At 40.7% G+C, this 144,179-nt stretch overlaps 1 long non-coding RNA gene across 1 annotated transcript; it reads right to left on the bottom strand.

Annotated features, from left to right (window-relative positions):
* Positions 1-38,054: 38,054 nt before the first annotated feature.
* LOC136144430 (uncharacterized) lies at positions 38,055-141,836 on the bottom strand. Its single transcript, XR_010658543.1, has 3 exons — positions 141,762-141,836; positions 39,363-39,488; positions 38,055-38,113 (listed from the first exon to the last, which is right to left on the bottom strand). It is a non-coding gene; the product is annotated as an uncharacterized lncRNA (long non-coding RNA).
* Positions 141,837-144,179: the final 2,343 nt, after the last annotated feature.

The following is a 144,179-nucleotide window of genomic DNA, read 5'->3' as shown; positions in this document are numbered from 1 at the left end:
TTTTCCTGAGCACATGCTCTTCTGTATTATGTACGAAAGGTCCCAATCAAGTTACCACTACTATTTTAAGAACTGTCTCAAATATCTAGGCAATTCAGAGTCTCTAAACTGAAGAAAAAAGGTTTCCTTCCTCCTAGTCTTTCCTTCTGAGTTTTTTGGGAAGACATTTCGGAATGGCTTGGTGACAATTTTGCTTGGAGAGCATTCCATGGTCAATTTAGAGTGCATAAATCTTGTTGCTTTTTCTATTTTTAAAATGTCAAGTCAATTACTGTCTTCCAAAGCTGCCAAACCTGCTAGCAGTGCACACTTGTGCCATCTCTTCTTGGCCCCTGTGGGTCCTGGATAAGAATAAAGGGATTGGTCCATGTGGCTCTCCCAGTGTCTCAAGTCTGGAGGCACAGTGATGCTACCCGCCATACATGCCCCACACAGGAGACAGGAAGACTGGGCTCAGTGGTCCGTAGAGAGATGCTTGACATGGAACTTTGATTCTACACCAAAAGTCTTGGAGCTGGCAGTCTTTGAGCTGCCCACAGAAAGTTTGTTTTGTCCACGCAGTGCTTTTCTTTTAAAATTTAATTTATTGCCAACATTTTAATATTGTGATATTTTTATATTCAAGTTTGAATTTCAGCCTTTCAAGAAAAATCAGAAGATCTAGATACATGGGGTCTCCAATCCCTCATGGGATAACCACCCTGTCTAGATGAGGCCCATGTTCTTTCCTCTATGAGGCCCCATTCCTCATGAAAGTGAAAGTTGCTCAGTTGTGTCTGACTCTTTGTGGGCCCATGGACTCTATGGAGTCCATAGAATTCTCCAGGCCAGAATACTGCAGAGGGTAGACATTCCCTTCTCCAGGGGATCTTCCCAACCCAGGGATGGAACCCAGGTCTCCTGCATTGCAGGTGGATTCTTTAGCAGCTAAGCCACAAGGGAAGCTCAAGAATGCTGGAGTGGGTAGCCTATCCCTTCTCCAGGGGATCTTCCTGACTGAGGAGTCTAACAGGGGTCTCCAGCATTGCAGGCAGATTCTCTACCAGCTGAGCTATCAGGGAAGCTCTAGTTACCAGGAATATTTTCACCATGGGGTTGCACTGTTGTATTTCTCACATCAGACTGGCTTGCTATTTATGTTCATCTATAAGCATTTAAGTTTGTGATTCCTATTCTAGTACATTTTATTTTAAAACCCTGATTTGGCTTTAATTTACTTGCTCTAAACTAACAAGAACTAGTTCCTGTCCTGTAGACTTTACATGCAAGCATAATCATTCATTCAACCTTTCTTGAGAACTTGCTGTGTTCAAGGCATTGTGCTCTAGGGACTGGGATACAACACAAAATTACCCCAGTCCCTGCCTTCATGATTTTACAGTCCAACTATAATATCATTATCACAATAATATGATAACCACAGTCCAATTCAATTATAAAAATGGCAACATATTTGCTATGGGGAGGTAAATGGTTTTTACAGGAAAGGGGAAGACAAAACCTTAATACTACGTAAAACAACCAAGGAAAGTTTCCAACCATGAGACATGCCCTCTGCTTTTGGGGTGAGTGGATGCTGTGATGCTTCAGGTACACTAGTGTTGCTGAGCTGAGAGATGTCATGCAGGAATCACCTGTAATACTTACTTTCTGAGATCAGGGTTCTACCGTGAAGCTACAGTGCACCATCCTTTGATGGCTGTGACGTCATCTGGTACCACAGGGCCTCCAGACTATCTTCAGGAGCAGGTGTCACTGTGCTCTTCTACATCACCGGGCAAGCCCCTGGTCTCTCTGGGCCTCACCAGCCCCTTCTGGAAATGATCTCTAAGGTCTCTTCTAGCTCTCAGACTGATGGTTATGTATGAAAGGGCTAAAAACACATAAGAAAGGATTCAGATTTCAACAGGGCACCAAAGAATCTTTGAAGAATGGGTTAAGCTTGGTTAAGAAGAAATTTTAAAGTCTGGGTCTAGGAATTTGAGGATTTAGTTTACTGGAGAGAACTTAAGAGAGTATCCTTGGTTGGAGATGAGAAAAAAGGCAAAGACATGAAACGTGGGTCACAATAATAAAGGAACAGGCAGACCAGAGGGCACCAGGGAAAAGCAAAACAGAAGCTCCGAGTGAGGCCTGTAAACTGAAGGCATTGTATCCTAAGGTAGAGAACTCAGTCTTGATACAGTAAGAAGGATTTAGGTAGTATTTTAAGATGATTATTTAGACAACTATATAGACCAGTCTATAGACCACCCCCCCCCCCCCCAACATCACTGACTGTTTTCAAAGCCACTTAGCACCTGGGCAAAGTCTCTTCAGTTCTTATGCAACAACGGCCTACAGCCTTCAGGTCTTAAAAGACTTAGTCACAACCTAACATCAACTGAGCAGACAGAAACTGTGATTGAAATAAAAGTATAACTGTAAATTACAAAGACGAGCCAATACTTATCCACCTCAAACTATTCCAAAAAACTGAAGAGTATGGGAACACTCCCATGTTTCTATAGGACCACTAAGACCCTGATACCAAAACCAGACAAAGACACTAAAAAAAGAAGAAAACTACATGATCAGCTCAATAGACAGAAAAATCATTTGATAAAATTCAATATCCATTCAAGAGAGAATGCCAAATGCTAACCACTAGACCACCAGGGAGCATCTAACATTCAGTCATGATAAAAACTCATTCTTACCCAAGTTGGTATAAAGGGACATATCTCAGCATAATAAAGACCGTCTATGACAAACTCACAGACACAGCACACTCAGTGACAAGATGAAAGCCTTTCTTTTGGCTCTGTCTTCAAAGACAAAGAAAGGCAACAATAAACAAAGTGAAGTGAAGTGAAAGTTACTCAGTCGTGTCTGACTCTTTGTGACCCCATGGACTATACAGTCCATTGAATTCTCCAGACCAGAATACTGCAGTGGGTAGCCAGTCTCTTCTCCTGGGATCTTCCCAATCCCGGGATGGAACCCAGGTCTCCTGCACTGCAGGCAGATTCTTTACCAGCTGAGCCACAGGGAAACCCAACAATAAACAAATGGGACCTAATTAAACTTAAAAGCTTTGCACAGCAAAAAAAAAACCATCAACAGACCGAAAAGACAACCTACTGAATGGGAGAAAATATTTGCAAATGATATGACCAAGAAGAGGTTAATATCCAAAATCTAGAAATAGCTCATACAACTCAATATCAAAAAACCTAACAACCTAATTTTAAATGAGCTGAAAACCTGAATAGATATTTTTCCCAAAGAAGATATTCACATGGCCGACAAGCACATGAAAAGATATTCAATATCGCTAATCATGAGAGAAATGCAAACCAAAACCACAATGAGATATCACCTCACATGTGTCAGAATGGCTATCATCAAAAAGACCACAAATAACAAGTGTTGGTGAGGATGTAGAGAAAAGTAAACCCTCGTATACTGCTGGTGGGAATGTAAACTGGTGCAGCCACTATGGAAAACAATATTGAGGCTCCTCAAAAAACAAAAATTGTACTGCCATATGATCCAGCAATTCCACTCCTGTGTACATATCTGAAGAAAACTAAAATACTAATTGGAAAAGATACATGAACTCCAATGTTCATAACATTATTTTTAGTAGCTAAAATATTGAAGCATCCTGACATCCATCAACAGATGAATGGATAAGAAGATGTGAGATATATATATATATATATGGAGAGAGAGAGAGAATATTTATATATGATAGAATACCTATATATAGAACTGCCATATGACCCAGCAATCCCACTGCTGAGCCTACACACTGAGGAAACCAGAATTGAAAGAGACATGTGTAACCCAATGTTCATCGCAGCACTGTTTACAATAGTTAGGACATGGAAGCAACCTAGATGTCCATCAGCAGATGAATGGATAAGAAAGCTGTGGTACATATACACAGTGGAATATTACTCCACTATTAAAAAGAACGCATTTGAATCAGTTCTAATGAGGTGGATGAAACTGGAGCCTATTGTACAGAGAGAATTAAATCAGAAAGAAAAACACCATTACAGTATATTAACGCATATATATGGAATTTAGAAAGATGGTAACGATGACCGTATATGCGAGACAGCAAAAGAGACACAGATATAAAGAACAGACTTTTGGACTCTGTGGAAGAAGGTGAGGGTGGGATGATTTGAGAGAATAGCATTGAAACATATATATTAACATGTAAAACAGATCACCAGTACAAGTTCGAAGCATGAAACAGGGCACTCAAAGCCGGTGCACTGGGAAAACCCTGAGGGATAGGATGGGGAGGGAAGTGGGAGGGGGGTTCAGGACAGGCGACACATGTATGCTTATGGCTGATTCATGTCAATGAATGGTAAAAACCACTACAATATTGTAAAGTAATTAGCCTCCATTAAAATAAATGAATTAATTTTTAAAAAGATTATACAAAAAAGATGTGATATATATACAGAATATATATGATAGAATATTACTCAGACATAAAAAGAATGAAATTCTGCCATTTGCAATAATGTGGATAGACCTAGATAGTATTATGCACAATGAAATAAGTCAGACAGAAAGAGATAAACACACTATGTTATCACTTATATGTAGAATCCTCCCAAAATATGAATGTATATAACAAAACAGAAACAGACTCACAGATATAGAGACCAAACTAGCAGTAGCCACTGAGAAGAAGGAAGGAGGGAGGGGCAAGAAAGGAGTATGGAATTGAGAGGTCCAGACTACTACGTATAAAAAGATAAGCAACAAGAATATACTGTATAACAGGGAAATACAGTCACTGTTTTGTAATAACTTTAAATAGAGTATAATCTATAAAAACATTGCATCACTGTTGTATACTTGAAACTAATACAATCTTGCAAGTCAAATAAACTTCAGTAAAAAAAGAAATAAAGTCATGAATGCAAACAACCTTACAGATTTATATGTATCTTTAAGAGCCAATGGCTGAAAAATTTTCAGCAATCTACGATCTGTTACAATTCTAGGTAACTTGCCACGCCAGATACTCTTCCCCTACTCCTACATTAAGAAAATAGGAGAATCTGTCAACAACAGATAAAAGAAAGAAGCAGAGATAATTGATTTTCAGACTCTCTGATATAAAATACAATCTATTTGGATTTTTATAAGTGGCAGGCAGGGTTATTTTCCTTTCCAGGGCCATTTTCCTGGATTCAAGAAGTTTGAGATTGAATTTTCTCAAGTCTCTCACCTCTTCTAAAAGTGAAAAATGAAAAACAGATTAGTACTCTTCTATGCTGGCAGAGGAGAACTGAGGTCATAAGTGCCAAAAGATGATTTCCAAATTAAGAGGATTTGAAACAGAAAGAAAACACGACTGTCATATCAGCAAGCACTCCAGAGCACAACCTGAGTAATCGTGACTTTTTCCCGTCCTTCACAGTATCTTCAAAAGCAATTTTGTTTAATTATTTTACGCCTTCTGATTTTGAAAATCATTAACTCAGCAGAATGCTGGCCATCGGAAGCAAACTCTAGGCTAAATTTAGACATTCCTTGGAAAAAATACACAGCGCCTATCACATATATATATATATATACACACACACACACACATATATACATGTATATATATATATGCCTATCATATATATATGATATACATGTGTGTACATATATGTATATACATATATATGTATATAAATATTGTTGCTCTCATTATGCAAGATTTCTTATACGCTGGCCTTTGTGTATGTTAAAAATGAAGTGATCCCATCCCAGCTGTGAAGAAAGCCCAGGGGTACTTAACTCATGACAACATCTCAAAGCAAAGAAAAGGGGGAGTCACTTCAAGGTTTCAAAGAACCGATAGTGATTTTGGTGGGAAAATAGAAGATGAATGACAGGGAATTTTCACATCATCTGAACTGTTTGGAGCACTGCTTTGATACTTTGAAAATATTTATGGTGTGGGTGGCACAAAATCAATCACTATATCAGGTTTAAAGCTGGGACAGTTGCTCTAAGCAGAATCGGTTTGTGCCACTGAGAATTGGAGGTGCGTGGTACTAGAACGCCGAGAACACTTGTGCTTTCTGGGACCACACCTGCCATATCAGGTGTGTCTACTTGCTCCACAGGACAGATTAGGGGCTTACTCTATGTAAGCAGAACTTTGGAAATAAAATCAGGTTTTAAAGGAATGAGGGATCTTCTATTCAAATAATTTGACTTTTCAATCCACCTTCTCATTTCAGTTCAGTCGCTCAGTCGTGTCCGAGTCTTTGCGACTCCATGAACTGCAGCATGCCAGGCCTCCCTGTCCGTCACCCACTCCCGGAGTCCACCCAAACCCATATCCATTGTGTCAGTGATGCCATCCAACCATCTCATCCTCTATCGTCCCCTTCTCCTCCTGCCCTCAATCTTTCCCAGCACCAGGGTCTTTTCAAATGAGTCAGCTCTTTGCATCATGTGACCGAGGTATTGGAGTTTCAGCTTCAACATCAGTCCTTCCAGTGAACACCCAGGACTGATCTCCTCTAGGATGGACTGGCTGGATCTCCTTACAGTCCAAGGGACTCTCAAGAGTCTTCTCCAACACCACAGTTCAAAAGCATCAATCCACCTTCTACATCATCTCTAAAATGATCTTTTTCATAAAGTTACAAATCAGAGCAGGTCACAGTTGCTCTTGCTAAAAACATTCAGTGACTTCCTATTACTGACACCTAATCTCTCTCCAGAAACTTCAATTTTCCCCGCTCCAATTATAAACATCACAACAATCTTTTTGCTTCTGTGGCGTAAAGTGAGGATTACTCCTAATTTCACACGAGTCCTTCAGTTATTACATCTAAGTGATCCTCTAGGTTGGGCCAGGTGGAAACCATGGCAACACAGTTTTCTTTAATACCTGCTTTCTTTTCTAGTTTGTCATCCTTTGGGAAAGCTATCTCTTTTGGTCTGGTGAACCCACTCATTTCCTCTTGAAGCATCCCCCTATTTTTGGATACTTGCTCGTTATCGGTAACAGTTAACTGTCTGGATAGCTGAATTCATAAAGTGAGCCTCTATTATAACACTTGGGAGTTACTGCAATTATGCCAGAATCAATCACTTCGCTCCTGCAGTGTACTCTGAGATCTGCGAGGGCAGAAGACCTGTTTTATACAGTTTTGTGTCTTTAAGTGCCTGAAATATACTCTGTACTAAACAAATATCTGTTAAAGAAAGGAATGAATAGAGCAACGGTGAATCCTTTTATAAAATGAAGAAGCTCTTTTTGTGCTGCAAATAACCACACCCTGATCCATTTGGTTTGAGTTTGGATATTTATCTGCTAGCTTTTTGTTCACTGTAGTACAACAGTATGTCATGTGGCTTCAAAGAGCACAACGGGAAAAATGTCTCAGCTATTCCTACGCCTGATACTGTGATTTATCCACTGGAACATCACAATGACTAGGGAAAGAGACAGAAAACAAAAAGAAAATCCTAGGCTTCAATTTATTCTGTTACTGATTGTCTAACTCCTTCTCTTTCCTTTTTACCAGACTGGAAAATATGAAGTACAATTGTCTGATTTGAGTTTCCTCCCCATCCCTAGAAGGGGTAACATTAAAAGCAGAGGCTGGTGGGACTGTGGGGCAGGTGGTCCTTGGTTGGCTGTCACCTCCTCTCCCATCCTCTTCAGCTCAGCCTACACCTCCTGAAGAAACACCTGAAATCCCCTCCTCCAGGAGGCTGCCTCTGAACAGCCTCTCAGTGCCTATGTTCCCATTCTGAACCAACTGTATTGTGTTTGCTGTTATAATGCTTTGTAAACATTCTTAAGCACTTCATATGTCTGTGCAGGGTTGCTAGTTATAACGAAGCCTTCCTGAGGGACATGTGTGCAGTTTCTGATTCTTTCATGTCCTCCTTCCAAGCCCAAAGGCAAGCAGCACAGGATTCTTCTAATGCTGACAAATAAAGATTTACATCTGTAGGAAATGCGTACCATGTCCTCAGCTTCCTCCTCACCCCCCTTAACCTCCAGTAAAATGATATATGGAATATTTAATTCAGATCTCTTTTTACATTTAGAAATGTTGTAATATCTCTTAAAATTAACTGGAAGTCCCAAATTGCCAAAAGTAAAAATCATATGATATTGTGTCTTAAAACCAAGATAGAGCAAATGTTGTGCTGTCAAGAAGCCTGAGTAAGAACAGGACTCTGCTACGAGCATAGAGCGGGCGGAAAGATTATTTAAATAGGATGAGAACACTTTGGAAAGAGCAAGCCAGTACCTTTGAAGTGTCCTCACTCCCTTCCATGTGTTGTACAGGACACACAGGCTCAGTGGTATGCTAGTAAATTGGCTCCCCAGGAGAAAAAAGACCTCAAGCTATAGCACCTGCTGACTTCTGTAGTATAAATACTCCCACCATGGTGGTGGCATAGTGGTAAATAATCCACCTGCCAGTGCAGGAGATGCAAAAGATGCGGGCTCAATCCCTGCGTCAGGACTCCAACTTTCTTGCCTGGAGAAATCCATGAACAGAGGAGCCTGGCAGGCTACAGTCCATGGGGTTGCAAAGAGACATGACTGAGCAGGACACTAGACCATGCAGGTATGACCTAAATCAAATCCCTTACAATTATACAGGGAAAGTGATAGATACAAGGGATTAGATCTAATAGACCAAGTGTTTGAAGAACTATGGGTGGAGGTTCGTGACATTGTACAGGAGACAGGAATCAAGACTATCCCCAAGAAAAAGAAATGCAAAAAAGCAAAATGGTTGTCTGAGGAGGACTTACAAATAGCTGTGAAAACAAGAGAAGAAAAAGGCAAAGGAGAAAAGTAAAGGTATACCCATTTGAATGCAGAGTTCCAAAGAATAGCAAGGAGAGATAAGAAAGCCTTCCTCAGTGATCAGTGCAAAGAAATAGAGGAAAACAATAGAACGGGGGAAGACTAGAGATCTCTTCAAGAAAATCAGAGATACCAAGGGAACATTTCACGCAAAGATGGGCTCGATAAAGGACAGAAATGGTATAGACCTAACAGAAGCAGAAGATATTAAGAAGAGGTGGCAAGAATACACAGAAGAACTGTACAAAAAAGATCTTGATGACCAGATAACCACACTGGTGTGATCACTCACCTAGAGCCAGACATCCTGGAATGTGAAGTCAATTGGGCCTTAGAAAGCATTACTATGAACAAAGTTAGTGGAGGTGATGGAATTCCAGTTGAGCTATTTTAAATCCTAAAAGATGATGCTGTGAAAGTGCTTTACTTAACAAGCCAGCAAATTTGGAAAACTCAGCCGTGGCCACAGGACTGAGAAAGGTCAGTTTTCATTCCAGTCCCTAAGAAGGGCAATGCAAAGAATGCTCAAACTACTGCACGATTGCACTCATCTCACATGCTAGCAAAGTAATGCTCAAAATTCTCCAAGCCAGGCTTCAACAGTACAGGAACCGTGAAGTTCCAGATGTTCAAGCTGATTTTAGAAAAGGCAGAGGAACCAGAGATCAAATTGCCAACATATGCGGGATCATCAAAAAAAGGAGAGTTCCAGAAAAACATACACTTAAGCTTTATTGACTATGCCAAAACCTTTGACAGTGTGGATCACAACAAACTGTGGAAAATTCTTCAAGAGATGAGAATGCCAGACCACCTGATCTGCCTCTTGAGAAATCTGTATGCAGATCAAGAAACAACAGTTAGAACTCGACATGGAACAATAGACTGGTTCCAAATCAGGAAAGGAGTAGGTCAAGGCTGTATATTGTCACTCTGTTTATTTAACTTATATGCAGAGTACATCACGAGAAATGGTGGGCTGGATGAAGCACAAGCTGGAATCAAGACTGCCAGAAGAAATATTAATAACCTCAGATATGCAGATGACACCACACTTACGGCAGAAAGCAAAGAAGAACTAAACAGTCTCTTGATGAAAGTGAAAGAGGAGACTGAAAAAGTTGGCTTACACCTCATCATTCAGAAAACTAAGATCATGGCATCTGGTCCCATCCCTTTATGGCAAATAGATGAGGAAACAATGGAAACAGTGACAGACTTAATTTTTCTGGGCTCCAAAATCACTGCCGATGGTAACTGCAGCCATGAAATTAAAAGATACTTGCTCCTTGGAAGAAAAGTTATGACCAACCTACACAGCATATTAAAAAGCAGAGATGTTACTTTGCCAACAAAGGTTCATCTAGTCAAGGCTATGGTTTTCCAGTAGTCATGTACAAGTGTGAGAGTTGGAACATAAAGAAGCTGAGTGCCGATGAATTGATGCTTTTGAACTATGGTGTTGGAGAAGACTCTTGAGAGTCCCTTGGACTGTAAGGAGATTAAACCAGTCAATCCTAAAGGAAATCAGTCCTGAATATTCATTGGAAGGACTGATGCTGAAGCTGAAACTCCAATACTTCGGCCACCTGATGCAAAGAACTGACTCATTGGAAAAGAACCTGATGCTGGGAAAGATTGAAGGCGGGAGGAGAAGGGGTTGACAGAGGATGAGATGGTTGGATGGCATCACTGATTTTATGGACATGAGTTTGAGTAAGCTCCAGGAGTTGGTGATGGACAGGGAGGCCTTGTGTGCTGCCGTCCATGGGGTCGCAAAGAGTTGGACATGACTGAGTGACTGAACTGAACTAAACTGAGCAGGAACGTGAGTAATCAACTGATCAGTGACCAGTTGGCAAAATTCATGACTATTTAATAATTGCTTCTTGATACAGGTTGGCTATAGCCCACTACTGCATATGCCTGGACACTGAGGTTAGATACTGGATTAGGTCATAGTAAAAAATAACACCAATCCCTCAGTGTTATTTTCAATGTAGCAAATCAGCCATTTTCAATGTAGCAAAGGGAAGATGGCCTCTAACTCTCACCAAAGTCCTTCTCTTGTTGTATCTATTAGGTCTTCTAGATTTGAATGCCATGAATGTAGGGGAAATGTGATGATGAAAAACAACACACTGGTGTTTTATTAAAGTACTTGCTTATCTTTTTATTTTACAGCAGCTAGCAGAGTAAGATTTATGGTGGCCACTCAATTAGAACGCAGTTAGAATGCTTCCCAGCTAATTACTTTACATCCTAAATAAAATGCAGAAAAAGTAATACTGATTATTATTACAGCTGATGTCTAATGAATGCCCATGATGTGCCGTGTGTTTGATGTATAGTAAATCATATATTCCTTCCTCACAACCGCCTCGAGCAGACACACAATCATCAGGCCCCAGGTTATGCAGCAGGAAATGGAAGCCCAGCACACAGGAAGTGGGAGGTAGTCCTAGGGAGCCTGGTGTTAGCAGTCTGACTGTACCACGAAAGGTTAGTGGCTCCCGCTTATTCATCATCTTTAAACCTGTCCTCCCAGGGGCAAGCTGGCTGCATGTATCACAAGGCAGTTATATTCCATATCCTTGGCTCTACAGCAAGCAGGAAGGCTGGTTGAAAATTTCTGATTATTAAGAGAGGAAGCTAACTGGTTTTTACTAATGACTGAGAAAATATTCACCTCATCATCTAATCTTGATTTAGACTCTTCTTTTTTCCATATGGCAATTGCAGATCCCTCTGCACTGGATATGTAGCAGGGTAGAGAGTATTTCTCCAAAACCCACTGAATTAAATGGAATAATACAACCTTACTGCACAAAGTGAACCACTCCTGCTTGTTTAGTCCCTGGCTCTAAACACAAGTTTTCTTACTTGAACTTTGATTTTCATATTATTGTGAATTTCCTGCGCCTAGAACTTCACATTGTTTTCTTTAGTTACACCAAGACTAAGAGAAGAATAAAGTAAACATTAAGTGCTAAGTAGGCTGGTAAGGAGGGTCATGGTGCAGATTTGGGGGAGAAGTCTGGTATTTTTAACAAACAGTGGTTTACAGAGTAGAGGTTTAGAGGGTTGGGAGTTGGAGATAATTTTTACAGCAGAGCAAAACTTCTGAAAGGCTAAGGTGCAATTATATTTTCGCAAGGAAACTGCTGAGAAAAACTTCTGGAATAGACTACATAAGTGATATCAATACATTACCTTTAATTAACGGCTACAGAAAAAGAAAGCAGTTGTGCAAAACTGCTTACCGTCCTGGTATCTTATGTCCTGTTTGAAACTTCTCTGTATAAAATGGAAGGAGTTGGGAAGATTGGGGCTCAAGGTGCCCGATAGGGGGACCCAACCCATTTTTAACTTTGTGGAACTGTTAGGGGAAACACACTGACTGAAACTGCCCGCCCTGGCCAGGCACCATAGTAACCAGTTGTATGAGCTATTATATGACAGGAGATCCCGGTAAGGAACACAGAACTAACCAGCCACCACTGGACGAAGACAGGAAAGGTCAAAAGGAGATGCCATGTGTCCTACCACCTCCCAGAATCCTTCTTGCTGGCATCCATCTCGGCGGAGCAATACGTGCACTGCCAGGAAGAATCCTGTGTCAGAACGATGGCCAGAGACAACCTGGAAACTAAGCCCACCCCCATAAAGCGAGACCGAGCCAGGGGCAGCACAGTCCCCCGGGGGCCCGCGCCCTCCCGCTCTCTGCCCGGCACCCCTCTCCCTGTCAAGTCTCTGGCTTTGTCAGCACCTGGGCTTCCCAGAAGGCGCTAGCAGGAAAGAGCCCACCTGACAATGCAGGACAGGTAAGAGATGAAGGTTCGATCCCTGGGTGGGGAGGATCTCCTAGAGGAGGGCATGGCAACCCATTCTAGTATTCTTACCTGGAGTATCCTACAGACAAATGAGGCTGGCGGGCTGCAGTCCACAGGGTCAAAAAGAGTCGGACATGACTGAAGTGTCTTAGCAGCATGCACGTGTCTCCTCAGAAAATTCATTTCTGAGTGTTAGACAAGAGCCCCCTTTCGGACCCTAGAAGGTGTCTTCCTTTCTACAACAGAAGGATTCCCCACACCAGTGAAACGTTTTCCTGACTATATACGTAATGCAAGTTGCCTAGAACCTTTCTGCAAGCAGGCATACTTCAGAAAGTCTGATTTGCCTCGAGACCTATCTGAGCCTGCAATGCTACAAGCCATAGCAAGGTTTAATTCTAGTAGTATTTTAAAAACTGTCTCTTCTAACATGAAAAGGTGCTCAACACTGCTACTCATCAGGTTGCTGCAAATTAAAATCACAGAGATATTACCTCCCAGCGGTCGCAATGGCTATCATCAAAAAGAACACAAATAACAAATGCTGGCATGGACACACAGAAAAGGGAACCCTCAAAACTCTTGCACACAGTTGGCTGGGGTATAAATTTGTACAGTCACTATGGAAAACAGTAAAAGGTTTCTCAAAAAACTAAAAACAGAAGTACTTTATGATCTGCATTTGCACTCCCGGGTATATATTGGAAAAAACCAAAACTATTCATTTGAAAGAACTATGTACTCCCATGTTCATAGCACTGTTACTGACAACTGCTGAGATATAGAAGTAACCTAAGGGTCCATCAACAGATGAATGGATAAAGATGTGGTATGCATACACAATGGAATATTAGCCACAAAAAGTGAAATTTTGCTATTTGAAACAACATAGATGGACTTGGAGGGAATTATGATAAGTGAAATAAGTCAGAGGAAGACAAATACTGGTATGGCATCACTTACATGTGGAACCTAAAAAGTACAACAAACTAGTGAATATAACAGAAAAAGAAGCAAACTCACAGATATAGAGAACAAACTTGTGGTTCCTAGTGGGCAGACGGGCAAAGAAGGGTAGGAGACTAAGAGATACAAACTATTATACATAAAATAAACTATAAGGATATATGTGCAACACAGGGAATATGGCCAATACTATATAATAGCTATAGATAGAGCATAATCTTTACAAATTGTGTATCACTATATTGTACACTTATAACTTATATAATATTATTTATCAACTATACTTCAATAAAAAATTTAAAAATTTCTTAAACTTAAAAAATTTAAAAATTTTTTAAACTTAAAAAATTTAAGATTTCCAGGTCTAGACAATGATCTCTGCTTCCTCCTTCTTTCTTTTAACAATCTTATTTTAGAGTTACAAAATTCCTAAAACTACTTTTGGAAGAAAATGATTATATAAAAAATTTTTTAAAAGCAATTCAGTCTATACCATAAGACTTTTCCCTATTTAGTTTCTGAGTTTCAGAAATACCTGATTAGTAGTTGCAAGTCCTAAAGGAACAATGAAAGCACAAAATATTGAGCAGTATGGGTAAAAATAAATGTTCTAATTTGAGTCTTTCTGGTTCAGTTAGGGACAAAGGCAATTTAAATAGTAATTCAGTGTTATACATTATGGAACTACATAAACATGAAAGTTTTTAAAAAACATTTCCAGTTATAGAAGAGGTTTTTATATGCTGAATGCTAAATTATATTTGTAACTTATTTCCATTTTTATTTTGTTTAGCTTTTCCAATTTTTAATGTTTCTTAATGCAATATATGCACAATGTTAAAATAAAACAATAAATGAGGCTTGGCACATGACTGGTATTCAATAAGGTTCTGTTTAATAAGTCCATGTGTGTGTATTCAGTTGATCATTCATGTCCGACTCTTTGTGACCCCACGGACTGTAGCCTGCCAGGCTTCTCTGTCCATGCAATTTCCCAGGCAGGAATACGGAGATCAAACCTGTATCTCTGGTGTCTCTTGCACTGGCAGGCAGATTCTTTACCACTGTGCCACCTGGGAAGCCCATGAATGCATGGATTAAAGAATTATAAGCCCTTTCTTAGCCCTAATGAGTTCCAGTTCCCAAAGACAATAGTTTAAAAAAAGTTTTGTTTTTTTTTAAGACTTCATTTTTCTTAGAGACATTTTAGGTTCACAGCAAAATTGAGATAATAAAAAGATTTCCCTTATACCTACTCCCACCCATGCACAGCCTCTTTACCAGATGGTACATTTATCACAACTGATAAACCTACACTGACACATCATAGCCACTCACAAAACAAAGCTTACATTATTGTTCACTTGGAGTGTTATACATTCTATGGGTTTGGACAAATATATAATGGTATGTGTCTATCATTTTGGAATATTTTCACTGTCCTAAAAATCCTCTGTGCTCTCCCTATTCATCTATTCCCCTTCTTCCCCATCCTCTACCCCAAGGAGACACTCATGCTTTTTCTTTAATTTTTATTTAAAATTTAAAAATGTTTTCTACAATTTTTAAAAGTTGCTTTCTATTTACAGGGCTTCCCAGGTGATGCTAGTGGTAAAGAATCCACCTGCCAATGCAGGAGACTCAGGAAATACAGGTCCCATCCCTGGGCCAGGAAGGTTCCCTGGAGCAGGAAATGGCAACTCTAGTATTCTTGCCTGGAAAATGGACAGAGGAGCCTGGCAGACTATAGTCCATGGGGCTGCAAAGATTTGGATACGACTGAGCACACACAGATACTTTCCATTTACAGTTATTACAAAGTGGAGTCACTCAGTCGTGTCAGACTCTTTGAGACCCCAAGGACTGTAGCCTACCACACTCCTCCGTCCATGCGATTTTCCAGGTAAGAGTACTGGAGTGGGTTGCCATTTCCTTCTCCAGGGGATCTTCCCAACCCAGGATCGAACCCGAGTCTCCCAATTGTAGGCAGATGCTTTACCATCTGAGCCACTAGGGATTCCCTGTGTTGTACAATACTTGAGGCTAGCTTGCACCCAGTAATTTGCGCCTTCCACTCCCTCACTTCTTTTCTGCCCCTTCTCCATTCTCTATACGTGTGACTCTGCCTCTTTTCTGTGATATTCACTAGCTTGTTGTACATTTTTAGATTTCACTTATACATGATATCATACAGCGTTTGTCTTTCTGACTTACTTCACTTAGCATAATGCCCTCCAAATCCATTCATGTTGCTGCAAATGGCAAAATTTTGTTCTTTTTTACTTGCCTAACGACCCATTGGTCATTTGAATTTTCTCGTTGGAAAAGTGTCTACTTAGTTCTGCTCATTTTTAAGCTGGGCTGTTTGTTTTGCTGTTGAATTGTATGAACTGTTTATAAATGCTGGCCATTAATCCTTTATTGGTCGTATCATTTGCAAATATTTTCTCTCATTCTGTAGGTCATCTTTTCATTATGTCAAGAGTTTCCTTTGCTGTGCAAAAGTTTTTAGGTTTAATTAGGTTCCATTTGTTTATTTTTGCTTTTATTCCCATTACTCTAGGAGACAAATCCAAAAAAAAACATTTCTGTGATTTACGTCAATGAGTGTTTTGTCTATGTTTTCCTCTGGGAGTTTTATAGTATATAATCTTTCATTTGGATTTTTAATCATTTTGATTAATTATTTATTAAATTATTATTGTATAGGTATTACAGAATGTTCTAATTTCATTCTTTGTCAGGTAGCTGTTCAGTTTTCCTAGCACCATTTCCTGAAGAGACTGTCTTTTCACTATCGTACGTTCTTGCTTCCTTTGTTGTAAATAAATTGACCATAAGGGTGTGGATCTATCTCCGGGCTCTCTATCCTATTCCATTGATCTATGGTGTCTGTTTTCACTGTCTCCATAGTTTTGCCTTTCCCAGAATGTCATATAGTTAGAATTACAGTGTTTGTAGTCTTTTCAGATTAGCTTCCTTGATTTATTAATATGCATTGAAGATCCCTCCATGCCTTGTCATGACTTGGTAGCTCATCTGGTTTTGGTGCTAATATTTACCTGTTCAGATATACCACAATCTATCTATTCACTTACTGAAGGACATCTTGATTGCTTCCATGTTTTGGCAATTATAATTAAAGCTTCTACAAACACCCACGTGCCCATGTGCAGGCTTTCGTGTGGACATAACTTTTCAACTCTTTTGGGTAAATTCCAAGGAATGCGACTGCAGGATTGATTGTACGGTAACAAGGGATGGAACCACCGAACTATCTTCCAAAGTGGCTGTCCCATTCTACATCCTCACCTGTAATGAATGAGGGTTCCCCACCAGCATTTGATGGTGCCAATCAACTTTCTGGATTTTGGCCATTCTAATAGGAATGAGTTTTCTTTTACTAACACGGTTTTGAAGTTTACTTATGTTGTAGCAAGCTTTAGTAGTTGATTCCTTTTAATTACTGAACAGTATTTCATTGTAGGGATAAATACTAAATAATCTTATTTACTCATCGTTGGTGGACATTTGAATTGCTTCCAGTTTTAGGTGACTGTGAATAATAAACAGTATAAATGGTATAAATATCTGCATTCAAACTTTGGGTGGCCATGATTTCCATTTCTCTCACGTATAAATTAGGGTCATATGGAAAGTTTTATGTTTAACATTTTCAGGAAACTGTCAAGTTGTTTTCCCAAGAGACCTTCTGCTCCTTACACTCCCACTAGCACTGTATGAGGGCTTGGTTCTGCACGTTTCTGTCTTTCTGATTACCGTCATGATAGTGGGAGCAAAGTGGTATCTCATTTTGGTTTTACTTTGCATTTCCCTAATGATTCAAGACGTTTAACATATTTTTATGTACTTATTAGCTATTCATAATAGCTTCTTTGGTGAAATGTCTATTGAAATCCTTTGTGCAGTATGAGAAACAGTGGGAACGTAAGCATAGCTGTGCCAGTTTCCCTTGTCCCAAGTCCCATGGGTGACAAGATGGGCCCATAAGGAAGCTCTGCCTGCAGTGCGCTGCACAGGAGCGGAGGAACCCAGGACTTAGGGTTCAGCATCTTTTGTAATAAGCAGCCAGCAAATCAGGAGCAGCCCTGGAGCCTGAGTGGCTATGTGGTCATCTTTCAGTGGGGCTTCCAGTCAGTGGCTGCAAGAGCTGCTGCTTTCTATTCCTCCTATTTTAATTGCTTTCTCTTCCACACTTTCCTTTTTATTTTTATTTTTTCAAGTGTTTAAGCTGGAGGGCCTGGTTGCATTTAATGTCTCAATTATCTTTTTTTTCATTTATTTTTATTAGTTGGAGGCTAATTACTTTACAATATTGTAGTGGTTTTTGTCATACATTGACATGAATCAGCCATGGATTTACATGTATTCCCCATCCCGATCCCCCCTCCCACCTCCCCCTCCACCCGATTCCTCTGGGTCTTCCCAGTGCACCAGGCCCGAGCACTTGTCTCATGCATCCAACCTGGGCTGGTGATCTGTTTCACCCTAGATAATATACATGTTTTGATGCTGTTCTCTCGAAACATCCCACCCTCGCCTTCTCCCACAGAGTCCAAAAGTCTGTTCTGTACATCTGTGTCTCTTTTTCTGTTTTACATATAGGGTTATCGTTACCATCTTTCTAAATTCCATATATATGCGTTAGTATACTGTATTGGTCTTTATCTTTCTGGCTTACTTCACTCTGTATAATGGGCTCTAGTTTCATCCATCTCATTAGAACTGATTCAAATGAATTCTTTTTAATGGCTGAGTAATATTCCATGGTGTATATATACCATAGCTTCCTTATCCATTCGTCTGCTGATGGGCATCTAGGTTGCTTCCATGTCCTAGCTATTATAAACAGTGCTGCGATGAACATTGGGGTGCACGTGTCTCTTTCAGTCATTATCAGAGAAATGCAAATCAAAACCACAATGAGGTACCATTACATGCCAGTCAGGATGGCTGCTATCCAAAAGTCTACAAGCAATAAATGCTGGAGAGGGTGTGGAGAAAAGGGAACCAACCCTCTTACACTGCTGGTGGGAATGCAAACTAGTATAGCTGCTATGGAGAACAGTGTGGAGATTTCTTAAAAAATTAGAATTAGAGCTGCCATATGACCCAGCAATTCCACTTCTGGGCATACACACTGAGGAAATCAATTATTTTTTAAATCACTTTTGGAAACGTTTTTCCTTCCCTTTCAGAAACATTCCAGGGACAGTAAGTTTTACATTTTATTTTATTTAGATACTGTGTTTACTCTGTTGGATTTCCCCCTCCATCACCAAAGATAAACGAGTAACTCCCATACCTCAGTGGCAGTTGATAAAAAGATAGGTGCAAATTTCAGGAACAAAAAAAAGGGGGGGGGGAGAGAGGAGGAGACGAAGGACGGGGGACAGGAGAGGAGGAAAGGGAAGAAGGAAGAAAGAGAAAGATTTCTCATAGTTTTAGGAATTAAGTTTCTCTGCAGATCCTCTTCTGGCACTGTATTCAAGAGATCTTAGGAGAATTCTTAGTTTTCTTGAAAGATGTCATGGATGATTAAAAGGCTGTTAGAATCCTACTTCTACGATAGCTTCATCAACAGCAATACAAGTTTCTCCTCCCTCTTGTTCAAGGCCAGCTGCTCTCAAACAAAGTAAGGCTAGGTACATGGAATAACTATGCAACAAGTTCTCAGTCCTGATACCAAAGAAGTTCTTTATTAATGCAATGAACTGAATTTTAACTTAATAATTCAAATGTCTTTATCTCAACAAATATTTACTGACTGGTGATACAGTTGCTCCTGAAGGAAAAACACACCTTGACCAAGTGAATAGGTTCTGTAGTTTTTAATAATAGGAAAAGCAGCAGATTCACAGATATAGAAGACATACCAGTGATTACCAGTGGGGGGAGTGTTGGGGGAAGGGACAATATAGGTGTAGGAAGAAAAAAGAGGTTATTATTTAATTATATGAAATCATGTGTATGAAATTTTTGAAAACTGTAAGCACCAAAGAATTTATAGCATCTTTCACTCAATAAAACATCAAAATAGGAGATCCATACTCTAAAGTTCTTTTGTGCGTCCTTGAATGACTCTGTGTGCTTCAGTACAGTAGGATGACTCCATGTGCTTCAGTACAGTAGGCGTGGATACAGAAAAACTGAAACAAAAGAAACCTGGGGAAGACTGTAGATCCAAGCACTGTGGCCACGGTGCTGCAGTCAAAAACGAATGCAAGAGAATGCAATGGACAATGTCTGCTTTAGAGGCTATTCTCACAGCCACCTTGTTTTATCTTCAGTGACTCACGCAGAGAATAAATATTCCAACTCCAAGGGTGCATGTGTTCTGGCTTTACAACCTTCAAGATCTGTAACTCTACTAAGGACACACACTTCTCAGAGCCTCAGTTCCATGTTCCTTAATCAAGTATGACTTGATTATGGACATGAGTTTTGAGGGCAGACAGGATTCAAGTCTGATTCCATCACACACTAATGATTTAAATATGGATATATTACTTAGCTGAAGCCTTTTTAAATATTTGTTTTTATTTTTGTCCTTAAGCTGTGAAATGAGAATTACAAAAATACATACTGCAAAAAGTTGTGAGACAAATTAACTTAATCTATTTAAAGCACTCAGTCTCAAATCCTGGACAAATTGCCCTTAAGTGTTACTGTTATAAGTATTATCTCAAGTTTCTAGCATTCTGTCATAATACCTAAAGAGCAGTTGTAATAATAGTGACAAAAGAAATAAACATTCATTAGAGGTGATCAATAGCAAGAGTCTGAGCTATTTTTCCTCACCCATCTATAAAATGTTGGAATCAAATGGTCTTAACCAAGTATCCCTGAGGATATCTATGCTCAACATTTAAAGAGAAGAGGTGATTTGTGGTGGACCTTCCTGGGGCTCACCAAAACCAAGTTCTTTTGTATTCCTGGGACTTTATATCTTTCTAATAAAGACTTTATTTCTAGCTACCAGCTTGCTTCTTGGGAAAAAAGCTATGACCAACCTAGATAGCATATTAAAAAGCAGGGACATTACTTTGCCAACAAAAGTTCATCTAGTCAAAGCTATGGTTTTTCCAGTAGTCAGGTATGGATGTGAGAGTTGGACCATAAAGAAAGCTGAGTGCCGAAGAATTGATGCTTTTGAATTATGGTGTTGGAGAAGACTCTTGAGAGTCCCTTGAACTGCAAGGAGATCCAACCAGTCAATCCTAAAGGAAATCAGTCCTGAATGTTCATTGGAAGGATTGATGTTGAAGCTGAAAGTCCAATACTTTGGCCACCTGATACGAAGAACTGACTCATCAGAAAAGACCCCGATGCTAGGAAAGATTGAAGGCGGGAGGAGAAGGGAACAACAAAGGATGACATGGTTGGATGGCATCACCGACGTGATGGACATGAGTTTGAGTAGCCTCTGGGAGTTGGTGATGGACAGGGAAGCCCGGCGTGCTGTAGCCCATGATGTCGCAAGCAGTCAGACACGACTAAGCAACTGAACTGAATTGAGCAGGCAGGTGGGAGCATATGACTTGTTCTACTTGATGACACTTGAGTAGAAATACAGTGTCTCATGGTTAGAAGCAGATTCTGTGGGTCTCTCACTCACGATAAATGATGAAACCAGAGGATCTAAGCAGGTTGGATTAGTGGTCACTGAGTGGAGTGCAGTCAGCCACACTCAGGGTGACTGTGAGTGAAAACCTTTTACTGTGTAAAGAATGAGATGATGGGGCTGTTTGTTACAGCTGCGTAACACAGGCAATCCTCATTAATACATTATGAAGCTCAAAGTTACTCTATTTTTCACACTTTAAATTCAGAACACCTGATGTGAAAAGACAACTCAATGAAAAAGACCCTGATGCTTGGGAAAGACTGAGGGCAGGAGGAGAAGAGGGCAACAGAGGATGAAATGGTTGGATGGCATCACCAATTCGATGGAAAAAACCCTAGGAGGTAGTGAAGGACAGGGAAGCCTGGCATGCTGCAGTCCATGGGGTTGCAAAGAGTTGGACACAACTAAGCAACTGAACAACAACAGCAAAATGTTGTTATATAACACAGAGGTCACCCAAGTGGTGGCAGAGCTCAGACTAAAATCCTGTTTCCACATTTCCTTCTACTACACTGTTCTATGATATTCTAGACCCACAAACATGATTTGCCGGACTACTGTAAAGAACATAAGCAAGGTAAATAAGGTGCCTAGCATGAGACCTGTCCCATGGCACACAATTTAAAAAATGGTAACTAATATTTAGATTCCTTGTTTTCAAAACCTATTTTGAAAACCTATTGCTCTATGTTCCTGCCTGTGCCAAACATGCTGATTAATGACCTTTAATTTTGAACCACTATTAACCTAGGAATTGATAATGTATCTCAATTTGGGAGCAATTACATTTTTACAGCTTAGATTGCTGGGATAGAATCTATACTTCACTCCATTTACTAATACATCTATTTAGTGCCAGAGAAATGCCTATCCATTTTTCAAACAATGACAGAAAATTCATTCACATTTTATGCAGAAACTTTGAAAATTTGTAAAAGCAGAAGCCAAATACTTGGGAATTATTTTATCATCATCACTTCTTGCTGTTAATTCCTGTAACCATGGATCTCCTCTAATCTTCTCATCCTTACTGGTGACTTTTTTGTTGTCCCTCTTGTCTTTTGAAAGATGCATTATCACATCATCGTAAATTCCTTCTGGCACATCTAAGATAACATCTGGCTCTGGTATTACTCAAGGACATCAGAAAGCATTCAAACTATTAATAGAAATATACTGCCTTCAGTTTAGAAAGGGCCTTGGAAGTCATCCAATGCAGAGTCCTAAATTCTCATCCAAACAAATGCCTCAAAAATGTTGATTCTTAACACTCCCCACTCCTAGTTTCAGCATCCATTTGATTCTGCAATCACCCCTATAAACCCCTCTGGAAAATTTTTTCCTACTATTACACATATCATTCTCAATTTGACACTATTACCCATTATATTAGCTATCTGTTCTTTTACCTAGAGCTTCATTATCATCCATAGAGATGATAAACAGGAGTGTTTAACTTCTTAACCAAAGTGTTGAACAGGGGAGAGACCCTAGCCCTGAGAGAATCAAGGACAGAGAAAGCCATTAGGCCACAGAGGTCTCCCTTCAGATTTTCATTAATAATGAGTAAATAATATTTTCTATGTACACCCATTTCCTACTATTAATAATCACTAAATCCTACTTCTAAAATTGACAGTAGAAGTGTTTTAAAATGAAAGCCAATGCGAAGCCATTTTGAAAACTTTTATTACAGTTTGTTTTAAGGCTGAAAAAATCCTCCAGAGTTTAATTATAGTTTGTTACTCAGAAATTCAACGGAAGCAAGTAGGCTGAAGTGGAAACATTTATTGCAGCCTTATTCATAACAGCCCTAAAGCAGAAACAAATCAAACATCATGTCAACAGGAGAATGGATAAACAAACTGTAGTATATTCAAATACTGGAATACTACTCAGTCAAAAAGAGGACAGAACTAATGACACGTGCAATGACGTGGATAAATGTCAAAAGTGTTACACTGAGTGACATAAGCCTAATCCTGTCTGTATGACTTCTAAGAAGAGACAAGTCAATTTCTGATGATATAAGTTAAAAAACTTTTGCCTTGGCATGAGGAAGACTACACAGAAGGAGGCACAAGGCGATGTTCTTGGATAATGGGAAAATTCCGTATCTTGGTTTTGGATAGACTTACGTGAGTATGAACACGTCTTAAAACTCACTAAACTTAACATTAGAGACCTAAGTGTTGTATGTGAATTACATCTACACAACAGCAGTAGCAACCAATACAGTGGTACACACAAATTTGGAAAAGCCTGAGATGAAAATTAGAGATAGTATCACTGACATATCACAAACTTCATGGAATGTCTACTCCAATATATAGCTTGGATGGTGCAACACTTAGGGTATAAAGATCTTATGCACCATCCTCTTCTCTTAGAAAAGAAGTTTTGTACAGTGGGAGAAGTACTGGTAAGCCTCCACTATCACTTGGTTACTATTAGAAACACTGCTAAGAACAGACTGTGGACCTACCACTTAACGTGCAGCTAGAGCTGCAAGGATATGAAAACTCAATTCAAATACAGAAATCACATGTGCAGAGAATCAGGGGGAGCAAGCGTGGGAAGGCAGGACAGGAATGAGGCATCTCTACTACAGCCACTTGCACCCCCGTTCCCAATACCCAGGAGAACTGTTTAAGCCTCAAGTTTCTTCTACGAAGACTTGGAGGGGCATCTCAGTTAATTTCTTACTGGCTTCAGCTCAATTACTACATCAGTATGATCCAATATTTTTAGTATGCTGACTATATTGATGGCCTCCAAATACAAAACATAGAAACAGCACACAAACAGAAACATGCTTTACAGATTGAAATAAATAAAACTTTATTCTAAAAATTGAGACTGTATTTCCTTCTATGAAAAAAACAATGATAAAAAGATAACTCTGGTGAAATTTTCAAAGATTAAAGGAAGATTCAAGAATCAGCCAGGAGAAAATGTCCAGGTTATCAACAAAGAGAAACAAGTTAAGACGGTCCCAGAGTGAACCTCAAAAACAATAAATGCTAGCAGGCGATAGAGCAAAACCTAAAGCTCCCAACAGAAAAAGACTGTGACTGAAGTTGATGTGTGAGGACCACAGAACACTGTTTTCAGATGGTCCAGGGAAGAAAACAAATTTAAAGATGTCAAATTTAGTGTAACTACATGTGACAAACGCTATATGTTGGCTCACTTAATGCTGATTTCAATCCCCTCTGTCTTCTAATTTACAGAGGCTATAAAAAACAAAACACACAAACAAAAAACCCTAAAACCCTCCTGTAGTTTCGTGAACTCTCTTGCTGTAAAGATGAGCCTGTAGCCTAGATACTGCTTCTTCCTGCCTTTCCATCTTCATGCAAATGAGTGTGTACTGGTGGAAGCTGCAGAAGCCATTACGTTTGATGAAGCAAGAAGAGAAGAATTCTGAGTTTCTTACAGTATCACGAGCAGCTGAAACGCCCCTGGGCTACCCATTCCTTGACTTCTTACTGAGTGAATAAAATAATGCCTTCCTGTGGTAAGGATTTTTGTTACAGTTGAATACCATCCAAACTGATATATTACAACATTAAAGTTGCCCACATCTGATATGAGAAAAGATATAGATCTACTGGGGAGAAATACAATCCAGAAAACCCCAAAACATACCTTGCTATATATAATAGATTATATACTCTAAGGTAGTAATAAGCAAAGTATCATATACCACTTAGAGAGGGATGACTAATAGGAATCATTTCCAATGGGTAAAAATATCTGAGCTGTATATAACATACGTTAAGTTCATCAAAGTGATACACATAAATTATAAAATTATAACAAAAATACATCTGGAAATTCAATATACACTAAATAATTTTTTTAATCTGATCTCAAACTGGAGAAAGAACTTCCCAAATATAAAATCACTGAAAAAAAACTCACCAAAAAATTTATTTATTTGACTCCTTGAACATTTATGACTATTTTGTATACATACATAAACCTAAGTCTAAAAGTCAAACAATACACCAGAAAAATATCTGCCACAAATGTTACAAGCAAATGCTACTTTTTCTTAATATATAAGGAAAAATGAACAGAGGCCATTTCTAGGACAATTCATAGAAGAAGAAATGCAAATGACCAATAAGCACAAAGCATATTCAATTTCACTAATAAAAAAGCCATCTGAGATAAAACAAAGTAATGAGTTGCTTTGGGTTTTAGGTTGTCAAAGAATGTGCCATTAAAAAATAATTAGAAGTAGGAACCAAAATTTATGTATGTTTGATTGCCACCTCACTTGAGTTATTTTTATTGGACTCATATAAGCAGTGATTTTAACATAAATTTGAATTGCAAAGTATTGCTTTTAATGTCTTAAAATTATTCTAGGTGCATACTTCAAACAAAAACTACTTTGCAAGCAGAAGACTGCCTGCCATGTGCTTGGTCACACACTAGGTGATGGCAATAAAGTCTACAGAAATTATCCTGGCCTTAAAATTTTCAAAACTAGGAGAGATGGCATGACTAAGTGAGTATTGTGAAGGATTTTTGCTCCGGCCTGAATATCTACATGTCAAGAGCTTAGACGGAAGACCAAGAGGAACGGCATAAGGAAAAACTTGGACTAACTTTAACCGAATAGGAAATGCATAAAAATCCTGATATTTCAAAAATATATCTCAAAGGTATATTTTCAGTTCCATAAGGGATGAAGCAGTGATGATTACAGGCTGCCAGCAGTAATGATCCCTGCTGCCAGGGATCGCTGCTGATGATAGCAGAGTAATTTATAACAATATTTAAATTAAAGCAGAAGGCTTACAGGAATACATTATGTGTTATATATGTATTTCTTTTAATCTGTTTTCAATTTGTTAAAAAGAAAAAATTGTACACTTCTCTTTTCTTGGTAAAAATGTTATTAAATTAATAATGTGTCTTAAAAACAAAAGCTTCCAAGATCAAGGAAATAAGATACACACCTAGAGATAGGTCCCTAGGAGGACAAACAGCAAAATGTTAATTATAGTCATTTTGGGGGTATAAGATAATGATTATACTATGTTTTCTTTTTCCTAGTTCTTTTCTTTCCCAACTTTTCATGATGAAATTTTTCTTTCATAAAATCAGGGTAAAGAAAAATATTTTTAAGTGACTGAAATCATCTATAAACCACTTAATTCTTACTCTGGGTAAAGCAAATATTCCCAACTAACCTATAGTGTAGCTATTGTTATCATTATTTCTTACCATTGTTATATTTCAAGTCTGAGTCTTTATTTCTGGCTTCTGTTTGTTGGCTTATAAGTGGTTAAGTTCCCAACTCAGATCAGTTGCTTTACATAATCTTTATAAATACTCTTTTACTGTAGTTTTCTTCTGTTGGCACTGATCTCCAACGTGCTCCAAAATATTATTTCTGTGTCACCCAAACTTGTATTTACTCTCTTTATCACAACTCAACATGTCAGTTTCTCCTGACAGATTCTCCTCATTAATGTCATACCTTTTTAAATGTACTTCTTCATTTATATCAATGGATATAAATAAGATGTGTAGATAAAGATACAGGTACAGATACAGATATGGATAGAGAGTCACCACGTACCACTGAACCAAACAGACTACACAGAGATTTCTCTAGGAAAGATGGGTTTGTTCAAGATCAGTAGAGAATTACAATTTGGGGCCTATAATTTGGGGTGAGTGGGCCACGCGCATACACAAAGGAAGCAGAATGCCTTTATAGGGTGGGAAAGGAAGTTGGGAGGGCTAAGTAAACAAAGAATCCATGGGTTTTCATTAGGTGAGTCCTTGCTAGGAAAGAAGCGTCTTTCTTCCTGTTGGGCTCACCAGTGCTGTAGAGCGTGAGCGCTCCCCCTTCTGGTCTCCTAAGAACATCTAATTTAGGATTTTCTTCATTAATTTCTTACAAGTAATTCAGTCCCAGTGCAATGTAGATAACTGATGGACAGGCTGCTGCAGTCAACAGAGTCGCAAAGAGTAGGACACAACTGAGCAACTGAACTGAATACAGTCCTCACGCAATGTTCTCAACATCTAACTAGTGGGGCTGAGTTTAATTTACTTTCTCTGGGGTGAGGCCTGGGCATCAGTATCTTTTAGATTCTATTGTTCCAGAGTTGAGAACAATTGAACTGATTCATCTCTATCAAAGTAGCCTCCTTATTCTACAACACTTGTCATGCTTTCACGTACAAAGAAGTCACCAGAGATGATGTTAAGATGCAGATTCTGATTCAGCCAAGTCACATCTGAGAGTCTACATTTCTAACAATTTTCCAAGTGATGTGATGGTACTGGTTTATAGACCACATTCTGCAAGGAGGTAGACCACACTATAGAAATGCAAAGAAATCACATGAGACATAGTGAAAATGGCATTTAAAAGATTGCGACAAGATGGAAACTATTCCACCATAGGGATATTATTTATTCATGTCAAGTATTATTGGATGACAGCTCATTAGTCACTCGAGTCATTCAGAAATACTGATTGAGGGCCTACTGTGTGCCAGACACTGAGCTAAAATACGTCTAAGACAATTATTAGGAAGATCATCTAAGTGTTTACCACTTAGATACTGTGCTCTAAGAGTCAAATCAGGAATGATGACAGGCATAGATTTACCTGCTATTATATGAAATGCCAGGCTGGGTCAATCAAGGGCTGGAATCAAAATTGCAAGAAGGAATTATCAATAATCTCAGATATGCAGATGATACCACCTTAATGGCAGAAAGTGAAGAGGAAATAAAGTCTCTGATGAAAGTGAAAGAGGTGAGTAAAAAAGCTGGCCTAAAACTCAACACTCAAAAAATGAAGATCATGGCATCTGATCCCATCACTTCATGGCAAATAGATGGGTAAAAAGTGGAAGCAGTGACAGACTTTGTTTTCTTGGGCTCCAAAATCACTGCTAATGGTGACTGCAGCTATGAGATTAAAAGATGTTTGCTCTTTGGAAGGAAAGCTATGACAAACGTAGACAGAGTATTAAAAAGCAGATACATCACTTTGCTGACAAAGGTCTGTATAGTCAAAGCTATGGTTTTTCCAGTAGTCATGTACAGATGTGAGAACTGGACCATAAGGAAGGCTGGGCGCAGAAGAATTAATGCTTTCAAACTGTGGTGCTGGAGAAGGCTCTTGAGAGTCCCTTGGACTGCAAGGAGATGAAACCAGTTAATCCTAAAGGAAATCAAGCCTGAATATTCATTGGAAGGACTGATGCTGAAGCTGAATTTCCAAAACTTTGGCCACCTGATGCAAAGAGCCTAGTATGGAAAAGACCTTGATGCTGGAAAAGATTGAGGGCAGGAGGAGAAGGGGGCAACAGAGAATGAACTGGTTGGATGGCAACATTGACACTCTGGGAAACAGTGAAGGACAGGGAAGCTTGGCGTTCTGCAGTCCATGGGGTTGCAAAGAGGCAGACACAACTTAATGACTGAACAACAACATGGACTGAACTGTATGCCTCCCCAGCCTCAATTTATATGTTGAAGCCCTCACCCCAATGTGATGGACCCTTTGGGAGGTGATTGGGGTCAGATAAGGTTGTGAGGGTGGGGCTGTCATGAGATTAGTGTCCTTAGAAGAAGCAACAGAACGCCAGGCCTGGCAAGATGTCTGCCTACAAGCCAGGAAGAGAGCTCTCACTAGAACCTGTTCACACCGGCACTCAAATCTCAGACTTCCAACCCCGGAAACAGAGAGAAAACATATGTACATTGTTCAAGTTACCTAGTCTATAGTATTTTATCATAACAGCTGAGCAAATCAAAACAATGGTGAAGGGATATGGGCACTGACAGTGGCAATGTCTGCTGAAGGCGTCTGCAGGGAACAGTTTACTAGTTTCTCTTAGTTTGTTTTTATCAAATGCTACTACAAGTTAATCTTATCGTTCCAGGGATTTGAGCTTTTCTGAAAACCAGTTGTGTAAAATCTAGCGATAATCAGATGAGTATATGTAGTGGGAGCAGGCTACTGGCAGGAACAGAGATAATCAACTACAGAGAATTTTAAAACAATATTGAAACTGATAGAGGTTTGCCTTTTAATTATCAGGTGGCAAGAGTGGTAAAGAATCTGACTGCCAATGCAGGAGACATTAAGAGATGCAGGTTTGAGTCCTGGGTCGGGAAGATCCCTGGAGAAGGGAATGGCAACCCACTCCAGCATTCTTGCCTGGAGAATTCAATGGACAGAGGAGCCTGGCAGGCTACAGTCCATGGAGTCACAAAGAGTTGGACACAACTGAAGTGACTTGGCTAACACAGACCATGGCAGTTCTAAACAGTGTCAGTTATATTCTTCCCTCATGGGCCAATTGCTCTACCCCAACTCCTTACCCTGTTCCTCATGTATGCTGCTAAAACCAGTTGTTAAGAGAACAAATCACTTTATAAGTCACCTCTCCCCCTGCCCCCACCAAGGTTTTAGATTCTGCAAGGGGTCTGATGAATGAAGAATGGCTGCACCTTAACACTGAATCATTCATTGACACAAGTGGTCCTGACAACAGACACAGCAACACAGAAGCAAACGACTATGGTTACAGTCAGGTGATCATTCAGTGCGTGAGTGGAGAGTTCTAGGTGGCCAAGTAAGAGAAGATTTTCCACATTGCCTATGATGGTCATGAGCCATGGGCAGGATGAAGCCCCTTCATATGCTATTGTGTGTGTATGGATGTGCAAATAGTGAACACTAGTATCTGTCAAATGTGTTTGACAAATGTCATCAAATGTTCCTCAAATGTGGATGACAAAATGTGGTCCACTGGAGAAGGGAAAGGCAAACTACTTCAGTATTCTTGCCTTGAAAACCCCATGAACAGTATGAAAAGACAAAAAGATAGGACACTGAAAGATGAACTCTCCAGGTCAGTAGGTGTCCAATAAGCTACTAGAGATCAGTGGAGAAATAATTCCAGAAAGAATGAAGAGAGGGAGCCAAAGCAAAACAACACTCAGTTCTGGATGTGACTCATGATGGAAGCAAGGTCCAGTGCTATAAAGAGCAATATTGCATAGGAACCTGTAATGTTAGGTCCATGAATCAAGGCAAATTGGAAGTGGTCAAACAGGATATGGCAAGAGTGAACGTCGACATTTTAGGAATCATCGAATTAAAATGGACTAGATTGGGTGAATCTAACTCAGATGACAATTATATCTACTACTGTGGGCAAGAATTCCTTAGAAGAAGTGAAGTAGTCATCATAGTCAACAAGAGTCCAAAATGCAGTACTTGGATGCAATCTCAATAACAAGAGAATAATCTCTGCTCATTTCCAAGATAAATCATTCAATATCACAGTAATTAAGGTAATGCTGAAGAATCGTTACTCTTTAGTTCTTCTTCATTTTCTGTCATAAGGGTGGTGTCATCTGCATATTTGAGGTAATGCTGAAGAAACTGAAGTTGAACGGTTCTATGAAGACCTATAAGACTTTCTAGAACTAACACCCAAAAAAGATGTCCTTTTCATTATAGGGGACTGGAATGCAAAAGTAGGAAATCAAGAAACACCTGGAGTAACAGAAAAATTTGGTCTTGGAGTACGGAATGAAACAGGGCAAAGGCTAATAGAGTTTTGCCAAGAGAATGCACTGGTCATAGCAAACACCCTCTTCCAACAACACAAGAGAAGACTCTACACATGGACATCACCAGATGGTCAACACTGAAATCAGACTGATTATATTCTGATTATATTCAGCCAAAGATGGAGAAGCTCTATGAAGTCAGCAAAAACAAGACCAGGAGCCAACTGACCAGGATCTGACGGCTCAGATCATGAAGTCCTTATTGTCAAATTCAGACTTAAAGAAAGTAGGGAAAACCACTAGACCATTCAGGTATGACCTAAACCAAATCCCTAATGATTATACGCCAGGAGAAATATCAATAACCTCAGATATGCATATGACACCACCCTTATGGCAGAAAGTGAAGAGGAACTTAAAAGCCTCCTGATGAAAGTGAAAGAGGAGAGTGAAAAAGTTGGCTTAAAGCTCAACATTCAGAAAACTAAGATCATGGCATCTGGTCCAATCACTTCATGGGAAATAGATGGGAAACAGTGGAAACAGTGTCAGACTTTATTTTTTTGGTCCAAAATCACTGCAGATGGTGATTACAGCCATGAAATTAAAAGATGTTTACTCCTTGGAAGGAAGGTTATGACCAACCTAGATAGCATATTAAAAAGCAGAGACATTACTTTGCCAACAAAGGTCTGTCTAGTCAAGGCTATGGTTTTTCCAGTGGTCATGTATGGATGTGAGAGTTGGACTATAAAGAAAGCTGAGTGCCGAGAAATTGATGCTTTTGAACTGTGGTGTTGAAGAAGACTCTTGAGAGTCCCTTGGACTGCAAGGAGATACAACCAGTCCATCCTAGAGGAGATCAGTCCTAGGTGTTCATTGAAACCCCAATACTTTGGCCACCTCATGCTAAGAGTTGACTCACTGGAAAAGACCCTGATGCTGGGAGGGATTGGGGGCAGGAGGAGAAGGGGACGACAGAGGATGAGATGGCTGGATGGCATCACCGACTCGATGGACATGAGTTTGAGTAGACTCTGGGAGTTGGTGATGGACAGGGAGGCCTGGCGTGCTGCGATTCACGGGGTTGCAAAGAGTCGGACACAACTGAGCAACTGATCTGAACTGAACTGAATGATACAGTGGAAGTGAGAAATAGATTTAAGGGACTAGATCTGATAGACAGAGTGCCTGGTGAACTATGGAAGGAGGTTCGTGACACTGTACAGGAGACAGGTATCAAGACCATTCCCAAGAAAAAGAAATGCAAAAAGGCAAAAGGGCTGTCTGAGGAGGCCTTACAAACAGCTGTGAAAAGAAGAGAAGCAAAGAACAAAGGAGAAAAGGAAAGATAAATCCATTTGAATGCAGAGTTTCAAAGAATAGCAAGGAGAGATAAGAAAGCCTTCCTCAGTGATCAGTGCAAAGAAATAGAGGAAAACAATAGAATGGGAAAGACTAGAGATCTCTTAAAGAAAATTAGAACTACCATAGGAACATTTCATGCAAAAATGGGCTCAATAAAGGACAGAAATGGTATGGACCTAACAAAAGCAGAAGTTATTAAGAAGAGGTGGCAAGAACACATAGAAGAACTGTACAAAAAAGATCTTGATGACCCAGATAACCACAATGGTGTGATCACTCACCTAGAGCCAGACAACCTGGAATGTGAAGTCAAGTGGGCCTTAGGAAGCATTACTATGAACAAAGCTAGGGTGATGGAATTCCAGTTGAGCTATTTAAAATCCTAAAAGATGATGCTGTGAAAGTGGTTTACTCAACACGCCAGCAAATTTGGAAAACTCATTAGTGGCCACAGGACTGGAAATGGTCAGTTCTCATTCCAATCCACAAGAAAGGCAATGCCAAAGAATGCTCAAACTACCACACAATTGCATTCATCTCACACACCAGTAAAGTAATGCTCAAAATTCTCCAAGCCAGGCTTCAGCAATACGTGAACCGTGAAGTTCCAGATGTTCAAGCTGGTTTTAGGAAAGGCAGAGGAACCAGAGATCAAATTGCCAACATCCTCTGGATCATTTAAAAAGCAAGAGAGTTTCAGAAAAACATCTATTTCTGCTTTATTGACTATGCCAAAGCCTTTGACTATGTGGATCGCAAAAAAATGTGGAAAATTCTGAAAGAGATGGGAATACCAGACCACCTGACCTGCCTCTTGAGAAATCTGTACGCAGGTCAGGAAGCAACAGTTAGAACTGGACATGGAACAACAGACTGGTGCCAAATAGGAAAAGGAGTACGTCAAAGCTATATATTGTCAGCCTGCTTATTTAACTTACATGCAGAAGACATAATGGGAAACGCTGGGCTGGATGAAGCGCAAGCTGGAATCAAGATTGCCAGGAGAAATATCCATAACCTCAGATATGCAGAGAACATTTCCTTTATGACAGAAAGCAAAGAACTAAAGAGCCTCTTGATGAAAGTGAAAGAGGAGAGTGAAAAAGTTGGCTTAAAGCTCAACCTTCAGAAAACAAAGATCATGGCATCCGATCCCATCACTTCATGGCAGATAGATGGGGAAAAAGTGGATACAATAGCAGACTTTATATTTTGGGGGCTCCAAAATCACTGCCTGAGTAAACTCCTTAGTTGGTGATGGACTGGGAGCCCTGGCATGCTGCAGTCCATAGGGTTGCAAAGAGTTGGACACAACTGAGTGACTGAACTGAGTATCCTTCAAAGCCTTTAGTTATTGGGCTGCCCATGTTCCACACAGTCATTCAGACACCAAATCACTATTTTCGTCTTACTGGACCACCATTCCCCAAGGGTACTGATCTTGTTCATCTAAGGGAGTTGGGTCACTGCCTTGTTCCTGTCTCAATCCCTGGGATATGGAGGGCAAGTGATTTACTTTTTAGTAAGAGACAAAGGAAAAGTGTATCTTGCTTTCCCTTACATTTCACAATCTAAAATATTTTCTCAGGTAGTATGAGAAAATACTGCGAAAATTTTCTCAGGTACTGTGAGACTATGGTATAATCTCACATTAGTTTAACAGAGGCTGAACACATGATCTGGGATGAAATGTCCATTAAGTCCTCTCCACCCTTTGTACTCCAAGGATGAGAAAACCGCCTACTTAAAGAATTCATCAGTGAGAAACTAGCCCCATATAACGTATTCACTGCTACATCCAACAGTAAGAGAAACTGAGAAATGTAGTCTCTAGATACACAGCCATGAACCCAGTTTAAGACGAATCACTATGGGAAAAAAGGAGAATTAACCTGGGAGAACAGATAGTAGCCTGTCATAAACAGTAAGTATCCACAGATTTTATATACATGCATTTTCCCTCAGCTAAAAAAATAAGAAAGACTCAGCCCATAGCTAAGACAGCAGGTTTAGACCCAGCTTCCAGGGACAGTGAAATTGACAGACTAGTAAATATGTATTCACACAGACATAAGGAGGTCAAAATGTTCTGATGAAATCAGAACTCTGTATTTGCATTTTATTTCCACATGACGTTCTTTTTGACAGATGAGAGAGTGGATTTATCCTTTCGGGTGTAAAGAACAATGTAAACAATTAACATACAGCAACTTAACACCTGGGAAACATACACTTAAACATAAATGTAATTCACTGCAGCACTTAGGTTTCCTTGGAGACTTTAACCCAAGGTCTACACGAATCAAGGAAAACATTTTTAGATGGAACAACACTGTAAAAAAACCAGGGGTAAGTCTTCCTGTCCTAATGCTATTCACTCAAATACACAGTGATTGATCAGATTACTCAGGGAGGCCACTATCTGTTGATCACCAGCATTTCCTTCATTAAGATCAAATCAGTAATCAAAAACTCAGCTTCATCTTGTGTACTTTATCTCATACCTAGGAACACAACAGTTCACTATCAGGCATGATGTTGAATATACTGCAAAATGCAAACTGTCAAAATTTTCTATGGGCTTCCTGTTATTTTGGCATGTCTCTGTTGTTTACCATATGACTGCCCAGAGTGAAGCTCTTTTTACATTAGTTCACATACGCTGGTTAACAGAAGCTTATTAAAGAGCTTAAGAAGCATTAAGCTTCTACTTAATAAAAATGATTAAGATGGTAAATTTTATACGTATTTCACTGCAATAAAAAAAAAAAAGTATTTTAAGTTCCTAAGTTTACTGCAATTTGTTATACAGCAATAGAAAACAAATACAATTACTACATTCTCTTAGATGAATAAACTGCTTAGAGTGTAAATAACTTACTTAACTTTAAATGGCTGATTAGTTGACAGAGATGGGGTTTGGACCCAGATAGTCAGAGGAAGAGTCCAAGATTTTAATCTCCCAATATGTATGCCTGTCTTTTAAAAAATGTTGTAAATAGAGTAGAGAAGGTAGTTTAATCTTCAGAAAAGATCATGACTTTAATAATTCACCATTTTTAGGACATGATATTAAACACATTTTCTTCTGCCTTTAGTATGTTTTGTATCTCTCTATTCATGAGGATGGGTTTTTCAAGTTTTATAATAATAAATTATTTTGCTTTCATAGGACATTATTCATAATGGGATCCAAGTAGATTAAAAAACCACACTGTTTTTTAAAAATACTAGTAGTGTCATGAGATAAAAACTGGTCTCAAAGTAAGAGCCAGATGAATAGGGCGAAGTATCTCTACTCACACAAGGAATAAAGTTACTATGGTTGTTTACATATTGAAGGAGCACATATTAAAAGTCTACAATGGCTCCCTCTTGAACACAGAATAAAGTATAATTCCCTAGTCAGCCACGATATGCAGTTTCAGCTTTACTTTCAACGACTTGTCTTCATAAGCCCTCTATTCCTGACTACTAATGATTCCAAAATACCTGGTGCTTTTCTGTGTCTATACTTCTGCTCACACTACATCCAAATGAAATTAGCTTCCTCTTTGCCTCTGCCTCTATAATTTATTCTTTAAAATTCCTTAAAGCAGAGCTCAAACTCTTCCATGTTGGTAAAGCATTTCAGCACAAAAACCCCTGCGGGAAATGGTTTCTCTCTCCCCCATCTCTGTGGATGGTCAGTCTCTACACAGATACATCATTTACTTTATAAAATTATTAGTATTTGATTCAATTTCTTGAATATTTATGGAATTTTCAGACGTGTGCCAAACTGCAGAGAAAGCAGTGAATGACACGCAGACTCTGCCTTCAAAGAGTTATCTCTCAGTTGATTAATAGCTATTTGAACAACAAGCACCTAAGATTTCAAAGTAACTTTTTAAAATACAAATTAGGCTTTAAAATAGGAAAATCTTTCATAATTTAATGTGAATAACAAACATTTACCTTAAAAATAAAGTCTGAATTTTAAACAAAAATAAACACAACTCTCCTACAGAACAAAAAATAGACCCAAGGTCTCTCAACCTATGCCCACAAGGTCAGTACTCTCCTCAGAGTCAACAAAAATTGAAAGAAAAAATATCTGGGACTGGGACACAAAACCTGAACAGGTTAGGGTTGAAACAGAAAGTGTCAGATGAGGAAATAGATTAAATAGAAAAAAAAAATCTTTCTTCATTAAAGGTGATAAAAAAATAAGGAGGATTCATTATCAAAATATCTCAAGTCTCCCTAAATCTATGTATACAAAAGCAGCAATGGGTGTTTTTCCAGAGCTAGTGAGGTGGATTCTAAGTTTCATGTAGAAAAGAAATTAAAGAGGTTGTCTCTACCAAATAAAAAGCCAATCATAAATATTATAATTACCCAACATTTAGAACAGAAAGCCCAGAACATATTATCTTGAATCAATGAGGAAAATACCAACTTCTCAAACGTGGCTTTTGTTTGAATAGATGGCCACCTGGAAAACAACTAAAATTGAGTACCTATTAACTACTGACAAAGACAAACTCCAGACGGTCTGTGATTTACATGTAAAAAATGAGATTATAGCTCTGCTCAGGGCAGATAGAATAGATGTACTTTGCGCTATTCCTCTCCCTAAGTGCAGCTAGAACCTTCCACAGTATATATGAAACCAAACAGAAGACGACTCTGAGAGGTGGAGAGAGGAGGCAGGCCAGCTAGGGAACTAGGGACCACTGGAATGAAATAGAGGTACGCTTCATGGGTTTCCTCTTTGCCTCATATATTCTAGACTTGGAGTTAATGAAGCTGGCACCCCAGAAACACCAATGACTTCAGACAAGAAGAAAAAATTCCAACAAAAGCCCGCTCTCCTGCCAAAGGATCAGGACACAGGCAGCCTAACAAGATCAAAAACCTGTCAGATAATAACTGCTCTACTCCAGCCTAACACCACAGAAACTACTGTTTCCCTCTCCTACCCACAGTAGCAAAGGCTGAGTGGGGAATTTAGGCTCCTGTTCTTGCCGGGCTACAAAGAGGTGTTGTCAGGGAACACTCAACAGGGAGCTGGGACTTCCAGCCTCACTGGATGGTAATAAAGGCCCCAAAGCCCCACGATGTCAGTGGGAACCACTTCGGGGAGACTGGAATTCCACCTCTACCTGGAAGTAACAAAGTTCCCTCCTATACCCCCCACCCCTCCACTGCACAGGGCTAGTGTCAGGGAAGGCCGAGGAGAGAATGAATATGCTCACCACTGTCCAGTCCCCTGTGATGCAACTGGGGGCCATGTGGGGAGCAGGAATGAGGCCCTTTTATCCTAAGAGGGTCAATTTATCAAGATAATATAATAATTACAAACATGTGCACACCAAACAGTAGAGCTCCACAGTACATAAAGCAAAGTCTGGCAAAGGTGAAGGAAGAAACAGACTTACAGTAATGTATTACCACTGTTAATAAGGTACAGAGCTTCTATACAGATTAGTAAGGAAACAGAGGGCCTGAATAACACTACTCGATCAACTCCAACACCCAATAATAGCAGAATACACATTCTTCTCAAGTTCACAAGGGATATATTCCAGCACAGATGGTATGTTAAGTCATAAATTGAGTCTCGATAAATTTAAAAACTCACTCAGTGTCTTCTCTAACCACAATGGAACAAAGCTAGGTAAAAACAAAGCTATATAAAAACCAGAAAACTCACAAACACTTGGAAATTAAATAACATAATCTTAAACAACCAGTGGGCCAAAGAATAAATCACCAGGGGTATTAGAAAATACTGTGAGACAAATAAAAACAAAACACAACTTACCAGAACTTATGGGAATCAGTGAAAGCAGTGCTTGGAGGGAAGTTCTTGGTTGTAAACATCTGCATTTAAAAAAAAAAAGAAGAGCTTAAGTCAATAGCTTTACCCCAAAGAAACTAGAAGAAAAACAGCAAATAATACATGATGGCAACAACATTTGCTGGGAGAGGAGTACCCCTTTGTACAGCACTCGGAGAAATCTTATCCTAATGACCGTGATTATTGTCTAAATACTCATGTCCCTACATAAAGCCTAATACTCATCTATCTGTGGTCTCTCACATAAAAATGCTGTCTGAGGGCTGTCATGGATCACAACTGCATAAGTTCAGTTCAGTTCAGTTCAGTCGCTCTGTCATGTCCAACTCTGCGACCTCATGAACTGCAGCACTCCAGGCCTCCCTGTCCATCACCAACTCCCGGAGCTTACTAAAACTCATGTCCATAGAATCAGTGATGCCATCCAACCATCTGATCCTCTGTTGTCCCCTTCTCCTTCTGCCCTCAATCTTTCCCAGCACCAGGGTCTTTTCAAATGAGTCAGCTCTTCATGTCAGGTAGCTAAAGGATTGGAGTTTCAGCTTCAACATCAGTCCTACCAATGAACACCCAGGACTTATCTCCTTTAGGATGGACTGGTTGGATCTCCTTGCAGTCCAAGGGACTCTCAAGAGTCTTCTCCAACACCACAGTTCAAAAGCATCAATTCTTTGGCGCTCAGCTTTCTTTGTGAGAGTCCAACTCTCACATCCATACATGACCACTGGAAAAACCATAGCCTTGACTAGATGGACCTTTGTTGGCAAAGTAACATCTCTGCTTTTTAATCTGCTCTCTAGGTTGGTCATAACTTTCCTTCCAAGGAGTAAGGGTCTTTTAATAAGTTAGTGACTAGCAAACTAAAAGGAGGCCCACAGTATGCTTCTGTATGGTCCCTGAGTTAAGACTGGGCTTTTACATTTTTAAAGAGTTATTAACAACAAACCAAAAAAAAAAAAAAAAGAAAAGAAATAAGTACATGTGCCAGAGAGTGTATGTGGTCTGAGACACCTAAAGTATTTACTATTTGGCCCTTTGCAGAACAAGTCTGCCACTTCCTTGGCCAAGTGATATTTTGTTGACAACCTTGAAGTCTTGGTGGTTTATAAAAACAAGGGTTTCCTTTTCACTGAGTTTGTATGTCAGTGATGGGACAGTTACGGTGCAGCTCTTCATTCTACGTGTCTTCTTCATTCTGGGATCCAAGGTGTAAGAGCAGAGCCTGACTGGCAAAGGGAATCAAGCAAAGGCTGAACCAATGTTGGCTCTTACCGTTTCCATACTTAGATGGGGCACAAATTCCCTTGGTCAAAGCAGGTCACATGGCCAAGTCTTATGACACTGCAGCAGGAGAAATACATCTCATCTCCAAGAAGCATCATCCGGAAGAGGCTTTTACTAAGGGGTCCAATAAAGAGAGGGCAGTGAATAACCAAAAGCAACCACACAGATATTGCAAAAGGTTAAGTGGAGACAGCGTTAAAAGTGTGCTAGTTGCTCAGTCGTGTCCGACTCTCTGTAACCCCAGGGACTGTAGCCCACCAGGCTCCTCTGTCCATGGGATTCTCCAGGCCAGAATAATGGAGTGGGTTACCTTCTCCAGGAGATCTTCCTAACCCAGAGAGCAAACCAAGTCTTCTGGCTTGCAGCTGGATTCTTAACTGTCTGAGCCAACAGGGAAGCCCAAGTGGATATAAAGCCTGCTCAAGTCACCACATTTTGTAGAAGGGTAAATGCAGTAAGTAACTTTAGAAGTCAGTAAGCTAAATACACATGTAATTTCCAGGGTAGCAACTAAACAAATAGAAACAGACAAGACTTCTAAACCAGTAAATATTTAAATGACAAAAATAAAATAAAAAGCAGCTTAGAAAAAAAGGAAAAAAAAAACAACAAATATGTCGAATGTACAAAGTAAGACAGAAACTTTAGCTCCAAAATCTTGGTGATTACTTTAAATGTAAATTTGCTAAATGCTCCAGTTAAGGGACAGACTCTACCAGTGCTGTTTCTACCTCGGGGTCTGAACAAACCTACAGTTCAATGGACACTGTGTGACTATGAGCAATTTATATTAGTGGAAGTCTGATTATAGTGCACCAGTGAAAATCATAGTTAATATTTATTATATTTATCAATCATCTATAGCAGGCACTACATTAAACATGAATTAACTCACAGCAAACTTATGTGGCTACCATCCCCGTTTTATAAATGAAGAAACTGATACTTGTAAGTTGGAGTCCCTAGCCAGATTCACCCACAGAACCTGAGATAGGTTTGAGCCCAGGCAGTCTGCTCAAGAGCTCATATTGTAGCTACCATGCTCTGCTGCTCACATATCTTCTAAGCTTGTGGTTCTCAAAAGAGGGCACACATCAGAATCTCAGGAAGGCTTTCTCAAAGATCCCCATAGCTCCTAATTCAGTAGATGTGGAGGGGACCCTGAGAATCTGTACTTCAGTTGTATCCAGGGATGCCGCTGATGCTGGTCCGGGGACCACACTTTGAGAATAGCTGCTCAAAGGATGCAGGAGCGAGCTCTAGTTCAGATCTGCGGTTCTCCCTTCACCTCCTGAACCAGGTGTCTGTGTAATCATGCATGCTAAGTCGCTTCAGTCGTGTCCGACTCTTTTGTGACCCCCTGGATTGCAGGCCACAAGGCTCCTCTGTCCATGGGATTCTTCAGGGGAAGATACTGGAGTGAGTTGCCATTTCCTCCTCCAGGGGATCTTCCCAACCCAGAGATTGAACCCGAGTCTCTTCATCTCCTGCATCGGCAGGCAGGTTCTTTACCATTCGGGCCACCTAGGAAAGCTGCATAATCATATTCATCCTCAAACAACCGGCTAGATGCAAATCTGGCCCAAAAAAAAAAAATCACATTCACGTTCAGTCCATGACTGGATGCCATATGGCTCTTGTTTTCTCTTCTCTAACATTTTTGATAATTAACGGTTACATAATGACTTGTTAATACTCCTAACAGCATACAGAAGTGGAGCAACTCTTGTTTTCACCACCTGGCCTCTTTCAAGTTCCTGCAGCTCAAGTCTCCACACCATTTAAGTACGGATGGACCCCTAAAGCACAGCAAAGCAACAGGTATCAGGTACAAAGGGAAGCTTGTCTGCCTTTCCAATACTGCTTTTCCACGCAGCCTGGCACTTCTCTTCTTCCTCTGGGGCATGGAAGCCTCACAAGAATCTCCACCGGGGCTGCTGTGTGAGTTCTGAAATAATTTATTTCAGACAAGTTAGCAAAGGGCTCTTCTGGTCAGTAGACTTTTGCTGATGCCACTGCTCACTCTGACACCCTGCCACCCACTCTTCTTAGTTCTTCCTCCCTTTTCTGAGAAATAAATGAGATACCACAGAGATTTACTGGCCTAAGCTCTGCATGCTGTCCCCCTTGCCTCTACAAATATGCCTCTGCTTCTCATTGATGTTTCTTCTTAAAGGAGCCCACTGCTTTTGTTCACTGAATCCTCTGCTTATGAGATGAACAGAATGACTACAAAGTGACTGCAGGGCTGGGAGCTTACACTTCTGTGCTGACAGTGTCTGCTTTTAGACTAATGGTGTCTGCAACACATTGCCTGACCTGGCACACAGGTAACATACACCTGCACTGAGTGCTTTAAACAGTCCACATGTTTAATTCTCATTTCTCATTTACCCAAAGGTCTGTAGAGACAAAGCTATGTTTTTTCCAGTAGTCACATACAGATGTGAGAGTTGGACCAGAAAGAAGGCTGAGTGCCAAAGAATTGGTGCTTTTGAATTGTGGTGCTGGAGAAGACTCTTAAGACTCCCTTGAACAGCAAGGAGAACAAGCCAGTCAATCCTAAAGGAAATCAGTCCTGAATATTCATTGGAAGGACTGACGCTGAAGCTCCAATACTTTGGTCACCTGATGTGAAGAGCTAACTCACTGGAAAAGACCCTGATACTTGAGGGCAGGAGAAGGGGGCGGCAGATTATGAGATGGTTGGATAGCATCACTGACTCAATGAGTTTGAGCAAGCTCCAAGAGATAGTAAGGATAGGGAAGCCTGGCATGCTGCAGTCCATGGGGTCACAAAGAGCTGGACATGATTTAGCGACTGAACAACAACAATTACCCTATCAGGTAGGTACTACTATGTCAATTTTACAGATGAAGAAATCAAGGCTTGGAAAGATTAAGTTACCAAGGTCACACACCTAAATAGCAGAGGAAGGTTGAAAACTCAATGAAAACCTAAATACATTTCACTCCAGAGCACTCAACTGCTTCCCATTTAACTGCTGGCCCCATTAGCAGTGAACTCACACAGTCACTGTCTACACGCTGACTCCAAATTCTGGGGCATCTTAAAACTGCCCTTTCTTTCCATTTCATCGTCATTGCCATTTCAATGTTTAGGGCAGGGACTTTCACATCTACAGACCAAGACGTAGGTGGGGAAAGTGACTCCATTTATTAACATTATGGCTGCCTGAGGACCACTTACAATTCTATCCCCTCCTTATCCCCGGTATCCTCTGAAGGCTTCATCTGGCCATGACAACAGAACTGCTGGTTTCAGTTTCCTGCCTTCAAATATTCTAGCCCCATGGGCCGGTGGCTGTTGATTTCCCACTCTTGGAGGTTTCTGACAACCGTGTTTGCTGGTGCTTCTCCAGACAGGGAAGAGAGGAAATCTATCCTGAATTTTTAGAAGGGCCTTTAATTAGTTTCATATCCAAGTTGACATTATTCATTTTTCCTTAGCAAAATTACATGTTGCTGGCAGGCAGGTAGAGGAGGAAGCTGCCTGGGCCTCTCATTTCGGTTGTTTGCTCTGTTTCCCAGAGACCCAGTTTCATGTTTTCAAAACTTGAATAGTAAAAATCAAACTTACCAGGAAACACAACACCCTTAAAAGAAAACCAGGGGAAACCAGATAGCTTCCTTTGCAATGGGATCTCACCAAATTTCCTGATTATGTCTGATTTCAACTTTTAAAAGCCACCATAGATTGCGGTGTTTATTTTCCATGTTTCCATTTCTGACATATGACCCTCATTTGGGTGAAAAATAAGCTTTCCTTCTTGTCCCTTTGAGTGAACTTCCTTCTGCTACTACAAAAGACAAATGAGGAAAAGTGGGCTACATTCATGATCAAAACTGAGAACATGCATAAAATCATGCTGTTCTGTATAAGCTTGTATTCTACAATTTCTTAACCCTTTATTGAACTAAAACACACAGAGAAAATGCACAAAATGTAAACCAGCATTTTAATGCATTATCACAAAAGAAAAGCCTGTGTCCTCACCAAGACCTAGAACACAGCCAATCTCTTATGTTCTCCCCACTTACCACCCCTCCTCTCCTTCCCAAAGATCTTGACCTCTGCTAACATAATTTAGTTTTGCTGGTTTTTAATTTTATAAAAATTGAATCTTATAATGTGCATTCTTTTGTGTCTGACTTCTTTCACTCAGGAGTGTATCTGTGAGATGTATCACACTCACAAGTGTTACATGTTGTAGTAATTCATTTTTACTACAGTACAGCATTTTGTTGCTGATCACACTCTTTCTTTATCCAGTCTGGTGCTGAATGATATCAGGGCTGTTTCCTGTCTAAGGTTCACCCTAGCGATAATGCCATGAACATCCTGGCACCTGTTCTTGGCTTGTATGTATTACCACAGGGTGTACATCAGGTGTGGAACTGCTGGGTTCTAGAGAATCTGTGCACACAACTTTATCAAATAATCTGGAACTGTTTACCAAAATGGTCAGACCAATTTACACACCCACTGGTAGGTATAAGCATTCCCCTTATGCCACATCATTACCAACATTTAATACTGTTGTTCCCAGGTGCTGGAAGGGATCCTTCACTTTGATATCGAACTGACGTTTACGGAGTCACTGCTGTACATGACAACAGGAAGAACGGCCTTTGTATGAGTCCTTTCCCCAGTAATTTCAGAGACTCCAGGGAATGCTTGCACATCTTATGGATATTTCATGGTTGTCAAAACGTGAAACATGGCCTACATTTTCTCTAGACTAGCCCTCCCTCCACACCCTGCAGGTTTCCTCTTCTGCAACCCCAAGGACTGTAGGCTGCCAGTCTCCTGTCCATGGAATTTCCAGGCAAAAATACTGCAGTGGGTTGCCGTTTCCTATTCCAGGGGTTCTTTCTGATCCAGAAAGTGAACCTGTGTCTCCTGCATCTCCCGCATTGGAAAGTGGACTCTTTAACTCTGTGCCACCTGAGAAGCCCAACATTCTGTAATGAAAGTGTATTTCAAAATTCCTGTGGTTTGAGAGATATCTTTATCCAGCTTGATAACAGGAACACCTTTAAAGCGATTTTCTTCTCATCTCTCATAACCTTCATGCTCCTACATACTTATCACCTTGAAGAGCCAACCAATTTCCTACTGGACTCAGGCATGACAGACCTTCCACAGGGAAGGGGAAGACAGAAATCTGCTATTGTTTTTATCTGTGTGATTTTCTTGAGACGAGGATGACACGTGACAGCAGGTGGCCTGATCCAAACTGGCTCTGGGGCAACAGCACTAGTGGCAGCCACTGTGGGTGTGCAGGGATGTTTGAAGTTGGAGGAATGAATACAGAGTGCCTAACAGGTATTGTCTAAGTGATTGTGACATAATTTATGCTCCAACTGTGAAACTCCAATAAAGCCCATAAATCCAGGTCAGTGGCAAGGAAGCCCCAGACGCGGGGTGACTCTACCCATTAAGTACACAGGCCTCAGTGAATTTATGGTAGCCCTGTCTCTGACTCCTTTCTCCCATTCTGGAGATTAGTTCCTCTCTTTAATTCTATCCTGCAAAATGTGCAGGCTAAAACTGCCTCACAACCTTATCCATCATTAATCCTCAGATTAATTTCAGCATTTGGAAATGCTAAGATGCCAGAACTTAAAAATAAATACGACTTTGCTGTCTGTTTTATTCATCACTGGCATCTCCGTCTCCAGAGATAACTGCAACATTAATCATAAGTTCAGGGAAGCATTTTCCATGTTGATTTAAGTGGGTTTATGGGGGTCACTTATAAAAAAAAGTATGAAACATTCACTCATTATTCTGTATATAGTAAGTTTCTAAAAGGTTATTTTTCACTTTATGGTCTTATAACTCAGGCCATAGTTTTAGTCCTTATTTAAGAGTGATTAAGAAACACCACAGTTTCTCATTCGCAGGAAAAATTGACATAATTTACTTACACGAAACTGTTCATAAATGCAAACAGTACAAAGGGAAAGGCAAGAGAAAGGAAAATTTGACAATGCATTCTGCACACCAAGTCTCATAGAACAAATCCTGAATGAATGAATGAAAGAAAAATCTCATGGAGACACTGGCTGCAGACTTCTGTGTTTTACACTGAGCAAAGTCTCAGGATGAGCTTTCTCTTTAGCAATCACACTTGCAACTTGGTGACCACTGTCTGATGAATTACCTAAATCACAGGGTCTCCAAAAGGCTTCCCTGGTGGCTTAGACTGTAAAGAATTTGACTGCAGTGTGGGAGACCCAGGTTTGATCCCTGGGTCGGGAAGATCCCCTGGAGAAGGAAATGACAACCCACTCCAGTATTCTTGCCTGGAGAGTCCCATGAACAGAGAAGCCTGGTGGGCTACAGTCAGGGGGTCACAAAGAACCAGACATAACTGAGCAACTAACACACATCCAACAGGTATAGCCATTGGAGTAAAGATAATTTAATAAATATAATTGTACTAAAATAATTAAGTGCAAACAATTTCCATTAACAACTGATAAGGTTTCTCATTTCTAAAGAAGAGTACAGACAGGATTGCCGATCTTTAGGTATCAATTTGGAGTAGGCAATGGCAATCCACTCCAGTATTCTTCCCTGGAGAATCCCATGGACGGAAAAGCCTGGTAGGCTACAGTTCATGGGGTGGCTAAGAGTCAGACACGACTGAGAGACTTCACTTTCACTTTTCACTTTCATGCACTGGAGAAGGAAATGGCAACCCACTCCAGCATTTTTGCCTGGAGAATCCCAGGGACGGGGCAGCCTGGTGGGCTGCCGTCTATGGGGTCGGACACGACTGATGTGACTTAGCAGCAGCAGCAGCAGGTATCAATTTAGTTAAAAATTTATAGGAATAGATTTAGGTTCAGCCTGAAAGAAATAGGATGAATTTCCTTGTCATCTGGCTTCGGTTCCAGCATGTTTTTCTCACAAGCCTCACCGAGCCCTTCGTTAGAAGGGTGCTCGATTCTGTCTCACCATCCATAAAACCAAGCAGCTCAGAGGACTGCCATGAATCAGCACTAAGTGACCCCACCGCATGGTTTTCTGCAAGACACTGAGACCGTGCTCCTACAGACTTGGAACCAGTGCTTCAGATCAATCAAGAGCTTGGAGCATCCCTGGTCAGACAAGTTTCCTACATACTTGTGTTCCTGGAGATGCCTACTGAGATGTTCAGTGCAGAGCTACTGCTGAATAAACAGTTATGGGTGAAGAGGCCAATGCAGAGTTTTATGTCTATTTGGGTTTTGATCTTTGTTTTCTTTCCTCTCTACACATAAGGAGAAAAAACTATATATGTGATTAGAATAATCTGATACTTTTTAAAAAAATCAATGCTTGAAATGACAGCAGGTAAGATTATCCATCGTGTAAATCTCTGCCACCAAAGTCATTTCTAGCCACAGTGAAAGACTGTTAGAAGCTGTGAGGGATTTTTATTCTCTGACAAAAGCCCAAGTAACTCATAATTAGTCTCTTTCTCTATCTATGTAATTTTAATCTTAATTAATTTGCCTACCTATGGCGGAAAGAGGAACAAGCCACATTAGAGTTTGTTCACATCAAGAAGACTGACATACTTTAATTCTACCTTCATTAGTGAAGCTATTTAGTCTGCTGCATCTGTGCTTTGAGAAAAATTCAAGAAAAACACAAAATATGGAGCAGGAGAGGGAGGCAGAATAACACACTAGATAAGAGCCAGAAAACTTAGGCTCATATATGACTCTGCTGTGTGACCTTGGGTAAATTACTTTACTTCTCTGTGGCTTCACAGTTTCTTAGTTGAAGATAGGGATGATAATAATATTCATTAACTCATAGGATGTTGTGGGGATTGAATGAGTGTATATATGAAGTATCTAGATGTGCCTGATACATAATAAATTACAGAGAAACACCCACCATTTTGGTACTGAGCTTCGGAATAAGTATAAATGATGGGAAGAACAATTCATTTACCAAAAATGGCAACAATTTCATGAATATGAGAATATTATATACCAGAGAAACAACATAGGAGAGTGTCTTTCAGTAACAGGTCAAAGAAAAAGTATTTCACACATCTGTAAGCACTGAATTTACTATTCTAAAATCAGAGATACTGGTGGCATGTTAAAGAAAAAAAATAAATTCCAAGGAGAGTTCCACTAAACAATGACTTAGCACAGTGATCTTTACCGTCCATTCATGTCAGAACATCTTGGGGAAAGCTGTCAGCTTCATACCAGGGGCTTAGATCTCTGCAATTTTGAGAAAATCTCTAGGCTGATTGTGGGGCTTCCCTGGTGGCTCAAATGGTAAAGAATCTGCCTGCATTGCAAGAGACCTGGGTTCGAGCCCTAGGTCGGGAAGACCCCTAGAGGAGGGAATGGCAATCCACTCCAGTATTCTTGCCCGGAGAATTCTGTGGACAGAGGACCCTGGTAGGCTACAGTCCATGAGGTCACAAACAGTTTGACATGACTGAGCAGCTAACACTTCCACTTTTTTTCTAGGTAATTATGATGTCACATGAAGATAGAGAGGATTCTTAGAGAATGAAGGGGAACCAAAGTTCAGATTCTGGAGTGGGAATGGGATTTGGATAAGCTGCTCAGGCAGCTGGGACCACAGAAAATTTCACTCAGCATTACTAAACCACAAACTAGTTACTCAGTGTTTCTGTTTGGGGTTCACGTATAAAAGGTGTTTATTTTAAAATCTGCTATGATCTTCTGCTCTGACACAGGGTGAGAGGAACTGGTTTCTGTGAAGGAAGTGAAAGCCCTACGCAGAAACTCTTTCATCACAGCCAGTCTTACTAACAACACTGGCAGCATGTCTCATTTTCTTCTGGTTAGACAATCTTTATATATATACACACATTTTCTGAGTCTTCTGGCAGTAGATGAATTCAAAATATTGAAGAAAAAAAAGCTTGAAACGTAAAACCTCTCCAGCGCCTACCCTTCTCTCTCGTTAAAACTGCTTTGGAAGGATAAGATAGAGACAAAATAAGGAAAAGGTTTTAATTCGGTGACTGAATAAATTCAAACTTGGTAGAAAGTTTCAAAGGCTGAACTAGGCCTCAATCTTCACAAGGGACACTGATCAGATTAAACTAACTTGTCTCATTTCCTGAGATCAGGCCCTATCTGAAAGTAAAGTGAGTTTTCCTGAAACACTGATTAAGATTAAAGCTACCCAATAAGGAGAAGCTACGGAAATGGTGGAGAAAACAAAACACCAGGCATATCCACTTTCTAAGGATTTTAAAGAATGGGTCATAACTGGGGAAGATTTGAAAGTGGAGATGTCACCTTTTTTGATATTTGGTCTTATCAAATGCCCAGAATGGAGGTATTGAGTTGGCCAAAAGGTTTGTTCACATTTTTCCATACCATCGTATGAGAAAACCTGAACGAACCTTCTGGCCACCCAGTGTTTCTTTCCCAGGACTCAGTGTTTCCTATTTTGGCTTGTTTTCCCACCACATCCCTAACCAATGAACCCAGTGTTACAATCTTTAAAACCTCTCATTTCCTCTCCAATTTGGGATGTTATTTTGAATTCTTATATACATATAAAGCTGCACTGAAGATTTTTCTGCTGAAGATTTAATTATTTTAGACATATGTATACATGTCAGGCTATTCCTAAACTACCTATTTTGTGACGTTGATTTATCTCTGTTTCTGCATCAGTATTAAGCTCAATTTCTAAGATGTATTTTAGTATCTGGCCAGCTAAATTCCTTAGCCTTCCTCTTCCTCTTCAAAATCTTTTCAAAATCTAGCTATTTTCCCTGTTTGCTAACCAAGCATTAAAACAATTTTAAATACCTTGTCAGGATGCCTATTGAAACAATACACTTTTAAGTTGTTTTGGAAACAAGTAATGTTTTCATCATCACATCCACCCATCAGAGAACAGGGTGCTCCTCTGCAGAGAGGGGTTGCTCAGCACTCTCAGGAGAATGTAGTGTGCTCACTGTTTAGGAGACTGTTGGCTGCCTGCTGATTTTTGGTGTTACTGGTGAAAGGCATCTTCTAACCGGTTATTGTTGGCATAAGTGAGTTTTCTATTTCTATTTTCATATGGTTTACCAATACTTGAAAAGGTTCTCTTTCAATAAATTTATTTGTTGGTTTTGTGTGTTGCCTTAGGGGAAACTTCTATATGACATGTTGAATAATAAGATTATACCAGGAATCTTGGTTTTATTCTGAGCTTTATTGCAGCTTTCTCTAGGATTTCCATTTTAACTTAGATGTTGTCGATGGCTTAAAATAGATGTAATTTACATTATCTTATAAAAAACTATTGGGATAGCCAGCCTCTAAAGACTCTGTACAGTCAGTCTCTTCCCACACTGACTAAGGCTGATCCGTGCAACCAATAGGGATATTACAGAAATGATGTTTTGTTGACTTCTGGGCTAGTTCATAGAAAACAATGAGACTTTTGCCTTGTGATTTTTTTCCTGATCACAGAGGGAATCCATTGTCATGGGCTGAGGACTCTCAGGTAGCGCTACAGTGGTCAGGAGTGGAGGCCTCCCATCCCACCAGCACTAACTCGCTGGCCTGTGTGGTCACCTTAGAGGCAAAGACTCTGGCTCACACTAGACTTCAGATGATTGCAGTCCTGGCCAGGATCGTGGGTGCAACCTCATGAAAGCCCTTGAACCAGAATCATGCAACTCAGCTGCTCTTGAATTCTTCACCCACAAAAACTTTGTGAAATAATAAATGCTTAATGATTTAAATACTAATTTGGGGTAATTTGTTATCCAGCAACAGACTGCTAACATGCTTTCAAAAACTCATTGGAAAAGACCCTAATGTGGGAAAGATTTGAAGACAAAAGAAGAGGGTGGCAGAGGATGAGGTAGTTGGATGGCATCATCAACTCGATGGACATGAATCTGAGCAAACTCCAGGAGACACTGCACAACATGGAAGCCTGAACTGCTGCAGTCCATGGGGTCATGAAGAGTTGGAGGTGACTCAGTGACTGAACAACAACAATTTAAATTGTCAGTAATGGTAACAACTACATTGAATGTCTTTTCAAAATGGTTCTTTTTTGTCTCACATTTTATCAATCAAATGATGTTTTATTTCATTAGCTTCCCTAATATTGATCCTTTCTTTTCTTTCTAAATAAAATTTTCTCAATTATGGCAGATTATTATTCTAACACACAGTACTCTCTAATTTTATTTTCTAGTCATTTACTTGAAATTTTATTTATGCATTTTAACAAATGAGATTGGCCTATACCTTTATTTTCATTAAAATAAATATTATCTTGCTTTTATAAAATCATTCTTTTCTCTATAGTGTTACTAGTTAAAGAGAATCACCTGTTTTTTGAAAGCTTAAAAGAGCTAGACCATGAAAACCTTTCAGCCCATGACCTCTGGTTTTACTTTCTTTCATAACTCTCTCAAATCTCATCATAGCCAGTGGTCTATCTTGTTTATACTTGAATCAATTTTTAAGGTTTATGTGTTACAGAAAATGTTAACTAAATCACTCAGATTACTGGCCTATATATCTATTTAATTTAATTATCATTTATCTTGTGCTTTTTAAAAACCTTCCTGAAATAAGAAATGAACGTGAAGAAACTGAATTCATGGGCAGAACTGAACATCCAATGGCAGGGTGGTCAAGAGTAGAAACCAGCCTTGGGAAATGGTTTAGCTGTTTTGCCCAAATAAGAAATGGATTCAACAAACAAATGAAAGGTTCAGAAGGAACTGGATTGGTGCGGTTCTTGGAAAGCTGAGAAGCTAAACTAAGAAGGCACACTTATATATCTTACTCGCCACTCACTCCCCAAAAGAAACAAGCTTTTGTTACTGACAGCTGAAGTACCGTATATGGACGCATCAGGCCCCTGAGAGGAATTAGCTGTATGTATGCCAGCAAGCTTACCACTGTGGGGCACCAAATTAGGAGAAAAATGGAAAGTATTTTGGTTGTCTCCCTTACAGGATGGGTGACATCTGCCCTCATTCCTGTCCCACCAGTCTTCTGCTCACAACTCAATCCTGGACAGATTACACCACATTCACTCTTCCCACTAACATCTCAGCTGACCTGAAATAAAGGTTTCTCCTTGGCCTGTGGAGTTTAGAGCGCTTTGCTTCCTGAATGGTTTGGACCAGCTGAACTTGGTCGTTTGCTCAGTACTTGCAGCTATACTGAGAAACGTCTTTGACAGTCATAGAATTTCCCTCCCATATATAACCATCCTGAGAATTCCACACAGTCAAAGGCTTTGGCATAGTCAATAAAGCAGAAATAGGTGTTTTTCTGGAACTCTCTTGCTTTTTCAATGATCCAGTGAATGTTGGCAATTTGATCTCTTGATCCTCTGCCTTTTCTGAAACCAGCTTGAACATTTGGAAGTTCACAGTTCACGTATTGCTGAAGCCTGGCTTGGAGAATTTCAAGCATCACTTTACTAGCATGTGAGATGAGTCCAACTGTGTAGTAGTTTGAGCACTCTTTGGCACTGCCTATCTCTGGGACTGGAGTGAAAATTGACCTTTTCCAGTCCTGTGGCTACTGCTGAGTTTTCCAAATTTGTTGGCATGTTGAGTGCCGCACTTTCACAGCATCATCTTTCAGGATTTGAAATAGCTCAACTGGAATTCCATCACCTCCACTAGCTTTGTTCAAAGTGATGCTTCCTAAGGCCCACTTGACTTCACATTCCAGGATATCTGGCTCTAGGTGAGTGATCACACCACTGTGATTATCTGGTCATGAAGATTTTTCTTGTACAGTTCTTCTGTGTATTCTTGCCACCTCTTCTTAATATCTCCTGCTTCTGTTAGGTCTATACCATTTATGTCCTTTATTGAGCCCATCTTTGCATGAAATGGTCCCTTGGTATCTCTAATCTTCTTGAAAAGCTCTCTAATCTTTCCCATTCTATTGATTTCCTCTGTTTCTTTGCATTGATCACTGAGGAAGGCTTTCTTATCTCTTCTTGCTATTCTTTGGAACTCTGCATTCAAATGCATATATCTTTCCTTTTCTCCTTTGCTTTTCGCTTCCCTTCTTTTCACGGCTATTTGTAAGGCCTCCTCAGACAGCCATTTTGATTTTTTGAATTTCTTTTTCTTGGGTCAAAGCTTTTGGATCACAATAAACTGTGGAAAATTCTGAAAGAGATGGGAATACCAGGCCACCTGACCTGCCTCTTGAGAAACCTGTATGCAGATCAGGAAGCAACAGTCAGAACTGGACATGGAACAGACTGGTACCAATAGGAAAAAGAGTACCTCAAGGCTGTATATTGTCATCCTGCTTATTTAACTTATATGCAGAGTACATCATGAGAAACACTGGGCTGGAGGAAGCACAGGCTGGTATCAAAATTGACGGGAGAAATATAAAAAACCTCAGATATGCAGATATGCCACCCTTATGGCAGAAAGTGAAGAACTAAAGAGCCTCTTGATGAAAGTGAAAGAGGAGAGTGAGAAAGTTGGCTTAAAGCTCAACATTCAGAAAACTAAGATCATGACATCCAGTCCAATCACTTCAAGGCAAATAGATAGGGAAAGAGTGGAAACAGTGGCTGACTTTATTTTTTTGGGCTCCAAAATCACTGCAGATGGTGATTGCAGCCATGAAATTAAAAGACGCTTACTCCTTGGAAGGAAAGTTTTGACCAACCTAGATAGCATATTAAAAAGCAGAGACATTAGCTTGCCAACAAAGGTCCGTCTAGTCAAGGCTATGGTTTTTCCAGTGGTCATGTATGGATGTGAGAGTTGAACTATAAAGAAAGCTGAGCACCGAAGAACTGATGCTTTTGAACTATGGTGATGGAGAAGACTCTTGAGAGTCCCTTGGACTGCAAGGAGATCCAACCAGTCCATCCTAAAGGAGATCAGTCCTGGGTGTTCATTGGAAGGACTGATGCTGAAGCTGAAACTCCAATACTTCGGCCACCTGATGTGAAGAGCTGACTCATTTGAAAAGACCCTGATGCTGGGAGGGATTGGGGGCAGGAGGAGAGGGGATGACAGAGGATGAGATGGTTGGATGGCATCACCGACTCAATGGACATGGGTTTCAGTGGACTCCAGGAGTTGGTGATGGACAGGGAGGCCTGGCGTGCTGCAGTTCACGGGTTCGCAAAAAGTCAGACACGACTGAGCGACTGAACCGAACTGAACTGAGAATCCATCAAAGGAAAACCTCAGTTTAAACAGAAGTAGCCCTCCCCGCCACTGGAATCCACTGTACTTGGCATTTCAAGTTACCACGCTGATGCGTGACACATGGGACACACGCTCCAGAATCTTTCTAACTCTGCAGTGCTTTCTCATTTCCTGCCACTCTTTCTCCCAGCAAGAAACAAAGACACAGCCTCCTACTTCAGCTTCCATGGACTGGCCTTGGACCCTGATGAATGAGCCCCTCTCTTCCCCAGCTCTGCCAGCACTTCCACACCTGGACTTCCCCACCTGGACTTCCCTTGAAGGCATCCTGTCTCCCTAACTTGTCAGTCATAAAACTTCCTATGTTCTCTGCTCATAGCTGTGGTGGAAATGGCACACAGTTCTTCCCCTTGACTATGCATTCTCCCAAGGCACTGAGTGATAAGGTTCTCCTTTGGTCCTGAGGCCCAAGGCTTTAAAAAAGCTGTTGTTTTACCATTCAAGACCAACAAATGATTTTAAAAATCATCCACTTCGAGGACTTGTGGTCACCACAATACATGACAATTCATTTCTTAAGCTCTGCACCACCTGATAAGAACCTGAAATGCTAACACTTAGGTGATGCAGGTGGTAAAAAAACAAGCCTGGCAATGAAGGACATGAAACAGACATGGATTCATCCCCTGGGTCTGGAAGATCCCCTGGAGGAGAACATGGCAACCCACTCTAGTATTCTTTCCTGGAAAATTTCATGGACAAAGGAGCCTGCTGGGCTACAGTCCATGTGGTCGCAAAGAATGGGACTCAAGTGAGCACACACCATCACCTAAGAAAGACTCTAAGAATTTCCTTAAAATTCCTGGGCCTATTTTCTCATGGCCTCTTACCAATCAACTTGATTAGTACCTTTCTGAGGAACTACCCATCCTGAAGAGCCTGCCACTGCAAACCATGACCAACAGTGTCTCTGCAGAAATGACTTCTCTTCCTGCAGGTCCAAACAGTCTGCTTAGATTATAGGCTACTGACATCCTTCACTCTTTAATGAACAAGTCCTTGTGACTGAGATCACTGGCGTGTTCTCCAAGCAGCAGAGAAGCCAGGCAGGAGGACTGTGGGGTGTTCAGACAGAACAGGGAGCATGGACTTGGACTCAGATTCTGTCTCTACTGCTCATCAGTCAACAAGTGTTCTTGGGGAGTTTATGTCCTCTCTCTCATCCTGAGTTTCCATGACTATAAAGTGGCATGATGATAATAATACTTATCTCCCAGGGTTGCTTGTTGTTGTTGTTTTTTTTTGCAATATAAAATGACACACTCAAAAGTGATTTTAGAAATCATAAAACACCAGAGGATAACTACTCCTCAGCTCCTGTTCTTGCAGAGGAAGATGGAAATACCATGTGCCTTCGTTTATGTTTCATGCTCACAGATTCCGCTCCCTGGAGAGAGTTCTAGACACGCCTTATGTCAGGCCACAGCACCACAGATCTAATAGATGAGTTTGTGCTTTTATCCTCTTTCTTGGATGTGGGCCTGCAGTCTTGCCCAGGGCATGGCTGATTCAGCCACAGAATGTCTTCCAATTAATTCTTCATCTCTGGGGTGATTATGTTCTCTTTCTCATTTTTAATTTAGTTTGCTTTCTGTTCATGCTTTGCTATTTTTTTATTAAGTTTTCTAGAAATTTTATTTTAATAAAATTAAAAATAATCAGCTTTTGGTTTCATGTATTTGACTACTTTCAGTTTTCTACTAATTTTTCCAGCTTTAATTTTTTTCTTCCCTGTTTTTAAGATGATTTGAATGTTTAATTATTTTCCTCCAAAGGCATTTAGTCTTTCCTAAACCAATAAAATCACAATTATACATAGGCTACTTAAATTTGCAAATAATTGTTCTTTCCTGTTATAGTCATAAAACATGACATATGTAATAACTTTCCTGTTGTCTTATGGGAAATCTATAGGATATTAAAAAGTGAGTTCCACAATGATCTTTAGCAAGAAAGATCATTGCTTAAATTTTTTTTCTGTCCAGTACTAAGTTTTTCTGGGAAAATATAAAACAGCATCTTGACAAACTGCAGCTATCATCCCTTTCCTTTTTTTCTGTGTCAGGTCACTCTTCACTGTTGAATTTTCATTCTCCAGCCCATGCATGACACTTAGAATAGCAAATACATCTGCAGGTTCTGCATCTGTGGATTCAATCAACTATGGACTGGGATTTTTTTTTTTTTTTTTAGTTCTAGAAAGTGCCAAAAAAACAAAATTTGAATTTGCCACACACTGGTGATAACTTACATAGCATTTACATTATATTAGGTATTGTAAGTCATCTAGAGATGATTTAAAGTATACGGGAGGATGTTTGTACATTATATGCAAATACTACGCCACGAGCCACTTGAACACCCATGGACTTTGGTATCTGTGGGTTTCCTGAAACCAATCCCACATAGACACTGAGGGTCAACTATGCAGTTCAAATACAAACTGCCACAAAAGTGAGAAAAGGTGCTAATTCTCATTATTAGTAGGAAAATGTGAAGGTAGCCTGTTTTTGTTAGCAACTTTGGATGAACTTCCTTTGATCCTGTTAGCAACAGATGACAGATGAAAACGTTAATCCATTGGGTGAATTTGCACCTCTCAGTTATGAGGTGAAGGATATGCCTCCTCGTGCCATCTGTTTCATCATCAAAAAGCAATACAGGTACTGGAGAGGACGAAGTACAAACCACTGCATGTAAGATAAGCTATAGGGATACACCGTACAATACAGGGAACATAGCTAATGTTTTATAATAACTGTAAATACTGTGTAACCTTTAAAGCTGTATTAAAAAATAAAAATTTTTTAAAAGAGAAAAGTATATATGGTCCTCAAGGAGGCAGAAAGTGTCATTTCTGCAAGATTGCTCTGTTCTCTGTGTAATGTACTCACGTCACAACTACAAGATTTTTGGCTGTAGCACAAACAGAATTTAACCACGTGTCTTACACTCCTGATTCCGTTTTTTAAGACAGCTTCTGGCTGTTTAGCTACATGTGAACACACACAAGAAATGGGATAGCGTTCTGCCCTACATTAACCACATCCACCACATACAGTTCAGTTCAGTTCAGTCGCTCAGTCATGTCCGACTCTTTGCGACCCCATGAATCGCAGCACACCAGGCCTCCCTGTCCATCAACAACTCCCAGAGTTTACTCAAACCCATGTCCATCGAGACGGTGATGCCATCCAGCCATCTCATCCTCTGTCATCCCCTTCTCCTCCTGCCCCCAATCCCTCCCAGCATCAGGGTCTTTTCCAATGAGTCAACTCTTCCCATGAGGTGGCCAGAGGGTTGGAGTTTCAGCTTCAGCATCAGTCCTTCCAATGAACACCCAGGACTGATCTTCTTTAGGGTGGACTGGTTGGATCTCCTTGCAGCCCAAGGGACTATCCAGAGCCTTCTCCAATACCACAGTGCAAAAACATCAATTTTTCGGCACTCAGCTTTCTTCACAGTCCAACTTTCACATCTAAACATGACCACTGGAAAAACCATAGCCTTGACTAGATGAACCTTTGCTGGCAAACTAATGTCTCCGCTTTTTAATATGCTATCTAGGTTGGTCAAAACTTTCCTTCCAAGGAGTAAGTGTCTTTTAATTTCATGGCTGCAATCACCATCTGCAGTGATTTTGGAGCCCAAAAAAATAAAGTCTGACACTGCTTCCACTGTTTCCCCATCTATTTCCCATGAAGTGATGGGACTGGAATGCATGATCTTAGTTTTCTGAATGTTGAGCTTTAAGCCAACTTTTTCACTCTCCTCTTTCACTTTCATCAACAGGCTCTTTAGTTCCTCTTCACTTTCTGCCGTAAGGGTGGTGTCATCTGCATATCTGAGGTTATTGATATTTCTCCCGGCAATCTTGATTCCAGCTTGTGCTTCCTTCCAGCCCAGCGTTTCTCATGATGTACTCTGCATAAAAGTTAAATAAGCAGGGTGACAATATACAGCCTTGATGTACTCCTTTTTCTATTTGGAACCAATCTGTTATTCCATGTCCAGTTCTAACTATTGCTTCCTGACCTACATATAGGTTTCTCATGAGGCAGGTCAGGTGGTCTGGTATTCCCATCTCTTTCAGAATTCTCCAGTTTATTGTGATCCACACAGTCAAAGGCTTTGGCATAGTCAATAAAGCAGAAATAGATGTTTTTCTGGAACTCTCTTGCTTTTTTGATGATCTAGCAGATGTTGGCAATTTGATCTCTGGTTCCTCTGCCTTTTCTAAAACCAGCTTGAACATCTGGAAGTTCATGGTTCACGTATTACAGAAGCCTGGCTTGGAGAATTTTAAGCATTACTTTACTAGTGTGTGAGATGAGTGCAATTGTGCGGTAGTTTGAGCATTCTTTGGGATTGCCTTTCTTTGGGACTGGAACGAAAACTGACCTTTTCCAGTCCTGTGGCCACTGTTGAGTTTTCCAAATTTGCTGGCATATTGAGTGCAGCACTTTCACAGCATCATCTTTCAGGATTTGAAATAGCCCAACTGGAATTCCATCACCTCCACTAGCTTTGTTCGTAGTGATGCTTTCTAAGGCCCACCTGACTTCACATTCCAGGATGTCTGGCTCTAGGTGAGTGATCACACCATCGAATTATCTGGGTCATGAAGATCTTTTTTGTACAATCCTTCTGTGTATTCTTGCCACCTCTTCTTAATATCTCCTGCTTCTGTTAGGTCCATACCATTTCTGTCCTTTATCAAACCCATCTTTGCATGAAATGTTCCCTTGGTATATCTAATTTTCTAGAAAGAATAATTAGCTAGAATTATCAGCTGTCTAGTGAATTTTCTAAATTTCTTATAGAATCAGCAGTTTGCTTTCCTCTATGAGTTATCATACTTGATAGCCTGAATCCACAAAGTATTGGGATGCAACATTAAAAGACGTCTGTCTGTTAAAAGAAAGAAGCTGCCAAGCAGAGGACCCCTCCAGTGAGTTCTCTCTGTAGTGTGTACACCACAACAGTCTTCCCATCCTCCAAGAGCTGTTATTTTTAGCACCCAGGATCACTGCAAACACTGTCCCCCTCTGGGCAATGTTCTGCATTCGCATCAGCAGTAACTGAGGCAAGGCATTGCTGACTCTCTGCCAAGGCAAACGTTTCACTGCTGCTGCTCCCCTGGAACCCTACTTCCGGGGTCTTCTGAGGGCTAGAAACAGGCCCTTCTGGTCCAAAATATTTCTTCCACTGATCTGCAAATATGCCTGGAGGCCTGCACTGAATGTAGACCTTATGGTATCTGAAAGGACTAACAAATATTCCAGCTAGAATATTAGCTGGAGTTAATGGATCACTCCTTTCTCCTTAAGTGCTTCCTGGTGGCTCAGTGGTAAAGAACACGCCTGTCAATGCAGGAGATGCAGGTTTCATCCCTGGGTCTCGAAGATCCCAGAGAGAAGGAAATGGCAACTCACTCCAGTATTCTTGCCTGGAGCATCCCATGGACAGAGAAGCCTGGGGGGTTACAGTCCATGGGGTCGCAAAGAGTCCCATATGAGTGACTGAATAACAATTCCTTTCACCTTGGCAGAAGAGATGAGACTCTTAATGGAAAGATTTTCAGGGCAGAAGTCGGTGAGCTCTGGAGCCTGGAGCAACTTGGGGTCAGGCCTAAAAGCTGTTTAACCATTCAGTTTACTAATCAAATGTTGCCTATCTACTGCGTGCCAGGACTCTGTAAGGTGACGGGGTTACATCATTAAGTGTCATCAGGGGCCACGTCAGTAGCTTTGGTGATGGAAGGGGATGACATAACTAATCAGTCACTCTGAAAAGTGTGTGGGTTGAGGAGTGCGCCCCTGCATTTGTGCCTGAGGGCACCTGGCCAGGCTGGGGCAAGACTGGCCCTGAACAATCACCTCTTCCATCTACAGGTGGTTTCTGGCTGGTGAATCCTCAGTCCAAGTCCCAGCAGTGCCTCTCTGTGCTTTTCGCTCACTCGCTTACCCTCAGCCAGAAACATCTATCCTAGAGTATCAGCAGTGCACCTTTCCTTCTTAGCTCTGGGTTATTCACAAGAATGTTCAATTGAAACAAATCTATCAGAAACACTTTCTAGTGAGCTCACCACAGAATGGTGCTAATTCTTCCCAAACCTTCAGGAAGCAAAGCGCTATGATATCACCTTAATTAAAAATAAATTCTAATGAGATACTTGATGCAGATGCAGAAGTACCTCTTGGTGACATTCACTCCAGGCTTAGAAATTAATTCTAAGGCCCACTGGCATTTATGTTTGATTTAGAAAGGGGAAAATTGCTTTCCTTTTTCTTCTTTAAAATTTATGTAACTATTACAGAGGGAAAATTAGAGTGCATGAAATATAAAAATTGAATTATAATCCAGTGCAGCACATTTCCTTTTCCAGAAAGTCAAATGTCATCTGCCTGTGAGCTGATGAGCCTCCATTGGGATACTTAGACTTTTTTTCCTTTCTACCTATAGTCTTCAAATTAAATTTTCATCATTTAAGGAACTCTAGTTGTTTTCCTTTTATGCAGGCTATGCCAAAACATAATCAGGTTCTCTGAGAAGTAAGTAGGTTACATGAATGTATTGCCAAGATAGGATTAGGTGCTCACCAAGAAATGGATGGAAATTACTGGGGAAATACAATTCAGGCATTTGATGATGGTGATGAAAACCCAATATTACCTAAAGTGGAGCATGAACCATTGGATTTAGAAATTAGGAGGCCACTGGTGACTTTTCTAAGTGTAAAAAAAGCATTTCAAAAAAAGCTTTGATAGGATCATCTGAATCTTAAGTGCACTTTATTTTGTTTTTTCCATTTATTTTTATTAGTTGGAGGTTAAGTACACTTTATATCAATTTTAATTTTTTTCTGATTGCAATTGGTATTTTTTAAAAATGTATACAAAAGGGCTTGGCCCACTATATTCTAGAGCTATGAGAGAGAAGACTCAGTGAAGTTTGGTTTCTGTCTTCACATTGTTCAAAGTTTATTTTCTAGTCTGGCCTATAAAATTAGATTAAAATAATTAACAGAAGTTAATTATTTAATAATAATCTGTTTAATAATTTTAGTCTGTTTCCTACAATAGAGTTTTTATTCACCATCTGCTAAGTTGTGTCCAAGAGAAACAGATTTTATTCAGTATTATTCCAATAGGGGAGAGAAGCTTCAATGAAGCCGAGTTTAACTCCAAATACAGCAAAAACAGCTGGGGATTTGTAGCCAGGCAGAATGGAGGGGGGCAGTGGGTAGAAAATGACTAAGAGTCAAGAGTAGGGGCATTTTGCTAAACTGATCAAACAGGATTCTTGCTGAAGGGAGCCATCATCAGTGGTGTGCAGTGAGGAATTTAATCAGATATCAAACGTGTGGAGACTCTAGCTAAGCAAACTTAGCAGCATTTTTGCTAAAACTGGGCTTGGTAGGCCAAAGAGACCAAGGAGGAAGCCTAGTTAAAAAAGGAGCTCAGAGGAGCCTGTCTTAAAGTTTGTTCAAGGAGAGAGTCTGTAGGGCAGCAAATAAGTATCCTCTCCCTGGCCCACTGCAGTCAATTGATGGTGGCTGCCTAGGGGCACTTCAGAAGAATACTGGCGCTTTCCCTGGGTCTGGAGTCAATTAGTCCTGGTGCTTTCCAGCTGTGGTGCTGGAGAAGACTTTTCAGAGCTCCTTGGACAGCAGGGAGATCAAACCAGTCAACCTTAAAGAAAATCAACCCTGAATACTCATTGGAAGGACTGAAGCTGAAGCTCCAATACTTTGGCCACCTGATATGAAGAGTCAACTCATTGGAAAAGACCCTGATGCTGGGAAAGACTGAGCGCAGGAGAAGGGTTCGACATAGGATGAGATGGTTGGATGGCATTACCAATTCAATGGACGTGAACTTGGGCAAACTCCAGGAGATGGTGAGGGACAGGGAAGCCTGGTGTGCTGTGGCCCCTGGGGTCCCAAGGAGCTGGACACAACGGAGTGACTGAACAACAGCAGCAAACCTGGATACAGGGGGAGGGTGCAGTGCACACAACCCGTGTGGGTGGACTTCTGCTTCAAAAGAACAAATCTTTCATTCTAAAAGGGGCCACTGCTCACAAAGACTGGTTCTCTTTGTCCAGCATTTCTCAAACCTGAGTGAGAGTCAGAATCACCTGGAGGCCTGTTATTCAGGGAAGGCTGGGCCGGTCCCCAGAGTTTCTGCTCCAAGAGGTCTGGGGGTGGGGCCCAAGATTCTGCATCACTAGGAAGCTCCAGGTGATGGTGATGCTGTTGCTTTGGGGAACCACTGCACAGGGACCTTTCTCCGCCTCAGCACCTCTCCTTGAACGAGCTGCCGGGATTCAGCCCGAGGGCACCTGTATCTCCCCAGATACAACCCCCACCCACGAACTGCCCGATGATCGAGAGCAGGTGTGTGCAGACACAGGTATTTGGGAGGTGGTGACTGGAAAAAGTATCTTTGCTAACAAAACATTCACTCACTCCCTGTACTGGACAGGAAACAACATGTGACGCAGAAGTGGGCAGACATCTCCATGGAGTGCAGGGGGCTGTATACCAACTACTCCCCAAGTATTTTGGAGAAATGAGGTAGGTATGCTAACGTCAGGGGAAAATATGTGCCACATTGAAACAAACATGTGCCACTTTCCTAGGGTAGAGCCAGCCCGCCCTACTGCCTACGGACTGGGCTGCATCCCTCCAGGATGTCAATTCTCTTGAAGCGGGGGTGAGTTTAGAGCTGAGCTCTGTGGGGGAATTTTCCTGACCTTCTCCCTCACACACAGCCCGCTGGGTCATTTATAGTTGGAATCATTAGTTATTAGTCACAGAAATAAAACTGAGATAAAGTCAAGCTGTCTCAGTTAACCCCTCTGCCACATCTGTGGATATTTTAAGCTCATTCTGTTAAGCAGCCTTGCATTCTTATCCTAGAGCAATTTCTACCATATTTGTTTGATAATAAGATTTGAACCCTGGACTATACTTCATAATCTAAAAGGCCATGGATTCATCCAAAGAGCCTTTATTATGAACCATGCTTCAAATACAGCTTTCACCTATTCTCTCCTTTCAAAATTCTTCTAAGGTATATATTAGAGCTTTTATTTATCCCCATGTGTCTTAATTTCACTTTCTTTTTATCCTCTCTGCTGCATTTTGGTTGATATTATACTTCTCTATAAATTTACTATTTTTCACTGTCTATACATCTATTTTTCTTTGAGCTTTTGTGTCCCAGTGGCCATATGTTTAGTTTTAAGACTATCTTTTTGGTTCTGTCAAAGATTTGCTCTTTTTTTTTTTTTTTTCATGCTGTCAGTATCTTATCCCATTTCTGTCTTTAAACATCTTAGGCTTATTTTAAATTCCCTTTGCTATGGTGCTATTGCCTTCCAGTCTTGGTAAAGCATATCTTCCAGCAATCTCTATATTCCTGATTCTCTTTGTTTTGCTTTCTTGTGTCACATTGCAACTTTCATTGTATTACTTTTAACTGTGAGAGTCTCGTCCTTGGGCTGTTTTCCGTGGGAATCCCCTGTGTGCTGGTTACGGCTTCATCCTTACAGAGTGTTTTGTGTTTCCCGTGTTGAGAACACAGTGCGCTCACTTCGGCCAGATCTCTCGTGTTAGGTTCTTAACATGGTGTCCTTCCTACGTGAATGCAGACTTCACACTGATGTGCAGCGCAGGAGTATGGTTCAGATTTCTCATGAGTGGTTATTTTTCTCCCGACCTCCTCAGGGAAGGCAAACTCCCTTTAACCTTCCCGCACACACGGCAAGTTAAAGGGATTGCTTCCTGTCTGGATACACACACCCCAGGGTCAGAATTCACTCCCCACCAGCCCTCATCCCCACGTGTCAGGTCCCACACATGGAATCAGTTCTCTGGCTTCAGTTTCCACTCACCTTTCTGACCTGGAGTTTCCTGTTCATTTCTAGGTTTTGAACTGAGTGATGTATTACAAAAAAATTTTTTTTGAGCATATTCAGCATTTTTATGTTCTAAAGGTTAAAAAGATATTTTCTTTTTTCATCCCTGCATCAGTTCTGTCAACTTTATTGACCCCCAAGACTTGAAGAACCGGATCATTATCCATGTCAACCCTAACAAGGTTTGCTTCACTTAATAAAAGATGCAAAAATCCTGACACTAATGTTTCCTTCTTTTTGACTGTCTCTTCCACTTTCTCCCTTTTGCATTCTGCCCATCACCCCAGCTGGAGGGCCTTTCCTGGCATGTGTCTTTTGGTGGGGAGAATGATTTTCATTTCAATCTATGTGATAAAGGATTTCCCACTGGGCCAAACATATTTTCTGCACTATTTAATATCACATCTTTCCTGGCAGCAGCAGCTCAGAGTTTTTTTAACTTTTCATCCTTTCACATTCAATATTGAGTAGATGAGATTTCCACATACTTTATCTCATTTGATCCTCTTAAAGTTCTGCATAGTTACTATTATCTTAATTTCATAGAGTGGAAAACAGGGCTTCAGGGGATAATTAACTTGTCCACGGTTAGTAACTAACAAAGTTCCCCTTCCTCCACTGAGGAGGAACGCTACCTAGAAGACAGCATGCAAGGAGCTTTACTGGCCCTACTCCTCTCCTGCTATTGTTGTTCAATCACTCAGTTGTGTCCAACTCTTTGTGACTCCATGGACTACAGCACACCGGGCTTCCCTGTCCTTCACCATCTCTGAGAGCTTGCTCAAACTCATGTGCATTTTGTCTAGGATGCTATCCAACCATTTCATCCTCTGTCACCCCCTTCTCTTGCCATCAATCTTTCCCAGCATCAGGGTCTTTTCCAATGAGTCAGCTCTTCGTATCAGGTGGGCAAAGTATTGTAAGTTCAGCTTCAGCATCAGTTCTTCCAATTAATCTTCAGGATTGATTTCTTTTAGGATGGACTGGGTGGATCTCCTTGCCGTCCAAGGGCCTCTCAAGCGTCTTCTCCAACACCACAGTTCAAAACCATCAATTCTTCAGTACTCAGCCTTCTTTGCCCACATCCATATATGACTACTGGAAACACCATAGCTTTGACTATACAGACCTTTGTAGGCAAAGTCATGTCCCTGCTTTTTAATACGTTTTGTCTGTCATAAGCTTTTCCTCGATGTGTAAGTGTACAGGGCTCCTCTCAGCCAGAGAAATTCTATTTGTAAACCTGCTCAGAGAAGCCTTTGTAAGACTGTACTCTTTGTTTTGCATATCTGAAGCAACACCAGAATTCCCTGCAGATGATTATGATAAAAAAATGATTCTGAGAAATGCATTCATTTGCTCTCTGGAAAGCTGTGTGTTGCAGTTTTAAGCTTTTTGGATTTATTATCTGAAATTTCTAAAGCTTTATCTTTTGGCACTGACTGCTACAAAATTATAGAAAATGGCTTTAGAGACTCAATATATTTACACAAAGATGTGTTAGTGTGATAATTCTGTATCAAGGAATATTACATATTTTAATCTTCAGAAATTCAATTGGTATACTGATGTATTAAGGAATATTACATATTTTAGTCCTCAGAAATTCAATTGGTATACTGATGTAAAATTCATAAAATTGAAATTGCTTTGGCTCTGATCTTCATAATGAAAGTGTTGTGATGCCTTTAAAAAAACAGCATTAATGTCCTATCTTGAGACCTCAGTTCTCCTTGTCATCTTTGTCCCTCTCACCCTGCAATAAGTGAGCCCCTGAAATGACCCAATGTTGTGTGCCTTCTATCTTGTTTGTCTTGTGGAGTGAATAACCAAGGAGCTACAGGCAGCCTTGGGGGGCAGCTCCCATGTCTTTTTGGGGTCCTCAGGGTGCCTTCAGAGGACACTCCTCTGTCCTCTCCTTCCTTACTTTTTACACATAAAACGGAACTGTGGGGTAGTTTCACCCTACCTGCGTTTGTTCTGTGGCTTCAGTAATATGAAAACTAGAATTTTCATAACATGCAGCAGCAGGGGTTTTTATTTTAAGGAGACAGAAGAAAAAAGGAAAAACACACAAACCGACGGTTAAACCCACAGCATCTAGAAATCTTCAGTTTTACTTCTCTTAAAGAGAGAAAGGTGCTCTCAAGATTTTCACCTCTGGGTCTTAATGTACAAAGATGTTTTTGACACTTCAGAAGGGTTGGATGTTTCATAGTTATGGGTAGATTTCTGCAAACTGTTTTGTTCTAATACTTTATTCAATGTCAGTCTTCCTATCTGCAAGTTCAGGTAGAGTTACACATTAACATCTTTTTAGATCTTGAGAGCACTCATTGTTATATATGGCATGCTTGTATCTCCCACCCCTAATTCATATTTGAAACCCAATCCCTGATGTAATAGTGGTGTTTGGAAGGTGGGACCTTTAAGAGGTGATAGGTCATGTGGGTAGAGCTCTCAATAATGGGAGTAGTGCTGTTATGAAAGAAGCCACAGAGCACTCCTTGCCCCTTCTGCCAGGTGGTGGTGGGATTCAGTCGCTAAGTCGTGCCCGACTCTTTATGACCCCATGGTCTGCAGCACACCAGGCTTCCCTGTCCTTCACTGTCACCGGGAGTCTGCTCAGACTCATGTCCATTGAGTTGGTGATGCCATCCAAACATCTCATTTTCTGCTAGGTGAGAAGACAACAAGACAGGGTCTATGAACTAGACCTGGGGGTCTGTCTATAAGCAGACCCTCACCAGACACCTAATCTGCTACTATAACAAGAGGGAAGCCAGCAGAGCACAAACTGTAAAAGAATGATACAGCCTGAGGACATGATATAAACTGATTAGAACCAAACAGGTACAAATGGCAGATGAGTTGACTTCAGTACATGCTCACTGTATCACATCAGCTAAATGCACACCCACCAGCATCATGACAGTTGCAAGGTCGACTAAACACCAAAAAGTGGGTGGTAGCCCAATTCTTGGAAGTCCCCTTCCCCAAAATAGTTGGAATACTCCTCCCACTCATTAGCCTATGAAACTACCCAGCCCATGAAAGCTAACTACACCATATTTTGAGGTTACTCTCGACCTCTGTAGTGGCCCACGTTCTCTCTGTGGAGAGAATTTCTCTCTAAACAGATCCACTTCTTTGTTTAGTTGCTAAGTTGTGTCCAACTCTTCTGTGACCCCATGGACTGTAACCCAGCAGGTTCCTCTGTCTGTAGGATTATTCAGGCAGGAATACTGGAGTGAGTTGCTATTTCCTCCTCCAGGGGATCTTCCCAACCCAGGGATCGAACCCAGGTCTCCTGCATTGCAGGTGGATTCTTTACTGCAGAGCCACCAGGGAAACCACTTCTTACCTATCACTTTGTTTCTCACTGAATTCTGTCTGAGATGAGACATTAAGAACCTGAGCTTCATTAAGTCCTGAGACCAGGTGTGTGACCTCAGTTAGAAGATCATGAGTTCAAGCCCCAGGCTGGAGCACACAGTTTCAGCTTCACCTTGATTTTGCATTTCCCAGTCTTCAGAACTGTGGGAAATAAATTACTTTCATTTACAAGCCACTCAGTCTATAGTCATTTTGGTATGGCAGCACAAACGGATGAAGACACTCGCCCTGCTGCCCTAAGGAATTCAAATCTTACACAAGCTAAAAATTTCACCTAAATACCACTGACTAGATAAAGAAAAGAAACAGATGATGGTCTTTAATTATTGCCTTCAGACGATGTTCAGCAATATCTGCCCACTCACCGTGCTATAAAATGTTCTTAGGGGAGGAGGACTGTCTCAGAGTATGCTTACTCTGGTTAGTAAGGATCAATTTATATGTACGTCTGTGTGTATTGTGTTATGCTCCCCAGCTCCTTCTGTAAGCTTCTATTTCATTTTGTCAGTTCCAGGATATGTGTTCTCAAGAAAGGAAATTTGGGATGCCTGATTTTTGCACTGCATTTATTTTCTTACTATTAATCTTTGGTGATTCTCCCTCTATGAACTTACTGAAAACATTGGGTAATACATTTGGGAGAAGAATGTCAAAATCTGTATTGTATTGCTGAGAGAATTAAAATGATCCTCCGGAGGAAACATCTGACACACACACAAATATCTTAAGCCTCATTTATAACAAGAAAAATAATTCCTTGAAAAAAAGTGAGGAAAGCACAGAAAAATAGGGTTTTGGACTCTGCCCAAGACAAACTAAATCAGAGAGATTAATTGTAAAGGTGTTTTATGGTTTCTGCATTAGAAAGGAAGAAATGGCCAGGTCAGAAGTGGTCCTCATTTTTGGAGGAACATACAGGAAGCAGTGACTTGCTCTGATTTTCTAGTTGTCTTTCCAAGTATTTTTTCTAATGAATTCTCAGTAATTCACATGACTTCCGGCCCTCCCATTCTGCTCACTGGACAGCACACAGCAAGGATGAGTGTGGCGTCAGGTCAGTAAATCTGTGTTGGGCTCGGTCCTCAGTCCACAACCTTTAAATCATGCTCTGACTGATCTACCATCAGGGAGCTTGACTTTTGCCATTTCTAAATATAGAGTATTGATTTTGTAACCAATACCTCAACAGTTAATCAAGAAATGATTATTTATGGAGCACCTTTAATTTGTTTTTCACCACTTGGGCCTGAGCAAGAGTATCCTTTATCTGTCCTCACATAGCTGATGCTAATCTGACTGAAGAGATGCATTGGTCAATATGTATTAGACACAAAGCAATGAGAGAGCTGTGCAAACCAACCTCAATACAATTAATGTCGTAGAGGGGAAACTCTCTTTGGGGTTCACAGACAAGGGAGATTTAGGGGAATAGAGACTATGTAGGAAGGCTTCAGTCATGAAGGAGGTTCAATGAGCCAGGGGCAAAGAGAGATACATTATTGGCCAGCAACAAACAAGTAAAAATATGCTGAGGCAAGATCTGTGGCGTGTGGTGGTAAAAACACAGCCTACTTAGGGAAAATAAGACTGAGGAGAATTGTGGGCCATCCTACACCTTCATCCTCATGCACTGACACAAATCTCCATACAACTTAAGTTCAGCCATTTTTGGCCACTTGCCATTATCTTTATCCATTTGTTTATTCATCTTCTCATTCAATCGCTCAGGGAGTGTTTATAGAATGTTCACCTTATGCTGATATTGTACCAGTCACTATGGGAGCAAGGGTGAGCAAGGGGTCATTCTATCACATTGGTTACAAACATGGGTTTTGTAGTAAAATAGACTTGATAAAGGTCTGGTTCTGCCAGCAACCACTGGAACAAATAATTTAATCTCTCAAAGCATCAATTTTGTAATCAGGAAGTATGAATATCTTATGTGACTTTTTAGAGACTTTTTAAAATGAGAACCATTTTAAAGTCTTTATTGAATTTACTACAATATTGTTTCTGTTTTATGTTTTGATTTTTTGGCAGAGAAGCATGGGGACCTTAGCTCCCTGACCAGGGGTGGAACCTGTACCCCCTGCATCGGAAGGCAAATCCTTGACCAGTGGATCACCAGGGAAGTTCCCCTTATGTGGTTTTTATATTTAGTATGTTTTTGCCTAGCCTTCCTTTCTCCTTATCAAATTTCCTTTAGAACTGCAGATCAAGATGGTGATAAGGAGAATCCTGAACTTCCCTCATCCCTCAGATAAACTGAATGTATGGCTAATAGGCTGTAATTTCCTTTAAGAGAAATTCAGAAACTACTTTGGTGACGCCTATGCGCTGAACCTGGCAAAGCGTCAAACAACTGGTAGGGAATCCCCAACTTCCAGCTTCCCCTTGATGAGCAAAGGGTCTGGACCACATGTCTCTTACCCCCACTTTTAAGGCTCCCACCCAAAGGACAGGACCCCAAAAAACCTAGCTCTGAAAGCCAACAGAGCTTGTGTTCAGGAGACCCATAGAACTTAAGTAGTGAAACAGCAGTTCTCATCTCATCCTCTGCCCCCCAGATGAGATGGTTGAATAGCATCACTGATTCAGTGGACATGAACTTGGGTAAACTCCGTGACTAGTGAGGGCCAGGGAGGCCTGGCGTGCTGCAGTACATGAGTCAGTGCAGAGACAGACATGACTTAACAACTGAACAATAACAGCAAAAAAGCAGCCCTTAGTGAGGGCACAAGCACTCACCCTCGTTATTCCTGCCAGGGCTCAGTGCACAGGAAGTTGGCAGAGAAGTATATCTCTCAGTCTCCCCTGGCAGAGTCAGCCTGCCTATGTTACATTCTGTTTCGCTAATTAGTGCCCATCCAGCTGCTAGCAAAAATTCTCCCTGGCTTCCAGAAGGTCTGGTGGACTTTTCCCTTGCCTTCTCTCTTGGGCTTGCTCTAACAATAAAATCAGGTCACCAGCAACTCTCTTGAAGGAACTTGTCCAAGTATCAGTTCAGTTCCGTTCAGTCGCTCAGTCGTGTCTGATTTTCGAGACCCCATGGACTGCAGCATGCCAGGCTTCCCTGTCCATCACCAACTCTGAGAGCTTACTCAAACTCATGTCCATCAAGTTGGTGATGCCATCTAACCATCTCATCCTCTGTCGTCCCCTTCTCCTTCTGCCTTCAATCTTTCCCAGCATCAGGGTCTTTTCCAAAGAGTAAGTTCTTCGCATCAGGTGCCCAAAGGATTCGAGTTTCAGCTTCAACATCAGTCCTTCCAATGAATATTCAGGAATGATTTACTTTAGGATGAACTGGATGGATCTCCTTGTAGTTCAAGGGACTCTCAAGAATCTTCTCCAACATCACAGTTCAAAAGCGTCAATTCTTTGGCACTCAGCTTTCTTTATAATCCAATTCTCACATCCACACATGACTACTGGAAAAGCCATAGCTAAGACTAGACAGACCTTTGTTGGCAAAGTAATGTCTCTGCTTTTTAATATACTGTCTAGGTTGGTCATAGCTTTTCTTCCAAAGAGCAAGTGTCTTTTAATTTCATGGCTACAGTCACCATCTGCAGTGATTTTGGAGCCCAAAAAAATAAAGTCTGCCACTGTTTCCATTTTTTCCCCATCTATTTGCCATGAAGTGATGGGTCTGGATGCCATGATGTAGTTTTCTGAATGTTGAGCTTTAAGCCAACTTTTTCAGTCTCCTCTTTCACTTTCATCAAGAGGCTCTTCAGTTCCTCTTCACTTTCTGCCATAAGGGTGGTGCCATCTGCATATCTGAGGTTATTGATATTTCTCCCGGCAATCTTGATGGCAGCTTGTGCTTCCTCCAGCCCAGCGTTTCCCATGACGTACTCTGCATATAGGTTAAATAAGCAGGGTGACAATATACAGCCTTGATGTACTCCTTTCTCGATTTGGAACCAGTCTGTCGTTCCATGTACAGTTCTATTTGTTGCTTTGAGACCTGCATACACATTTCTCAGGAGTCAGGTCAGGTGGTCTGGTATTCCCATATCTTGAAGAATTTTCCACAGTTTGTTGTGATCCACACAGTCAAAGGCTTTGGCATAGTCAATAGAGCAGAAGGAGATGTTTTTCTGGAACTCTCTTGCTTTTTCGATGATCCAACAGATGCTGGCAGTTTGATCTCTGGTTCCCCTGCCTTTTCTAAATCCAACTTGAACATCTGGAACTTCACGGTTCACCTACTATTGAAGCCTGGCTTGGAGAATTTTGAGAATTACTGGGCTAGTGTGTGAGATGAGTGCAATTGTGCAGTAGTTTAAGCATTCTTTGGGATTGCCTTTCTTTGGGACTGGAATGAAAATTGACCTTTCCCAGTCCTGTGGCCACTGCTGAGTTTTCCAAATTTGCTGCCATATTGAGTGCAGCACTTTCACAGCATCATCTTTTAGGATTTGAAATAGCTCAGTTGGAATTCCATCACCTCCACTCGCTTTGTTAGTAGTGATGTTTTCTAAAGCCACTTGACTTCACATCCCAGCATGTCTGGCTCTAGATGAGTGATCACACCATGATTATCTGGGTCATGAAGATCTTTTTTGTATAGTTCTTCTGTGTGTTCTTGCCACCTCTTCTTAATATCTTCTGCTTCTGTTATACCATACCATTTCTGTCCTTTATTGTGCCCATCTTTGCGTGAACTGATCCCTTGGCAATTCTAGTCTTTTCCATTGTATTGTTTTCCTCTATTTCTTTGCACTGATCACTGAGGAAGGCTTTCTTATCTCTCCTTGCTATTCTTTGGAACTCTGCATTTAAATGGGTATAGCTTTCCTTTTCTCCTTTGCCTTTTGTTTCTCTTTTTTCACAGCTATTTGTAAGGCCTCCGCGGACAACCATTTTGCCTTTTTGCATGTCTTCTCCCTGGGGATGGCCTTGATCACTGCCTCCTGTACAAAGTCATGAACCTCCATCCATACATCTTCAGGCACTATGTCTATCAGATCTAGTCCCTTGAATCTATTTGTCACTTCCACTGTATAATGATAAGGGATTTGATTTAGGTCATACCTGAATGGTCGGTCACCTGATAATTTGGTGAAGAACTGAGTCACTGGAAAAGACCCTGATGCTGGGAAAGATTGAGGGCAGGAGGAGAAGGGGATGACAGAGGATAAGATGGTTGGATGGCATCACCGACTCAATGGACATGGGTTTGGGTGGACTCCGGGAGTTGGTGATGGATAGGGAGGCCTAGCGTGCTGCGGTTCATGGGGCTGCAAAGAGTCGGACACGACTGAGCGACTGAATTGAACTAAATGGTCCAGCGGTTTTCCCTAATTTCTTCAGTTTAAGTCCAGGCATAGGTGATGAGAAACTGAAATAGAAAGATGAAAAGGAATGATGGGAAGAAGAGAAAAGGGCTGGAAGAGGGAGCTGCCCAGTTGTAAGGAAGGCAGGTAGAGACTAAGGCAGTGAGTCCTGGGAAGGAGACAAGGGACACTAGCAGGCGTGGGGCATGACACAGGCAGCACATAAGCTTCTGTCTGGCTGTTGAGACCTTAACTGATAAGTCTCTCCATGTGAAGTCATGGAGAGGAGCAAAGCCTATGTGACCAATACAGTAGACTGAGGCAATGCAGAGTAAATAGGCAGTGGGAAAGTCAACCACAGAGCACCCGTCATGCACACTACGAGGCAGTACCAGTGATGCAGCTCACTGGGTATCACTGTTCCCACAGAATCCATGTAGTAGTTCTACAGAGTCTTGTACTATATTTTCCCCCATATTTATTTACTTTAATCCAGCTTTTTATTATGGGAAGCTTGACCTTTTCCAGGGATTCCCAGGATAAAGAACCTACTGATAAAGAACCCCAGTGCCAATGATGGAGACCTAAGAAACCCGGGTTCGATCCCTGGGTCAGGAAGCTCCTCTGGAGAAGGAAATGGCAACCCACTCCAGTATTCTTGCCTGGAGAATCCCATGGACAGAGGAGCCGGGTGGGCTACAGTCCATGGGGTCACAGTGTCGGACACGACTGAAGCTATTTGGCATGCCCACGCACGCTGATCTTTTCCAGGTAATTTGGTTGATGGGATAGCTCTTCTCTGACTTTGGCTGGACCTACCTAATATGGGAGATCTCAATATCTAGGGATCCAGGGGTAGAAGTCACATATCTAATGCCCTTTGTATTTAGGGTCAAATCAAAGCTTGATTCCCTGTATGCTCAAGAAATATTGATTCAATAGTATCTTTAGGAATGTCTTTATTATAATCTGTAGAGATTTAGAGAGGGGTGTGAAAACCAGACAGGAGAAAAGGTCTGAGGATCACATCAAAGTTTTACATTTGTTTAAAGAGATTGATTGTGTTTTTGGTAGAAATGTAGACTCTGGGGTAGGGATCAGGTTGCAGGGTTAGGGAAGACGGTGGGTCTCAGGATCACAGAGCTTCCAATCTACACCATTTCCCCTTTACTATTTTCATGCCTCTCCATATTATCATTACTATCAAACTCTTATTTTCTTCCTGTGCTCATTAAATGGCTAATAGTAGTGCCAGAGAATGAACAATGTTCTGAATCATGTTTTAGATTTTCAAATGGTCATATGCAGTTTCAGTTCACTTAATCATATTATAATCAGCAACAACAGGAAAAAAACAGAAACACTGCTATTTCACATCTCAACAATTACACTGATTTCTTAATGGTGGATGTTGAACAAAAGATCCATGTTACAGGGAGAAACTAATTTTAAAATAGCAGGTTTACTATATGATCAGTTGTGTCCAGAATGATTTGCATTAAATACAACTAGGAACTATCATGAACTGTCTCCTATGTGTTTTTCACTTTTTGCAATTATCTAAAACTTTTCTCTGAACAGTACTGTTCACATAAATATGAAGGTTCACACTTTCAGACAATGTCTTGTCATAAAACTTTATCTCTTTTAATCGAAAGGAAAGAAAGCAGGCACAGATACAATGGACACTGTTTAGTGATGTCACCAAAGGTCTCTGTTGAGTTTACAGTCACTCCTCAGGATCTGCCAGGAAGTGGTTCCAGGACCCCTGAGGATATCAAAATCCATGGATGCTCAAGCCCCTTACGTAAAATGGCCCAGGACTTGCATGCAATGTAAGCGCATCCTCCTGTACACTTTAAATCTCCTCAAGATTTATAATAGCAAATACAATGTAAATGCCATGTAAACGGTTGCCTGCACACAGCAAATACAAGTTTTGCTTTTTTGGAACTTCTTGGAATTTCTTTTCCAAATATCATTTATCCAAGGTTGGTTGAATCTGTGGATACAGAACCCCTGAAAATGGAGAGCCCACTGTACTAGACATTTTTTTCTTTTCAGTTTTATTGAGAGTCAGTTCTAAAGTCAGCACACAGAAGGATGTACTTTTTCCATCCCAGGGTCCTTAGCATATTTATCATGGCTGCTTTAAATTTTTGATCTGATACGTCTAACATCTCTGGCATATCTGAGTGTGGCTCTGTTGCTAGCTTTGTCTCTCCAGCTTTTTTTTTTTTTTTTTTTTTGTCTTTTAGTATGCTTTGAGCTGAACATGATGTACTGGGTAAAAATAACTGAGGTAAATGAGTCTTTAGTGTGAGGTTCTTCCTATATCTAGGTAGGAGGCTGTGTTTACTGTTTGCTCTTTTCTGCAGCTGTTGGAGGCTGAGTTTTCCTCTGATGTCATTGTTTTTATCTCCCCTGTTGTCTTTTACTTTCCCTATAGGTTTCTTCTTAAGTAAGATGAGGCATGCAGTTCTTCCATGTAATGGAAGACCCCACTGATGCAGTGTTAAAGTAGAGAGGCATACCTTATATTATTGCACTTAGCTTTACTGTGCGTTGCAGATGTTGTGGTTTTTACAGGTTGAAAGTCTATATCAACCCTGTAACAAGCAAGTTAATTTTCCAACAACATTTGCTCACTTTGTGTCTCTGTGTTGCATTTTGATAACTGTCGCAATATTTCAAACTTTTTCATTATAATTATATATGTTACGGTGATCTGTGGTCAGTGATCTTTGATGTTACTATTTTAATTGTTTTGGGGAGCACAAGTTGCGCCCATACGAGGGGATGGACTTAATAAATGTTGGATGTGTTCTGACTGTGCCAACAACCAGCCATTGCCCCATCTCTCCCCCTCTCCTTGGGCCTCCTTATTCCCTGAGACACAATGGAAAATTACATCAATTAATAACCATGCAACAGCCTCTAAGTGTTCAAATGAAAGAAAGGTCACATGTCTCTCACTTTAAATCAAAAGCTAGAAATAATGAAGCTTAGGGAGGAAGGTAGGTTGAAAGCCAGATAGGCTGAAAGCTAGGCTTCTTGTGTCAAAAGTTACCCAAGTTGAGAATGCAAAAGAAAAGCAACTGGAAGGAAATTAAAAGTGTTACTGCAGTGAACACATGAATGATAAAGGGGAAAAAAAGCAGGCTTATTGTTGATATGGAAAGTTTAGTACTCTGGGTAGATCACACCAGCCACAACAGTCCCTTAAGCCAAAGCCTAACACAGAGCAAAGCCCTAACTCTCTTCAGTTCTAGAGTAGAAGGTGGCTGATGTTTCGGGTGGCATCTGAATTCTGTTTAGACTGAAAACTGTCCAGGGGTTAAGAATCTGCCTTGCAATTCAGGGGGCGTGGGTTTGATCCCTGGTGGAGGAAGTAAGATCCACAAGCCAAAGAGCAACTCAGCCCACGCGCCATAGCGAGAGACTCCGTCCATGTGACGCAATTAAAGGTACGTGTGACGCAACGAAGATTTGGAATGCCACAACTAAGACCCAAAGCAGCAAAATAAATAAATACAGAAAAGTTTTTTAAAATAAGTTTAAAAATTTTTTAATTAAGAAGACAGCAACCAGCTGACGTGGTTTTTCTCCTATACTCTCTTTACTGGAGCAGCAGTTATTTAAGTATCAATGAGGTAACAGCCTGAGGTCAAAAGCTCACACACTGAGGGTAATGAAAAGACAGGTGGAAAGAACCCAGATCTCTGAAAGTATCATTCAACAGCTGAACAAATATCAATAACCACCTACTCACAGAGCTGTTATGTAACACATGTGTGTGCATGCTAAGTCACTTCAGTCATGTTCAACTCTTTGCAACCCCCTGGACTATATAGCCTGCCAGGTTCCTCTGCCCATGGGATTCTGCAGGCAAGAATACAGGAGTGAATTCCCAGGCCCTTCTCCAGGGGATCTTCCCAATCCAGGAATTGAACCAGCATCTCTTGTGTCTCCTGCATTGGCAGGCAGGTTCTTTACCACTAGAGTCACATATAAACAACAACAGATGGTATTCCTCTATTTGGCTCCATATATTCATAGATCAGTTCAGTTCAGTCACTCAGTCATGTCTGACTTCTTGCAACCCCATGGACTGTAACACACCAGACTTCCCTGTCTATCACCAACTCCAAGAGCTTTACTTAAACTCATGTCCATCGAGCCTGTCATGCCATCCAACCATCTTATTCTCTGTTGTCCCCTTCTCCTGCCTTCAACCTTTCCTAGCATCAGGGTCTTTTCCAATGAGTCAGTGCTTCTCATCAGGTGACCAAAGGAGTTTCAGCTTCAGCATCAGTCCTTCCAATGAATATTTAGGACTGATTTCCTTTAGAATTGACTGGTTTGAGCTCCTTACAGTCTAAGGGACTCTCAAGAGTCTTCTCTAACACCACAGTTCAAAAGCATCAATTCTTATATATTCATAGATGACAGTGTACTATTCTCAGGAGCAACGTGCTGCAAATCGGTTTCAAGACACAGACTGTGGACAGTGAGTAAACAAGAAGACAGAGCAGTCATAGGTGAGGATCCAAGCATTCCAGGTTGTAAAGCATTGGCCCTCATTATGCAGCGTCAAAACACGTGGCCAAACTGCCATCTGCCGAATCTTGCTACACAGACTCTTTGCCAGGCTGGCCCAGAAATACTACAGAAAACATCAGCAAAAAAGGTGTTACACAGCACTTTCTCTGTCTCTTAAAATCACCCACCCCATTTATTCTAACTGAATTAGTGGATGAAACATACATAAAATTCAATAAATTATAGATAATAAAATTAACTATTATTAGATTAGAAGAATTTACATTAGCTACGTAAATTCTGAAGTGTAACTAAGAATCCAGCTTATCAAGTAAGAAACTGACCCCAGGGACAGCTTAGATTAGTGAATTTCTGGTTTTAGTTCTTGGGTAAACTGGTATTTGCTTATCTGACATCTCCACCAAAAGTTGGGCAGGCAGTGCTACCAATTAACTGTAGTGGTTGATAGCATTTTAGAAACGTGAGTCTCAGGAAAGAGGAATTCATCTTTCTGGTGAACTCATCTTTTGGTAATTTATCTTTTTCTGAGATCAGTGAATCTGGCAGAAGATCCAAATCCACTCACTTGCCTGCTTGCTTGTCACCAGACACGTCTCAGAAAGACACCTCTAGAGAGAGGCAGAGACGACAACACTGGTGCAGAACAATTTCCTCTGCACACTGGTGTGTGTGGCACAGCCGAGGAGCCTCAGCCACGCGAGGCAGGGCTGGGCTGATGACCCAATGCGCGAGGACTGGAGAAGCAGGGCAGACAGCACAAGGCAGCAGGCACGGGGCTTTCCCTAGGAGGCTGCAGGGCAAGTCCACAAATAAACAAAAACCAAACGCTGCAGTTCGCCAACCCCAGAGGAAAACGGACATTCAGTCTTAAATCAGAGACTCAACAGAGCAGAAATTCAGCAAATTTGTTCTATTTCTGACTGGCTGCTCTTAACCAAGACAATTCAGTCTATCCATTTTGTCCTTGTGTTTGAGTAAGTCTCTGACACAGCAGGCGTTTATTACAATGGACTGGGTTAAAATGCTACTGTGCTTTTTTTGTTCTCATTTGCATGTAAATTCTCCTCCTTTTTTTTTTTTAATGGAGCATGATTTGAACCATGAGACAGGAAGGAGGTCAGAGACAGTCCTTAGGAAAGTCAAGGGAAGAAGTAATTCTGAACCAGAGATGCTCACAACTACAAACTTTTCAATTTTAGCACATTTTATACAACTTTGCATCAGTTATTGCCAAAGGATATTTTTCCTTCACCCTTTTAACAACTTCATTTATTCTTTACCCACCTTAGCCACAGATTGAGTAGAAATTCTTACCCATTTTCAGAATGAAACAAATACCACGACTAACAGATAGGACTTTTTTGGCCAGGAAGTAACTTGTATGCACTTCTGGTCAGGCTGATCACAGGAACAGAAAAGAGACTGCTGGCATTATGCCCAGCAGATTATCCACCCTGCAATCCTGCTTATGCTAGCTGGGATTCGAGTAGCTGATGGCACTGAACATTCAGCCATGTGAATCCTGTTATATCACAGATTCCCTCAGAGTCAAGAAAACACAAGATGATCAAGAAATGCTAAAGAAGAGTCATGGAACCATTTTTAAAAGGTGATTGTGAGCCCAGTGCAATACTTTAACAAGAAAAAGAATATCTGAGTGCCCTATAACTGGATGTTAAATGGACTCTGAGTTTTCCACAAGGCAGAGAAGAGAAGAATAATATGAACATGATAGTATTTTGATATTACTATGTGGATTTTTTTTTCTTCTTTTCCCTCTGCCCTTTCAATTTCCAAGGGTTGACTCTGAGTTTATGGCTCTATTCAGGTGGTGGGGTAGGGTGGAGAACTAGCATTACCTGGCAAATGTATTTTCTTTTGACCTGTATTTCCAAAACCCTAAGCTCAAAAGGATAGGCTTCACCCATGTAGGATAAGAAACTCTGCAGAAGTAGGAGTGAATGTGGGGACCCTCACTCCAAGCCTGACAGATTCTCCTTGAGATGAGACAAAGGCAGAGACATCTACGGGTCCAGAGGGGCTTCCCAGATGGCTCGACAGTAAAGAACCTGCCTGCCGATGCAGGAGATGCAGGTTTGATCCCTGGGTTGGCAAGATCCCCAGGAGAAGGAAATGGCAACCCACTCCAGTATTCTTGCCTGGAGAATCCCAAGGACAGAGGAGCCTGGTGGGCTACAGTTCACGAGGAGATGGACATGACTGAGCATGAGCACTTAATGGACTTTAATGAGGATTCAGAGCAGCGCTTCTCTGGACTCCGTTTCTCACTAATTTCTCCAGAAAAAAAAAAAGCCTCTGGAAGGATTGCTACAAGGCGTGGTTAGGAAGATGGGACCAGGCACCCAGAATGGTGCAAGGTGACAGGGGGACTCGGTAGTTGGAAGCGGTGGAGTCTGCACAACAATGACCGCTGACCAGGGTGTCCCCCGCCCCCAGGGCTTCAGTGCTGCCTTAGACCTGTGATGCCCAGAGGACCAAAAAACAAGATGAGCTCACAGAATGCACCAGATCTCTATCACCCTCCTGCTATGTTACAACTGGTGCAGAATTTGTTTTGAGCCCTCCTGGGCACCATGGCCTGTCCCTATCCCATCCCCTATAAGGAAAGGCATTTGTCCTGTCCTTCCCCTGCCCCATCTAAGGAAAGCACATGTACCTCATCCAACCAGCAAATGAGTCGCAAGGTTTCTACCCTCGTCCTTTGTTCCTGGCTATAAAGTCAGGCAACTGACCCATATTCAGGGTCTGTTCTCCCTGACTAGCAGGAAGCTGGCCTGCTGTCCCGGAAGCAGCCCCTATAGACAAACTCTACTCTCTTTCATTCTGTCTCATGTCTGGAAATTCTTTTCCAAACCGCACACAGACGGTGACAAGAACCATGTGGCAGGAATGAAGCACTGAGAGTATCTGGGACTCCACTAAGAGATTAAAAATTAATCTGTGTGCGGGAAAAAGTTCAAGTTCTATTTCTTTTCATCTAGAAGCTTTTCACTGGTTTTATATCCAGAAAACTGTCCCTTCTCTGGGTATCCCTATAACCTCCTCCTGCCCTGACCCCACCCCAGTCCTCAAACCCAAGGTAACCACTATTTCTGATTTCTAATTCCATCAATTGGTTTGGACTATTAGAGACTTTCTTATTAAAAGGCCTCATACAATCTCTTCTCTTTCATGTCTGGCATCTATTCTACAATATTATGCTACAGTTTCGGTTTGTGATTTTTATTGTTAAGCACAATTCCACTGTAATAATATACAATTTACTTGTCCATTCTGTTGATGCTCCTTTGGGTTGTTCCCTATTTATGACTTTACAGGGTAAAGTGGCTTCAAAGATTTGTGGACATGTCTTTTGTTTAAAAATACAATCTTAAGTAAGTCACACATCAAAAAAGAAACTACAATGAATGATGAAGAAAGTCAAACTTGGAATTGACTTACACTGAAAACATTACATAAAATTTGTGGGAATGCAATAAAAACACTGCTTTGAAGAAAATTGATAGCCTTATATGCTATAATTTATCATTTACAGCCACAGAAAAGGCTATAGGCTAAAAAATTAATGATCAGGGATTTAGTACTGGCCATGGGGGAGTAGCAAGTAACTTATTCTTCTGCTATAAACAACTATAAACCTGTATAAAATACGGGAAAGCAACCATTTTCAGGCAATGGACAATAAGCAGCACAAGGTTATGACCTCTGAGAAAAGGAAACACACAGCGAGCTCGATACTTGCGCTGGTCTCTGCTGGGGCACTTCCTAAACGGCAGCAGAGACAAGCTGCCGAAACAGAGGCCGCTGAGGGCGAGGTGGCCGACTCTGCGCTGGTGCTGCTGCGGGCGAGCTACGGAAGACGTAAGCCACATGAACAAAGAGTCCCAGAAAAGTGCACTCAAACATCCTGGAGACTGCAAGCAGACAGAGCTGAGTGTGGGCAGAGCGAGACTCTGGGAGGCGCGGCAGAGAAGGCGATGGCGTGTTGGAGGGGCTGGAGGCTGTGTGGTGGCACAGGGCGGGGAGACACTGGAGTTCTGAGCGGCTTGTTAATGCTTTTCAGCCACTCGTAATTTCATACAGATGACACCTGTAAGGATTTATCTAAACATTCACCCTTTTACTGTCTACCCTTCGGTCTTGCAACCCCAACTGTCCTTTTGGAATCATTTTCCTTCTCTTTGAGGGCTTCCCTGATGGCTCAGACAGTAAAGAATTCTGTCTGCAACTTGGGAGACCTGGGTTTGACCCCTGGGTTGGGAAGGCCTCCTGGAGAAGGGAAAGGTTACCCATTCCAGCATTCTGGCCTGGAGAATCACAGTCTTTTTGAAGTCAACAATGTAAGAGCTCTTTTGAAAGAAGTTTCTTTGTAGTAGACATCCCCCTTTACAGATTCTGTAAATTTATAAACAGCTTGTGTCGCTTTTATTCCTGAGTTAGTATTGTGGAATGCTGGGTTCTGGTTGACTTATCCTCACTACATCTCATAATTTTCATTCCGTTTTATTTTAAGGTCCATTTCTGCCATCGAGAAGTCTGCTCTCATGATGCCAGTCTGTCCTCTCTCTATAACTATTCCTAAGATCTTCTCCTCTCCTTTGGTGTTTGCAGATCCTCTGCAGTGTTTCCAGGTGGGGGCTTCTCTTTAGTATCCTTCTTGAGATATACTGTACTTCCTGAGTCCTTTTAGATGTCATTTAAGTTTTGCAAAATTTTCATTTAAACTATTTCCTTTCAATTTTCTCCCTTTAACCTCCTGAGACACCAACTGCTTACATGTTAGAATTTTTCACTCAACCCTCCTTGTCCCTTAGCCTTTCTTCCATATTTTCCTTCTTGTCATCTCTCTTCAGTAAATTCAGCTGAATTCTTCAGATATATCTTCTCCTTGGTTGTAACTAATCTGCTGTGGAAATCACTCACTGTGATTTGACATAAACAATTCAGTTTTTCATTTCCTAAAGTTTTGATTCCGAGTTTTTTTTCAGCTTTCTCTATTGATTCCTTGTATTTCTTTATAACTATGTCCTTTATATGTTTATACAACTCACAGCAACTGTTCTGTATTCTGTATCTGACTCCTTTAGTCCACAGATTTGGGGTAACCTAAATTGGCTGTTCACTGATTCTTCAATTTCCACTCATAGCCTGTCATCTCATGATATGGTAATTACTGTTTCTAAGGTCATGCTTGATTTTAGTCACTTAGGCCAGAGAAGAGAAACTACACTCACATGGGAGACTGCTTCTTCTGAAGGCAGCACCCTGCCCTCTGGCTCCTCACTGTCCCAGTGTCCCTTTTGGGAGAAGACACAATGAATTTTCCTCCAAGTGATCCACTGATCTTCTTTCAACAAATATTTATTAGCATCCATAATGTGCCTGGCACAGTCCGAGGTGCTTGGCTTGTAAGAAGACCATTACAGGCCAAATGTTAAGTGCTTTGGGGAAAACTAAGGCAGGACAGGAGGACAGAATGTGCTTAGACTTGGAGAGATGTTTTGTGATCTTTGAATAGGGTTGGGGAAGCCCTGCGTGAGAAGACAGCATCTGGCTTCAGTGAGAGGAGGGAGCCAGGCACACAGATGACTGAGAAGTGAGCATTCTGGTGGGAGCAGCAGCAGATGCCAAGGCCCTGAGACGGAAACACGTCTGATGTGTTGGAACAGCTGCAAAGAGATCGATGGTTGAAAGGGAGTGAGTGAGGGGAAGAATGGTAGGAGACAAGGTCAGAGAGGAAGGAACAGCAAGTACTCAGGGCTTGGCAGGTCACTGTAGGAATGCAGACCTCTACTGTGCATGAAATGGAAAGGCACTAGAGGTTTTGAGCAGGACAGTGACATGATCCATTAGGATCTAGCAGGCTCACTCTGGGTTCTGTGTTAGCAATCACTTGTGGAAAGAGTGAAAGGGTGAAGCAGGCAGAAGAGTTAAGGCCACAGTGATGACAAAGGAGAGGGGACAGTGCTACTGGCCAGGGTGATAGAAGGAGCACCTGCAAGAAGCAGTCAGACTCTGGATACAGTCTGAAGGCCAAGACAACGAGCTTTGCTAATAAATTGGACATAAGCCAGGAGAGAAAAAGATAAAGACAATTCTGAGGGTCTGAATGACTGGCAGATGGAGTTAACATCTCTTGAGAAGGCAGAGGCTATAGGAGAAGCAGATACTGTTGTAGAGGAGAGAAAGGACAGATGAAGTTCTAACATGATACATTTGAGATATTACTAGATATCCAAATGGAGGTGTCAGGTAATCATCAGATATATGAATCTAAACATCAGGGAGAGGTCTGGGCTGGAGATATGAATTGGACTCTTCAGCATATGACAATATTTAAACCCAGTTCAGTTGAGTTGCTCACTTGTGACCCACTCTTTGCGACCCCATGGACTGCGCACCCCAGGCTTCCCTCTCCATCACCAACTCCCGGACTTTACTCAAATCATGTTCACTGAGCCAGTAATGCCATCCAACCATCTCATCCTCTATCGTCCCCTTCTCCTCCCAACTTCAATCTTTCCTAGCATCAGGGTTTTTTCTAATGAGTCAGTTCTTTGCATCAGGTGGCCAAAGGATTGGAGTTTCAGCTTCAGCATCAGTTCCTCCTATGAATATTCAGGAATAATTTCCTTTAGGATGGACTGGGTGGATCTCCTTGCAGTCCAAGGGACTCTCAAGAGTCTTCTCCAACACCACAATTCAAAAGCATCAATTCTTTGGTGCTCAGCTTTCTTTATAGTCCAACTCTCACATCCATACATAACTACTGGAAAACCAGAGCCTTGATTAGCCGGACCTTTGTTGGCAAAGTAACATTTCTGCTTTTTAATATGCTATCTAGGTTGGTCATAACTTTTCTTACAAGGAGCAAGTGTCTTTTAATTTCATGGCTGCAGTCACCATCTACAGTGATTTTGGAGCCAGGAAAATAAAGTCTGTCACCATTTTCATTGTTTCCTCATCTATTTGCAATGAAGTGATGGGACCAGATGCCATGATCTTAGTTTTCTGAATGTTGAGCTTTAAGCCAACTTTTTCAGTCTCCTTTTTCACTTTCATCAACAGGCTCTTTAGTTCCTCTTCACTTTCTGCCGTAAGGGTGGTGTCATCTGCATATCTGAGGTTATTGATATTTCTCCTGGCAATCTTGATTCCAGCTTATGCTTCATCCAGTCCAGCATTTCTCATGATGTATTCTGCATATAAGTTAAATAAACAGGGTGACAATATACAGCCTTGAAGTACTCCTTTCCCTATTTGGAACAAGTCTATAGTTTCATATCCAGTTCTAACTGCTGCTTCCTGATCTGCATATAGATTTCTCAAGAGGCAGGTCAGGTGGTCTGATATTCCCATCTCTTGAAGAATTTTCCACAGGTTGTTGTTATCCACACAGTTGAAGACTTTGGCATAGTCAATAAAGCAGAAATAGATGTTTTTCTGGAACACTCTTGCTTTTTCAATGATCTAACAGATGTTGGCAAATTGATCTCTGGTTCCTCTGCCTTTTCTAAAGCCAGCTTGAACATCTGGAAGTTCACGGTTCATGTACTGTTGAAGACTGGATTGGAGAATTTTGAACAGTACTTTACTAGCATGTGAGATGACTGCAATTGTGCAATAGTTTGAGCATTCTTTGACATTGCCTTTCTTAGGGATTAGAATGAAAACAGACCTTTTTCCAGTCTTGTGGCCACTACTGAGTTTTCCAAATTTGCTGGCATATTGAGTGCAGCACTTTCACAGCATCATCTTTCAGGATCTGAAATAGCTCAACTGGAATTCCATCACCTCCACTAGCTTTGTTCGTAGTGATGCTTTCTAAGGCCCACTTGACTTCACATTCCAGGATGTCTGGCTCTAGGTGAGTGATCACACCATCATGATTATCTGGGTCATAAAGATCCTTTCTGTATAGTCTGTCTGTGTATTCTTGCTACCTCTTCTTAATAACTTCTGCTTCTGTTAGGTTCATTCCTTTTCTGTCTTTTATTGTGCCCATCTTTGCATGAAATGTTTCCTTGGTATCTCTAATTTTCTTGAAGAAATCTCTCAGTTCAGCTCAGTTCAGTCGCTCAATCATGTGCAACTCTTTGTGACTCCATGGACTGCAGCACACCAGGCCTCCCAGTCCATCACCAACTCCTGGAGTTTACTCAAACTCATGTCCATTGAGTCAGTGATGCCATCCAACCACCTCATCCTCTATTGTTCCCTTCTCCTCCCACCTTCAAGTTTTCCCAGCATCAGGGTCTTTTCTAATAAGCCAGTTCTTTGCATCAGTGGCCAAACGATTGGAGTTTCAGCTTCAACATCAGTCCTTCCAATGAATATTCAGGACTGATTTCCTTTAGGATAGACTGGTTGGATCTCCTTGCAGTCCAAGGGACTCTCAAGAGTCTTCTCCAACACCACAGTTCAAAAGCATCAATTTTTTGGCGCTCAGCTTTCTTTATAGTCCAACTCTCACATCCACACATGACTACTGGAAAAACCATAGCCTTGACTAGATGGACCTTTGTTGGCAGAGTAATGTCTCTGCTTTTTAATACACTGTCTAGGTTGGTCATAACTTCTCTTCCAAAGAGTAAGCATCTTTTAATTTCATGGCTGCAGTCACCGACTGCAGTTATTTTGGAGCCCAAAAATAAAAAGTCGGCCATTGTTTCCACTGTTTCCCCATGTATTTGTCATGAAGTGTGGGACTGAATGCCATGATCTTAGTTTTCTGAATGTTGAGCTTCAAGCCAACGTTTTCACTCTCCTCTTTCATCAAGAGGCTCTTCAGTTCTTCTTCACTTTCTGCCACAAGGGTGATATCATCTGCATATCTGAGGTTAATGATATTTCTCCTGGTATTCTTGATTCCAGCTTGTGTTTCATCCAGCCCAGAGTTTCTTATGATGTACTCTACATATATGAAATCTCTAGTCTTTCCCATTCTATTGTTTTCCTCTATTTATTTGCACTGATCACTGAGGAAGTCTTTTTTATCTCTCTTTGCTATTCTTTGGAACTCTGCATTCAAATGGGTATATCTTTCCTTTTCTCCTTTGCTTTTCGCTTCTCTTCTTTTCACAGCTATTTGTAAGGCCTCCTCAGACAGCCATTTTGCCTTTTTGCATTTCTTTTTCTTGGGGATGGTCTTGATCTCTCTCCTGTACAATGTCATGAACCTCCATCCATAGTTCTTCAGGCACTCTGTCTATCAGATTTAATCCCTTGAATCTCTTTGTCACTTCCACTGTATAATTGTAAGGGATTTGATTTAGGTCATACCTGAATGGTCTAGTGGTTTTCCCTATTTTCTTCAATTTAAGTCTGAATTTGGCAATAAGGAGTTCATGATCTGAGTTGCAGTCAGCTCCCAGTCTTATTTTTGCTGACTGTATAGAGCTTCTCCATCTTTGGCTGCAAAGAATATAATCAATCTGATTTCGGTGTTGACCGTCTGGTGATGTCCATGTGTAGAGTCTTCTCTTGTGTTGTTGGAAGAGGGTGTTTGCTATGACCAGTGCTTTCTCTTGGCAAAACTCTATTAGCCTTTGCCCTGCTTCATTTTGTACTCCAAGGCCAAATTTGCCTGTTCCTCCAGGTGTTTCTTGACTTCTTGCTTTTGCATTCCAGTTCCCTATAATGAAAAGACATCTTTTTTGGGTGTTAGTTGTAGAAGGTCTTGTAGGTTTTCATAGAACCATTCAACTTCAGCTTAATCAGCATTACTGGTCTGGGCATAGACTTGGATTACCCTAATATTGAATGGTTTGCCTTGGAAATGAACAGAGATCATTCTGTTGTTTTTGAAATTGCATCTAAGTACTGCATTTCAGACTCTTTTGTTGGCTATGATGGCTACTCCATTGCTTCTAAGGGATTTCTGCCCATAGTAGTAGATATAATGGTCATCTGAGTTAAATTTACCCATTCCAGTCCATTTTCGTTTGGTGAATGCTAAAATGTCAACATTCACTCTTGCCATCTCCTGTTTGACCACTTCCAATTTGCCTTGATTCATGGACCTAACAATCCAGGTCCTATGCAATATTGCTCTTTACAGCATTGGATTTTGCTTCTATCACCAGTCACATCCACAATGAGTACTGTTTTTGCTTTGGCTCTTTCTCTTCATTCTTTCTGGAGTTATTTCTCCACTAGCATATTGGGCATCTACCAATCTTGTTGAGTTCATCTTTCAGTGTCCTATCTTTTTGCCTTTTCATACTGTTCATGGGTTCTCAAGGCAAGAATACTGAAGTGGTTTGCCAATCCCTTCCCCAGTGGACCACATTTTGTCAGAACTTTCCACCATGACCCATCCGTCTGGGTGGCCCTACACAGCATGGCTCATAGTTTCATTGAGTTAGACAAGGCTGTGGTCATGTGATCAGATTGGTTAGTTTACTGTGATTGTGGTTTTCAGTCTGTCTTCCCTCTGATGGAGAAGGCTAAGAGGCTTATGGAAGCTTCCTGATGGGAGAGACTGACTGAGGGGGAAACTAGGTCTTGTTCTGATGGGCTTTAATCCAATTTTCTGTTGATGGGTGGAGCTGTGTTCCTTCCCTGTTATTTACCTGGGGTCAAACTATGGTGGAGGTACTGAAGATAATGGCGACCTCCTTCAAAATCTCCCATGCACGCACTGCTACACTCAGTACCCCCAACCCTGCAGCCGGCCACCAAAGACCCATACCTTCGCTGGAGATTCCTGGACATTCCTGGGCAAGTCTGGGTCTGTCTCTTGTGGGGTCATTGCTTCTTTCTCCTGGGTCCTGATGCACACAAGGTTCTGTCTGTGTCCTCCAAGGGACACTCAAACACATTTCTGTATCAGTCTCTGTGGGGTCTCTGGGTCCTCGTGCACACAAGGTTTGTTTGAGCCCTCTGAGAATCTCTTGCGGAAATGGGGTTTGATTCTAAATGCGAATTTGCCCCTCCTACCGTCTTGTGGGGCTTCTCTGACATTGGACGTGGGCTATCTCCTCACAGCCACTCCAGGACCACGCAGCCCAACATGGGTTTAAATCTGAAGATGGAATGCAGCTAAAGGGAGCATTTAGAAAAGAGATGTAAGGACCAAACTGTTACACACTCCAAAATTGCAAGGTTGGGGAGATGAGCAGGAGCAGGTAAAGGAGACAGACTCAGCAGCTGTAATGGTAAGAGGAAAACCATGAGAAGGCCAGAAAGCAAGCAGTTGGAACAGGAGAGAGTAGTTGGTGGGGAGGTAGAGTACAGTGAGGTCTGAGATTTAACCTGCTGAGACTTCTTCAAGAGGAAGTGGGAGAAGAGGAACTGGGCTAGGAGTTTCTGGGCAAGGACTATCTTAAAACTTCCTGTGCTTTCAAGGGGAGCAAGAGACAGGGAGTAATCTACTGGAAAACAGGGGTCAAGAGAAAGTTTTACTTTTTAAAGATGGGTGAAATAATTGCACTTTGTTTATTGATGAGAGTGATCCAGCAGAGAAGGAAGGACAGAAGAAGTAGAATTTCTGAAGTGATGTGACTGAGTAGGAGAGAAGAGACTGGCTCCTGGGCGGCAGCCAGGAGAAGAGCACAGCCCAGATGGAATAAGGACAGATAATTCGTGGCATGAGCAGGCAGAGGAGGGCACAGAGGAGCAGATCCTGGGGTACATGGTGATGGGAACTTGTGCAAGACTCCCTCTGAATCCTTAGAGTAAAAAGCAATTTCAGGAGGAGGAACCAGTCTTTACACAATGAAGGACTTAACTGGATAAAAATGAGTGCTTGTTGGCCAGACCAAGAGGCTCCCAGGGTGGTTCTGTTAGCATCAGGATCTTCAAACATGATACAGATGGATCCCTCTGCTGACTGGGAGAAGATACAGCTGTGAGAAAAACAAAGACAGTGTGTGGCAGCTTGACTAACTGGGACCAATGGTGAGAAGACCCACTGGGTGCTGTGCTTCCACCAGGAAGGATCAGAGGGGACTGAGGTAGTACCAGGCACACTTACTGTGGCTCTTAAGACATCCTGGACAGCGACACTGGTGAACTGGCTATAAACACTAATGCATCTCATCTTTCTAATAAAACTGCAGTCTGCTACTTTGTCATCAGCATGTTTGCAAAAATGTGTCACAGGACTAGAATGTACTAAAGTATATATTTTTTTCACTTAGGCTTTCTGGATTGAGCTTGATACAAAAGAAGCAGTATTATAAAAGAGATAAGTTAGGATATTTAGAGTACTATGACATTTCCAATAAAAATGAGACATAGGATTATGATCTATTGTTTAGAAAAGCACAGATCAGATTCATCAGCATTAATAACTTCTAAAAAATCTTAATTCATAACTTTCCTAATGTAGCATTTTATTTCAGATTATACATTGGCACTTTAATTAGAGATTTAATTTTCCCTTTGGGAGGTAATTCAAACATGACTAAAGGGTTTTAAGATTACAATTATAAAATATAACAGCCACATAAAACCAAAGTCTAATTTTACGAGTAAATTAAGGATTGAAAGTCCAAGTCAATTCGCGTGAATCAATATTGCATGAGCTGCCAGTGCATTTGTGATAGTGAATCTAGATAATACAGGGTAGAAATGATGAAGAATTTTTTAGTTAGATTTGTTGTGAGAGTTCTTTCCAAAGGCATGCTGTTTTTTCTTTACTGACTTTGTTATTCTATTAAGAATACAAATCTTCTCATTTTTTGGCACTGGAAGAGTGTCTAGATAGGGAGGAACACTGACTATTTAACACAGTACTGCCCATTACTAATCTCACCCTTCCCTTGGGATTCACTACACTTACGTCTCTAGGCCTTAGGTGTATATATATGTTCCTTTCCAGAATTTCTTATCCCCCTGTTGTCTAGTCTTGAGCAAAACCCTTTACTTTTTTCTGCTTTTTATTACAGTTGATTTGTGATGTTGTGCTAGTTTCTGCAGTACAGCAAAGTGAATCATCTCTATGTACACGTGTATCCCCGCTCTTTTAGATTCTTTTCCCATATAGACTGTTAGAGTGCTGAGTTCCCTGTGCTATGCAATAGGTCCTTATTTGTTATCTATTTTATATATAGTAGTATGTATTCATCAACCCCAATATCCTTATTTATCCCTCCCCCTCACACCCCACTTTCTTCCCTGTAAATATAAGTTTATGACTCTATTTCTATTTTTTTTTTAAAAAAAGCTTCTTAATTTGACAGTACAAATTGAGATAACTGCCATTCTCAAAAGGCAGTTATGAAATTTAAAAAATACTAATAATTGAAAGAAAATGATCATAAACTCCTTGAAGCATAAATCCAGTCTAGCTTCTCAGTACATGCTTCTGATTCTATGATACTAGAGAGTTGATACTAGAAGCAAAGGTTGGCTTCTGGAATGACCACTTAAGAACCTCCAAAAATTTAATACTTCATAAAAGCAGTGAGAATACTAACAAAAACTGTCAAAGTCAATCTTTCAGAACTCTGGAAAATAACCAAAGAACTACAGAAACCTCAGAAGTTTATATTCAAGAGAAATGGCTCAATCTTGTCAAGACTGTAAACTGTTTGTTTTTTTTTTTTTATCTTGTTACCTCTGCTCTGCTCAAGGACAATGAATCCCAGAGACAGGTGTTGAGGCAAGGAATACGAACTTATTTGGAAAGCTGAGAAGATGGCCGACTAATGTCTCAAAATAGCCATCTTATCTGGGTTTGGATGTCAGGTTCATTTATGGATCAGAGATGGGGGGAGGTGAGGAAATAAAATAAAAAGACCATTAATCTTGCAAATATCTCCTAGAATGGCAAACCTCAGGCAGGGGGATGTGTCTTTCTTTCTTCCTGCAACGTATAGGTTGGACAGTGTTCTACACAGAGGCACTTTAGTTTAACAGGCAGAGGACCAGGATCCTCCGAGGTAGGCTATTATGTATAAATGTACTAAAAGTAACAAAAGCGGCAAAAAAGGGGGGTGGTTTAAAGTCAAGGAAACAGAAATAGCATGGAAGGGTCAAAATCGACTCTTCCTTGTTACAATCTTGCTCTATTCCTACAAATTTCTCAGCTTTGCAGTAGCCTTGAAAACCAACAGCTCTGCAATTATGGCAGCTGTGAAAATCAGCAGCCTGTCAGCCACAGGATGAACCAGAAGAGGTGGGGAGCTCCTCACAAGCCCCGTCTCTGGAGACTGTCACTACTTGTCGTATGACAACTCTCTGAAAAGCTCTATCATCAGAGATTTTCTTTACTTGATCTGACTCAAAGCTCAGTTCAGTTCAGTTCATTTCAGTTCAGTCGCTCAGTCGTGTCCAACTCTTTGCGACCCCATGAACCGCAGCACGCCAGGCCTCCCTGTCTATCACCAACTCCTAAAGTCCATCCAAACCCATGTCCATTGAGTCAGTGATGCCATCCAACCATCTCATCCTCTGCCGTCCCCTTCTCCTCCTGCCCCCAATCCCTCCCAGCATCAGGGTCTTTTCAAATGAGTCAGCTCTTCACATCAGGTGGCCAAAGTACTGGAGTTTCAGCTTCAGTATCAGTCCTTCCAATGAACACCCAGGACTGATCTCCTTTAGGACAGACTGGTTAGATCTCCTTGCAGTCCAAGGTACTCTCAAGAGTCTTCTCCACCACCACAGTTCAAAAGCATCAATTCTTCTGCACTCAGCTTTCTTTATATCCAACTCTCACATTCATACATGACCACTGGAAAAACCATAGCTTTGACTAGATGGACCTTTGTTGGCAAATTAATGTCTCTGCTTTTTAATACACTGTCTAGTTTGGTCATAACTTTCCTTCCAAGGAGTAAGCGCCTTTTAATTTCATGGCTGCAAACACCATCTGCAGTGATTTTGGAGACCAGAAAAATAAAGTGAGCCACTGTTTCCACTGTTTCCCCATCTATTTGCCATGAAGTGATGGGTCTGGAGCCATGATCTTAATTTTCTGAATGTTGAGCTTTAAGCCAACTTTTTCACTCTCCTCTTTCACTTTCACTGAGAGGCATTTTAGTTCCTCTTCACTTTCTGCCATAAGGGTGGTGTCATCTGCATATCTGAGGTTATTGATATTTCTCCCGGCAATCTTGATTCCAGCTTGTGCTTCTTCCAGCCCAGCGTTTCTCATGATGTACTCTGCATATAAGTTAAATAAGCAGGGTGACAATATATAACCTTGACGTACTCCTTTTCCTATTTGGAACCAGTCTGTTGGTTCATATCCAGTTCTAACTGTTGCTTCCTGACCTGCATACAGATTTCTCAGAAGTCAGGTCAGGTAGTCTGGTATTTCTATATCTTGAAGAATTTTCCACAGTTTGTTGTGATCCACACAATCAAAGGCTTTGGCATAGTCAGTAAAGCAGAAATAGATGTTTTTCTGGAATTTTCTTGCTATTTCGATGATCCAGTGGATATTGGCAATTTGATCTCTGGTTCCTCTGCCTTTTCTAAAACCAGCTTGCACATCTGGAAGTTCTCGGTTCACGTATTTCTGAAGTCTGGCTTGGAGAATTTTGAGCATTACTTTACTAGCGGGTGAGATGAGTGCACTTGTGCGGTAGTTTGAGCATTCTTTGGCATTGCCTTTCTTAGGGATTGGAATGAAAACGGACCTTCTCCAGTCCTGTGGCCACTGCTGAGTTTTCCAAATTTGCTGGCATATTGAGTGCAACACTTTCACAGTATCATCTTTCAGGATTTGAAATAGCTCAACTGGAATTCCATCACATCCACTAGCTTTGTTCGTAGTGATGATTTCTAAGGCCCACTTCACATTCCAGGATGTCTGGCTCTAGCTGAGTGATCACACCATTGTGGTTATCTGGGTCATGAAGATCTTTTTCATACAGTTCTGTGTATTCTTGCCACCTCTTCTTAATATCTTCTGCTTTTGTTAGGTCCATGCCATTTCTGTCCTTTATTGAGCCCATATTTGCATAAAATATTCCCTTGGTATCTCTAATCTTCTTGAAGAGATCTCTAGTCTTTCCCATTCTATTGTTTTCCTCTATTTCTTTGCATTGATTGCTGAGGAAGGCTTTCTTATCTCTCCTTGCTATTCTTTGGAACTCTACATTCAAATGGGTATATCTTTCCTTTTCTCCTTTGCTTTTCATGTCCCTTCTTTTCACAGCTATTTGTAAGGCCCCCTGAGACAGCCATTTTGCTTTATTGCATTTCTTTTTCTTGGGGATGGTCTTGATTCCTGTCTCCTGTACAAGGTCACGAACCTCCGTCCATAGTTCATCAGGCACTCTGTCTATCAGATCTAGTCCCTTAAACCTATCTCTCACTTCCACTGTATATTCATAAGGGATTTGGTTTAGGTCATACTGAATGGTCTAGTGGTTTTCTCCACTTTTTTCAATTTCAGTCTGAATTTGGCAATAAGGGGTTCATGATCTGAGCCACAGTCAGCTCTTGGTCTTGTTTTTGCTGATTGTATAGAGCTTTTCCATCTTTGCAAAGAATATAGTCAATCTGATTTCAGTGTCAACCATCTGGCGATGTCCATGTGTAGAGTCTTCTCTTGTGTTGCTGGAAGAGGGCGTTTGCTATGACCAGTGCATTCTCTTGGCAGAACTCTATTATCCTTTGCCATGTTTCATTCTCTACTCCAAGGTCAAATTTGCCACAATCACAGACAACTATCCAATCTGATCACATGGACCACAGCCTTGTCTAACTCAATGAAACTAAGCCATGTCATGTGGGGCCACCCAAGACGGACGGGTCACAGTGGAGATGTCTGACAGAGTGTGGTCCACTGGAGAAGGAAATGGCAAACCACTTCAGTATTCTTGTCTTGAGAACCCCATGAACAGTATGAAAAGGCAGAAAGATAGGACACTGAAAGATGAACTCCCCAGGTTGGTAGGTGCCCAATATGCTACCGGAGATCAGTGGAGAAATAAAGAATGAAGGGATGGAGCCGAAGCAAAAACAATACCCATTGTGGATGTGACTGGTGATAGAAGCAAGGTTCCATGCTGTAAAGAGCAATATCGCATAGGAACCTGGAATGTTAGGTCCATGAATCAAGGCAAATTGGAAGTGGTCAAACAGGAGATGGCAAGAGTGAACATCAACATTCGAGGAATCAGTGAACTAAGATGTACTGGAATGGGTGAATTTAACTCAGATGACCATTATATCTACCTACTGTAGGCTGGAATCCCTTAGAAGAGTAGCCATCATGGTCAACAAAAGAGTCCGAAATGCAGTACTTAGATGCAATCTCAAAAACAACAGAATGATCTCTGTTCGTTTCCAAGGCAAATCATTCAATATCAGGGTAAGCTATGTCTATGCCCCGACCAGTAACGCTTGAAGAACCTGAAGTTGAACAGTTCTGTGAAGACCTACAAGAGCCTTCTAGAACTAACACCCAAAAAGAATGTCCTTTTCATTATGGGGACTGGAATGCAAAAGTAGGAAATTAAGACTCAAAGCTGGCTCTGTGCAAACAGCCTTATCCTTAGGTGTTTTTCGAAAACAATCAGTGGTGGTTGTTTAACATCACAGCTGCCTCAGGGAGAAATGTCACTTGAGGGTAACAAGAGGTTGACTAAAATACTTAAAAGGAACAATTGTGGAGTGATATGTACAGATGGAGCTTTGAAAACTCGGCCATAGTGCCAGGGATCTAGAAAACCGTGTGCGAGTGCTGGTCTGTGCAAACCCCAGGAAGTTCGTGAGAAGGCCCTGATCTGTCACCTCCAGCTGACTTTGGGGCTTTGTGTGAACCTAAAAGTGAAGGCTAAAGCAGAGCTGCAGACTGCTGGAGAGTTGAAGACCTGCCCAAACACAAGTAAAAAGCCCCACTGCAAAGGCTGATAGAGGGACCAGATCAAAATAGTTAAGGTGGTGTCTGTCCAGTTATTACAGATCACCAGGCTACCCAAGAAAAGACATCACAGGACAGAACAAAGACGGAAGAAGTGGTCCAGGAAAGTCACTAAACAAGCAAATGCTGGCAATGACAACAAACCCTAGGAGGAATGGACTCGGATTTCCCAAACTGTCATCATTTTATAATTCAAAATATCCAACTTTAATCATTTTTGTATCCTTTTCATTCTTGTATCCAGAAACTAATGCTTTATTGATTTATTCATTTCAAAAGTAGTACATACTCGTGCTAAAAAACTTCAATCAGTAGCAAAGGATGCAAAAATCTGTTGTTCCCACTCTATTTTCACACCCCAGAGGTAAATCCTGTTTACAGTCTATTGTGTATTATTCCAGTCTATTGCATATTATTTTAATCACCTACCTATATTAATCTGTATCTAATTCATTCTCTAACTTCTTTTTCTCTCAAATGGAATATGTATCTATAACTATATATATATGTATATTTCTTTATAGTTCTGTGTAATTCAGCTTTAACAGCATTTTGAACACCTTTGAACAAAAATACACTTTGGTTCATTTTAAGTGCACATAATTTTTCAAATTATTAACTAATAATGTGCTTAGTCAGTCCTCAGTTGATGGCCATTAAGATTACTGGCATTGTAGATTTTTGTGGTTGTGAGCTCCTTTGCACATACACTGTGTACTGCTGAGAGTAAATCTGAATGTTGAGAGTAAATGTGAAGGTTAAGTTCACAGCAGTGATGTGGCAGCCACAGTTGCCCAGGGCCTACTCTTTCTCCCTTGCTAATAATCAAACTCCAATTTTTAGCAGGGTGACAAAGTGACCTGCTTTCAGTGCTCAGGTTCTTGGATTCCTTTGTAGTTTGGGTGGCAGATGGCAAAGTGACCAAGATGACAAAGCCAAGTGAAGGAGTCTTTTGGGCCTAGAAAAGAGAACTACAGTCTCAAAGGCCTCTTGCTGAATCATCTAACTTCAGAGAAAACAAAGCATAACTTTAGTTCCATCCTGATGCTCCAGGCCAGTTGCATCTATCTGGGACTTATCAACTCCTGTCCAGAAACCTTCCACCCCCTACACCCGCTCAGAAGACTTATCACCCCCTGCCCAACTACAAGTGTCATCTCAACAAAATAATACTCAAAATATCCCACTTCATTGACGTTTCCCTTATCGCTTCCACAAACCTCCCTATAAGCATGAAGCTTCCCTGATCCCTTTCGGCGCTCAGCCTGGTCGTTTGGCCGACTGTCGCCCCTCCTTGCCTGAATAAAGGTAACCTACTTCTGTTGAGGTCGTCTTTCCTTTTCTGCCTCGCCGGAACTATGCCTTACACCAAGGACATGTAAGTGCATGTGACAAGTTCTCCCTTCTAGGAAAGCTTGTTGTAGAGGCCCCCCTGGACATGTTCCTTTTGCCATTTGTCCTTTTAACACTTTACTCTAGAATCTGTCTGGTAGAGAGATTTGTATCTTGCAATCATGAGGATAAAAATCACAAGCTAAGAATAGCTGAATGCTTTATTCCAGATTCCCTCCACAGGACAAAAATAAAGCCCTATTTGGTTAAGTCTCCAATCAGATTTCAGTTGCATGCAGCCAAATGCAGTCCTGACTGGTACAAAAAGAAATTATGGGTCAAATGGTACATGCTTTTAAAACTTTTTATAGTATGCCCAAAATGTCCTCCGAAATGTTGCTATGCTCCCTGGCATTCAATACAGGACTCCTGGACCCACCTTGCAAAGGCCAGTTTTTGCAGCTGAGCCATACCCCAATATTACTAGGTTTTGCTTTCCTCCCTGACACCAATGTCCTATGGGGCTGTTGGTTCAGCAAACCTCATGCTTGGGTTGCTAAAGTTACAACATGAGGCAACTGATGGTCACAGCAGAGTCTGTTAAAGGAAAAAAATGTTAAATGACATTTTGTTTACATCCTTGATCTCATCAGTGAAACTAGTGGCTTTCTCTTTGGCGTAAAATGCAAGATGTTTAAAGATGAAGTATACTTGTGGAAATACAAAAATGTTTCCATTCACTAATGACTATAATCAAGGCAAGGGATTTTATATAAAGTCGTATGATTAGTTGGATAAACACAATTGCTAATTTAGCTTAATGATTTTCTCCAGTTCTGTTAATGATAACATCAGGGGGAAGGCTTGGGCCCAGACTACTGAACTATATATAATGGCTGAGATCATCAGTGTTAGGAATGAGATTAGGTCTAAAACCACAGCATTAAAGCTGAAGAAAAATCATGTTTTGGTTTTATAAGGGTTGAAAACTGGGAGATTTGAGGCAAAGCAGCTTCTCAAAACTTCCAGTACTTGAGGATATTGTTAAAATGCAGTATCTGATTCAGTAGAAGTGGTTTAATACCTACAGATCTAAAGACTCCAGTTTCTAAAAGGAGAAATCCTCCACTAGAGGACAAAAAGTCTTATTTAGGTTTAAGTATGGCTGCTGCTTAGTCACCTACGCTTCTGTTGCCAAAAGACCAGCAAACAAAGGAGAAGTCACTATCTTGGCAGGAGTAATGAGTCCGATTATTAGGAGAGAAAGGTTTCCTTACACAGTGGTTGCAGAGGAAACATCTTCGGAATTTAGGAATGTACTGGAATAACTGTGTATTGTTCTGCCCAGTTTTTATGGCAAATGAACAAAGACAATAACTATGACTTTGGAAGGACATAGTGACCAGGAGCTTAGACACTAGGAATGGGGCTCATCCTACCAGGGAAGTTACTGACACCAGCAGAGGTACCAGCCAAGAGAAAGAGAGATCTGAAATGAGTAATAGAGGGTGATACTGAACACTAACTGTGGCTTTGAGACTGGCTGCAGTAATGGGGTGGGGTGGGGGGGGGCGGTTAGAGTTCATCCCAATAAACTTCCTTTTCAAAATTTCCAGGAAAAGAGACTACCAGAATCCTGGGGGAGCTATTCCTAAATGCATTAAACTTGGCATCTGAAGAAAGTAGATCCAGGATTGTATAGCACAGAGAATTATAGCTGTTATCTTGTAATAACTTTTAACAGAGTATAATCTATAAAAATACCACATCACTATGCTATATGCCTGAAACTAATATAATACTGTAAATCAAATATAAATAAATAAATAACAAAAAGAAGGAAAAGAAAAAAAAAACGTGGATGCAAGTAGTGAGAAGGGGGGATATGGTCGCTGCTCTAAGACGTCACCCAGACCTGGGCGTGTGACTGACTGTCTAGGAATCTCCCTTGGCTCAGTATGGCTGCCTCAGCAGGATTACTCTCTGTTCCTAGGTGTTGGTGACATCTCATGACTGAAAACTCCCCACTGGCCAGACTCCCTTTCCTTGATTTGGACTGGCTGGGGCTGCTATTGCAACAATACCACAGTTCAAATTCTGCTCTTCCGTCCTCCTTCCTGTGTTCTCTCACCAGTATTATTCCTGAGAATGCTGCCTGATCAACCCCTGAACTCAAATCTCAGTCTCAGGTATGTTTACCAGAGGAACACTCCCTTCCCTATAACAGGAGAAGGTTTGGGTCCCAGATATACGGTTGGCAGACAGACCAAAGCACCATCTGAGACTCTGGACCCCTCCGGCAATGCGGACAGCATCATCAAGACAGGTAGTCCTTGGGAATATATAAAGTAGACCTAAGAGACGGTACTTAAAAGAACAGACTCCAAATCTAAACCTTGCGGTGAACCTCTCTATCCAATATTCCCCTCTGGCAAAGAACTAGAAGAGGGGCAGAAATAGTGCCCACTCAGGAGTTTTCAAAGATGATAGGATAGGATAATATTTGATGCATATGCAGATTTCTTCAGACTTTTGACGGTCTCATGGAAGGAATCTAAAATATCTATGGCCAGGGGCGGCTGCAGCATATTAAGATGTGCTGCCAATTCTTGATACTCTTCCCAGAGAAAAAGTGGGATGCATCTCCCTACCCTTTGAACTGCGGTTGGCATGTGACTGTGGTGACCAATGGAGGGTGGAAGTCACAACCACTCTGGCTCTAGCTTCTAAGAGGACCAGCAGCTCCTGCCTGGTATGTGGGAGCCCGGCCCTCTAGTAAGTACAATCACCAGGGTGAAGAAGAGAGACCCTGAGGAGAAAGGCAAGAACCCAGCTGAGTTCAGACCTCAGGTCACCACTAAAGCACCTGGCAAGTTAGGAGGTCCTTTGGACCTTTCAGACCAGATCAACCACTAGCTAAATACCATCAAGTGGCCCCTGCTGACATCACCTGGGGCAGAAGAAACTCCCAGCCCAGCTCTGCCCCCAAAGACCCATCAAATCAGGAGACAGAAAATGGTTGTGTATAGACTCACAAGTTTTGAGAATGGTTTTTGTTCCAATAGTGGATGCCCCCAAAGAAACGATTTGCCTTTGTTCTACTTTTGGATAACTTCCACTTTATGGCCCTCCCAGGGGTAGAAATTCTGCATGCTCTGGACTTCATAAATCTCTCCCCAGAGAATGATTTAATACCTTCGACAATAACCTGTTTTATTGCACACACTCCAACAGCAATTGGGAAGAGCCTGGGTGGGTCCCTGGAATTCAGTATTCTCTCCCAACTTCTATAATCCTGGCCATATTAGTTTTATCCCAAAGACTAAAGAATGTCACTTGGCTGCTTGACTGAAGGCACATTATGGTAAAAGAGCACTTTTCATTTAAAAGACAAGAATGTACACTGTAAATAGAGAGCGCTCTTTTAAGCTGGGCCTGTGGTCAAAGGCATTTTTTTCCTGTAAACTCATTGTGGCTTGGTGTGACATGGAATGATTATATTTTAAAAGCATTTACTTCAAAAAACTGTGCCAAATTTGTGCAGTTGTATACCATATGCCTTTCATTCTGTGATAATCTATTCTGAGATTTTTCCCGTTTTCCTAGGTAGTTTTTCCTGAATTACTAGCTTATGAAGTGTTGAACTCATTCTTTAAAACTGAAGTATAGGTGATGTACAGTATTAGGTAAGTTACAGGTGTACAATACAGTCAGTCACAATTTTTAAAGGTTATACTCCATTTATAGTTATTACAAGATATTGCCTATATTCCTCTTGAACTCATTTAAAATACTGGCTTCCTGGTATTTATTAAAACCTTTAACTTTACTTATTATTATCAAGTTATGTGTAGTGGCTTTTCCTTTGGAATACTGTCATTACATTCATAGGTTTCATCTATTATTAAAACATTAACGTTTGCATTTATGACTGGATTCCTAAGCTTCTCCCACAGATACTGAAGAATCAGTTTTTACTATAAGTCTTGTTGGTAATTGAGTTGTAGGTGGTCCGGGACAAGCTTGGAAGAGAAGGAACCACCTCATTCAATGCCACCCCTATATTTCAACTTGGGATTTGATGTAAGAGTTCTGGTTTGGGAAGAGGAGGGTTGAGAGCGAGGACAGGCTCAACAGAGACCCCTCTCAGCAGCCACTCAGGACTGACCTAACTTCCTTCAGATCACATAGGCAAATTAGGAAACTCAACTTAGTCTTGCCAGACAGCAGGATATGATTTATAAAATTAGTGCTGCTTTCAAGGACATGAAAATGCCCTTAATGGAGTCATTCTTAGCACAAGCTACAGAATCACCTGGGAGCTTCTAAAGGCTCTCATAGCCAGGCTACACCCCAGACCAATTAAATCAGAATCCCTGAGTGAGACATCGGCATTTTTAAAGGTCTCCTGGAGATTTTAATGAGCAGACAAGGTTGAGAACCACTTGAATATCAACCTTAAGGAACTATAACATCTGTCCCTGATTTTTGGAATTAGTAGCGAAAATGACATGACATGCAGTATAGTACGCAGTGTGAACTGGCTGGGGAACACGTGTTCCAACGGGAGCAATGCACCTGCTGGACAAAAGGATGACCTGGCCAGTGTGTCTGGGGAGGGACATGCAGGAGGCCCTGGGGTTCCAGGAATTATCACAGAATTTAAAACTTGAAGAGATCCTTAGGCTTCAATACTCTAATTGGCTGGTTTTACAAATCAGAAAAACCAGTGAATCCCGGGCAAGTCAGTGGCAGGATGTGACCTGGGACTCCAGCTCCTGTTCCCAGCAGCTCCGCTCTCACTCTGGGAGCTCATGGAGCAACATGGACCTGTACCAGGCGGACTTAATTCCCAAGCTCACTCCCAGAGACACATTTTTATACAGAAAAAATATGGGTCAATGTTTCATTCACATCTCCAAGTTTATTTCCCAGTTAAAAAGTATTTATACTTTAGTTAATGACAAATACTCTTTTTGCCCTTAGTCCTTTTTTTTTTTTTTTTTCATTCCAAATAGGACATTAGGGACTGGATTTTATTCCACTTGGTCCCTGTAATCTTCCACCACAACTCATAAGTTCTTTCTCTTTTTTCTGATCTCTTATAGAATATGCCTTTTCATACTGTTCATAGGGTTCTCAAGGCAAGATGAAGTGGTTTGCCATTCCCTTCTCCAGTACTTTGGCCACCTGATGCAAAGAGCTGACTCATTAGAAAAGACCCTGAGGCTGGAAAAGACTGAAGGCGGGAGGAGAGAGGGACGACAGAAGACGAAATGGTTGGGTGGCATTACCGACTCGATGGTCATGAGTTTGAGCAGGTTCTGGGAGATGGTGAAGGACAGGGAGGCCTGGCGAGCTGTAGTCCATGGGGTCACAAAGAGTTGGACACGAACGACTAAGCGACTGAACAACAATAGAATATGGATCTTTCACTCTTTCTACTCTTTATTTAGTTCCCCATGTTTGTATCTATTTGCCCATATGTATATACAGGCAAATAGATTTGTTGGATTCTACTCTAATATCAATTCATTTTATATTCCCATTTTCATATTCTGTTACAATCTTAGGGAAGAGAAAGGTTTTATATTGAAGAACAGACAACACTTAAGCTCTGAATCTGACTTTCCCACTGCTTTCTGAACCATCTGGAGGACTTCAGCTTCTTTTTAAAAGTGTAAGTGCCAGGGAGCCTCTCATATTAAGCTATTGTCAGTGATGAGACATCTCTGTCATCCTAATTGTTCATTTCCCACCAACATCTTTCTACTAAACATCTTTCTTCCCTGAAAAATATAACTTTCATGTCACTAGGATGTCAATTACAGTGAAGCACTGTCCTCAGCAATCTACTTCTACTGTAGCTTGGTGCAATGTTCTGGGGGGTTAGGGAGAAAGTGATCATACTTTCCAAGTGAAAAGTCAGCATGAACTAACAGGAGACTAGAATGCTGGGCCATACACTCCTGGGGAGGCCTCAAATTACATGACACCTCAGTAAACACACTTGGCATCCTAATCTCTGAAACCCATTTACTAGTTTAAAGAACAAATTCTATGTCTCAAAATAGTCCTCTTCGAAATTTGTATTTCTTGTCAAAATTTAGCTTGAGGAGGAATACTTCCTTAATTTCAGTTTCTTAAATTATCTTACTTGCTTTAATTAGAGATCTACTTAAATCTTTGATTTTATAACTCCAAGTTATTAGACTGAATGAAAGTGAGTTTTTATGAAACAAACATTAAGACTCATTATATTAATATCACTATATTATATAGACTGTTTTATGTATATACTAATTCACAAAAAACAAAAATGAGCTACCAGGTTCATTTACATGTAGGCAGTGGTGTGCTTTAAAACTTTAATGACTGGCTTTCCAAATAAAATTTCTTACTTGTAGAATTTGCCAGTTTCTGTGGTGTAAATACTGCTGTTATATCTGATTTCAAATCACCGAATGACATCACTGAACAAGGAGTTAGAAAGAGATGTGAAAAAACAGTGTCTGTGTGCCAGCTCCTATGTATCACTGCACATCTCCATCAAAAGGTGTGTCCTGCGTCTTCTTATTAGAGACATTTTTCATTATGTGATTATCACAGCAGCAGCAAACACTTTAGAGACTGATTTGATTATTTGGAGTTCTTTCTGATTCATATGAATTTTGGAGTTGCTTTTTCTGTTTCTATAAAAAATGTCACATGAATTTTGATAGGGACTGCAATGAAGTTGCAAATTGTTTTGTGCAAAGTGGGTATTTTAACAATATCAAGTTTTTCAATCCATAAACACAGGATGTCTTTCGATTTGTTTGTGTCTTCTTTAATTTCCTTCATCACTTTTATAGTTTTCAATGTAAAAGTCTTTCACCTTCTTAAGCTTATTCTGAAGTATTTTATTCTTTTTGATGCTGCTGTAAGTGGGGCTGTTTACCTACTTTCATTTTTAGATAATTTATTGTAACTATACAGAAATATAACAAATTTTTGCATGTTGATTTTGTATCCTACAACTTTACTGAGTTCATTTATTAGTTCTAACAGATTTTTGTGGAGTCCTTAGAAATATAATATATACATATTATATATAAATATCTATTAATATATAAATGATCATTTCATCTGCAAACAGGGAAAATTTTACTTCTTCCTCTCCAATTGGGATGCCTTTTATTTCTTTTTTCTTACCTAACTGCTCTGGCTAGGACTTTCAACACTATATTGAACAGAAGTGCTGAATGTGGGCACCCTTGCCTGCTACTGATCTTAGAGGAAAAGCTTTCAAATGGAACCACAAATAATTCTGAATAGGCAAAACTGTGTTGAGAAGAAAGAACAAGGCTAGCGGCATCACACATCCTGGTTTTAAAATATATTAAAAAGCTACCTCAGATATGCAGATGACACCACCCTTATGGCAAAAAGTGAAGAAGAACTAAAGAGCCTCTTGATGAAAGTGAAAGAGGACAGTGAAAAAGTTGGTTTAAAACTCAACATTCAGAAACTAAGATCATGGCATCTAGTCCCATCACTTTACGGCAAATAGATGGAGAAACGATGGAAACAATGACAGACTTTATTTTGGGGGCTCCAAAATCACTGCAGATGGTGACTGCAGCCATGAAATTAAAAGACACTTGCTCTTTGGAAGGAAAGCTATGACCAGCCTAGACAGCATATTAAAAAACAGAGACATTACTTTGCCAACAAAGGTCTGTCAGTAGTCATGTATGGATGTGAGAGTTGGACTATAAAGAAAGCAGAGCACTGAAGAACTGATGCTTTTGAACTGTGGCGTTGGAGAAGATTCTTGAGAATCCCTTGGACTGCAAGGAGATCAAACCAGTCTATCCTAAAGGAAATCAGTTCTGAATATTCATTGGAAGGGCTGATGCTGAAGCTGAAACTCCAACACTTTGGCCACCTGATGTGAAGAACTGAGTCATTAGAAAAGACCCTGATGATGGGAAAGATTGAAGGCAGGAGGAGAAGGGGATGACAGAGGATGACATGGTTGGATGGCATCACTGACTCAACGGACATGAATTTGAGTAAGCTCTGGGAGTTGGTGATGGACAGGGAAGCCTGGCATGCTGCAGTCCACAGGGTCACAAAGAGTCAGTCAAAACTGAGAGACTGAACTGAACAGTAATTAAAAACAGTATAGTACTGGCATAAAGATAAGACAGATGGATCAATGGAAACATAAGACCTAAAACCATAAAACTAGAAGAAAACATAGGATAAAAGCTTTTGGTTTTGGCAATGCTTTCATGGATACGACACCAAAAGCACAGATAACAACAATACAAAGCACAAATAAGAAAATGAAATTACATGAAAGGAAATAAAAGTGAAAAGGCAACCTATGAAGTGGGAGAAAATGTGTGCTAATTACATCTGATAATGGGTTAATTTCCTAACTATATAATGAACTCCTACAATTCAACAGCAAATAACCAATAACTCAGTTTAAAGATGTGCTAAGGACTAGAATAGACATTTCTCCAAATACCAAAAAGCATAGAAAAAGGCACGCAACATCACTAACCAGGGAAATGCAAGTGAAAATCACAATGAGTTACAACTTCATACTTCTTAGGATGATTATTAAAAAAAAAAATTAAAAAAGACAGACAACAAGTGTTGGCAAGGATGTGGGAACTCCTATGCTCTGTTGGTGGGAATTCAAAATGGCGCAGTTACTATGGAAAACAATATGAATATTCCTAAAAATATTAAAATTAGAAGTACCATATGATCCTGCAAACTTACTTCTGGGTGTTTATCCAAAAGAACAAAAACCAGAATCTCAAAGAGATATTAGTAGTCCCTCATACACTGTAGCACTATTCATGCTAATCAAGATGTAGGACTTAAATAGACTTAAATGTCCATTGATGTATACATGAATTGAAATATGATATATATATATATACACACAATGGAGTATTATTCTACCTTAAAAAAGAATATTATTCCACCTTAATTTTTTTAAGATGGAATGTCATTCTACCTTAAAAAATATCATTATGCTACAACATGGATGAATCTTGAGTCACTGTATTGAATCAAATAGACAGATCAATCCAAAATAGATAAAATCAAAATGGCACTTGTTTGCTCACAGCACTGGTAAAGTCATTTTGTAACTTCAGGCACAGTTTGATGAAGATGTTCAAAAGATGTCATCAAGTATTTCTTCCTCTCTTACACTCTTTGTCCTCTCCCTCTCTCTCCATTTCTCAGCTCTATTTGCCTCTGCTTGTCATCACCTAATTGGAGGTCAGACTCTGTATAAAATGATGCTCATGACTGCTCAGCAGTTCTTTAAAGTGATGGTCTCAGAAAATGAGATCTCTTCTCCCCCGTCCCTTATTCTCAACATCTGAATCAATCCCAGAATCATCCCTGTTGGATGAGATGCTCACTCCTACCCTGGGGGAAATGGCTGTGCCCATGGAGATAAAATATTCTATTGGCCAGTCTGAGTCATGTGCCCATACTGCCATAGTCATAGGGAATTGTTATACAATGCCAAAACTACTGCTACTAATATCAGTTCACTTGTGTCTACAATCTCAATCAGGAACAATTTGCTCATAGAAATAAATTCCCTCTTATCAGTACATTGATAAAAGTATCAATTATATGTCAAAAATACCAAGAATATACATATGTGCTGGGAGGGACTTCAGAATAAAAATGAAAATACATATGATACTTTAACTAGACTTTGATGATTATTCTGTAATCATCAAAACCCTTTTACTATTTTGACTGGGCATATGAATTTCAACAGAAAAGTAGGAATATGGTGCTGGTGCTACTTAGTCCTAGTTTAAAGTTAGACTCTACTTTAGAACTCAGTTATCAATCAGATCTGTACATCTCACCAATTATTTTCAAAGGAGGAGACGTTAGTGAGCAATATATTAGAACTGAAAAGGAAAGTAACTCAGGTTCAATATCCCTCTTCTAAAACCCTTGGAGTCATAGGTGCCTTCATATTTAGATTTTTTCATCAGTATTCTAAAGCAGCATCAGTAAGCGAATACATTAATGACTCTGCATAGAAAATGCATGAATATTTATACAAAGTGGGGATGAATAACGACCAACTATAGCCTCATGTCAGCTAAGGTCAAATTTCACAGCCAGATGAGCTATGAAAAGATTTTCAATTTTCAAGCTTTATTTTTTACATCCTGGAAATGCAGATAAGAGTCTGAGAACCTACACTGAAAAGGAGAACTTTGTTTTTCAAAACCTATACATTGTCATTGAGTTATTTTCTTTGGGGCTTTTATATCAGTATCTAAAATGATTGTAAAATGCTGTAATTAACTTCCATTATCAAAAATAAAGCAAAAAAAAAAACAAACAAACTTTATTCTTTAAGGCCATCTAGCCTGTACAAATAATAATATACAGAAAATTAGAACTATAAATTATGCACATTTTCAGCACATCAAAATTGGAAGAACATCAGTGTGGTTAAGATTTTCAGTCAGTTCAGTTCAGTCGCTCAGTTGTGTCCGACTCTTTGTGACCCCATGGACTGCAGCATGCCAAGCCTCCCTGTTCATTGCCAACTCCTGGACTTTACTCAAACTCATGTTCATTGAGTCAGTGATGCCATCCAGCCATCTCATTCTCTGTCGTCCCCTTCTCCTCCTGCCTTCAATCTTTCCCATCATCAGGGTTTTTTCTAATGAGTCAGTTCCAATGAATATTCAGAACTGATTTCCTTTAGGATAGACTGGTTTGATCTCCTTGCAGTCCAAGGGACTCTCAAGAGTCTTCTCCAACACCACAGTTCAAAAGCATCAATTCAAGGTTAAGATTTTGACTATCTACAGTTCCAAAGGGAGACTGCAGAAAAGTAGGAAATTATCTATGACTATGTCTAGTCAAGGCTATGGTTTTTCCAGTAGTCATGTATAGATGTGAGAGTTGGACTGTGAAGAAAGCTGAGCGTCAAAGAATTGATGCTTTTGAACTGTGGTGTTGGAGAAGACTCTTGAGACAGTCCATCCTAAAGGAGATCAGTCCTGGGTGTTCACTGGAAGGACTGATGCCAAAGCTGAAACTCCAATACTTTGGCCACCTCATGGGAAGAGTTGACTCACTGGAAAAGACCCTGATGCTGGGAGGGATCGGGGGCAGGAGGAGAAGGGGATGATAGAGGATGAGATGGCTGGATGGTATCACCAATTCGATGGACATGAGTTTGCGTAAACTCCAGGAATTGGTAATGGACAGGGAGGCCTGGCATGCTGCAATTTATGGGGTCGCAGAGTCAGACACGATGAGCAACTGAAATGAATTGATGTTGTGCTTTGGGGTGTGCAAATGAGGCAGCTGTGAAGTAATTATTTCCTTCTCTTTAATTCTATGGCACAAATTAAGAAGCTTCTCAGTTGCAGAAAATGAAAATATCCTAGTGACTCACTGCTAACAGCCATCATTTCTTTTACTCTTTCATTTGTCCCCCAACTCAAGACAATTATATACTTATCACCTATTCACAACCCCTCTCATTTGGGGAGAACGAGAAAAAGTCATCTAGACTTTTATCTGAAGCATTAAGCCATTCTGAAGCAATCAGTAGGACTGTCAGAAAAGTTGTGTGTGTGCAGTTAAAGAACATCAGTCAGTTTCACAGGTAACAACTGAAAGATCTAGATAAAATCCCTCACTTAATGATTCTTTCTTTTCAGTGTAACTCAGCTCTCCCACTGGGGAAATTTATAAAATATATATAAAGCAAAAAGAACAATTCTTGGCAGTGAAATTTTATCAACTGCTTCGAAGCAATTTTGTTGAAGTGATGTGGGGCCATTTGGGGCATTTTTCTGAACCTCCAATATTTAACAAATATATCAGCTTGACACTGAGCTAGAAGTCAGGTCTAGAGAAGCTGCTATGTTCTTTGAGAGAAAGTTACTTCAGTCGCTCAGTTGCGACTGACTCTTTGCAGCCCCATGGACAGCAGCATGCCAGGCTTCCCTGTCCATCACCAACTCCCAGAGCTTACTCAAATTCATGTCCATTGAGATGGTGATGCCATCCAACCATCTCACCCTCTGTCATCCCCTTCTCCTCCTGCCTTCAATCTTTCCCAGCATCAGGGTCTTTTCTAATGAGTCAGTTCTTCGCATCAGGTGGCCAAAGTATTGGAGTTTCAGCTTCAGCATCAGCCCTTCCAATGAATATTCAGAACTGATTTCCTTTAGGATAGACTGGTTTGATCTCTTTGCAGTCCAAGGGACTCTCAAGAGTCTTCTCCAATGCCACAGTTCAAAAGCATCGATTCTTTGGCTCTCAGCTTTCTTTATAGTCCAGCTGTCACACCCATACGTGACTACTGGCAAAACCATAGCCTTGACTAGATGGACCTTTGTTGGCAAAGTAATGTCCCTGCTTTTTAATATGTTGTCTAGGTTGGTCATAACCTTCCTTCCAAGGAGCAAGCATCTTTTAAAATTTCATGGCTGTCGCCACCATTGCAGTGATTTTGGAGTCCAAGAAAATAAAGTCTATCACTGTTTCCATTATTTCCCCATCTATTTGCCATTAAATGATGGAACCAGATGCCATGATCTTCATTTTTTGAATGTTGAGTTTTAAGCTAGCTTTTTCACTGTCCTCTTTTCACTTTCATCAAGAGGCTCTTTATTTCCTCTTCACTTTCTGACGTAAGGGTGGTGTCATCTATGTATCTGAGGTTATTAACATTTCTCCTAGCAATTTTGATTCCAGCTTGTGCTTCATTCAGTCCAGCATTTCGCATGTACTCTTCATATAAGTTAAATAAGCAGGGTGACAATATACAGCCTTGACACACTCCTTTCCTGATTTGGAACCAGTCTGTTATTCCATGTCCAGTTCTAACTGTTGCTTCTTGACCTGCATACAGATTTCTCAGGAGTCAGGTCAGTTGGTCTGGTATTCTCATCTCTTGAAGAATTTTCCACACTTTGTTGTGATCCACAGAATCAAAGGCTTTTGCATAGTCAATGAAGCAGAAGTAGAAGTTTTTCTGGAACTCTCTTGCTTTCTCCATGTTCCAATGGATGTTGGCAATTTGATCTCTGGTTCCTCTGCCTTTCTAAATCCAGCTTGAACATCTAGAAGTCTCAGTTCATGTACTGTTGAAGCCTACTTGGAGAATTCTGAGCATTACTTTGGGGGTGTGTGAGATGAGTGCAATTGTACCATAGCTTGAACAGTCTTTGGCATTGCCTTTCTTTGGGATTGGAATGAAAAACTGACCTTTAAAAGAAAAGTGTTTAAATTCCCAACTGAAAGCTGGGAAGATGACTTTTGGAAAGCAAACATGTCAATATATGAAACTTTAAAATATTTAAACACCTCAGCCAGAAATAATAAAAATAGACAAAGATAGGGAGACAAATAAAGAGAGATGCTCCTTCTAGTGTTATTTATAGTAGCAAAAAGAGCAATTGGCCCAAACACAACAAAAGGAGAAGGCTTTTATAAGCACTATGTTCATCCCAGGTAATATAATACAGTTATTAAAAGTCATCTACAAAAACCAAAACAGGAAAATACTCATAATGTCAAGCAGAAAAAAACAGAACCCAGTATCTATAATAAAGTGTTACTTTAGTCATCAAGTTTTCCCTCAGTCCTGGACTATTCCCACCAGCAAACACACCTGCTCTATTAAAATGACCAACTTTAAAAAAGAAACCCATTAAGCATCCACATCAAGCTCCTAAATCATTTCTCTGCTCCCCTTCACAGTAAATTTTCTTCAAAGCACTGTCTGCACTTGCTTTCTCTCCTAAGCCTACTCCAATACAGATTTTGCTTTCACTGTTCCACCAAAATCTATGCACTCACCACTGTCGGGTCCACTCCTCTGGGGACACAGTCCACCAGCAGTGTCAGATACAAGGGCTAAGCCCCTCCTCCTCAACCTGCTCTCTCTTCTGGATTCTGGAACTCGCTGTCTCAATCCTCCTACTTTGCTGGCCAGCCCTTCTCACTCTCCTATGCTGCATGAATCCTCTTTACCGTCTGTCCTGCCATCTAAACACTGCAATGCCCTGGGGCTCAGTCCTCCAGCTTCTTTTCTAATAAACATACATACTTCAGTTCATTGGGTCTTATGACTACAAGTGCCACCTAGGTGATGATTTTCTCCATGGACTACGTGACACCTCTACTTACAGCTTCTACTTCCCTGACTAAATCTGACTCCCTCGCGGTCTTCTCCATCTCAGGGAATGATTTCTAGTTGCTCAGGCCAACAACTCTGAATTCATTCTTGTCTCCTCTTTTCCTTATACCCCAATATCCAAACCATCAGATGTGCTTGACTTTTTACTTTCAAACCACCCCCACCAAATCTTCCCACACTTCTCACCTGCACCACTGCCTTCCAGGTGTGAGCCCAGCCCCTTACCTCTCACCTTGTCCTCCAATGGATGCCCCTCATTTCCTGACCTCCTCCTCTCTTGCTCTCTCCTGAGGTCCTTTCCCAGAGATGCCACAGTGATCTTTGGAAAGGTTAAGTCAAATCACTTCTTTGTTTCCCTGCTTAAACACTTAGAAATCTTCCCATCTGCGCTTGATATTGTGGGTAGACACTCAACATTAACTCTGAACTTCTCCAGCACACAGGCCTTAAAACTACCTTGCAGTGGTGTTCTGGACTATGTCAGACTCTGCAGGTGAGGATGAAGGCAGGTCTGACACAGAGGCTATCAATAACAGCCACTCCTTCCCTGCTGCGGGAGAAAGCACTGTCGTGGGCGTCTTTTGTTTCTGTTGTGTTTTCTGCAGCGGCAGCTCAGTATCGAGGGACCAGTGTGCTGGATGCAGATGGGCAGGTGTAGAAGCAGCAGCTTCTGGCTCCCTGATCCCAGTGCTGGACGTGTGCTCCAGAGAAGAGCACCTGCAGCATCAGTGAGCCCCTGACTCTCTACCTTCCTGACCCTGGCAGAAGAGCAGTGTCCACGGCATACCCTTGTGAGGGAGCTTTTCTGGAAGGTGCTCCCAGAAATCCACTGAGAACCCATTCCTTCAACCTTTCCAAAGATTTTATAAGCACAAAATCCACTGAATTATATCTTCTTTTCACAGGTGCCTCAGTGGTAAAGATTCTGCCTTCCAATGTAGGAGATACAAGAGACGTAGGTTCGAATCCTGGGTCAGGAAGAGTCCCTGGAGTAGGAAATTGCAACCCTCTTCAGTATTCTTGCCTGGAAAATCCATGAACAGAGGAGCCTGGCGGGCTATAGTCCATGGGGTCACAGAGTCAGACATGACTGAGCACACACCTAGCACTCCTTCAATAAGCCAGAGATTTCCATTCTCTGAAATCAAATACAGCATCACACCACAATCAATTCCCAAATCCTCCCTCTCATCCCTGTGACTCTGTGTCACCCCTCTGGTCTAAGACCTTCCATGGTCCTTCTTGCTCATTCTACTCTAGAAACACATACAGAAAAATAAGCATACTGTTAAAAGAAAACAGAACAATTGAAGATTCAGCTACCGAGTTTCATTCTCAGTCACTTAAATAGACCAGCATCCACAGTTTTGTCCTAACCTCCAGGAATGCTAGGCTATTCCCATCTAGAAGGGTAAAAGGTAGGTTCTAGATCCAGGGGTAGAACTGAACTGGTGAGTGCGGTGAAGGCAGGTCAGGGGAAAGGGGAGCAGTGGATGCTCCTGGGAAAATAAACAGGACAGGTGATGCAGCTGAGAGCCCTGGCTGCTGAGGGAAAGCAGCGGGTGCACGGGCTGGGAGGCGAGAGGAAGATGGCAGGATCCAGGAGCAGCAGCCTGCGTGACAGCGGCAGAGGAGCTGCAGAAGGAACAGGGAAACAAGGGGAAGAAATGTGGAGGCTGCGGTCTTCACGAGAGTGTGGCTGAATTCTGCCACCTTGCACATCCATCCCCTCTCGTCTCCATGAGGATTCCCTTTTTAGACTGGAGCATCATCATGCACATCAAGTCTGCATTTCTCAGACTCCAACTTGGGCTCAGTCAGGCCAGTGACAGTTGTGTGGAATCTTCTGGAAAGGGATGAAGTGAACCCTTTTTCTCTCCCCCCTTTTACTTCCTTCCCCACACGAGAGGCTGTCTTGGCCCCTGAGGCAGCTCAGGAAGGCGGGTGAAGAGACACAGAAGAGCCTGCCTTGTCTCCTGCCTCTGGAATTTTCTGTTCTTATTTTGGTTTGCATGTGAGGAAGATATAAAGCCCTGTGTGGTTTTAAGTCACTGTTACTTTGGGATTTCTTAAACTTCCCAGCTGAACCTAAACCTAATACACAATGAGACACCGAGTTTAAAGACTTCTGAAGTGAACCCTTGTCAGGATGTGCAGGCCCTGGCTGTGAGAAGCACAAGAAGTGTTAAGTATATTTCTGACTATGGAAAGTTTTCAGTTAGATTAAAATCTACACCCCAGTAGCTTTCATTAGTTTCCTTAATCTTTCCCTAATATGTCATGCCAAATAAATTTAGGTTTATTCTGTTCCCTCATGACACCTGAAAGCAGCAATTGGGCTCCAGGTCATCCTTTTTACAGGCTGCCCATTCCCTGGTTTGTGGAACTCTCTGAATGCAAAGCCCTGCATCTCTGCACCATCCTGCATGAAACGTCCTCTGCACATGGTCCAGTGAGTCCATTTCCATCTCTGAAAGTGAGGTCTGGACGGGACACAGGGTAGAGGTGGGTGTGAGCAAGCTAGTATCTCCTTCCCTCCAGGTGATATGCTTCTATTATTCCTGTCTCTGCCTTTTCCAGCAGAGATACCACGTTTTCCATTCACATGAAACCAGTTTTGACTAGAATGCATGTCCTCTTCATCCAAAGTGCTATTAAAGACATCGTCCCCAATCTCTACTTAAGTAGCTTTGATATTTTTCAAATTCTAGTGCACAGTCTCACAAAGTCAGCTCCATTAAATTTCACCTTGTAATATCTGACTCACCGCTTCAGCACAAGGAGCTTTCTGGAAATCTAATTCTCACATGCATTCCCTCTGGGTAAGCCTCATGCTACTGGCACCTTCGATAGGCCTGTTCTGTGGTTCTTCATCTAAACCTTGAATCAAAAGACTGAATAAGACACCCTGTTCCTGGACAGGGGCCTTCCTCCCAGCTGTCATTCATCAACCAACTCAGAGTTTGGAGACTCTAATTTGCAGTGAGTGATTGTTCTCCTGATTGTATTCAGGATTTCTTAGCACAAGAAAAGGAAAGCTTAAAGAATAATCCTAAAGGAAATCATTTGACCACTCAAGGCTTTTTGGAGTTGCTGGGAGTTATAGACTCCATGTCTGAGTGTCCCCAGAATTCTTACCCCAGTGTACTGAGGCAGTATGTGGAGGCGGGGCCTTTAGAAGGTAATCAAGTTTAGATGAGGTCATGAGGGTAGAAACTCCATGATGGGATTAGTGCCCACAAAGTAAGAGCAAGAGACACCAGAGCTTCTGTTCTCTACGACCTGGGAATATAGCAAGAAGGCAACCACCTGCAAGCCAGGAAGAGAGTCCTCACCAAAAAATCAACTCTGTTTCCTTGACCTTGGACTCCCCAGTCTCCAGAACCATGAAAATGTCTTGTCTAAACCACCCAGTCTATTATAATGGTCCCAAACTGACTAACAGGGGATTTCCAACCGGTGACCTTCTCAAGGTGCCTATGGCTCTCTACTGTCAAAGCTCTGACGTGTCAAGGTCGTTGGGAAACTGTTCCCTGTGACAGTGATGCACGTATTAAGACGGGGTACTGAATGACATGCCCGAGTCCTGCAGGAGGCCCCGGGAACGAAACCTATGCCCACACAGAGGAGGCAGTTGTAAAAGCTTATCCTATTTTAAGGCTTCACTCTGGAACTGTGCCAGTGATCACAGGAATGTGCCCACAATTTCTGCCTCTTCGTTTATACGCCACATAGATTTGGATTCTTGTTCCTACTTTGTATTTCTGTCAAGAGAAGCCAACTCAGGCATGTTTCGAAGGGTGTGGAATTTCAGTTTCACTAGCCTTTGTAAGGGAAAAGCATTTGAAATTTATACAGATCATCATAAGGGACAGAATGTTAATTTTTGTCCCAGAAATGACATTCATGAAGAAAAACAGTTGCCTTTTCAAAGGCACTTATTCTACCCAAGCATTCTTATATTTTAAAATGCTAACTAAAGCTGTTGAACTTTCTTATTTTGACACTGGAACAAATTTAATTTCATACACAGAGGCCTTGAACCCAAGAAGATTTCAAGGTGGTGTGAGTGATGCTGATGGCAAGGTGATGAACATATACCTTCTTCGCTGGCTCATGGGGTATTCAGGCAAAAGAAGGTACATGGAATGAAAACTAAGAGGCTGATAAGGATACATCCTAGTTCTGTGTCCTCAAACAGTTGAGAGCATCTGGAATCCAAAAGCTGATCCGCTGACTATATCCCTAATTCTAGGGCCCTCAGGACAGATGGAAAAGTGGCTCAGGCACAGAAGAGCTGGGCAGGAGATTCTCTGATCAGGGATCCCCTCTGGAACCCAATCTGGTACCAACTGTGATCCCAGCCCAAGGTTATGCTGGGTAGAACCATTATTCAGGGCTTTCTTTCATGTAAACTCTCCCGGAATCTCACCTTGAGCTCCTCTCAGGTCACATGTATCCTATGGTCTCCCAACAAACACTGGGTATGGCTGTACCTCACTCTGAACTATTCAAGCCAGTCAACTGTCAGGCGCACAGATTTACTAATATGACCTCTTTTAACAGAAGCCCTATGAGGTGGCTATGATGCAGGATGTGAAGGTCATATTGGTGAATCAGTCAGTCTTCTCAAGGTTACCCAACTAGAAGCAGATAAGCAGATGAGCCAGGACGTGGCGCCAGGACTTCAACCCAGGACTGCCTGCCTCCAATCCTAGTTCCTTTCACTACACATGCTGCCTCCACTTGCTCTGAGCAGCAGGATTCTTCCATTTCAATTCTGCTCCTGGAATCTGGGGGGTCAGAATAACCTTGAGAAGCAGAGAGATGGCCTAAAATATCTGGTCCTGCCCAGCGTTTCTTTCTGACTCATGTATGCTTCCTTCTGAATCTGCTCACATAACTCAACTACCTCAAGGTCTGTAATCTTTGAGCTTTAACTCTGATGTGACCTGGAGGCTGATTCTGCTAAGGGGAGACAACCTGCTCCACCTCAAGGGGAATATGAGATTCTTTCCGTTTTACACACATTTGTAGTTACATGTGACCATTGGCTTGGTCAGTGTGCTGGCCAAGGGTGAGCGGCCCCCCTCCCTTCCAGAATGCCAGGACCAAAGGAAACTGGGATCAACGTGAATGTGGGTTGAAAGTTCAAACACAGACATTCTATTAACACACATTTTTTCATGGCATATCGGTATTTTGTTCTGAAAAACAAGGAGCGCCTTCTGACAGAACCATACAGACAGGCATTAATTTCTGCAGTTGGGCTCTAGGAATAAAAACAGCAAAACCAAATGCTGAAGAGGCAGTGGCTCCATGAGGCATGGCTGAGCCGATAGGCTCTACCCACCAAGGAGACAGGGTCCTGGACAGTCTAACAGTGGTCTTCCTGTCTCACAGTGATTATGCTGCTCCTGTCAGATTTCCTTGGACCTAGAGATGCATTTTTTTTTTCATTTGTCAAAACCTATTTTAAATACTAACCAAAGGGATTGTGGATTCTCAAAAACCTCTCTAATAGATGAATATCAGAAGTTTCAAGGAAGGAGACGTTACCAGTCACATTCAAATGGTTTCAAAATACGTGGTTGGAAATGCAGAAAAAAAAATCTCATGTGAGTTTCAAACTTGAAACCTACAAAGTAGATCCAGCATGATAAATCAAACAGAAGAGAATTATCCCAGCTTTTCCAAATCCTGATTGAAAATAGGAATAAATCCAAACTTGGGAACTGTCTCCATTGCTCGGGCTGCCATAACAAAGTAGTATAAATTTAGTCACTTAAATGACAGAAATGTATTGCCTCACAGTTTTGGAGGCTAAAAGCCTGAAATCAAAGTGTCAGAAGGGTTGGTTACCTCAGAGGACTATGTGGAAGTTTTTATTTGCCACAGTATTAAAAGTCCTAGCAATCAGACAGGAAAATGAGCAAAAGGAATCCAAATTGGAAAGAAAAAAGTAAAACTGTCACTGTTTGCAGATGACACTAAAATATGAAATTCTAAAACTGTACCAAAAACCGCTAGAACTCATCAATGAATTCAGTAAAGTTGCAGGATACTAAATTAATATACAGAAATCTATTGTGTTTCTATACACTAACAAGAACCCATCAGAAAGAGAAATTAAGAAAATAATCCCGTTCACAATCACATAAAAAAAAATACCTGGGAAGACATCTAACCAAGGAAGTAAACAAATCAGATTGAACCATTTTCTCATACCATATACAAAAATAAACTCAAAATGGATTAAAGACTTAAACATAAGATATGAACTATAAAACTTTCATAAGAAAACGTAGGCATTCTTACATTGGTCTTAGAAATGTATTTTTTTTGGATATGTCTCTTCAGGCAAGAGAAAAAAGAAAAGAAAGAAAGTGAAGTCGCTCAGTCGTGTCCGACTCTCTGCGACCCCATGGACTGTAGCTTACCAGGCTCTTCTGTCCATGGGATTTTCCAGGCAAGAATACTGGAGTGGGTTGCCATTTCCTTCTCCAGGAGATCTTCCCGACCCAGGGATTGAATCCGGGTCTCCCGCATTGTAGACAGACGCTTTACCATCTGAGACACCAGGGAAGAGAAGCAAAAGCAAAAATAAACAAATGGGACTACATCAAACTAAAACCCTTTTGCATAGCAAAAGAAACTCAATAAAACAGAAAGGCCACCTACTGAATGAGAGAAGATATCTGCAAAAAATATACCCAACAAGGGGTTAAAATCTAAAATGTACAATAACTCATACAACTAATCATCAAAATACAACCCAACCAAAAACTGGGCAGAGGATCTGAATAGATATTTCCCCAGGGAAGACATGCAGTTGGTCAACAGGCACATGAGAAGATGCTTAACATCATTAAGAAAATGCAAATGAAAAGCACAATGAGTTATCACCTCACACCTGTCAGAATGGCTATTATCAACAAATTAAAAAGTGATGGCAAGAACATGAAGAAAAGGGACCCTTGTACACTGTTGCTGGGAATGTAAACTGGTACAGTCACAGTGGAAAACAGTACAAGATTTCTCAAAATATTAAAAATATAACTACCATACAATCCACTAGTTAAAAATATAACTATCATACAATTCCACTTCTGGATATTTATCTGAGGAAAATAAAAACACTAATTCAAAAATATATATCCACACCTATGTTCACTGCAGCATTAGTTACAATAGCCAAGTTATGAAAGCAATGTATGTGCCCATCTGCAGATGACTGGATAAAGAAGATGTGATTACATATATATACATGTGTGTGTGTGTACACACATAATGGAATATTACTCAGCCATAAAAAAGAAATGAAATCATGCTATTCACAACATGAGAGGACCTAAAGGGTATAATACTAAGTGAAGTCAGTCAGAAAAACAGAAACAAATACTGTATGATTTCACCCACACATGGAATCTAAAAACAAAACAAATGAACAAATACAACTAAATAGAAACAAAGTCATAAATACAGAGAACAGGTGGTTGCCAGAGGAGAAGGGGCTGGGGAAAAGAGAAATAGGTGAAGGAGCTTACAGGGTGCAAACTTATTATAAAGTAAATGAACCACAGGTATGAAATATACAGTGTATGAATATAGGAATAATTATCCAGTATCTTTTTGTGGTGACAGATGACAAAGAGACTTATCATGGTGATCATTTTGAAAAGTATAGAAACATCAAATAATTAAATTGTGTACCAGGAACTAACATAATGAATATCAATTACACTTCAAAAACAAACTCACAGAAAAAGAGGGCAGATTTGTGGCTACCAGAAATGGGGGGGGGGGGCGTTCATAGCAGCATTGTTTACAATAGCCAGGACATGGAAGCAACCTAGATGTCCATCAGCAGACAAATGGATAAGAAAGCTGTGGTACATATACATAATGGAATATTACTCAGCTGTTAAAAAGAATGCATTTGAATCCGTTCTAATGAGGTGGTTGAAACTACAGCCTATTATACAGAGTGAATTAAGTCAGAAAGAAAAACACCAATACAGTATATTAATGCATATATGTGGAATTTAGAAAGATGATAACGGTGATCCTATATGTGAGATAGCAAAAGAGACACAGATGTAAAGAACAGACTTTCGGACTCTGTGGGAGAAGACGAGGGTGGGATGATCTGAGAAAATAGCACTGAAACATGTATATTATCATATGTGAAACAGATCGTCAGTCCAGGTTCGATGCATGAGACAGGGTGCTCAGGGCTGGTGCACTGGGATGACCCTGAGGGATGGGATGGGGAGGGAGTTGGGAGGGAAGGTCAGGATGGGGAACACATGTACACCCATGGCTGATTCATGTAAATGTATGGCAAAAACCACCACAATAGTGTAAGGTAATTAGCCTTCAATTACAATAAATTTAAAAAAAAAAGTGGGAAAAAAAAAGAAGTGGGGAGGGGAAATGAATGAAGGAGGTCAAAAGGTATAAATTTCCTGTTATAAGATAATTAAACACTTCCTGGTTGCTCAGATGGTAAAGAATTTGCCTGCAATGCAGGAGACCCAGCTTTGATCCCTGTGTCAGGAAGACCCCTGGAGAAGGGAATGGCAACCCACTCCAGGATTCTTGCCTGGAGAATCCCATGGACAGAGGAGCCTGGCAGTCTACTATCTATGGGGTCACAAAGAATCAGACATGAGTGAACAACTAACACTTTCACTTTCAGTGATATAACACAACATGATAAACAATATCCAGCACTGCTGTATGTTACACGTGAGAGTTGTTAAGAGAGTAAATCCTTTAAGTTTCCATCACAAGAAAAATGTATTCTTTTCTATTTCTTTAATGTTGTGTCTAGGAGACGGTGGATGTCCACTAACCCTATTGTGGTAAATATCTCACTATATAAGTAAGTCAAGTCATTATGTTGTCCACATTAAACTTACACAGGGCTCTGTACAAATTATACCTCAATAAAAACAGAAGGAGAAAAAAATAAAGTGAAGGTGAAAGTGAAAAAATAGCTCAGAGAGCATCAGGTACTCGGGCTATTGTTTAGTGGGTACAGAGTTTCTTTTGGGACTAATGGAAAAGCTTTGAAAATAGTGGTGATGGTGTCACCATACAGTGACTGCAATTTATGCCACTGAATTGTATACTTAAAAATGGTTAAAATGGCCAAGTTTGAGTTATATATAATTTACCTTTTTCTTTTTAATTTAAAGATACCATAAGGAAGACACAGTAATCAATGTCTATGAGGGGTCAAGTGGAAAGGAAGTATAACCATTACATATTGTTAGCTCTCAGTGGAAATAAGTAACTGTGTTCAAGTAACAGTATTTTATTACTATCGTTACAATTATCACGCTCTTGCCTGACTTCCAAGTTCATTACTCCTAATATTATGATGCTACACATACAGTGGGCACTCCTAAATGCCGTCGTGGAAGGCCTTAACTGGGTGTGAATGATGGAAAGGAAGCAGTGAATGACAGTAAATTCTTTGCACAATCGAGCAGGGACATATATTAAGGAGAAAATCTAAGGTTCTATAGTTCACCTAGTGAGTTGATAATAATGCTGAATAAGCAACTTACCTCTATTAACTAGTCCTGCGAGCTCTCTGCTTTTCTACACACAATTACCTCCATGAAATTCCCCTCACTTTTGTATTGATTCGGTCCCCTGCGTGGTTGTTAACTCCTTTCTGCAACTTTCTCGAGGGGGAAAAGAAAATCAATTCAGAGTAGCTGGAAGACATTTTGCTTTATCTAAAAGTGATCAATGGCAATAAATTTCATCTTTGTTATTCTCTTGTTCCAAGAGGCTGAGCTTCAAAAAGCTTTGCAGAAAAGAAACAGATGGTGAAGAGAAACATAAGGTAATATTTTGCTCCAGGGGAGGGGCTCAGAAGAGCTTTGTGGATCATTCAAGGGCGTGTTCAGAATGCAAATGGGGAAATAATCTGAGTTTTAGTGAGGACAAAGATTAAGAAGCCAAGGAAAGTAGGCTGCCTATTGTTTGTGTAATATGCGTTTTTCAAAACAGACTCAGTTATGAGCCTTTACAGCAAATAATCATGTTTGCTGGATGTTCACTGGACAGCCTGATAACTGCCTTGGAAGCTTAGGAGATGGATGCTCCAGTTGGCATCTTTATATTTCCAAAGGTAGAGGGCAGATTTCTTGGGAAGGAAGATCGGAAACATCACCTTGCCGTACACCTGAAGCTAGCACAGCACTATAGTCAACTATACACCAACTACTTCAGTATTTCCGTAGCATATGATGAAAAAGTGATGCATCCAGGTAGTGAAATAAAATCCCTAATTTTCAATCCAAAGAGGAAAAGTAACAATCTTAGGCAAGTTAAACCAAGGATTTTTTATTAGGAAATCAGGTCAACTTTCAGACGCCAGTCTCTCATGACATTTGTTTTATTTACACGCTTCATCATTAGTGGCAAGACTGGACCACTCACACTGCTGGTTAATCAGATATCACACAATGTCCAACTCTGCAATGCAGAGTCACTGCACCCAACAGTGTCTTCAGAAATGCACAGTTCCTTCCTTGGGTGTGTTACTAATAAGACCCTGGAATGGGACCAACTAAAATTGTTGGTGTTGAGAACAATTCACCTGTAGACAAAGAGGCTTTGCTACTTCCAAGTTCTGGGACCTGGCCAAGATGCATGTGAACAAGAAATGGTTTGCCCTTGGCTGCCTTTGAGAGGTGAGAAACTTTCCTGAGGGTGACATTCTTCATGGAGTTGCCTGGGTGCTCTGTGTGTGAGCATGAGTGTGGGGAGAGCTTGTCCAACTACTAGCCTCTGGAGGAGGTTCATGAGCTTTTAAACTAGGAAGGCCAGGGTTAAGCAGGGATTAGTAGTGCTCATCTGGCTTCCCCACGTGGTGCAGTGGTAATGAATCTGCCTTCCAATGCAGGAGACGCGGATTTGATCTCTGGGTCGGGAAGATCCTCTGGAGAAGCAAACGGCAACCCATTTCAGTATCTTGCCTGGAGAATCCCATGGATTGAGGAGCCTGGAGGGTTACAGTCCATGGGGTCACAAAGAGTTGGACTTAGCAACTAAACAACAACAAAACAAAAGTGGTGCTCATCAGTTTCACGTGCTGTGGAGAACAGGAGGACCTGCTCTCGGAGAAAGTGGAAAGATATTACAAATGATTCTGCTAAGCTTGGGGAAAGCAATCCCATCGCCTTGGACATGAAGGAGTACACAACAAGGAAAAGAGAATGGAATAAATTTAGAGGGAATACAGGGAAATCAAACAAAGGTGGAAGAATACAGTACCTACAATAAAGAAAAGGCTCTCACTGTGACAACAACCTCTGGGGCTATGCATCAGGCAAAAGGCTCTGTCCTCAGAGGTGATTAAGACCTCCAAAGAGAAAGCTATGGTTTAAGTAACATGGAATACTAAGAGGAAGAAGTAAGGAGGGCTTCTGTCACAGACGACAGAGAGGAGGAACAGGTGAGTCAGGGCTGCTGGTGACTCCAGAGAGATAGCTTCAAATAGCCTAGCTTGGCCAATGGGGGGACTTGTGAGAACACTGGGCTCAGTTTCCTTCTTTTATACATGAGGAGCGGAGGGACTCCTGAAGTTTCACGAGCTCACTGGGCACAAACCTATAATCCCTTAATCCTTGCTAATCTGGCTCAACGACCCTGACTTGGTTTTACCACTGGACTCACAGGGAGCTCTTTTTAAGGTGTATGTACCTTGTAGGGATTAAGACCATCCCCAAGGTAAAAAAAAAAGGCAAAAAGGCAAAATGGTTGTCTGAGGAGGCCTTACAAATAGCTGACAAAAGAAGAGAGGATAAAGGCAAAGGAGAAAAGGGAAGCTATATCCATTTGAATGCAGAATCCCAAAGAAGAGCAAGGAGAGATAAGAAAACCTTCCTCAGTAATCAGTGCAAAGAAATAGAGGAAAACAGAATGGGAAAGACTAGAGATCTCTTCAAGAAAATTAGAGATACAAAGGGAACATTTCATGCAAAGATGGGTACAGTAAAGGACAGAAACGGTATGGTATACCAGAAGCAGAAGATATTAAGAAGAGGTGGCAAGAATATACAGAAGAACCACACAAAAAAGATCCAGATAATCATGATGGTGTGATCACTCACCTAGAGCCAGACATCTGGGAATGTGAAGTCAACTGGCCTTAGGAAACATCACTACGAAAAAAGCTAGTGGAGGTGACGGAATTCCAGTTGAGCTATTTCAAATCCTAAAAGATGATGCTGTGAAAGCGCCGCACTCAATATGCCAGCAAATCTGGAAAACTCAGCAGTGGCCACAGGACTGGAAAAGGTCAGTTTTCATTCCAATCCCAAAGAAGGGCAATGCCAAAGACTGTTCAAACTATGGTACAACTGCACTCATCTCATGCACTAGTCAAAAACTGCTCAAAATTCTCCAAGCCAGGCTTCAATAGTAGGTGAACCGTGAAGTTCCAGATGTTCAAATTAGATTTAGAAAAGGCAGAGGAACCAGAGAGCAAATTGCCAACATCCGGTGGATCATCAAAAAAGCAAGAGAATTCCAGAAAAACATCTACTTCTGCTTTATTGACTATGCCAAAGCCTTTGACTCTGTGGATCACAACAAACTGTGGAAAATTTTCAAGAGATGAGAATACCAGACCACCTGACCTGACTCCTGAGAAATCTGTATGCAGGTCAGGATGGAAGAGTTAGAACTGGACATGGACCAACAGACTGGTTCCAAATCAGGAAAGGAGTGCGTCAAGGCTTCATATTGTCACCCTGCTTCTTTAACTTATACAAAGAGTATATCATGCGAAATGCTGGACTGGATGAAGCACAAGCTGGAATCAAGACTGCCAGGAGAAATATCAATAACCTCAGATACATAGATGACACCACCCTTACATCAGAAAGTGAAGAGGAACTAAAGAGCCTCTTGATGAAAGTGAAAAGAGGACAGTGAAAAAGATGGCTTAAAACTACAACATTCAAAAAACGAAGATCATGGCATCTGGTTCCATCAATTAATGGCAAATAGATGGGGAAATAATGGAAACAGTGATAGACTTTATTTTCTTGGACTCCAAAATCACTGCAATGGTGATAACAGCCATGAAATTTTAAAAGATGCTTGCTCCTTGGAAGGAAAGTTATGACCAGCCTAGACAGCATATTAAAAAGCAGGGACATTACTTTGCCAACAAAGGTCCATCTAGTCAAGGCTATGGTTTTGCCAGTAGTCACGTATGGGTGTGACAGCTGGACTATAAAGAAAGCTGAGAGCCAAAGAATTGATGGTTTTGAACTGTGGTGTTGGAGAAGACTTTTGAGAGTCCCTTGGACTGTGAGGATATCAAACCGGTCAATTCTAAAGGAAATCAGTCCTGAATGTTCATTGAAAGAACTGATGCAGAAACTGAAATTCAAATACTTTGGCCACCTGATGCAAAGAACTGACTCATTGGAAAAGACTCTGATGCTGGGAAAGATTGAAGGCAAGAGGAGAAGGGGATGACAAGGATGAGATGGTTGGATGGTATCACCGACTCGATGGACATGAATTTGAGTAAGCTCTGGGAGTTGGTGATGGACAGGGAAGCCTGGAGGCTGCAGTCCATGAAGTTGCAAAGTGTCGGACACAACTGAACAACTTAACTGAACTGAACTCGTAGGGAAGAATGGCACCTCTATCTGCCAAATATTCCTAGAGCATGTAAGAATCACTGCTCAGATCAATTGAGCAGTCACTGCTGCCAGGTACTGTTTCAGGCACTTGTACATGTTATTTCATTTCATCCTCACAATAAACCTATCAAAAGGTTACTATTATTATTCTCTTTTTCACAAATGAGGAAACCTGGGGTATATGCCAGGAGCTAAAGATAGAAAAGATTAATTTTGTCTAGCATCTTCTGATTATAAAGGGAGGTTATGTTTCAAGTATTCTTGCAACATACAGAAGTTGCCATTTTCTCAAAGTATTTGATCACTCCAAGAAACTCACATAACTAAGTAATTGTATTAAAAAGAACCAATTACTACAGCCATAAAATTCATTTCATCACAGTAAAAGAGCCACATTCAAGCATATTTGGAAATAGCATATCTCCTCCTATAGCAATATTCTTTATCGCTTTTGTTTTCTGAGCCTGACTTCAGTTTCATATTTTAGATATACTAATTGTACCTTGGGGGGTGAAGCCATAAAGTAGAATATCTATCACTTTTCAAGCAAGAACATCCTTTAAAAAATGTTACTAATTGCTAAATGGTTACATTTCTTTCTTACAAAATTACTCAGTAATAAATTCAAGTCAAACACTTGGAGGAAAAAAGGGGACTAGAGTTCTTCCACTTAATATTTTAGTGGTTGTATGCAAGTCTTTTACCAAAGGAAATGGCAACCCACTCTAGTATTCTTGCCTGGAGAATTCCACCGACAGAGGAGCCTGGTTACAGTCCATGGGGTCACGAAAGAGTCAGACATGACTTAGCGACTAAACAACAACAGTGAAAGTCTTTTAGGCAGATAAGCCCACTACTCCTTTCCCATCCACTTTCTGCTTCCCTATGAGGTAAATATCAGCAGAGAAAATTCTGAGGGCTAGTCTGATCCAGCAGACATGGATTGGGTGGGCACTTTAGAAGAGGCACTATTTACTTCTCTCCATCCCTGTGGCAGAATGCTGATTTGGTGGCTCTTAATGAACCATGCTCCCGGTATTCGCACCCTATGTGCCCATCCCCAATGGGCTTAACTATTTATCTAGTTTTGGCCAATGTGATATTCAGTTCAGTTCAGTCACTCAGTCATGTCCGACTCTTTGCGGCCCCATGAACCGCAGCATGCCAGGCCTTCCTGTCCATTACCAACTCCTAGAGTTCACCCAAACCCATGTCCATCGAGTCGGTGATGCCATCCAACCATCTCATCCTCTGTCGTCCCCTTCCCCTCTTGCCCTCAATCTTTCCCAGCATCAGGGTCTTTTCCAACGAGTCAGCTCTTCGCATCAGGTGGCCAAAATACCGGAGTTTCAGCTTCAACATCAGTCCTTCCAATGAACACCCAGGACTGATTTCCTTTAGGATGGACTGGTTGGATCTCCTTGCAGTCCAAGGGACTCTCAAGAGTCTTCTCCAATACCATGGTTCAAAAGCACCAATTCTTCAGCGCTCTGTTTTCTTTATAGTCCAACTCTCACAGCCATACATGACTACTGGAAAAACCATAGCCTTGACTAGACGAACCTTTGTTGGCAAAGTAATGTCTCTGCTTCTTAATATGCAGTCTAGCTTGGTCATAACTTTCCTTCCAAGGAGTAAGAATCTTTTAATTTCATGGCTGCAATCACCATCTGTAGTCATTCTGGAGCCCAGAAAAATAAGTCAGCCACTGTTTCCACTGTTTCCTCATCTACTTGCCATGAAGTGATGGGATCAGATGCCATGATCTTAGTTTTCTGAATGTTGAGCTTTAAGCCAATTTTTTCACTCTCCTCTTTCGCTTTCATCAAGAGGTTCTTCAGTTCTTCTTCACTTTCTGCCATAAGGGTGGTGTCATCTGCATATCTGAGGTTATTGATGTTTCAAGTGCGAAAAACACAGGGATCTGATAAGCTCTTGCACTTAGGCCTTATACTCTGAATATACTGCTTTTTGAAACCCAACCACCATACTGTAAGGAAGAACAAGAATGAGAGGAAATATGTAGAGAACTGAGCTCTCTGATTGAAAGTTCCAGCTGGGGTTCCGGTTTGTGGCCTGCACCAGCTGCCACCCACATGAGTGAGGTCAATCAGACCTTCCAGCAATTCACAAGCCAGACTGTGTCATGCAGATGAACCAAGCACTCAGTGCACAGAATCGCAAGGAATAAACTGTTCTTTATTTAAGCCAATGAGTTTCAGAGTAGATTTTAACACACCAATGGGTAACTCAGACGAGCCTTCTTGCACTCTGTTAATTCACTTCTGGATTAATGTCATAATTTGGTAAGAAAAAAAAACTCCATGTATCAAGCCACGCCAATGTATACTCCAAACTCTAACCAGAAGACTCTTTCTAAAAACCATTAATGGCTCCCTAGGGTCTTTAATATAAATTTGAGGACTCCCTGGTGGTCCAGTGGTTAAGAATCCATGGGTTCAATCCCTGATCTAGGAGGATTCCAAATGCCATGAAGCAACTAAACCCACGCACCACAATTACTAAGCCTGTACTCTAGAGCCTGGGAGCCGCAATAACTGAAGCCTGTGCTCCACAACAAGAGAAGCCACTGCAAAGAGAAGCCCATGCACCACAACTAAGAGCAGCCCCCTGTCGCCACAATGAGTCAAAGCTCCTGCACAGCAACAGAGACCTGTGCATCCATAAATAAATAGATTATATATATATATATATATATATATATATATAAAGTCTAGCCTACAACATGGAACATGATTATAATATGACCCTTACTCATTTCTGCAGTCTAGCCTATTACTTCACTTCAGCCCATTCTTCCTGTTCTGGTAACAGTGAACTGTGCGCCTTGCTCTACCAAGGGCCAGGCTCTCAGGAACCATCCTTCCCACTTCCACCTTTGCAGTTTAGGACTTGGACTGAGCGCATCTCCCCAAGATTCTTTAGCACTCTACTTACATCCGCTTACCAGCTGCAAGGCAACTATATTCTTTCTTATTTCCCTTCTTGCTAAACTGTAGACTATTTGAAGCCCAGGAATATGTATTTCCTTTGGTCTGAATGTCTGTGTGTCCCCTAATATTCATATATTGAAATCTTAATGTCCAATGTGATGCCATTAAGAGGTTCTTAGGTTATGAAAATGGAGCCCTCACCAGTTCAGTTCAGTTCAGTCGCTCAGTTGTGTCCGACTCTTTGCGACCCCATGAATCGCAGCACACCAGGCCTCCCCGTCCATCACTAGCTCCCGGAGATTACTCAAACTCATGCCCATCAAGTCAATGATGCCACCCAGCCATCTTATCCTCTGTCGTCCCCTTCTCCTCCTGCCCCCAAGCCCTCCCAGCATCAGGGTCTTTTCCAGTGAGTCAACTCTTCACATGAGGTGGCCAAAGTATTGGAGTTTCAGCTTTATCATCAGCCCTTCCAATGAACAGCCAGGACTGATCTCTTTTAGGATGGATTGGTTGGATCTCCTTGCAGTCCAAGGGATTCTCAAGAGTCTTCTCCAACACCATGGTTCAAAAGCATCAATTATTTGGCGCTCAGCTTTCTTCACAGTCCAACTCTCACATCCATACATGACCACTGGAAAAACCACAGCCTTGACTAGACAGATCTTTGTTGGCAAAGTAATGTCTCTGCTTTTTAATATCCTATCTAGGTTGGTCATAACGTTCCTTCCAAGGAGTAAGCGTCTTTTAATTTCATGGCTGCAGTCACCATCTGCAGTGATTTTGGAGCCCCAAAAAAATAAAGTCTGACACTGTTTCCTCTGTCTCCCCATCTATTTCCCATGAGGTGATGGGACCAGATGCCATGATCTTAGTGTTCTGAATGTTGAGCTTTAAGCCAACTTTTTCACTCTCCTCTTTCACTTTCATCAAGAGGCTTTTTAGTTCCTCTTAACTTTCTGCCATAAGGGTGGTGTCATCTGCATATCTGAGGTTATTGATATTTCTCCCGGCAATCTTAATTCCAGCTTGTGCTTCTTCCAGCCCAGCATTTCTCATGATGTACTCTGCATATAAGTTAAATAAGCAGGGTGACAATATATAACCTTGACGTACTCCTTTTCCTATTTGGAACCAGTCTGTTGGTCCATGTTCAGTTCTAACTGTTGCTTCCAGACCTGCATACAGGTTTCTCAAGAGGCAGGTCAAGTGGTCTGGTATTCCCATCTCCTTCAGAATTTTCCACAGTTTATTGTGACCCACATAGTCAAAGGCTTTGGCGTAATCAATAAAGCAAAAATAGATGTTTTTCTGGAACTCTCTTGCTTTTTCGATGATCTAGCAGATATTGGCAATTTGATCTCTGGTTCCTCTGCCTTTTCTAAAACCAGCTTGAACAGCTAGAAGTTCTCAGTTCACGTATTTCTGAAGCCTGGCTTGGAGAATTTTAAGCATTACTTTACTAGCGTGTGAGATGAGTGCAGTTGTGCGGTAGTTTGAGCATTCTTTGGCATTGCCTTTCTTAGGGATTGGAATGAAAACGGACCTTCTCCAGTCCTGTGGCCACTGCTGAGTTTTCCAAATTTGCTGGCATATTGAGTGCAACACTTCCACCGCATCTTTCAGGATCTGAAATAGCTCAACTGGAATTCTATCACATCCACTAGCTTTGTTCGTAGTGATGATTTCTAAGGTCCACTTGACTTCACATTCCAGGATGTCTGGCTCTAGGTGAGTGATCACACTATTGTGATTATCTGGGTCATGAAGATCTTTTTTGTGTAGTTCTTCTGTATATTCTTGCCACCTCTACTTAATATCTTCTGCTTCTGTTAGGTCCCTACCATTTCTGTCCTTTATTGAGCCCATGTTTGCATGAAATGTTCCCTTGGTATCTCTAATCTTCTTGAAGAGATCTCTAGTCTTTCCCATTCTGTTGTTTTCCTCTATTTCTTTGCATTGATTGCTGAGGAAGGCTTTCTTATCTCTCCTGGCTATTCTTTGAAACTCTACATTCAAATGGGAATATCTTTCCTTTTTTCCTTTGCTTTTCACTTCTCTTCTTTTCACAGCTATTTGTAAGGCCTCCTCAGACAGCCATTTTGTCTTTTTGCATTTCTTTTCCATGGGGATGGTCCTGATCCCTATCTCCTGTACAATGTCACGAACCTCCATCCATAGTTCATCAGGCTTTCTGTCTATCAGATCTAGTCCCTTAAATCTATTTCTCACTTCCACGGTATAGTCATAAGGGATTTGATTTAGGTCATACCTGAATGGTCTAGTGATTAGCCCTACTCTCTTCAGTTTAAGTCTGAATTTGGCAATAAGGAGTTCATGATCTGAGCCACAGTCAGCTCCAGGTCTTGTTTTTGCTGACTGTATAGAGCTTCTCCATCTTTGGCTGCAAGGAATATAATAAATCTGCTTTCGGTGTTGACCATCTGGTGATGTCCAAGTGTAGAGTCTTCTCTCGTGTTGTTGGAAGAGGGTGTTTGCTATGACCAGTGAGTTCTCTTGGAAAAATAGAGTTAGTTGACCTTATAAAAGAGATCCTAGTAAGGTCTCAAGTCTATGTCTACAAACCAAGAAGGCACTGGCTATGAACCATAAGAGGGCTTATACCAGAGTGTGACCATGCTGGCCCCCTGATCTTGGACCTTCCAGGGGAAGGCAAGAGATAGAATCATATTTCCCTCCTGACAATAGGTGATGCAAGATACCCAAATGTGACGGGTGATGTGTGAGGGGACCAAACTGTTGAGAATTATGATATGTTCAGTCTAACTGCCAATAAGAAATATGAAGAAGCTTCAAAACTGGAACTCCAAAGAGTTAAGAACTAAGACAATGAAACCAAGTGAAAACACAGAATCAAACAGGTAGACCTGGTGCATCTGAGCTTTTGCACCAAATTCTGGCTGATGTTGAGACTTTGGCTTTGTCTACTGTAGAATGGCAAGAAATAAGGGGAAGAACCTGGCTTCAAGGACAGGAGTAGGTCAGCTGCTATCAGACAATATGAAAAAAATTATGAGGCTCATGGTCTTAGACTTCCCTGGTGGCTCAGATGGTAAAGCGTCTGCCTACAATGTGGGAGACCTGGGTTCAATCCCTGGGTCGGGAAGATCCTCTGGAGAAGGAAATGGCAACCCACTCTAGTACCCGTGCCTGGAAAATCCCATGGACGGAGGAGTGTGGTAGACTACAGTCCACGGGGTCACAGAAACAGACATGACTGAGTGAATTCACTTTCACTTTCATGGTCTAAGAAGGAATAAATCTGGGGATCAACAGGTCAAATTTTAGAACTGGAGACTATTTAGATACTATAATTATATGAGGTCACTCTTGGAAAAAATGCTTTGAAGGCTTATCTCCATTAATTGCATCTTAAATGCTCCAATTAGAGACTTCCCAGGCTACTAACGATGCTGTTTCTTTAGGATTAAGGGCATCTAAAAAGACTTAAATGGGTGTGTCTCAAAAGTGCCTGGAAAGCTAATTAGAGAGCACTAATCCTAACCACTAGACCACCAGGGAACTTTGGAAAGCTAATTAGAAATGCAAATTCTAGGACTTCATTCAAAGAGCTTTGAGCTTCAGAGTGAGTAGGGAATCTTCATTTTAATCCAACACTCCAGGCAATCTTGGTACAGGACATTTTTGAGAAACAGTGACTTAATAAGATGTTCTGACACAAGAGCTTTTGAAATTCATTAGCATTTATGAAGGCACACATGGATAAACAATTCTAAACTCCTGTATCCCCCAAATTCAATCCTCTTTACCATGCAGCTGGAGTAGCACGGTTTTATATTATACTTTTTTTTCCCATTTATTTTTATTAGTTGGAAGCTAATTACTTTACAATATTCTAGTGGTTTTTGTCATACATTGACATGAATCAGCCATGGATTTACATTTATTCCCCATCCCGATCCCCCCTCCCACCTCCCTCTCCACCCGATTCCTCTGGGTCTTCCCAGTGCACCAGGCCTGAGCACTTGTCTCATGAATCCAGCCTGGGCTGGTGATCTGTTTCACCCTAGATAATATATATGTTTCGATGCTGTTCTATTAAAACATCCCACCCTCGCCTTCTCCCACAGAGTCCATTATACTTTTTTCTTGCTAAAAATCTCATTTTGTTCTGGAATACATCATGGAAGAGGGACTTAATTTCATTTCCAGTTTTACCGACTGAGAATGAGACACATGACAACCCAGCTGCCCCAAACCTTTCTAGAGAAGGCCTGGAGAATGCACAGACACACCACATATCTAAAATACAAATCTTAAATAATCTTTTTGGAAGGTTGTTTCTCACTTTTAACCCATGAGATTCCACAAAGATGAGGACTGGAATATTTCCAGCTCTATCAGTACACAAGGATGTCACACATCAGCTATGCCAGCCCTCCAGGGCACTCAGGAAGGAGAAGAACCCCTATCTTCAGTAGCCATCAGGCTGCAACCATGCCCTACAATGAGCCCAAAGGGAGTTCAGGATGTGAAAAACACAGAAAGCTGGCAGCTGAGATGCATATGAAAGGAATGATTTCCGTGAGTCCTGACTCTTGCATCTTCTCATACATACTAAATTCCTTAATTTGGGATATCTGGTTTTCTTTAATTAATAGTCATCTTTTGATGTTCAGACTACCAGCCCTTTGTTGCAGAACTTCTATATATCCTGGCTTCTCACCCACCTCCTCGGAGCAGTTCTCTCAGGGTTGCTTGAGATGCTGTCTCCTGATTTTAAAGTCCTAAAAATTCCCATTGAATACAACATAACTCAACTTTTTAGGTTGTGAGTGTTTTTTAAGTCAACAAAGATAAGGATCGCTTTTATGAGTCAACTCACGTCAACACGGGCAACTAGATGCAGAAATGTCAGTGAAGACTGCAAAATTAAGGAATTCAGGCAGAATCCTATACTTTGGGTACAAAAGCGAAAGGAGGCAGATGCTGAAAAGAGGCAGAGAGAGCTACATCACTGCCACACAGAGAAAGAACTGAGGCCTGCATGACACATGTAGTCAGCATTTCAAGGCCAGGGACACAGGATGGTTGCTTAGCAACTGCTGTTCTTCCTTTACTCCCAAGTGGCACGTGTTTTTTGTGAGTTCATTTCCCATCCTTTCTCCTGTCTAAAGACCAATCATTTAGAAATTGTGCTCTGCAATAACTCTAACAGTACGTCAAAAATAACTTACATGATCCTTTAGTCAAGGAGAATAGAATAGGAGACTTTGTTCACTTAATCAAGGGATCTGTGATGGAATCCATTCTTGAAATGTGTACTGTATTCAGCTCTGCTCACAATAGTTTAACCAAAAAGAAGAGTGAGAAACTGAGAGATGAAGGTAAGGAGTTATAAAAATATTTTAAGTGTGAGAAATGTCTGAGAAAGGAGAGTGTGCATATATATATACACACACACGTATACATGCACACATTTAATCTTTAAAATGCTATTATGAAATGCATTGTTTCAAGAATTCTAAGATGTATATTTTTTCACATTTCAATGATCTGAAATCACTCAAAGCGCAATGACTCAGATTAATAAATAGAAAACCAATACCACTGCAGGTTCTTGTGTGATTCATCTGGGTTACATGCCACTCTCTGACTTCCTAGAGTAGGCACTACCTTTATTCTTTTATTTACCACTCCATTTCTTTTTACTATAATCATATTTCATATGTATGTATCTTCACCAATATAGTCTTTAATGCTTCTGAGACTTGATAATTGATATACTACGGTCTTCTGTAAATTTCACTTGACGCTGTTCCTAACATTCATTCATGTTGTCTATAATATAATCATTTCTACTACTCTTCAGTAGTAATACACCAAATTTACCCATTTTATACAGAGGATATCTGGATTGCTTCTAAGTTTTTTGCTACTATAGACAATACTGTGGTAAACATTCTTGTACATGCTAAAATTTATCAATTTCTAGACTTTCAATAGGCTCAGGACATAATTCCTTGTATTATGTGTACTACATAGATCTTCTAGTTCATGGGTGTCTTCCTACTTTATTACACCACTTTTATTAATGGGAGTTTCTTGCTACCCAAATATATACATATATATATATATATATATATATATACACACACACACACACACACATACATACACACACACATATATATTAATCTTTATTTTATACTGTGCATGTATATTTTGTCTTAAAAAGTTTTGCTACTCCCCAAATCTGAAAGACATTCTCTCATATTTTCTTTGATATTTTTACATTATTTACTTTTCAAGTTTAAAATTTTAATCCAACTGAAATTGATCTTTGACTTGTGAGATACAGCTCCAATTGCAGGTTTCTCCACATGAGTAACTGGGTGGCCCAGCCCCTTTGTGGACATCCTCCCTGCACTGATCTGCCCTGCCACACTGGCAAGTGTACCTTTTCCTTATCTGCATGAGTCTATCTCTGACCCTCTGATCTGCTCCATTATTCGCTTCACTGTTGCTACAGTGCCATCATCACAAGGCTGCACAGTGAATATTCATTCTGGTAAGGCAGTTTCCCTCAACCTACTATTTGAGAGTGTTTTGGATATTCTTGGACTTTGCTTTTGCACACATATTTTACAAATTCCTCAAAAGAAAAAAAAAAAACCTTGCTGGGACTTTTTTTGGAACCACTTTGAATTTATAAATCTATTTAAATGAAAACTATCACTGCATATAAATCTTCATATACATGAACACAGTATATTTCTTTATTTAGATCTTTTTACTATTTCTCAACAAAGTTCCATAACTAACTGCACAATAATCCTGCACATTTTTCATGCCATTTATTTTAGGATGACTACTTTGGGTGAAGAATTAATGCTTTCAAATTGTGGTGCTGGATAAGACTCTTGAGAATACCTTGCACTGCAAGGAGCTCAAGCCACTCAATTCTAAAGGAAATCAATCCTTAATACTCATTGGAAGGACTGAAAGCTGAAGTTCCACTACTTTGGCCACCTGATGAGAAGAGCCAGCTCATTGGAAAAGGCCCTGATGCTGGGAAAGACTGAAGGTAAAAGGAGAAGGGGGAAGCAGAGGATGAGATAGTTAGATACCATCACCAATTCCAAAGATGTGAATTTGAGCAAACTCTGGGAGCTGGTGACGCACAAGGAAGCCTGGTGTGCTGCAGCTCATGGGGTCACATAGAGTTGGACAAGACTTAGCAACTGAACAAACAAACAAAACTTTGGGCTGTAATAAATTAGATCTTTAGTAAAATGATATTTTCTAACTGTCTCTGCTGTATAAAATGTAAGTTTTTGCAAAATGATGTCTAGAAACCTTGCCAAAAACCTCTTATTTTATTTGAAAGTCATTATGGATTTTCTATGTAGACAATCATAACTTCCATAAATGATGACATTTATTTCTTCCTTTCCAATCCTTATATAACATTAATTTCCTTTTCTCATCTTAATGCACTGGATGAGACATGAATTCAATATTGAAAAGAAAACAATGAACAACTTTGACCTTTTCCTAATAATGAATGAAAATGTTTCTAAAATATCAGCAGTAACAATAACTTTAGTTCTATTTTGGGAGGATATATTGTAGATTTGGAACCTAAAATGAACTGATTTGATTTTCCAATTTGTTTCCCTTTTTTTAAATCACCACTCATGAGACAAATTTATCTTCCACTTTCCTTGTGTGTAACATATATAAAAACTTATTAGTAGCTTCATAAAATGTATTAAGAGGAAGAATCGTGTGCATCATATGCAACTACCTCACTGTTACGGCACTTTGCATATAGCACTTGTGTTTACCCAAATTTGTTGATTAAATAAAGTGTCAACTGGTCCCAGTTGCCAAGGATCTCAATGATGTTGAGTTGCATCACTGAAATCTGAGAATCTTAGGAACTGAGTTACTTTTAAAAAGCTAGTTAAAGTAACTCAGAGACTACTGTATAGGCCCAATGGTTCCCAGATTGGGCTTTCAGTTCAGTTCAGTTCAGTCGCTCAGTGGTGTCCGACTCTTTGAGACCCCATGAATCGCAGCACACCAGGCCTCCCTGTCCATCACCAGCTCCCAGAGTTTACTCAAACTCATGCCCATCGAGTCAATGATGCCATCCAGCCATCTCATCCTCTGTCGCCCCCTTCTCCTCCTGCCCTCCCAGCATCAGGGTCTTTTCCAGTGAGTCAACTCTTCACATGAGGTGGCCAAAGTATTGGAGTTTCAGCTTCATTATCAGTCCTTCCAATGAACACCCAGGACTGATCTCCTTTAGGATGGACTGGTTGGATCTCCTTGCAGTCCAAGGGACTCTCATGAGTCTTCTCTAATACCACAGTTCAAAAGCATCAATTTTTCGGCGCTCAGCTTTCTTCACAGTCCAACTCTCACATCCATACATGACCACTGGAAAAACCACAGCCTTGACTAGTCAGACCTTTGTTGGCAAAGTAATGTCTCTGCTTTTTAATATCCTATCTAGGTTGGTCACAACTTTCCTTCCAAGGAGTAAGCGTCTTTTAATTTCATGGCTGCAGTCACCATTTGCAGTGATTTTGGAGCCCCCCAAAAAAATAAAGTCTGACACTGTTTCCACTGTCTCCCCCTCTATTTTCCATGAAGTGATGGGACCAGATGCCATGATCTTAGTTTTCTGAATGTTTAGCTTTAAGCCAACTTTTTCACTCTCCTCTTTCACTTTCATCAAGAGGCTTTTTAGTTCCTCTTCACTTTCTGCCATAAGGGTGGTGTCATCTGCATATCTGAGGTTATTGATATTTCTCCCGGCAGTCTTGATTCCAGCTTGTGCTTCTTCCAGCCCAGCGTTTCTCATGATGTACTCTGCATATAAGTTAAATAAGCAGGGTGACAATATACAGCCTTGACGTACTCCTTTTCCTATTTGGAACCAGTCTGTTGGTCCATGTTCAGTTCTAACTGTTGCTTCCTGACCTGCATACAGGTTTCTCAAGAGGCAGTCTGGTATTCCCATCTCTTTCAGAATTTTCCACAGTTTATTGTGATCCACACAGTCGAAGGCTTTGGTGTAGTCAATAAAGTAGAAATAGATGTTTTTCTGGAACTGTCTTGCTTTAGAGCTTTAAAATTTAATAGAGGGGAAGAGACCTCCACCATGAACACGGCTGCGTAAAGGCAGTGTCTTTTCTCTCCTCCTCCTAGAAGTCATATGAAAACCAACAAGGGGGGGGGGCGGGACACAAACTTTGTTTTCAGTAAAATTAGAGTACAGTTGTCCATACAGTTCAAAATATGTGAGGATACCAGAAGGAACTTAGACTGGGTAAAACCAAGTAGAGATGTAGAGAAAAATCATAAAAATGGCTAGAGGTCTCGGGGCCAAGAAAAATACAGTTCCTGAACCTAAGAGGTCTCACTCTGATGTGCAAACCTAATAGATACGTTTATTAATGGGAGTAAGAACTGGGGTTAGCAGGAATATTTGAAGTCTCTCTGGACACAGTTTGGCTTGGAGAAGGAAAGGATAAAAGACTAAAGAAAGAATAACATGGAAGAGCCATTTTGGCATAAAGCAGTTTGTGTTGTTGCTACTGTTGTTCAGTTGCTAAGCTGTATTGACTATGTGGTGGAGAACGAACATTTAGGATATGAACCCTACATACACATGCTACCCCTACACACACATGTGAGCACACGCACATGTACAAACATACCTACTCATTCACACACATACTTATGTGCATGTACACAAACACCCACCAACTTTCGGCAAAACCCAGTCCAAGAAAAATTTATTTGGATGAGTTACTAGAAAAAGTCACTAGAAATCCATTGAATCAATAAGCATAAAATAAAAATATCAGGAAAACAGAAAATTTTAGGACAAAGAGTATTTCTCATTGAAAAATATTGCTACGTAGCAAATAAAAATCATGTTCAAATATTTCATATGAATTTCAAAAGAACTTAGTAACGAGCAGCTTCAATGAAGAAATACAGTAAGGTAACAGAGGATGAAATTAAAGTTGCAGAACTCAGGAAACAAATAAGAAAAAATGAAAACTATCACAGAAATGAAATGTACATGGGAAAAGCGATACTGTAAAAAGCACAAGTGACACAGATGATATGAAAAGTGAACAATGGAAAATGGAAATAAAGAGATAAGCAAAATGGTACACATACACAATGAGAGCTAAAGAAGACAAAGGTGACCCAATTTGTACATAATTAGAGCACTAGGAAAGAACTGACCAAATAAAGGTATATGTCATTAAAGGTATACTGACACTTGAAGCTACATAAAGACAAGCTATTTTTATTAAAATATCAGAAGACTTTGAAAAAAAAATAAAAATATATCAAGGAAAATTCTTGAGATAAATGGAAACTTGGTACATTATGCATTGGAAAACCTGCCTCTCAACATTCAACACTGAGACAAAAATAAAGCAGAGAGACCCCACAGAGTAAAAAGCTCATAAAACAAACTCTAAAAAAGAAAACATAATGTGAAATATGTTGACAGAACTGAGACCAAATAAAACTCTAATAACGGATAAAGAGGAGCTTATACATATATAAGATATGGCTCAGAAAAGTTAAAAATAAGGATGAATAAAGGAGAATTGGGCAATGCAAGGGCTTCCCAGGTGGCATGGTGGTACAGAATCTGCCTACTAATGCAGGAGACACAAGAGATGATGATTTGATCCCTGGGTCAGAAGATCTCCTGGAGTAGGAAACAGAAACCTGCTCCAGTGTTCTTGCCTAGAAAATTCCATGGATGGAGGAACCTGGAGGGCTACAGTCCCTGGGGTCACAAAGAGTTGGACACAACTGAGCACACATGCACACAGCACAGGGCAATGCAAATACATTAATCAAAAACCAGAGATTACAACCTTAATAGGAAACAAAGTGGGATTCAGGTTTAAAAAATATGACAAAGAAGAGAACTCTATAATGCTAATGAAGATGTGAGATTATGAGAATCCTTGTATTAAATAATAAAGCAATTATGTTAATAACTGGCGGGAAATGGCAACCCACTCCAGTATTCTTGCCTGGAAAATCCCATGGACAGAGAAGTCTGGCAAGTTACAGTCCATGGGGTTACAAAGAATAGGACACAACTTAATGACTAAACAAAACAATATTAATAACCAGAAAATCAAGAATAAGACCACCCACCGAAGAGAAAAACAGGCAAAATACATAAAGTATTAACAGAAAAGGAAATTCAGATAGCTCTTAAACACAGGAAAATCTGTACATCCTCTTTCTTAGTAATATAAATGTAATATAAAACTGTACAGATAAACCATTTTCCCTTATTAGGTTGGTAGTAGTAGTGTTAGTTGCTCAGTCGTTGCTCAGTCATGTCCAACTCTTTGTGACTCCACGGATTGTAGCCTGCCAGGCTACTCTGTCTATGGGATTTTCCAGGCAAGAATACTGGAGTGGGTTGCCATTCCCTTCTCCAGGAGATTTTCCCCACCCAGGGATTGAACCCAGTCTCCCACATTACAGGCAGATTCTTTACCATCCGAGGCACCAAAGCCATTTGGTTGATAAAGAAACCCAAAGATTCACTGCATGTGGAGCTGTGAGGAGACAGGTCCTTTCACACACCTCTCGTGGTAGTGAAAACTGGTAGACCCCTCCTACCTCACTGCTCTACAGATGACAGTCTGTCAACATCAAACCACCTTCTCATTTATCCTCAGACCCAGCAATTCAGCTTCAAGGAACCTGTCCAGATTAAATATAAACTTGCAGGAGTATTAAACGACAAATATACTGGTTATTCACTGTAGCACTGTTTACAGTAGCAGAAGATTGGAAACAGTTTTACATTCCTTAATAGAAAGTTGCTTAAATAAATAATAGCTTGTTCCTGCTTTGAATTCTAGGCTACTATTAAGAAAGAATGAGAAATACTTCTATATATTAATACAGACAGAAAAAACCCTCTAGTATAATATGTTTATGTGAAAGAGCAAGGGCCAGAGCAGTGAATATTATCTTTTGTCTAAAAGAGGTTGAGAGAGGTAAAAATAGTATTTATATATATTTATATATACACACATACATATATGCATAAAGAATCACAAAAATAGAAATCATAACAGAGCTAGGGTACAAGGGAGACCATTCACTTTTTCCTTGTTATCTTTAATTGTTTAATTATGTGAATTTATTACCCATGTAAAAATTAATTTAAAATATGATATATATAAAAGGGAGATTGTCACAGTCCTGCCAAGTTTATATTTTTATATTTTCCCAAGAAATGACAATAAAAGACTTCTACCATCCATAACTATTACAACCATAAAGCAAAGGGCATCTTGAAACAAACAAAAAAACAATAAAGAATTATCATTTTTAAAGAAAGTCTTTTAAATTGACAACACTGTTACCTTTTTCACACATCATTGTGGACCGCGTGCACTTCATCACTACCTAGCACTGGCCATATAGAAACCGACAGGAACCACTAGCACAAGAGATGAGAATGGGCTGGATGGGAGCAGGGTGGGAGGAGGCCCAGGAAGAAGGAGATGTATGTTTACATGCAGCTGATTCACTTTGTTGTGCAGCAGAAACTAACACTATAAAGCAGTCATAATCCATTTAAAAAAAAGAGCCCTGCTAAAACCATCGTCAACCCAGGATGACATGCCCAAGGTTGTGCCTCTGAAGAATGAATGACATTAGAGGCTTTATAACTATCATGAATGGGATTTCCCAGGTGGCACGAGTGGTAAAGAAGTCACCTGCAGGATATATGAGAGACACAGGGTCAGGAAGATACCTGGGTCGGGAAGATGCCCTGGAGGAGAGCATGGCAACCCACTCCAGTATGCTTGCCTGGAGAACCCCATGGACAGAGGTGCCTGGTGGGCTACAGTGCGTAGGGTCACAAAGTCAGATATGACTGAACTGACTTTGCACACATGCACGAAATTATCATGAATATTACTAAAATAGTCCAACTGAGTTGTTAAACAAATAAATAAGCAAATAATAAGAAACCTCTGGCAGGGGACATCAGTATCCAGACGTGCCGCATTATTTTAAATGCCTAGTTTTCAACAAAAAATCTGCAAAGAAAGCGAAGTGTGACCCATGCACAAGGATAAAACACATAATAGGCAACAGAAACTAACTCTGAGAGGGTGTAGATGTTAAATTTAACAAAGACTTTAAAACAGCCATTATACACATACCTTGGGTTAACTAAAAATAGCCACACTTAAAGAAAAAGGTGTGATGACAGTATCTCAAACACAGAATATCAGAAAGAGATACAGCTTATTTTAAAAATGAAATTCAAGAATTGGAAAGGTCAATAACTGAGATGAAAAAATGTACTAAAGGGATCCCACAAAATACTGGAATGGCAGAAGAAAGAACCAGCAAGTTATTTTAATCTTCAAATAAAGATTATGTAATACAAAGAACAGAGAGAATAAAGAAGAAAAGAAAAATGATCAGAGTTTCACAGAAATGTGCAGCACCAGTAAGGAAGCCAACACGTGTAATGGGAATACCAAAAGGAGAAGAACTAGAGAGGGATCAGAAAACATATCCAAAGAACTAATGATTAGAAACTTTCCAAACGTGTTTTATAGTACACACACACACACACACACACACACACACACACACCCAAGAAGCTCAATGAAGATAAAGGAGAAAATCTTGAAAACAGCAAGAGAAAGGTAACCCACTTGGTACTAATGTGCCCCAATCGATAAATAGCTGGCTTCTCACTAGATACAACAGAGGCCACAAGGCAACATGATGCCACATTCAATGTGCTGAAAGAAAAACAAACGAAAACAAAAACTATCAACTAAAAATCTTATTTCCAGAAAGAGTGTCTTTCAAAAACGAAGGTGAAATAAATATATTCTCTGATAAACAGAAAAAGAGAATCTGTTTCTATCAGATCCTCCTTTGCAAGAATATTAAAATATTCAGGCTAAGAGGTAGCCCAGACAGTAATTCAAATACACACAAAAGTGTCTACACACAAGAAGTGAAGAGAATCAGTAAATGGAATTATGTATGACAGTTTAAATTCACATTTCTTCCCCTTTCTTCTTCTGATTCAAATATAATAACATGGATTATATTCTTGGGATTGTATATATATATATAAACAAAGGTAACATATTTGACAATCACAGCACAAAGGAGTTAGGTGAAAACAAAGGTTTATTAGAATAAGAAAAATGACACAATATGATAATTTGAATCCACAGAAACAAATGAAAAGACCAACAATGGTAAATAGGAAAATTATTACAACAAACTATACATATATACTCCCTGTTTTGCTTCTTTCAACTTCTAGACATGAAAATACATGAAGTAACAATTATAGCAATGTATTATTAGGTTTGTAATCTGTATAAATGTATTATACATAAAACTAACAGCACTAGAGGATGAAAAGGAACTCTACAGAACTGTAAATGCAAGGCTTCCCTAGTAGCTCAGACGATAAAGCATCTGCCTGCAATGCAGGAGACCCAGGTTCGATCCCTGGGTCGGGAAGATCCCCCGGAGAAGGAAATGACAACCCACTCCAGTATTCTTGCCTGGAGAATCCCCATGGACAGAGGAGCCTGGTGAGCTACAGTCCATGGGGTCACAAACAGTTGGACACGATTGAGTGACTAACACACATAGAACTGTAAAGGAGTAACATTCCTGCATCTCACCAGTATTCAGTGTGTATCTGAAATAGATTCTGATGAGTTAAGACGTACATTGAAAAAACTGGTGATGTAGGAGCCCCAGCCACTGCTTACCCACAAAGATCAACAATCAGACATCTATCTACAAACAGAAACAGCTCTGGTAGAGCTCGAGTCTACTCAAGAAACTTCAGCAACACAGTGAAACCGAAATACCTGAGAATAACTGCAGAAGAGAAGGCAGGCAGGCAGCTTCGTTTTGCCTGCTGCATCCCATCCCCAAGCCGGCACTGCTCAGCACCAAGAGGGAACTTCCCAGCCAGGAAGAGTTACCCTTGCCAGGAAGGAAGAGTTGAGTGAGTGACCAGTTTCCCTGATATGACACATATTTTAAAAGTAATCTGGCCAACAGATGGTCCTGGGACAACTGGATATCCACGTGCAAAAGAATGAATTTGGACTTCTGCCTTACACGGTATGTTAGAACTGAATCTAAATGAAAGAACTAAAAACATAAGAATCTTAGGCGAAAGCAAAGTAGTAAATCTTCATGACCTAGAATTTCACTGGATTCCTCTACATGAAACCAAAAGATGATTTAAAGTCTATCCTGTTTTAAATTAGTACAGGCACCCCACTTTCTTTTGGTTACTATTTGTATGAAATATCTTTTTCCATCCTTTCATACTCAACTGATTTGTCTCTTGTATATAGCATATAGCTGGATCATTCATCTTTTTATCCATTTTGCCAATCTCTGTCTTTTGATTGGATATTTAATCCATTTACACTTAAAATAATTATTGGTAAGAAGGGACTTGATTCTGTTACTTTGCTATTTGTTTTCCCTATATCTTATAGCTCTTTGCCCCTCACCTTTTGAATCACTGTCTCCTTTTATGTTTAGTTTTTGCAGTAAAACATTTTGGTTCCTTTCTCCTTTCCTTTTGTGTATGTTCTACAGCTAATTTTCTCTGTACTTATCATGGTGATTACATTTAATATCCAAAAATTTTAACATTCTAATTTGAATTCATACAAGCTTAACTTTAATAACATACAAAACCCTTCCTATCAGCTACATCCCCAAACACTTTCAATTACTGATGTCACAGAATTACATCTTTATACACTGTGTGTCCAAAAACATAGACTAGTAATTGTTCTTCTTTATGCATTAGTCTCTAAGATTATGTAGAAAACAAAATGTACAAAATGGTTTCAATAATGCTATCTTTTACACTATTTTTAATGTATTAGTCTCAAATCATGTAGAAAACAAAAAGTGGAATTACAAACCATTGTTACAATATTATTTTCTATAACTGCCTATGCATATACCCGCACAGAGATGTTTATTTCTTTATACAGCATGAGTGTCCTTCTGTTTCAGTCTTCAGGACTCTCTTTAGAATTTGTTACAGGGATCTAGTATTAAACTCCCTCAGCTTTCATTTATCTGACAATATCTTAATTTCTTCCTCAGTTCTGAATTAGTTTTGCTGGATATGGGATTCATGATCTATAATAGGGTTTGGTTTGGTTTCCCTCTCAGCACTTTGAATCAGCCAGCCTTCTGACCTCCAAACTTTTTGATGAAAAACCTGCTAATATTCTTACTGTGATTTCAGCTCTGTTCATTACTGTTGCTGGTTCAGTTTACTGTGTGCCTATAAAAGTTAATCACCAAACCAGTGACAGAAAGAGTAACTGGTATTTAGCCAACTAGAAATGAAGGTTGGAAGTAAAGTGAGAACTCTGGGCTAAATTCGCATGCTCATTAGTGGTCAAGGAAAATGTTCTCATTTAATAAAATAAATCCTGTTAACCAATCATTTATATCACATTTGGCACAGATCACAGCCCCTGCAGATGGTTATACCTCAGTCTGGGTTATATAGAGCATGAAAAATACACAGGCTGCTGCACTTGGCACCCTGACACTGTTCAGACAAGACCTTCAGCTGACCTCCCATGCTCTGATGCCAGACAGGGTATTAAGCAGATGCTCCTAACTACATCTGCCAACATCTATCCCAGAAACCTGACTCTCCACTGCTCACCACATGTCTCACTTTAAGCCTGGTCCATCCTCCTTCCAAACATAGCACAAAGTGATCGGAAGGATGGGCCTCTGGACCACGTGAGGATTATGAAACAACAGGTGGGCTGGCTGCTGTGAATGTGCCCACATGTTCAGAGGAGCAAAGCCAATCAGGCGTAATCTTTGATGGCCACATTCGCCAGGTCTCTGATGTGGCATGTACTGCTTCCAGCCAACACTTGAGGAATCGCTGAAATGATTACAACTAATGGTAAAGACTACGCCCATCATTTTCTAAATATACCACAAGACTGGAAACACTGTTTTTTTAATTTCTGTTTCTGTCATCAGCTATCTTTGCCACCTAAAAGAGGTAGAGGTACCCCAGCACAACTTTCAGCTGCGCACTTCAGATTAGAAGGGAATATGCCTTATCATTGCCACTCTCATATCACAAGTGCTAAAAAGAGGGCCTCTGTGCGCCCCTTCCTCTCCACAAGCAGTGACAGAGAACATCCACGAGAGATGTAATGCACAAATCGAGCGGTCTACAGATAAGGTAGCAGAGTGTCCTGGGATGAACTAGAAGT

Source organism: Muntiacus reevesi, chromosome 11 (genome assembly GCF_963930625.1).
Source record: "Muntiacus reevesi chromosome 11, mMunRee1.1, whole genome shotgun sequence".
Lineage (NCBI taxonomy): Eukaryota > Metazoa > Chordata > Mammalia > Artiodactyla > Cervidae > Muntiacus > Muntiacus reevesi.
Note: the sequence above shows the minus strand (reverse complement) of the source record. Positions and strands in the feature narration are given on the sequence as shown.